Source organism: Lucilia sericata, unplaced genomic scaffold (assembly GCF_015586225.1).
Source record: "Lucilia sericata isolate MDLA Ls3-8-SP2 unplaced genomic scaffold, ASM1558622v1 Contig000943F_arrow, whole genome shotgun sequence".
Lineage (NCBI taxonomy): Eukaryota > Metazoa > Arthropoda > Insecta > Diptera > Calliphoridae > Lucilia > Lucilia sericata.
Genome location: NW_023994929.1, coordinates 53593 through 194550, shown reverse-complemented (window position 1 = coordinate 194550; position 140958 = coordinate 53593). Strand labels below are relative to the sequence as shown.

The 140958-nt window shown below is 29.9% G+C and overlaps 4 protein-coding genes across 5 annotated transcripts; 3 read left to right on the top strand and 1 right to left on the bottom strand.

Annotated features, from left to right (window-relative positions):
* Window positions 1-19357: 19357 nt before the first annotated feature.
* LOC119609152 (zinc finger protein ush) lies at window positions 19358-70306 on the top strand. Its single transcript, XM_037963868.1, has 9 exons — window positions 19358-19523; window positions 30324-30368; window positions 65225-66306; window positions 66407-66507; window positions 66632-66886; window positions 66955-68529; window positions 68608-68935; window positions 69180-69313; window positions 69378-70306. The coding sequence occupies exons 1-9, from the start codon at window positions 19517-19519 to the stop codon at window positions 69862-69864; spliced, it is 4014 nt and encodes a 1337-aa protein (XP_037819796.1). The 5' UTR covers window positions 19358-19516; the 3' UTR covers window positions 69865-70306.
* Window positions 70307-74567: 4261 nt separating this feature from the next.
* Window positions 74568-75862, top strand: LOC119609153 (SUMO-conjugating enzyme UBC9-B). The gene is made up of 2 exons (XM_037963869.1): window positions 74568-74732; window positions 74799-75862. Exon 2 carries the CDS (start codon window positions 74950-74952, stop codon window positions 75427-75429), a length of 480 nt encoding a protein of 159 aa, XP_037819797.1. The 5' UTR covers window positions 74568-74732; window positions 74799-74949; the 3' UTR covers window positions 75430-75862.
* A 1777-nt stretch (window positions 75863-77639) lies between these two features.
* On the top strand, window positions 77640-109809 carry LOC119609154 (transmembrane protein KIAA1109 homolog). The gene is given in 34 exon segments (XM_037963870.1): window positions 77640-78172; window positions 80257-80392; window positions 80448-80591; window positions 80647-80774; window positions 80849-83041; window positions 83963-84331; window positions 84390-84868; window positions 84931-85140; window positions 85203-85332; window positions 85394-85804; window positions 85867-86147; window positions 87034-87160; window positions 87607-87702; window positions 89295-89872; window positions 93235-93571; window positions 93633-94520; window positions 94522-94767; window positions 96118-96282; window positions 96344-96596; window positions 97971-98070; window positions 98176-98285; window positions 98349-98666; window positions 98746-99083; window positions 99147-99279; window positions 99624-99750; window positions 99809-100561; window positions 100627-101182; window positions 101243-102043; window positions 102106-102228; window positions 102375-105389; window positions 105446-106094; window positions 108105-108293; window positions 108362-108495; window positions 108567-109809. Coding segments are annotated over 34 exon segments (15363 nt in total). The 5' UTR covers window positions 77640-78055; the 3' UTR covers window positions 109296-109809.
* LOC119609155 lies at window positions 85213-93183 on the bottom strand. 2 transcript variants are annotated; one of them, XM_037963873.1, is made up of 4 exons: window positions 93069-93183; window positions 90337-90482; window positions 90099-90285; window positions 85213-85347 (listed from the first exon to the last, which is right to left on the bottom strand). In XM_037963873.1, the coding sequence occupies exons 1-4, from the start codon at window positions 93156-93158 to the stop codon at window positions 85312-85314; spliced, it is 459 nt and encodes a 152-aa protein (XP_037819801.1). In that variant the 5' UTR covers window positions 93159-93183; the 3' UTR covers window positions 85213-85311. The 2 variants fall into 2 exon arrangements, with proteins under 2 accessions (XP_037819801.1, XP_037819800.1); XM_037963872.1 differs by lacking the exon at window positions 85213-85347 and adding an exon at window positions 89830-90038.
* Window positions 109810-140958: the final 31149 nt, after the last annotated feature.

The window sequence follows — 140958 nt, the reverse complement described above, 5'->3', positions numbered from 1 at the left end:
ATAATTTTAACTAAAATTCTTGAAAAATACTGTTTCTTCAAGCTTGGAATATTAAAAGATATCTACTAATAAGATCTTTTTCAAAAACTCTTGATAAATTGAGAATTTTAACTAAAATTCTTGATTATTCGAGAATTCAAATTTTTTTACTAATTCAGAATTTTTTAGGAAACTCTTAAGAATTTCAGTGAATTCAGAGTTTCATGAAAATTGGAGAATTTTATCGAAAATTTTTTATAAATCGCGAATTTGATTTAAAATTCTATTGAAATTTCTTCAAATTGAGAATTCTACCGCGATTCTATTGAAATTTTTCTACAAATAAGAAATTTTTCAAAAATTCTTGATAAAATGAGAATTTTAACTTATATTCTTAAAAATTCGAGAATTCTAACGAATTTTTTAAGAATTTCATTTAAAATTCTTGAATTTTATCGAATATTCTTTATTAATGTCGAATTTGGTTCCAAAAATACTCTATAATTTTAGAATTCTATGGAAAATTCTTCAAATTGATAATTTTAACGCAAATTCTTTTGAAACTTCTCTCTTTTTCAAAATTTCGTGATAAATTGAAAATTTTAACTAAAATTCTTGTTTATTCGAGAATTCTATTGAATTTTCTATATAAATTGAGATTTTTTCAAATTTCTTTAATAATTGAGACTTTCATTGAAAACTCTTTAGAATTTCATTTAAAATTCTTGAAAATTCGAGAATTTTATCGAAAATTTATTCTAAATCGCGAATTTGATTCTAAAAATACTCTATAATTTTAGAGTGCTATTGAAAATTCTTCAAATTGGGAATTCTATCGCAAATTCTATTGAAAAGGTTCTACAAATAAGAACTTTTTAAAAAATTCTTTAAAAATTGAAAATTTTAACTAAAATTCTTGATTATTCGAGAATTCTATTGAATTTTCTATATAAATTGAGATGTTTTCAAATTTCTTTAATAATTCAGAATTTTTTAGAAAACTCTTTAGATTTCATTTAAAATTATTTAAAGTTCGAGAATTTTATCGAATTTTTTTTATAAATCGCGAATTTGATTCTAAAAATACTCAATAATTTTAGAATTCTATGGAAAATTCTTCAGATTGGTAATTTTATTGAACATTTTCTACAAATAAGAACTTTTTTAAAAATTCTAGATAAATTGAGAATTTTAACTAAAATTCGTGATTATTCGAGAATTCTATTGAATTTTCTATATGAGTTGAGATCTTTTTTTCAAATTTCTTTAATAATTCAGAATTTTTTAGAAAACTCTTTAGAATTTCATAATCGCGAATTTGATTCCAAAAATTCTCTATGATTTTAGAATTCTATGGAAATACGGAACTTTTTTCTAATTTCTTTAACAATTGAGAAAATTTATTGAAAACTCTTTAGAATTTCATTTATGATTATTGTAAATTCGAGAATTTTATCGCAAATTCTTTATTAATAGCAAATTTCATTAAAAAATTCTCTGTAAATTTTAGAATTTTATTGAAATTTTTTTTAAATTCGCAAATCCTATTGATTTTTTTTCCACAAATAAGAACTTTTCAAAAATTCGTGATAAATTGAGAATTTTAATTAAAATTCGAGAATTCTATTGAATTTTTCTATATAAATTGAGATATTTTCATTGAAATTTCTTAATAATTGAAAATTTTATTGAAAAGACTTAGAATTTCATTGAAAATTCTATAATTTATCCAAATACTTTATAAATCGCGAATTTGATTCCTAAATACTCTATACTTTATAATTCTATGGAAAATTCATCAAATCGGGAATTCTATTGCAAATTCTATTAAAATTACCACAAAAAAAATTATTTTAAAAAATTGTTCATAAATTGAGAATTTTAACTTAAATTCTTAATAATTCGAGAATTCTAACGAATTTTCTAAGAATTTCATTTAAAATTCTTGAATTTTATCGAAATCGAAAATTCTTTATAAATTTAGAATTCTATGGAAAATTTCTCAAACAGGTAATTCTATCGTAAATTCTATTGAAATTTTTCCACAAATAAGAACTTTTTCAAAAATTCCTGATAAATTAAGAATTTTAAACTAAATTCCTTGATTATTCGAGAATTCTTTTGAATTTTCTATATAAAATGAGATATTTTTTCTTATATATTTAATAATTGAAAATTTGAAAAGACTTTAGAATTTCATTAAAAATTTTGAAAATTCCATAATTTTAATGAAAATTCTTTATAATTCGTGAATTTTATCCAACAATTTTTATAAATTGAGAATATTATCGAAAATTTCATATAAAAATTTGTAATTTTGACGAATAATCTCTAAATTAATTGAAAATTTTATAGAAATTTATGTTTTAATCGAAAATAATATTGATATTTTTTATAAATGAAGAATTTTATGGATAATCCTTTATAATTCGCGAACAAATCATGAATTTAGTTTTAATCTAAATTCATGTTTTGTTTAGCATTTTTTAGGAATTTATTTATGTCTAAGTAGAGAATTTTGTTAATATTTCTTTATAAATGAAGATTTTATGTAGAATTTTGTATAATAAGAAATTTTGCGAAAATTCTTTATAATTCGCGAATCTTATAGAAAAGTTGAACTTCATAAAAAATTCAGTATAAATCGAGAATTTTGCAAAATGTTCTGCAAAAAATGTTTTTTTATAAAACACGAATATTCAATGAAAAAATAAAAATCTAGTTTTTTATCTATTTAGATTAAAACTTTATATTGAGATGATTCATTTCTTTCAAAATCCAAACTACAGGTGGCAGCAAATAAATCATATTAGTACCGGATTCTCTGCTTACTTCCGATATGATAATTATTATGAACAAAAATAATATAAAATAAAAACTCTTGACCGATAACCTATCGCTAAAGAAAAATGAACATTAACATTATCTTTATCTTTTTTTACTCATATTACCTTTAAAGAAACGTTTATATTTCTTAACAAAATGCAAAACCACTTAAAAATATTGAAACACTGGAAAATAAAAAGAATCTGAAATAAAAAGGTATCATCATTTCACTTAATAGATACACTTTCATTCTACATATAACCAACAATCAAGTGCTGCAAGTAATTGAATGAATGACTGACTCAATTGTCGCGTCTTGAAAATGAATATGAAAAGCGTATCTTAAAAATATAAAAAGCAACAACAAAAAAGAAAGAGAGAACTTATCAACACACATTAATGCTTCCTGGTGTGTGGTGGTTGATGCTGCTGCTGTTATGGTAGACAAAGTAGTTAAGATGGTGCATCACCAGCAGCAACACAACAACAAAAAATATCCCTACAATCGATATAAAAAAAAGTAAAATGAATTTTTATTGCACCTTCCTCTTAATTTTCTCTTTTTTATGGGAAGTCTTTTTCCGGTTAAGATAAGGAAGGAAAAAAGTGTTTCATTGAATGCAGCGCAGCAGCAAAAAAAAAAGGAACAAAAAAATCAATGTAAAGAAAATCATTGAAATACATTGAACATTGGAAGAAAGAAAGGAAAAAACACAGCAATATGATACACTTTTGAAAAACACTTACTTATATCAACACATACAGCAACAACAACTACATCATCATCAATAAAGAAAAAAAAAAATGTTATCCACTTGATCAATAAGAATGACAGCAGCAAAAAAAAATGGCAAACAGAAAAAATACTTTACTAAAACTCATATGAAAAGAATGAACAACAAACAGTCAGACAAAAATTGCTCACTTATGATTGTATGTCACCTAAACGACATTGTCATCATAATCATCATCAACATCATTATTCTTCATCATCAATATGAATATAACATTAACATTATAACTCTATTATAACATATTCAAATTAAGGATTTATTAAAAATTCTCTATAGAGAATTTTCTTCTAGAGAATCATTGAATCAATCGAAATTTCTTGCCTACAAATCGAGAAATTTATTGAAATGGAAATATCGTAATTTTTCGAAATTCTCATGGAGATAGAATTTCATTGAAAATACTCTATAAAGAGAAACTTTTGATGAAAATTCCCTGTAATGATTCAATTTTATTGAAAATTGTCTATAAAGAACGATTTTTTTTCGAAATTTTTCTTAAAAAATTTTTTTTTTTGAAAAAGTTTTAATTTGTGAGAATTTATGATAAAATTCTCTATTTTAAAGAATATTTGTGATAAAACTCACGATTTAAAAAAGAATTTTCGACAAATTTTCTACAAAATTTTTCTATAATTTTACAAATTTTCTATATGAAATTTCTATATATAGAGTATTTTCGATAAAAGTTCAGAATTATTAGAAAATTTCAAATGAATTTAATCGAGAATTTTTCTTAAAGAGGGAATGTTAACGAAAATTGTTTTTAAATTCGAGATTTTATAAAAAATTCTCTAAAATTTTATCTGAAATTTTCTATGAATACTGATTTTTATCGAAAACACAAAATTAGGAATTTCATTACAAACTTTATCAAAAAAACTTTTGAAAAATTCTTAGTAAATTGAGAATATAATCCAAAATTCTTGATTTTTTAATAATTGAGAATTTTATTGAAAACTATTTAAATTTTTAGAAATTCATTTTACATTTTTGAAAATTCGAGAATTGTTGCGAAAATTCTTTATTAATCACGAATTTTATTCTAGAAATGTTTTATAAATTTAGAATTCTATATAAATTCGATATTGTATCACAAATTCTGTTTAAAATTTTCTACAAATAAAAACTTTTTTTAAAAATTCTTGGTAAAGTGAGAATTTAAACGAAAATTCTGGATTATTCGAGAATTTTATAAAATTTTCTATTTGAATTAAGATTTATTTTAAATTTCTTTAAGAATTAAGAATTTTATTAAAACTCTCTATAGTTTTAGAATTTCGTGTAAAATTCTTGAAAATTTGTAAAGAAAATTCTTTATAAATCGCGAATTTTGTTAAAAAAATACTTTACTTCAAATTAGAAATTTTATATAAACTGAAAATTCTATCGCAAATCATATTGAAAATTTTCTACAAATGAGAATTTCTTCAAAAATTCTTCATAAATTAAGAATTTTAACTAAAACTCTTGATTATTCGCGAATTTTAGGAAATTTTATATTCAAATTATGATTTATTTTAAATTTCCTTAAAAATAAAGAATTTTATTGAAAATTCTTTATATTTATAGAATTTAATTTAAAAATCTTGAAAATACGGGAATTGTAGCGAAAATTCTTTATAAATCGCGAATTTGTTTCTAAAAATACTTTATAAAATTTTTAAAAATTTTATATAAATTGAAAATTTTATCGCAAATTATATTAAAATTTATCTACTAATAAGAACTTTTTCAAAAATTCTAGGTAAATCGAGAATTATATCCGAAATTCTTGATTATTCGAGAATTTTATACAATTTTTCTATTGAAAGCGACATTTCTTAAAATTTCCTTAATAATTGAGAATTTTATTGAAAACCTTCTATATTTTTAAAATTTCGTCTTAAATTCCTGAAAATTCTTTATAAATTGCGAATTGGATTTCAAAAATACTCTATAATTTTATAATTCAATTGAAAATTCTTCAAATTAGGAATTTTATATAAATTGAAAATTCTATTGAAAGTTTTCTACAAAAAAACTTTTTAAAAATTTCTTGTTAATTTTATCTAAAATTCTTGATTATTCGAGAATTTTATAAAAAATTTCTATTTAAACAGAGTTTCTTTTTAAATATCTTTAATAATTGAGAATTTTATTGAAAATTCTTTTTATTTTGAGAATATCATCTAAACTTCTTGAAAATTCGAGAATGATAGCGAAAATTCTTTATAATTCGTGAATTTTATCGAAATTTTTTGTATTTAATGAAAATTTTCTATAAATTGTTACAAATACCAACGATTTAAAATTCTGTTTAAATCGTATTCTAACATTTCTTTATAATTTGAAAATTTTGGAGAAAATTCTTTTTAATTCGCGAATTTTATAGAAAATTTTATACAAATTAAAAACTATCGTATGTAATCGAAAAATTTGCAGAATATTATTTTAAGAAACTTTAGAATTTTTTAGAAAATTCTTTTTCTTTTCGTAAAAAGTCGAATTTTGAAAAATCTAATTTTAATGATCATTAAAATGTTTTATTATTTTGTTCCATATTGAGTCCATACTGTCCAAAATTTATTTCACTACTATCAGAAAATTTAGTTCATTGTCAGACTTTTGAAATTTTTCAAAAAAGGACCTTTTAAACATCATAAAGTGACGCGTCTTACGTCTTTTTTTTTGTCATCAGCTGAAGCTGAAACATTGTCATTATTGCCAATAACAAAAATCAGCAAAAAGCCGCCACCACTTATTTTCTGGCTCTTTTCTCCTTTCATTTTTGTTTTCTTATATTGTTTTGCTGCTGAAGTCATTGAAAAATCATCATCATCATCACAATTCATTGATTGTCTGTCAGTCTTTATGTCACGTAATTGTATATTTGTCGTCGTCATCTTTGTTTGTTTGCTTGTTATTATTGTTGTTGCTGATTCCATTTCGTTTTTTTTTTTTCGATTGTTTGCTGTTGTTGTTCTTATTTGTTTGCTCCTTTTTTACGTACAATTTGTTAAGGTCCTTTTTCAGTATTTAGGTAATTTTTTTGTATTTGTAGTCGGTCGTCATTTTTGTTAACCATTTAGCTGTTTTGTAAAAGTCAGACACAGTCAATCAGCCAATCATTAACGTAAGGTGTTTGTCTGTAGTAAATGTCTGACGTTTTATATTAGGAACACGAGACAATTTTTGTGTCAATTATATTTATGTGTCTTTTTCCTTAAAAAAATTAGTCATTTATTTGTTAGAAAAACGGAAGTGGAAACTATTATCGAGAGAAAGTTATCAATTGTTATTTAAGACAAAGAATTAGTTGCTACAAGGACTAAAAAGCAAAATATTCAATCGAATTAGATTAAATTTACGAAATTTAAACATTATTTATTATTTCCGAACATTTCATTCAGTTGAGCTAGAAATCTATCATTCGCTTTTAGTTCCAATTACTACGATCTAACTATTAATGTACTAATTGTAATGCGTATCGAATGTCTATTGTCACTTTAGTGTCCCGAAGTAATCTAGCAAGTAGTCAATCATCCTTTTAGCATTCCTTATTTATGTACAGAGACGTCATGTTACACATTTCTCTAAACCTTTTACTCAAGCAAGTAGTTATTTAACCCAACAAAAGTAATCTTTTATATTTCATTTCAAATCGAATTAAATTCTCTCAAATTCGCGAGAAAATTAAAAACAACTATCTCATATTATGTTAAATGCATTTTTATACCTTCAGTCGCCTTAATCTCTCTACCAACTTAACTCTGCCCATATCAAAGTCATCTATCATTTTGAACCCCTTTTAGTAAATCCATAAACCTTTCGTTTTATAACGATCAACGTAACATTTCGTACGTTATACATACGTAAAACATTCATATTAAATAACCACCACTTAAATTCACTTAAATAATACAAAAACAACATTAAATGAATAATTTCGAAAATGAGACGAAGTAAGAAAAAAAAAACACTCACATTTTCATAGGCGATAATTACATACTAAAAAAACGCTTATCGCAAATACGCATCAAAATTTTTAATGAAAGCGAGATTCAACGAAGCATCATAAACCATATATAGTACTTTTGAATACCATATAAAAGTACTAATACTGGCCAAAATAAGTTCACTTGATGTTTAGTGTTAAATATTATACAAAAAAGAGATGAATAAAATTTAAATAATTTTGATTGATTGCAAGATTAGAGTTTTAACATTAATAAAAACAACAATAAGCAAACAAAAAGTTAAAAAAAAAAAAAAAAAAACAACAAAATTATAAAAGTTAAGGAAACTAAAAGTCAACTTAAATTAAAATGTAAATTATTTTTTGTTGTTCATTCGTTGGTTTTTTATAACATGACTTCAAAATTAGCTACTGTTTTTTTGGCAGTTCTCTCCCCTGTGTCTTTTCTTTAATATTCACTCCCTTAGTTGTGATGTTTTTAGTCAGTCAATTATTATTCAGTTTAGCCGACGGTTTTCCATAATGTACTTTTGAATGTGTGAGTTAATGGACGAAGACAAGCCAAACTAGTGTTAGGATAATAACTCAAGATTAAAAATACTTAACTGGTCTTCAGTCTAGACTACTCTATAGTCTAGTCTAGTCTTTAGTCTAGTCTATAGTTTAGTCTATTTTCTAGTCTATTGTCTAGTCTATTGTATAGTCTATTGTTTAGTGTATTGTCTAGTGTATTGTCTAGTCTATTGTCTAGTCTATTGTCTAGTCTATTGTCTAGTCTATTGTCTAGTCTATTATCTAGTCTATTGTCTAGTCTATTGTCTAGTCTATTGTCTAGTCTATTGTCTAGTCTACTGTCTAGTCTATAGTCTAGTCTATAGTCTAGTCTATAGTCTAGTCTATAGTCTAGTCTATAGTCTAGTCTATAGTCTAGTCTATAGTCTAGTCTATAGTCTAGTCTATAGTCTAGTCTATAGTCTAGTCTAGTCTAGTCTATAGTCTAGTCTATAGTCTAGTCTTTAGTCTAGTCTAGTCTATAGTCTAGCCTATAGTCTGCTCTATAGTCTAGTCTATAGTCTGCTCTATAGTCTAGTCTATAGTCTAGTCTATAGTCTAGTCTATAGTCTAGTCTATAGTCTAGTCTATAGTCTAGTCTAGTCTATAGTCTAGTCTATAGTCTAGTCTATAGTCTAGTCTAGTCTAGTCTAGTCTATAGTCTAGTCTATAGTCTAGTCTAGTCTTATAGTCTAGTCTATAGTCTAGTCTATAGTCTAGTCTATAGTCTAGTCTATAGTCTAGTCTATAGTCTAGTCTATAGTCTAGTCTATAGTCTAGTCTATAGTCTAGTCTATAGTCTAGTCTATAGTCTAGTCTATAGTCTAGTCTATAGTCTAGTCTATAGTCTAGTCTATAGTCTAGCCTATAGTCTAGTCTATAGTCTAGTCTATAGTCTAGTCTATAGTCTAGTCTATAGTCTAGTCTATAGTCTAGTCTATAGTCTAGTCTATAGTCTAGTCTATAGTCTAGTCTATAGTCTAGTCTATAGTCTAGTATAGTCTAGTCTATAGTCTAGTCTATAGTCTAGTCTATAGTCTAGTCTATAGTCTAGTCTCTAGTCTAGTATAGTCTAGTCTATAGTCTAGTCTTATAGTCTAGTCTATAGTCTAGTCTATAGTCTAGTCTATAGTCTAGTCTATAGTCTAGTCTATAGTCTAGTCTATAGTCTAGTCTATAGTCTAGTCTATAGTCTAGTCTATAGTCTAGTCTATAGTCTAGTCTATAGTCTAGTCTATAGTCTAGTCTAGTCTAGTCTATAGTCTAGTCTCTATGTCTAGTCTATAGCTAGTATAGTCTAGTCTATAGTCTAGTCTATAGTCTAGTCTATAGTCTAGTCTATAGTCTAGTCTATAGTCTAGTCTATAGTCTAGTCTATAGTCTAGTCTAGTCTAGTCTATAGTCTAGTCTATAGTCTAGTCTATAGTCTAGTCTATAGTCTAGTCTATAGTCTAGTCTATAGTCTAGTCTATAGTCTAGTCTATAGTCTAGTCTATAGTCTAGTCTATAGTCTAGTCTATAGTCTAGTCTATAGTCTAGTCTATAGTCTAGTCTATAGTCTAGTCTATAGTCTAGTCTATAGTCTAGTCTATAGTCTAGTATAGTCTAGTCTAGTCTAGTCTATAGTCTAGTCTATAGTCTAGTCTATAGTCTAGTCTATAGTCTAGTCTATAGTCTAGTCTATAGTCTAGTCTATAGTCTAGTCTATAGTCTAGTCTATAGTCTAGTCTATAGTCTAGTCTATAGTCTAGTCTATAGTCTAGTCTATAGTCTAGTCTATAGTCTAGTCTATAGTCTAGTCTATAGTCTAGTCTATAGTCTAGTCTATAGTCTAGTCTATAGTCTAGTCTATAGTCTAGTCTAGTCTATAGTCTAGTCTATAGTCTAGTCTATAGTCTAGTCTATAGTCTAGTCTATAGTCTAGTCTATAGTCTAGTCTATAGTCTAGTCTATAGTCTAGTCTATAGTCTAGTCTATAGTCTAGTCTATAGTCTAGTCTATAGTCTAGTCTATAGTCTAGTCTATAGTCTAGTCTATAGTCTAGTCTATAGTCTAGTCTATAGTCTAGTCTATAGTCTAGTCTATAGTCTAGTCTATAGTCTAGTCTATAGTCTAGTCTATAGTCTAGTCTATAGTCTAGTCTATAGTCTAGTCTATAGTCTAGTCTATAGTCTAGTCTATAGACTAGTCTATAGTTCCTAGTCTATAGTCTAGTCTATAGACTAGTCTATAGTCTAGTCTATAGTCTAGTCTATAGACTAGTCTATAGTCTAGTCTATAGTCTAGTTTATAGTCTAGTCTATAGTCTAGTCTATAGTCTAGTCTATATTCTATAGTCAAGTCTATATAGTAGTCATCTCCTTTATAAAGTCGAGTTAGTTTGTTTTTATCCAATTGCATAAGAATTCACAGACGTTTTTCAATTCTGTTTTTGATGAATCCTATATTAAATGTATTGAATCTCTGAAATATTGATCCTGCCAAACTATTACTTAAGTTATGAAATTTCGTTCACAAGTTGACAGTAAGATCTTGAATAATTCTAACAAGTCTTATTATCACTTTTTAACTTAATCCAATCCTTAAAACATATTAAGAACACTAGTCTGAAAATGTGTGTGTGTGTTTGTGTGAGTTTACGACTGCCTGCCTGTTTTTCTTGTAGACTTAAGGTGTTTATTATATATAAAAAACGTATAATTTTCCTGCTGTTTTTAATGGTGGTTACTTTGTTGTTAAACACAACAGGCCAACAAACAAGAAACAACAACAAAAAATTAAAACACCGGTAGTTGTTGTTTAAGTGTAAATTATACACAAAAACAACAATATTTAGTAACAACAACAGAAATACAACAATCAAGTGTTGCCGCCGTCGCTGTCATTATCACTAGGTTAACGGCGCGTCTATGTAAATTTGGTTTTCACTTTGTATTTATTAATTTACTTTTCAGTTTTATGGTCTTTATTTTCGAGTTAGTTGGTTGGTGCTTTTTTTCATTACATTGCTATGGCGTTTTACGGAGTTTGTTTGTGCCCTTGTTAAATTATGGATTTATTTGTCTATTACATATAATGTTAATGACTTTAGAACAGTTTCTTTTCGTACATGACCATTTAGTTTAAATGTTTAGAAAAAAAAAACACTATTATAAATAAAAGGGTTGTTTGTTTTATGCTGTTTTAGAGAGATGTTGTAAATATTGAGGTCAAAATTCTGGAGGGCAAAGGAATATTTAAAATTTTAGACACAAAATCCTATTAGATAATTGAATAGTTTTATAATCACTTTTGGAAAAATAGTTTTTTTCTATAGAAATAAGAAAAATTTGTGTATAATAATCTTTTACAGAAAAATTCGTGTATAACACTTTTTTCCAAATACAAAAAATTTATAACGCATTTTTCTATAGAATAATTTGTGTATAACAACTTATTTACCGAAAAAAATGTGTATAACACTTTCTCTTATGGAACAACTTTGTGTATAACACTTTCTTCTTTAGAAAAATTTAGTGTGTAACATTTTCTTCTATAGAAAAATTTGTGTCTAACAATTTTTCCTATATAAAAAAATGTATAACACATTTTCCTATAGAAAATTTTGTGTATAAAATTTTCTTCTATAGAAAAATGTGTCTATAACTCTTTTTTCTATAGAAAAATTCTGTATAACACTTTTTTCTATAGAAAAATTCTGTATAACACTTTTTTCTATAGAAAAATTCTGTATAACACTTTTTTCTATAGAAAAATTTATGTATAACACTTTTTTCTATAGAAAAAATTTTGTATAACACTTTTTTCTGTATACCACTGGAAAAATTTGTCTATATCACTTATTCTATACAAAAATTTCTGTATAACACTTTTTTCTATATAAAAACTTTGTGTATAACATTTTCTACAGTTTTTTCTATAGAAAAAAGTGTTATACACATCTGCAGAAAAATTTTTTTGTAGAAAAAATTCTGTATAACACTTTTTTTCTATAGAAAAAATTCTGTATAACACTTTTTTCTATAGAAAAATTTCTGTGTAACACTTTTTTCTATAGAAAAATTTGTGTATAAGGCTTTTTTATAGAAAAATTTCTGTATAACACTTTTATATAGAAATATTTCCTATAAATAATTTGTATAGCAATTTCCTTTCAACATTTGTATAACACTTTTTTCTATAGAAAAATATTCTACTGAAAATGTTGCATATAAAACTTTCTATTGGGAAATTTGTGTACAACACCTTTTCTACCGATAAATTTGTGTATAACACTTTCTTCTATGAAAAATTTTTGGTATAACACTTTCTTCTATAGAAAAATTTTTTGTATAACATTTATTTTCTACAGATAAATTTGTGTATAAAATTTCTTTTTATAAAATCATCTTGTATAACAATTTTTCTATCGAAAATGAATTGTATAACAGTTTCTTCTATAGAAATGTTCTATCGATAGAAATTTGTATATCTTTTTTCTATAGAAAAATTGTGCATAAAAAATATTTGCCGAAACTTGTGTATAACAGTTTTGTCTTTAGAAAGTTGTAAGAGTTCTAATATCTCATAAAAGGTTTTTCTCTATAAAATATTTGTGTATGACAGTTAATATCTATTTTTTTAAGGAAATGTATTTCAAAAAATTTCGATTTAGAAAATCTTACAGTTTTAAAAATTCACAAAGAAATGTTCTATCGAAAAATGTGTATACAACAATTGTTTAATAGAAATTTGTATATCTTTTTTCTATAGAAAGTTTTAATATCTCATAAAAGGTTTTTCTCTATAAAATATTTGTGTATGACAGTTAATATCCATTTTTTTAAGGAAATGTATTTCAAAAAATTTCGATTTAGAAAATCTTACAGTTTTAAAAAATTCACAAAGAAATGTTCTATCGAAAAATGTGTATACAACAATTGTTTAATAGAAATTTGTATATCTTTTTTCTATAGAAAAATTGTGCATAAAAAATATTTGCCGAAACTTGTGTATAACAGTTTTGTCTTTAGAAAGTTGTAAGAGTTTTAATATCTCATAAAAGGTTTTTCTCTATAAAATATTTGTGTATGACAGTTAATATCTATTTTTTTAAGGAAATGTATTTCAAAAAATTTCGATTTAGAAAATCTTACAGTTTTAAAAAATTCACAAAAATCTATTAAATTTAACACAAATTCATCAAATCTTTCAAGATATGAAATTGGTCTATTGGAAATTTTCTTCTCGTCCATATATAATTAGAGGTGGATAAACGGAAATGCCAATTTTAAACGCAGGCGCAACATAGCAACCAACACACAGATGTTTATTCTTAATGCACATACGTAAGACATGTGGGAAAAACCAACAAAATTTAAGGAGAATTTACAAAACATTACAACACACACTTGTATACAAATTCAATATTAATTACACTCACTTACAAACAAATTACAGATACTCACTCTCTCTCTCTCTCTGTCAAACAAAAATAAAATTCTCTTACTTTTAGTTACTTTTATTTACTACCCACTTCTCCGCACCAATAAAATAATATTCATACTCAAACAAAACAAAAAAGAGATTAAGATAAAAAACGAAAGCAACGAGCAAAAAAAAACAAAAAAGATTTTAAGTCAAGATATCGGGTCCAAGTTATTTTTCTTACTTAAAGGCAAAAATATACGAAAAAAATGTCTATGTGGAAATGTAAAAAAAAACGAAAAAAATTACTGATAAGAAATTTTGTTCAGTCTTCCAACCAACTCGCATACTACTCATTCACTTACTCACTCAGCGAGCCAAGCAGTCAGTCAGTTTATAAGTCCGTCATCTACTGCAAACTCTCGTACTTACGATATAGTACTATCAGTTCAACAGAAACAAAAACAACAAGAACAACAACATCAGCAGCAATACTGCTGCTATATAGTAAAAAAAATGTTTGATCAAAGGATGATGATAAAATTACACAAAAACCCATCTAGTCTAAATATATTTTAGTGTGTGGGGTGATATCTTAAATCTATATGAATGTTAAGTATATATGTTTGTGTGTGTGTATCTGAATATCTGTGCATATATTCCTACTACTAATATACAAAATTGTTAGTCAGCACAAAACTTACTACGTAGAGTGTATACGTATCTATGTATCTACATGCACATGTATCTGTGTGTTCGTTTAGAGAGAAAGATACAGATACAATTAAACAGAACTGTGTTATCACAACGCAATAATCAGAATTCCATTAGCTGGCAATGTTTGGATATATCATGGATATGGGTGATTGCATAAAATAATGACATGAGATTATAAAATAATGATAAGTGGGAAGTATGATTTGTTGTATGTTTTATTTCATTTTAGCAGCAGTTAGATCGAATACTAGAATTAGTTATTGCCGCCAAGAGGGCAATATATTATGGGTCCTTATTAAATTCTAAGACGATCTAGCCATGTACATCCTTCAGAGGGGGACACATAACTATACCAAATTGGACGTGCAGATTCAGACAAATGTAGAGCATGTAGAGGGGACTGTAAAACTCTGGAGCACTTTCACTAGACTATAGACTAGATTATGGACTAGATTATGGACTAGACTATAGACAAGACTATAGAATAGACTATAGACTAGAGTATAGAATAGACTATAGGCTAGACTAAAGACTAGAATATAGGCTACACTATAGGCTACACCATAGGCTACATTATAGGCTAGACTATAGACTAGACTATAGACTAGACTATAGACTAGACTATAGACTAGACTATAGACTAGACTATAGACTAGACTATAGACTAGACTATAGACTAGACTATAGACTAGACTATAGACTAGACTATAGACTAGACTATAGACTAGACTATAGACTAGACTATAGACTAGACTAGACTATAGACTAGACTATAGACTAGTCTATAGACTAGACTATAGACTAGACTATAGATTAGACTATAGACTTGACTATAGACTAGACTATAGACTAGACTATAGACTAGACTATAGGCAAGACTATAGACTAGACTATAGACTAGACTATAGACTAGACTATAGACTAGACTATAGAGACTATAGAATAGACTATAGACTAGACTATAGACTAGACTATAGAATAGACGATAGACTAGACTATAGACTAGACTATAAAATAGACTATAGACTAGACTATAGACTAGACTATAGACTAGACTATAGACTAGACTACAGACTAGACTATAGACTAGACTATAGACTAGACTATAGAATAGACTATAGAATAGACTATAGAATAGACTATAGAATAGACTATAGACTAGACTAGACTATAGACTAGACTATAGACTAGACCATAGACTAGACTATAGACTAGACTATAGACTAGACTATAGACTAGACTATAGACTAGACTAGACTATAGTCTATAGACTATAGACTAGACTATAGACTAGACTAGACTATAGACTAGACTATAGACTAGACTATAGACTAGACTATAGACTAGACTATAGACTAGACTATAGACTAGACTATAGACTACACTATAGACTACACTATAGACTACACTATAGACTACACTATAGACTAGACTATAGACTAGACTATAGACTACACTATAGACTAGACTATAGACTAGACTAGACTAGACTAGACTAGACTATAGACTAGACTATAGACTAGACTATAGACTAGACTAGACTATAGACTAGACTATAGACTAGACTATAGATAGACTATAGACTAGAATATATACTAGACTATAGTCTAGGATATATACTAGACTACGGACTAGACTATAGACTAGACTAGAAACTAGTCTAGGAACTAGACTATAGACCAGAATATAGACCAGATTATAGACTAGACTATTGACTAGACTATAGACTAGACGAATATAGTCTAGTCTGTAGACTACACTACAGACTAGACTATATACTTTACTATAGACTAGGCTATAGATAACACTATAGTCTAGACTATAGACTACAAGCAGGTCGCTTGACTACTATGTGGACTATTTATCAAAAGTTAATAAAATATTTATAAAAAAGTAGGATTAAAACATTTTTCCTACACCTTATAAATTAACTACACTCTCCTAATCTCACATGACAATCTTTATGGAAACACCCATATTGCTTAGTAAGTTTTCTTATCACAATATAAAATCGCGCTCCCGCACACTAAATGTATGTATGAATGTGTTTGTTGTGTTGTATATCTGTGTTTATATTTTATATGTATGTCAGAATGTCTGTATTTTTGTGTATATTGTTTAGTTTTGCTGGTGTTTTTGTTGTAGTTATTGTTATTATTGTGAGTTTTATAAAGATCGACTCAATTCAAAAACTCACAAAATGTTGAAATGTTGCGATATGACAAACGTACGAAATATTTGTATATTTATTTTTGTTATTTTGTTTTGGTTTTTAAGCAAAACGTTTAGACAAAAAGCAATAAGCAAAATTATTTTGTAGGAAAATGAGAGAGTCCGTGTTAGAATAAGTAAATTTGAGAGTGTATGAGTGTAAAATTTAGTTATATCCGTTTTAACTACTAGTTTTGTAACTAAAATGAATGTATGAAAATGTTTAAAAACTCCGGTACGTTTGTTAATTGTTGGTTGGCTTTAGCTGGTTGGTTGGTTCGTACGTTCGTTTGTTTGGTTCATTGCTTTAGGTTGGCAGAAGTGTTTGTGTATGTGTGTGTTTGTGTTTGGATTGATGTTATCTAACACTTGGGCTGCTTTTTCTTATCAGTGCTTTATCAGTTTTTGTATATTTTATACTTTCTGTTGTTGTTGCTGTTTGTTTTGTTGTTTCCCAAACGTATAGAAATACGTATATGAGAGCAGAAATGTGTGTGTATGGTAATGTGTGGTTGTTGTGTAGTGGAACAAAAGGAAATTACAATAATAAGTAGAGGAGCTCCTCTAAGTACTGTAGAACTAAGCAAATGTATGAATGACTGAATGACGTTGGTTGTTAAGGAAACATGATATCATTTGAGTTGTTGTTGTACAACTCCTTATTTCCATGTCCTGCCAATTTGATTTTCTACAAATATATACATAAAAGAAGAAAAAAACACTTAATTTTAAAATAAAGATAATTTTATTATATACAATTTGTGTCTTTTACGTAAAACTTGTAGTTATCATCGTGTATGCAGGCACAGAGGGACGTAAACTAACTTAAAATAATAAAACTCAGATACACCACCACTTCCACTGGTCTGGGGTTTCTAAACTGATATGCCATGCAACCAACCAACAGTTCATACAACCATAGGAGTCAGTCAGGATAGCAGTGTTGTCAATTGTGTTGTAAGATTAGATTTTTGGCGTTTTTTTAGAACATGTTTTGTTGGTAACAAAACGCAGAGTAAGTAAGTAAGTAAGTAAGTAAGTAAGTAAGTAAGTAAGTAAGTAAGTAAGTAAGTAAGTAAGTAAGTAAGTAAGTAGTAAGTAAGTAAGTAAGTAAGTAAGTAAGTAAGTAAGTAAGTAAGAAGTAAGTAAGTAAGTAAGTAAGTAAGTAAGTAAAGTAAGTAAGTAAGTAAGTAAGTAAGTAAGTAAGTAAGTAAGTAAGTAAGTAAGTAAGTAAGTAAGTAAGTAAGTAAGTAAGTAAGTAAGTAAGTAAGTAAGTAAGTAAGTAAGTAAGTAAGTAAGTAAGTAAGTAAGTAAGTAAGTAAGTAAGTAAGTAAGTAAGTAAGTAAGTAAGTAAGTAAGTAAGTAAGTAAGTAAGTAAGTAAGTAAGTAAGTAAGTAAGTAAGTAAGTAAGTAAGTAAGTAAGTAAGTAAGTAAGTAAGTAAGTAAGTAAGTAAGTAAGTAAGTAAGTAAGTAAGTAAGTAAGTAAGTAAGTAAGTAAGTAAGTAAGTAAGTAAGTAAGTAAGTAAGTAAGTAAGTAAGTAAGTAAGTAAGTAAGTAAGTAAGTAAGTAAGTAAGTAAGTAAGTAAGTAAGTAAGTAAGTAAGTAAGTAAGTAAGTAAGTAAGTAAGTAAGTAAGTAAGTAAGTAAGTAAGTAAGTAAGTAAGTAAGTAAGTAAGTAAGTAAGTAAGTAAGTAAGTAAGTAAGTAAGTAAGTAAGTAAGTAAGTAAGTAAGTAAGTAAGTAAGTAAGTAAGTAAGTAAGTAAGTAAGTAAGTAAGTAAGTAAGTAAGTAAGTAAGTAGTAAGTAAGTAAGTAAGTAAGTAAGTAAGTAAGTAAGTAAGTAAGTAAGTAAGTAAGTAAGTAAGTAAGTAAGTAAGTAAGTAAGTAAGTAAGTAAGTAAGTAAGTAAGTAAGTAAGTAAGTAAGTAAGTAAGTAAGTAAGTAAGTAAGTAAGTAAGTAAGTAAGTAAGAAGTAAGTAAGTAAGTAAGTAAGTAAGTAAGTAAGTAAGTAAGTAAGTAAGTAAGTAAGTAAGTAAGTAAGTAAGTAAGTAAGTAAGTAAGTAAGTAAGTAAGTAAGTAAGTAAGTAAGTAAGTAAGTAAGTAAGTAAGTAAGTAAGTAAGTAAGTAAGTAAGTAAGTAAGTAAGTAAGTAAGTAAGTAAGTAAGTAAGTAAGTAAGTAAGTAAGTAAGTAAGTAAGTAAGTAAACTAACCACCAACAGCAACAAACACGTCGTGTTAATATTATTGTTGACATCACTGACAGCCCAGCCATCGCAAACATCAACATGTATGGAGAGATAAAGATTGTATTTCGTATTTATACACTCACTCATATTATCACAAAATATCAGCTGTTTGTTATAAAGCCAACCAACAACAGCAACAACAAAAATCAACATGCGCTTCGTTTCATTCGTATCTTTGTATCTGGCAGCAAAAGCAAAAACAGAAATTCAACAAAAAAAAATATTCATTACTTAACGCTCTTTCGGTTTTTAGTTTATTACAGAACGCGAAACAAGCAACATAAACGGGTCGTTCGTATATACGTCAGACGTGTTTCAAATGTATGAAATTAATATAAAAAAATTATTAAAAAAGTAATAATAATAAACAAAACGCACATTTAATTTATACAACAACAAATATACAAAAATAGTAAAATGTTTATAAAACAAAATAAAAATAATAATAAAAGTGACAACAACAAGTACAATAAGAAATTATTTAAACGAAATAAAACCAAATAGTTTTGAAATATATAATCGCAATGAATAATTAAAGAAAAACGCGCGTTCTTAAAAGAATTTATACAATTAAAAAAGAGATTAAATTATAAAAAAAAACAAAATAGTAAATTAATATTATTTACTATGTTACTATAAATTTTAAAAATTATTAAAAAAATTCCCCTAGTGTTTAAATAATAAGAAATATTTTAAGTGTTAAAGAAAGTAAAACTGAAAAATAATAAAGTGCAAGTGTTTAAATTATAGAAAATAAAAATAAAATTTTATAGAAATCTAGTAAAACCTGACATCCGGTTAATAACACTAAACAGCTGTTTTTTGCTGCAAAATATGTTTGGTAATTAACTAAATTGTGGATTATTTTTACAAAAACAAACCAAAATTACTATTGGATTATACAAAAAAGGATTACTTTATAAAAAATTTGGATTATTTATAAATTTCTTATAGAAATTATTTAAAAAAAACAAGTAAGACTTAACTCTCTCTCTCTCCCTCTCTGTGTCTATGAAAGAAAAGAATTTGAAAATAAACTCCGGTTTAGCTATAAGGATGTTTAGTTTGAGGACTTTTGGAATTATCAAAATTAAAATTTTTATAAAAATTTTAAAAAATAACATTTCCATCGATTTAGAAAATACTTCTAGAAATGTTCTCAAATTTGTTTTGACATTTCTGAATCACAATTTTGTATTAATGAGTTTATTTTATTTCTCACGAATTGGAATGTGTGATTGAAATGTTGGAAGTACTATGTTCCGGTTTTTGTGGTTTAGAATCTCTCGAAGTTTTTTTTGTTGCTAATGAGATCTTAAAATTTGATTTGTTTAAACAAATCTAGTGTTTAATTCAAGCAATAAAAGTTGGAATATGAATAAAGATGAGGTAATGATCGAAATTTCCAATATTTCGAAAAAGAGTTAATGCATCCGATTATAAGCAGTCACTTTCGCTAACGTCTAACCTGTTTGGCTCTAATCGTCTTTCGTCGCGAATGTAAATTTGAGTGAAGATAGTCGTTACTTCAGTATCCCGCGAGAGCTGATATAGAAAGTGGACACTTTAGAAAATAAACTTAAGCAAAAATATTGACTCCTAATCCAAGCTTTCTGACTGTCTTTTCGTAATCTGTGTAGTTACGATTGACTTCGTCGTAGGACAATCATATGTTAATCACCAGGGCAGTCGGTGGATAGGAATAAACCTAAGTAGTAGGTTTGATGGATAGTTCGGAACTTGTCTATAGTCTAGTCTATAGTGTGGTCTATAGTATAGTCTATAATCTAGTCTATTCTATAGTCTAGTCTAGCCTATAGTCTAGTCTATTCTATAGTCTAGTCTATTCTATAGTCTAGTCTATTCTATAGTCTAGTCTATTCTATAGTCTAGTCTATTCTATAGTCTAGTCTATAGTCTAGTCTATAGTCTAGTCTATAGTCTAGTCTATAGTCTAGTCTATAGTCTAGTCTATAGTCTAGTCTATAGTCTAGTCTATAGTCTAGTCTATAGTCTAGTCTATAGTCTAGTCTATAGTCTAGTCTATAGTCTAGTCTATAGTCTAGTCTATAGTCTAGTCTATAGTCTAGTCTATAGTCTAGTCTATAGTCTAGTCTATAGTCTAGTCTATAGTCTAGGTCTATAGTCTAGTCTATAGTCTAGTCTAGTTCTAGTCTAGTCTATAGTCTAGTCTATAGTCTAGTATATAGTAGTCTATAGTATAGTCTATAGTCTAGTCTATAGTCTAGTCTATAGTCTAGTCTATCGTTTCTTAGTCTATAGTCTAGTCTATAGTCTAGTCTATAGTCTAGTCTATAGTCTAGTCTATAGTCTAGTCTATAGTCTAGTCTATAGTCTAGTCTACAGTCTAGTCTAGTCTATAGTCTAGTCTATAGTCTAGTCTATAGTTAGTCTATAGTCTCGTCTATAGTCTAGTCTATAGTCTAGTCTATAGTCTAGTCTATAGGTCTAGTCTATAGTCTAGTCTATAGTCTAGTCTATAGTCTAGTCTATAGTCTAGTCTATAGTCTAGTCTATAGTCTAGTCTATAGTCTAGTCTATAGTCTAGTCTATAGTCTAGTCTATAGTCTAGTCTATAGTCTAGTCTATAGTCTAGTCTATAGTCTAGTCTATAGTCTAGTCTATAGTCTAGTCTATAGTCTAGTCTATAGTCTAGTCTATAGTCTAGTCTATAGTCTAGTCTATAGTCTAGTCTATAGTCTAGTCTATAGTCTAGTCTATAGTCTAGTCTATAGTCTAGTCTATAGTCTAGTCTATAGTCTAGTCTATAGTCTAGTCTATAGTCTAGTCTATAGTCTAGTCTATAGTCTAGTCTATAGTCTAGCCTATAGTCTAGTCTATAGTCTAGTCTATAGTCTAGTCTATAGTCTAGTCTAGTCTATAGTCTAGTCTAGTCTATAGTCTAGTCTAGTCTATAGTCTAGTCTAGTCTATAGTCTAGTCTATAGTCTAGTCTATAGTCTAGTCTATAGTCTAGTCTATAGTCTAGTCTATAGTCTAGTCTATAGTCTAGTCTATAGTCTAGTCTATAGTCTAGTCTATAGTCTAGTCTATAGTCTAGTCTATAGTCTAGTCTATAGTCTAGTCTAGTCTAGTCTATAGTCTAGTCTATAGTCTAGTCTACTCTATAGTCTAGTCTATAGTCTAGTTTATAGTCTAGTCTACTCTATAGTCTAGTCTATAGTCTAGTTTATAGTCTAGTCTATAGTCCAGTTTATAGTCTACTCTATAGTCTAGTCTATAGTCTAGTCCATAGTCTAGTCCATAGTCTAGTCTATAGTCTAGTCTAGTCTATAGTATAGTCTATAGTCTAGTCTATAGTCTAGTCTATAGTCTAGTCTATAGTCTAGTCTATAGTCTAGTCTATAGTCTAGTCTATAGTCTAGTCTATGGTCTAGTCTATAGTCTAGTCTATAGTCTAGTCTATAGTCTAGTCTATAGTCTAGTCTATAGTCTAGTCTATAGTCTAGTCTATAGTCTAGTCTATAGTCTAGTCTATAGTCTAGTCTACAGTCTAGTCTATAGTCTAGTCTACAGTCTAATCTATAGTCTAGTCTGCAGTCTAGTTTATAGTCTAGTCTATAGTCTAGTCTATAGTCTATTCTATAGTCTAGTCTATAGTCTAGTCTATAGTCTAGTCTATAGTCTAGTCTATAGTCTAGTCTATAGTCTAGTCTATAGTCTAGTCTATAGTCTAGTCTATAGTCTAGTCTATAGTCTAGTCTATAGTCTAGTCTAATCTAGTCTATAGTCTAGTCTAGTCTATAGTCTATAGTCTAGTCTATAGTCTAGTCTATAGTCTAGTCTATAGTCTAGTCTATAGTCTAGTCTAGTCTATAGTCTAGTCTAGTCTAGTCTATAGTCTAGTCTAGTCTATAGTCTAGTCTATAGTCTAGTCTAGTCTAGTCTATAGTCTAGTCTAGTCTATAGTCTAGTCTATAGTCTAGTCTATAGTCTAGTATAGTCTAGTCTATAGTCTAGTCTAGTCTAATCTATAGTCTAGTCTAGTCTATAGTCTAGTCTATAGTCTGGTCTATAGTCTAGTCTATAGTCTGGTCTATAGTCTAGTCTATAGTCTAGTCTAGAGTCTAGTCTATAGTCTAGTCTGTAGTCTAGTCTATAGTCTAGTCTCTAGTCTAGTCTATAATCTAGTATACAGTCGAGTATATAGTTTAATCTACAGTCTAGCCCATAGTCTAGTCAACAGTCTAGTATATGGGGTAGTCTTAGCCTTTTTCGCCGTCAAGCTTAAAAAGATGTATAAGTTTTATTCATACGATTGTTAATTTAGTCTATTGTCTAGTCTACAGTCTAGTATACAGTCTAGTCTATAGTCTCGTCTATAATCGTGTTTATAGTCTAGTCTATAGTCTTGTTGATAGTCTAGTCTATAGTCTTGTCTATAGTCTAGTCTAAAATCTAGTAGTCCTAGCCTTCTTCGACGTAAAGCTTAAGAAGATGTATACGATTGTTAATTTCAATATTTAACCCCATACTTGATCATGAAAGTTTTTGCTGGACAATACTCCGCTTTGATATTGAACAAGTTTCGCTTCATATTTGATCCGATTTCAATAACAACATTAATATTTCAAAAGCTTTCAAATTATGTTATACAAATTTATAATAATGAAAAACTCCTTTCTTTTCCACAATATTAGTGAAACAATAAGATCTGTCAAATGCCTTAAAGCAGTTCAATTGTTTTCGAATTCAAATTTCGAACAAAAGAATGTTAAAATGGTGTTTTATATTTCATTCTTAATTTTTTTCAATATACAGTGTCTCTCATAATTATTCGAATTGGGTAAACAATAAAAAGAAACCAAATTTAATAATATATTTTGTGTGCAAAATAAATAAATTAATTTGTTATATTGTCTAGATAGTCCTTATGTTTGATATCACGCTTTTTAAAATTTGAAAAATTTGCATTGACTTAAATTAATTGTGCTTTTTAAAAAAAAGTCCATGAAATTGCCTCACAAAAGTATACGAATTTTTCCTGTATTTCATATTTGATCATATTATACGCAACACAAATTTTAGAATCGAATGGTTTTTATGCGTAATATTGTTTTAAGGGGTTACTATCCACGGAAAGGATATATTTTTGGCCCATTTGGTCCACAATTTTGGGGAATTTGTACCCTCTTTTCATGTAATATCATTAAAATGGCGATTTTTGGCCATAATTGTAATTTTTCTCTTTTTTTCCAGAGATAAAACAAAAATTTGATATTGGGACTTAAAAGACCCCTTGGGGTATCTAAAAATAATATTTTTTGTTACAAGAATCTGTATTTAAACGTTCCAAGATAAATTATTCGGATCATTCTTCTGTCGCTAATTCAATATATTGGAACTTAAGTCCATTTTTATAATACTAGGATCAACTATTTTCGAGGAAAGTTTTCTGGTATATATTCTTTTAGATATCAGCTTTTATACATTTTAAGTTTTCAAAGTGTTGTGGAAGTGTACAACTCCAAAACATGCCTCGAAGAAGCACCATTCAAAATAGTAAAATCATTATTTTTATATACCAATGGCCTCCATGCTGCATGGCACGATATCATTATGATCACATGAAAAATGTTGATATGTGTTTAAATATTATTTACTATGATCAAATTAAAACCAAAATTTAGGACTTACAGTGTTATTGTAACGGGCAACATAAGCGTGAAAGTTACGAGTAGTAAAAACTGAATTTTACTATATAGGATGACGTTTTGTTAAGACATGTTTTGGGGATGTATACCGCTTTAATATATTGAAAATTTAAAATACATTAGTGCCAATATGTACATGAATATACACTAGACAACTTTGTCGAAAAATATCGTCCCTAGAGGTACGAAAAGGGACTTATGATCCAGATAATTCAATTAGAAACTGAAAAACGATACCAAAAATACATCTTGGAACGTTTAAGTACAGATCCTTATAACAAAAAATATTATTTTTGGATACCCTATGGGTTCTATTAAATTCCAACATTAAATTTTGGTTTTATCTCTGGAAAAAGGGTAAAAACATTACAAATATAGCCAAAAATCACCATTTTAATGATATTACATGAAAAGAGGGTACAAATCCCCCAAAATTGTGGACCAAATGGGTCAAAAATATATCCATGCGGTTGATAGTAACCCCTTAAAACAATATTAAGCATAAAACCATGCGATTCTAAAATTTGTGTATCGTATAATATGATCAAATATGAAATACAGGAAAATTCGCATACTTTTGTGAAGTAGTTTCATGGACTTTTTTAAAAAAGCACAACTAATTTAAGTAAATGTAAAGTTTTCAAGTTTTAAGGGGCGTGATATCAAAACTAAGGACTATCTAGACAATATAACAAATTTATTTATTTATTTTCCACACAAAATATATTATTAAATTTGGTTTCTTTTCATAGTTTACCTAAATTCGAATACTTATGAGAGACACTGTATGATTATCACTACCAAAAAAAAATCTCAAAAGAATGTATCTTTTATAAGCAATCATCATCATCATTTTCATCGTCATCATAAGTACAGACCTACAATTTTTCATTCCTTTACAAGATTTTTGATATATGAATGTATTTATGTATATAGTGATGTTTGTGGTTATTATTAACTTTACTTTTTATTTCATTGTTATTTGTTGTTGTTTTTTTCAATTCTACAAAATCATCATCTGGTTGCATTTTTTTAAGTTTCAGTTATTTTAATTTTTGTTTCTTTAAATATTTAGTTGTTGTTTGCATATGGACAAGAGTCACAAAGAGAGTAGTAGTTGAATTTGTTTGGTCCGTCTGTCTATAAAAAAAATAAGTGTATAAATATCTGTATGATTGTCTGTCTTTTTGTCCGTCCATCCGTAAGTCTGTCTGCCTGTGTGTATGAGTGAGTGTGTGTGTTTGTTAGTTTTGATGATTATATTTTACTGATATGACCACTTCAAGGAATTATAATAACAATAATAACAACAATCCGCAGAATTCCTTTTATTATATTTTTCTCGGTTTGTTTTAGATTTTAGATATCAGTATAACAACAATAGCAGCAACAACAATCATACAGTAAAACGTACGAATATTATGATGGCCTTTTCTTTAAAACACACAGATACAACTACAGACGTGAATAAAAACATACATCGTTTAGCAGGGATATAAAGGAGTGTTTTAATTAAACAACATTTTAGTTTACATTACAATTTCCTTGTAGATTTTTTTCATTATTCTAAAGGGCCTTTAAAATTCCAAAAAATTCCGCTTTAAAACATTTTCATAAGATCTTTCAGGTCAGTGAAAAATGTTTAGAGGCCTGATTGTATGCCTACTATATCACTGGCAGCTACTCAATCTATTTTAAAAAGTTTGCGAGCTGTAGGATTCATTTAAAATTAGGGAAATTTGCCATTAGAGGAATTGAAATCAAGAGACCTTGAAAGTCGATTTTGCATGAAGCAACTACTGCCTAGACAATAACCCAAAATGTTATTGTTTGGAACACAAAGGCTCCTATTCTAATTTGAGCTGCTGAAATCTGGCCAGACCATCATAAACAAAATGCATCGGATTCGTCTGAAGCAAGAAAGACGAAGAGAATAGGTACCAAGACATGGAAGCCTTTGTCACAACTTGCAATGTCTATTAAAACAATATTAAAATAAATTGTTGGAATGTTTAACCTCACCTGTCTTGTAGTCCCTACCCTAGATAGATAGATAGATAGATAGATAGATAGATAGATAGATAGATAGATAGATAGATAGATAGATAGATAGATAGATAGATAGATAGATAGATAGATAGATAGATAGATAGGATAGATAGATAGATAGAAGATAGATAGATAGATAGATAGATAGATAGATAGATAGATAGATAGATAGATAGATAGATAGATAGATAGATAGATAGATAGATAGATAGATAGATAGATAGATAGATAGATAGATAGATAGATAGATAGATAGATAGATAGATAGATAGATAGATAGATAGATAGATAGATAGATAGATAGATAGATAGATAGATAGATAGATAGATAGATAGATAGATAGATAGATAGATAGATAGATAGATAGATAGATAGATAGATAGATAGATAGATAGATAGATAGATAGATAGATAGATAGATAGATAGATAGATAGATAGATAGATAGATAGATAGATAGATAGATAGATAGATAGATAGATAGATAGATAGATAGATAGATAGATAGATAGATAGATAGATAGATAGATAGATAGATAGATAGATAGATAGATAGATAGATAGATAGATAGATAGATAGATAGATAGATAGATAGATAGATAGATAGATAGATAGATAGATAGATAGATAGATAGATAGATAGATAGATAGATAGATAGATAGATAGATAGATAGATAGATAGATAGATAGATAGATAGATAGATAGATAGATAGATAGATAGATAGATAGATAGATAGATAGATAGATAGATAGATAGATAGATAGATAGATAGATAGATAGATAGATAGATAGATAGATAGATAGATAGATAGATAGATAGATAGATAGATAGATAGATAGATAGATAGATAGATAGATAGATTAGTTAGGCCTAGGCGGGATGCAGTAGTCAAGGAAAAGTTAGTTGTTGGATAAGTACAAGTCCTTACCATGTTTTGCTGGGTAACTTCTACAAAGCCTTCCAAAACTTTCGCTTATAGTTTCTCATAATTGCAATTTCCCAAAGAATGCACTATTTTACATAACTGCATTTTAAGCAGAAATTATAGTAGTTGTTGCAGACTTTCTTATTTGTATGTGTAAAATGTTTGAGTGAGTGTGTGTGTATGCAATGTGTTGTGTATTTTTATAAATGAATGTATCCAAAATAGATAGTACATTGATAAGAATTATTCAAGTCTTACATTTTTTTTTCCTTCATAGTGCTTAAATAAATTCATACATACATTTGGAGTAGTTCATGAAATAAAAATGAGAAAAAAAGCAAAGAAATTAAAAAGAAGTGGGAAAGCATTACTGCTAAACTAAACAAAAAATACACGGGAATTATAATAAATAGCATTAAAGGGCTTAAAGCTGAAATTTCAAAAGCCACAAAATAAGAAATCCAAAAAAATAGTTTCTAATTTTATTGTAACTGAAGTCTAAATTTCTTAAGCAATAAAATTAACTTTAAAAAATGCTATAGAAATCTTGTGGCTTATCATGTTATTGCAATAAGCCTATAAAAATCCCAAAGAGTCCATATTCTTTTGCTTTGTAGTGTACTGTTTTACCTTTATATTTTAAAGTTTGTTTATATGTATATTTTTTTCTGATTGTACTACACTAGATACATAGATACATTTCCAACAAGCTGGTGGTTTAGAATTGCAAGTACATACATTTGTATGTGTTGTTACTGTTGTATTGTTTTTGTTATACATTTCCTTTTATATTTTGTTACTTTTCTATTATAATCTGCCACGAAAAACATGCAGGTAGCCAGCTTAGACACGTTTGTTTAAAAATTATTTTTTTGCGTACTTTTCAGGATTGTTGTTATTTGTTTACTTATTTCGCTGTTTTTACTGGGTAATTAGAAAAATAAATGTAAATCTCCAAAAACTCTGTTAACTAAATGGAATTTAATTTAAATTTAATTAGTTTGTTAAAAATGATAAGAATTAGGGAAAGGAAAAAGAACAAGTATGATTAGAGTTTTTCAAAAAAAGTACTGTTCTTCAAGTTATTACTTTATAATGAGGGTATAATTTTGTTGTTATTAATTTGTCACATGTATGTACATATGTATAATAAACATAAGATGTATTTTACATTATCGGAAGGGAAATATTGTTTGGTTTTTTTAAGAAATATTCTAATAATTCTCTAGAAATTTTCTAAAATTTTTTTAAAAGAGAGAATTTTTTAAATTTTTTCTAAAAAGAAAAATTTTTATAAAAGAAGAAATTTTTGAAATTTTTTTTAAATAAAAAAAAAAAAAAAAATTACTAAAATATAATAAAATTGATCTACAAAAAGAGAATTTACTTAAAATGTTTTATAAACAGATAATTTTAATAAATAGAAAAATTTAAAAAAGAAAAATTTTTCGAAAATTTTCTATAGAAAAGAGAAATTTTCTATGAAAAGAAAAATTTTTAAAAAATTTTCTATAAAAAGATAAAGTTTCCGAAATTTTTCAATAAAAGAGAAAATTTCTGAAAATTTTCTATAAGAAAGAGAAATTTTCCAAAAATTTTCTATAAAAAGATAAAGAAATTTTCCAAAAGTTTTCTATTAAAAAGGGAAATTTTACGAAAATTATCTATAAAAATGGAAAAATTTCCGAAATTTTCTATAAAAAAGAGAAATTTTCCGAAAATGTTCTATAAAAAGAGAAATTTTCCCAAAATGTTCTATATAAAAGAGAAATTTCCGAAAATTTTCTATAAAAAAGAGAAATTTTCCGAAAATTTTCTGTAGAAAAGAGAAAATTTCCGAAAATTTTCTATATAAAAGAGAAATTTTCCGAAAAGTTTCTATATAAAGAGAAATTTTCCGAAAAGTTTCTATATAAAAGAGAAATTTTCCGAAAATGTTCTATATAAAAGAGAAATTTTCCGAAAGTGTTCTATTTAAAAGAGAAATTTTCCGAAAATGTTCTATTTAAAAGAGAAATTTTCCGAAAATGTTCTATATAAAAGAGAAATTTTCCAAAAATGTTCTATATGAAAGAGAAATTTTCCGAAAATGTTCTATATAAAAGAGAAATTTTCCGAAAATGTTCTATATAAAACAGAAATTTTCCGAAAATGTTCCATATAAAAGAGAAAATTTCCGAAAATGTTCTATATAAAAGAGAAAATTTCCGAAAATGTTCTATATAAAAGAGAAATTTTCCGAAAATTGTCTATAGAAAAGAGAAATTTTCCGAAAATTATCTATAGAAAAGAGAAATTTTCCGAAAATTATCTATAGAAAAGAGAAATTTTCCGAAAATTATCTATAGAAAAGAGAAATTTTCCGAAAATTGTCTATAGAAAAGAGAAATTTTCCGAAAATTGTCTATAGAAAAGAGAATATTTCCGAAAATTTTCTATAAAAAAGAGAAATTTTCCGAAAATTTTCTATAAAAAGAGAAATTTTCCGAAAATTTTCTGTAAAAAAGTGAAATTTTCCGAAAATTTTCTATAAAAAAGTGAAATTTTCTATAAAAAAGAGAAATTTTCCGAAAATTTTCTATATAAAAGAGAAATTTTCCGAAAATTTTCTATATAAAAGAGAAATTTTCCTAAAATTTTCTATATAAAAGAGAAATTTTCCGCAAATTTTCTATATAAAAGAGAAATTTTCCGCAAATTTTCTATATAAAAGAGAAATTTTACGAAAATTTTCTATATAAAAGAGGAATTTTCCGAAAATTTTCTATATAAAAGAGAAATATTCCGAAAATTTTCTATATAAAAGAGAAATTTTCTGTAAAAAAGAGACATTTTCCAAAAATTTTCTATAAAAGAGAAATTTTCCAAAAAGTTTCTATAAAAAGAGAAGTTTTCTAAACATTTTCTATTTTTGTTGTGTTTTAAGGAATTTCTAACTAACTATTATTTTTCTTTTTTCTCTCACAGGTGATTGTTCAGATTCTACAGAAGACATGACAGTAGATAGTCGAGGTATGTAACAAGTTTTCTTTTATACTCTATTAATCATAAAAATATTAAACTAATCTATAAAGAAAACAAGTTATGAAAAGTAATAAAAAGGATAGATATATCCCTTTTTTAACAACCAAAATATTTTTACCACAAACCCCTTTTTTACTTTATTAATAAAAAAAGAACTAAAAGAGAAACTAACTATTATTAATATTATGACCACACACATGCATTATAAAATGTTTATAACTCTGTGTATGTTCAGTGTGTTTAAAATGAGATAAGCAAAACTGCCACATAAAAAAAAGGGAACACAATCCTTTTATCACTTTTAACTCCTTAAAATGTGCTGCCAACACATCTTCCTGTATTTGCAAAATAATAATCCTTGCAACTTCCTGGTCCTGTTCTCTGCATGTCATCACACACTCCTGTTATCCTAGTTACTATAAATTTTCAAAGTTAATACGTATTTATGTATTTTAGCTTAACTCTTCTCAAACTAACTCTCCCGAAATGTCAATAAAATTTTTAATCTTTTGAAAAACATTCATTCATTCCTATTTTTTTGTGTCACTTGCTGTGAGTGTGATTTGTTCATAATAATAAATATTTTTTTTTTACTGGACTGCAACTCATTATTATCACAGTTTTTTGTTCACTTTTATAAACTTATCTTTTTAAATAGCATTAATGTTTGACCGACCACCCTCTGTGCATTTGTTTAACTGTCTGCTGTGCAGCGGCTGTTGAGTGAGTTTTCAACAAAAAGCTGTGGTGTGTGCCACTTATGGTGTCAATTTTGTTTTAATTCTTTTATTAAGTGACAAGGGTTTTATGTCACCCTTTTTTTGCTTCTTCGTTTTTTTTTTAACTAAACTCATTTCCGTAATGATTGTAAAGATATCAAGAAGATGATTTGTAAAATAATATTTTAATATTTAAAAGGGCAATGGCGGAGGAGAAAAAAATTAACGCCCTTAATTGAGACTTTATAGATTTTATATGAAATTAAAAAAGAAAAGTTTTCAATTAAAAGACTCTATGACTCTTGAAAAAGGAGTTTTTTTAAATGTGTTTAAAAATATTCCTCTATTTATTCTATTAATTTTCTATAAAAAGAGAATTTTTACAAAAATATTCTATGAAAAAGAGAAACTTTGCGAAACTTTCTATAAAAGGAGAAATTTTTCGAAATTTTATAATAAAAGGATAAATTTTCCGAAAATTTTCCAAAGAAAGGATACATTTTCCGAAAATTTTGTATAGAAAAAAGAATTTTTCCAAAAATGTTCTATAGAAAAGAGATTTTTTTTTTAATTTTCTATAGAAAAGAGAAATTTTCCATAGAAAAGAGAAATTTTCTATAGAAAAAAGAAATTTTCCAAAAAAATTCTATAAAACAGATAAATTTTCTACAAAACAGAAAATTTTCTATAAAACAGAGAAATTTTCCGAAATTTTTCTATAAAACAGAGAAATTTTCCGAAATTTTTCTATAGAAAAGAGAAATTTTCCGAAAATTTTCTATAAAACAGAAAATTTTCTATAGAAAAGAGAAATTTTTTATAGAAAAGAGAAATTTTCCGAAAATTTTCTATAAAACAGAAAATTTTCTATAGAAAAGAGAAATTTTTTATAGAAAAGAGAAATTTTCCGAAAATTTTCTATAGAAAAGAGAAATTTTCCGAAAATTTTCTATAGAAAAGAGAAATTTTCCGAAAATTTTCTATAGAAAAGAGAAATTTTCCGAAAATTTTCTATAGAAAAGAGAAATTTTCCGAAAATTTTCTATAGAGAAGAGAAATTTTCCGAAAATGTTCTATAGAGAAGAGAAATTTTCCGAAAATGTTCTATAGAAAAGACAAATTTTCTGTAAAAAAAGAAATTTTCCGCAAATTTTCTATAAAAAAATTAATTTTCCGCAAATTTTCTATGAAAAAGAGAAATTTTCTATGAAAAAGAGAAATTTTCTATGAAAAAGAGAAATTTTCCGAAAATTTTCTATAGAAAAGAAACATTTTTTGAAAATTTTCTATAGAAAAGAGAAATTTTCTGAAAATTTTCTATAGAAAAGAGAAATTATAAAACAGATAAATTTTCCGCAAATTTTCTATAAAAAAAACAGAAATTTTCCGCAAATTTTCTATAAAAAGAGAAATTTTATGAAAATTATTAGTTTTCCGGAAATCTTAAGAAAATTGTTAAAAATGTTCTATTAAAAGAGAAATTTTAGCAATTTTTGCTATAAAACATATCAAAAAAGTAATATTTTCTATAAAAAGAACATTTTCTATTCAAAGAGAAATTTCCTTAAAATTTCTATAAAAACAGGAAAATTTCATAAATTCTCTACAAAAAAGTGAAAAATTTTGAACAAATTTTTAAATTATCTAGTGTTTGGATAATTTTTCTATATAGAGAATTTCGCATAAGTTTTGATAATTTTTTTTTAATTAATCAAAAAGGCGTGTCGCTTTTGTATAATAAAATTTTCATTCTAGCGTCTCATTAGTTTATGTTAGTTTTTTTAACAAAATTTCATGATAATTTTTTTTTCTCCATACTTTTAATAATAAATTGTCCACTACTGAGGTCATTTTGTTCAATTCCTTAACAAAATGTGTTGTTGTTTTTTTGTTTTTGTTCACTATATTTAATCTCGACTTGTTGATATTGTTTGTTGTAGACATATTTTGTATTGGAAATTTATTGATGGCAACAACCTTAAGATCTGTCACTTCTCTATGAATAGAAATACGAACAAAAAAAATATTGTCAAAATGTCAATTAGTTTGTGGTTGTTGTTGTTTTATTGGAAATATACAACAAATAAGAGACAACATGACAATAACCAATTATGTATGATCATGTATGGTCACGCAGTAAATGTACAACGAATTGAATTGAAATTTTTGTTGAACAAAAAAAATGTTTAAAACAAAGTTGTATTCACAAGCAAACAACAAATAAATGGCAACATTTATTTATTTATTTGTTTAGAATCAATAATGTGAACATATAAAAAGATGAATCAGAAAATATTTCAAATGTAAAAAGTTTCATAGAGAGAGAGAGAGAGAGAGCAGAGGAGAGGAAAAAAAGGTTGAAAAAGATGTTTATCTAGATAAAACACGAAAAATATCCAAATATGGCAAAACAAATTAACAAATTATTGACAGTGTATTTTAACAATTTTTTTTAATAAGAGATGGTGGTGTATAGCTTTTTTATTATTAAATAAATATTAACAGTGTCTGTCAAAAGTTTTGAATTAAGGTTAATTTGAAATTTTGACAGGAGACAATCCTTTTTAAGTAGCGCTAAACAAATCTTAAACACTTTATAGATAAATAGATAAATGGATAGATAGATAGATAGATAGATAGATAGATAGATAGATAGATAGATAGATAGATAGATAGATAGATAGATAGATAGATAGATAGATAGATAGATAGATAGATAGTTAGATAGATAGATAGATAGATGATAGATAGATAGATAGATAGATAGATAGATAGATAGATAGATAGATTAGATAGATAGATAGATAGATAGATAGATAGATAGATAGATAGATAGATAGATAGATAGATAGATAGATAGATAGATAGATAGATAGATAGATAGATAGATAGATAGATAGATAGATAGATAGATAGATAGATAGATAGATAGATAGATAGATAGATAGATAGATAGATAGATAGATAGATAGATAGATAGATAGATAGATAGATAGATAGATAGATAGATAGATAGATAGGTAGATAGATAGATAGATAGATAGATAGATAGATAGATAGATAGATAGATAGATAGATAGATAGATAGATAGATAGATAGATAGATAGATAGATAGATAGATAGATAGATAGATAGATAGATAGATAGATATAGATAGATAGATAGATAGATAGATAGATATATAGATAGATAGATAGATAGATATAGATAGATAGATAGATAGATAGATAGATAGATGATAGATAGATAGATAGATAGATAGATAGATAGATAGATATAGATAGATAGATAGATAGATAGCTAGATAGATAGATAGATAGATAGATAGTAGATAGATAGATAGATAGATAGATAGATAGATAGATAGATAGATAGATAGATAGATAGATAGATAGATAGATAGATAGATAGATAGATAGATAGAGATTAGATAGATAGATAGATAGATATAGATAGATAGAGTAGATAGATAGAGATAGATAGATAGATAGATAGATAGAGATAGATAGATAGATAGATAGATAGATAGATAGATAGATAGATAGATAGATAGATAGATAGATAGATAGATAGATAGATAGATAGATAGATAGATAGATAGATAGATAGATAGATAGATAGATAGATAGATAGATAGATAGATAGATAGATAGCTGGGCCCAAATAATCATTCAAATAAATCGCCTTAATAACACAAAAAGAACAAATTTATTAATTTTTCACAAATCTTAGAATTTTCAAAAATGTCTCAAACCTAAATTGATATAAATTTTTGTTGTATAAAATACTATTAAGAAAACATTTGAGGAACTTTGAAATTAAGAAATTTCTCCAATTAAGAATAAATTTCCTTATTTTTTTCTAATTCTCTCTTTTTTTCCCAGAATTAGACATATTTAGTTTCAAAACTGTTATCTAATTTCTTCAAAGAAAAAAAATAAATTTAAATTCTCTTTTATTCTTTGTTATAGTTGCTGCTTATCGTCTTAACCATTTCAAAATAAATGATGTGTTTCATGCACATTTTTTATTCGAAAAAAAGAAAAAATTATATCTAAAAGATATCAAAATGATTAATTATGTAACAAATACATAATATTGTGGTTCTTATTCTAAAAGTAGTAGTGTTAGTGTAAGCATGTGTTTAAAAAATATTTCAGCTATCTATGTATCTGCTATTTTAAAACAACTTTATTCGTATAACAACTAAAAAAAAATATTCATATAATATCTATAATATAAGAGTTAGAATGTCATTAAAAACCAAAAAAAAAAAACAGAAACAAAAACGATAAAAATTTATAACCAACCAACAGTCAGATAAACTTTTAAATAAAAATTATATTCATACATACGTATAGAAAAACATTAGACAAAAAGAATCTATCTAGCATGTCGAATATGCTATATATTTTCAAACAAATCTACAAACATTTATCTTTATATAATATTTTTTTTGTTTTATCATAAAAACCAAAAATTTAATTGACTTGTAGTAGAAAGAAAGGGTTGATAACAGAGAGAGAGAGAGAGAGGGGGGGGAGTAGTTGCAGTTAAGGGGGAGACGTAAAAGATAATGTAATCTAATAAAAAAAGGGAGTTATTTTGCAATGCAGTTGAGGTCAGCAGGAAATAAAACTAAAAACATGATGTTTTAATGGGTCCTATGGAAGTAAAGCTCAAGACATGGGTTCAAAGTTGACATTAAATCGCCTCAAGAACTATTTCTGAAGAAATTAAAAAAATGTTGTAGGAAAAAATTATTTTTTAAAAAAAAAGAGAGAATTTTCAAAACTTTTCTATAAAAAGAGAGAATTTTCCAAATAATTTCTATAAAAAGAGAAATTTTGGGAAAATGTTATATTAAAGTGAGAATTTTTCAAAAGTTTTCTATAACAGAAATCTTTAAAAGATATATTTTTCTGCATATTGTCAAAATTTTCTATTAAAATAGAAATTTCTTTATATAAATTCTGTATAAAAAGAGAATTTCTATGAAAATTCTTTATAAAAGAGAAATATTTAATTTTCTGCAAAAAAAGAGAAAAAATTTCGAAGAATTTTTTTTATAAAAAGAAAATTTCAGAATATTTTTCTATAAAAAGAGAAAATATCAAAAAATTTTTCGAAAAATTTTCTATAGAAAGAGAAATTTTACGAAAATATTTTTATAAAAAGAAAAATTTTTAGAAAATTTTCCAACAAAAGAGATTTTTTTTTGAAAATTTTCCATAAAAAAAGAGAAATTCTTAGAAAATGTTCTATATAAAGAGATAATTTCGGAGCATTTTCTTTAAAATGAGAATTTTTCAGGAAAATTTTCTATGAAAAAAAAAAATGTTATAAACAATTTATATAAAAAGAGATATTATATTTTTCTATATAAAGAGAATTTTTCTGAAAAATTTTTTATGAAATTAAAGATTTTCTATAAAAAGAAAAAGTAGGCGAGATGCCACACCCACAAACAAAATATATATTAAAATTAGCATATTTCAGAAACTGCAATAGATAGAGTCCTCAAATTTTATGTGGGCAATTTTGACATTCGTTTGAGCATTTGAGGACAAAATGGTCGAAATGGCTGTAGGGGGCGTGGCATCTCCCATATAAAGAAAATATTAAATCAGAGTATCTGAGAAAACATAACAGTTATAATCCTAACGGAGCCATAATGATACTCATTATGATTGTTTAAAAGAAAATGGGCGGACTAGAAATAGGGGGCGGAGCATCCCCTCTTGTATTAAATACAATAATTCGTATAACTGGGAAACCATCAGAGCTAGAAATCTTAAATTTTGCACGGGCAATATTAAAAACCATATGAACAATTTGGGGGGGTTAATGGCCGGACTAGCAATAGGGGGCGTGGCACCTCTTATATTAATTAAATAAAAAATTCTTATTTCTCGGAACCTATTTGGGCTAGAATACCTAAATTTTGCACGAAGAACTTTGACATCAATGTTAAGATTTGGGTGCTAAATTGGCGGACTAGCAATAGGGGGCGTGGTACCTCCTATATGAGTTAAATACACAAATTTGCATGTCTCGCAAAATATTAGAGTTAGAATTCTCAAATTTTCCACGAAGAACTTTAACAAGGGAAAAGAAAATTAAAATTCGTATATTTGGGAAAATATTAGATTATTAAAATTTTTCATATGTTACATTAAAATACAAATAGACGTTTGGAAAAAATTTCTTAAACTTAATAAAAGAATTGACAATTTCGTGCTCAAATCAATCCGGTATGTACTTGATTCAAGTACTGATTAGTTAAGTAGAGAAACCCTAATTTAAACCCTTTCAAGAACAAATTGATCTTCTTGTGTAGATTTTTCTTTCTGTGTACTAGTTCATTATTTATAATAAACTTACTAGATTTTTTCTAAGAAAGTTAAAATCATGATATTTAAAACTTTTATTTCCCCAAAAAAATTTTTTAAACTCAGATAAATATTTCCCCACAAGATCAATTCAAATGATAAATTTTCTACAAAACAAAATTAGTAACACTTGGCTTGTTTTTTAAATCAAGATTTTATTTTTTTGTGATTAATTTTATCTTTTCCCCACACTCTTTTTAATAATTTCAAGAAAAACAAACTTAATAAGAAATGTTTTTCAAAAAAAAAAGATAACTTTACAATTTAATACCAAAAATTTCGTGTTAAATATTAACAAAAAAACTGAAATGAAATGCTATCAAATCTTCCTACGTCCCTGATGATTTGATAGCATTTAAATTTAGCTTAGTTGCAACATGAGGAGGCAAGTGTATGGAAAAATAAGAGATAACTACAAACTTTTTTTTTGGATTTTTTGCTCTGTTGTGTTACCAAACTTATAGACCATGATAGTAAACATGAAAAACAACAACAATAACACAGACATCTATAAAACATCATATAAAACACACAACAAACACTAACGCCAACAGTTAGAAGAAGTAGAAGTAGTAGTCATCGTAGCAATCTACTCGATACAATATACACAATACAAACAGCAAAATTACAACATTATCATCATCACCAGCAGCAACAACAACAACAACAGCAATAATACTAAAGACCTAGAGAGGAGAGAGAGCAGCAGCAACAAAAATAAATATTAAACATCACAACACAACAGAAGCATCTGCAAGTATGCAGTTTTTATAGATAAGGAAAAGCATTCATGAATTTTAAAGATAACAAACGAACGAACGTATACATTGTTATTGCTGTAGTTGTTGTTTTTATTATTATTTTTGTTATAGTATCACAACAAGAGCAATGTTCAACAGCAACAGCAGCAAACTGACAAACAAACCATCCAACCAACCAACAAATAGATAGACAGTTAAACAATCCAACAGATATTCAAACGTAAATAGAGTAACAGATAAATACTAGAATGAACCATTTCTATACACCACCCCACAATAAACAAACTAAACTAAACCATCAACATCATCAATACTCTCATACCAAGAATATTTTCAGAAATAAGACAAAAAAAAAAACATTCTAGTCATATCTCTTGTTTGCATGATAGATACTACTACTACTAGTTGCAATAATAATAAAAATATGAATATTTTTAATATAAGAAAAACAAAGTTAAACAATATTTAAGTATAAGTCCACTTATCTATCGTAACAAATTCATATTTTCTGTTGCAGTTACAAAATAGAAATAAAGAATATCTGAGCAAGAAAATTTTGAATTGACAAGTGTCAGAAGATTTCTTTGTTATTGTAAAGATAATAATATTGTAAAACACCCAATAATAGATAGATTTTGTTGTTATAATTTACAAACTTATAATATGAATACCGATTACAATGAAAACCACAAGCGTCAATGTTATATTTCAAACCGGTTCAGACGACTACAAGAGTCAACTTTCCTGTAGAAATTGCCACTAGACTAGAGTCAAGTTTACTATAGAAATTGACTCTAGATTAGAGTCAACTTTCCTATAGAAATTAACTCTAGACTAAAGTCAACTTTCCTATGGAAATTGACTCTAGACTAAACACAAAATTGACTCTAGAATAAAGTCAACTTTCCAAAAGAAATTGACTCTAGACTAGAGTCAACTTTCTTATAGAAATTTACTCTAGACTAGAGTCAAGTTTCCTATAGAAATAGACTCTCGATTAGAGTCAACTTTCCTATAGAAATTAACTCTAGACTAGAGTCAACTTTGCTATAGAAATTGACTGTAGACTAGAGTCAACTTTCCTATAGAAATTGACTCTAGACTAGAGTCAACTTCCCTATAGAAATTGACTCTAGACTAAAGTCAACTTTCTTATAGAAATTAACTCTAGACTAGAGTCAACTTTCCTATAGAAATTAACTCTAGACTAGAGTCAACTTTCCTATAGAAATTAACTCTAGACTAGAGTCAACTTTCCTATAGAAATTAACTCTAGACTAGAGTCAACTTTCCTATAGAAATTAACTCTAGACTAGAGTCAACTTTCCTATAGAAATTAACTCTAGACTAGAGTCAACTTTCCTATAGAAATTTACTCTAGACTAGAGTCAACTTTCCTATAGAAATTTACTCTAGACGAGAGCCAACTTTCCTATAGAAATTGACTCTAGACTAGAGTCAACTTTCCTATAGAAATTGACTCTAGACTAGAGTCAACTTTCCTATAGAAATTGACTCTAGACTAGAGTCAACTTTCCTATAGAAATTGACTCTAGACAAGAGTCAACTTTCCTATAGAAATTGACTCTAGACTAGAGTCAACTTTCCTATAGAAATTGACTCTAGACTAGAGTCAACTTTCCTATAGAAATTGACTCTAGACTAGAGTCAACTTTCCTATAGAAATTGACTCTAGACTAGAGTCAACTTTCCTATAGAAATTGACTCTAGACTAGAGTCAACTTTCCTATAGAAATTGACTCTAGTCTAGAGTCAACTTTCCTATAGAAATTGACTCTAGTCTAGAGTCAACTTTCCTATAGAAATTGACTCCAGTCTAGAGTCAACTTTCCTATAGAAATTGACTCTAGTCTAGAGTCAACTTTCCTATAGAAATTGACTCTAGTCTAGAGTCAACTTTCCTATAGAAATTGACTCTAGTCTAGAGTCAACTTTCCTATAGAAATTGACTCAAGTCTAGAGTCAACTTTCCTTTAGAAATTGACTCTAGTCTAGAGTCAACTTTCCTATAGAAATTTACTCTAGACTAGAATCAGCTTTCCTATAGAAATTAACTCTAGACTAGAGTCAACTTTCCTATAGAAATTGACTCTAGACTAGAGTTAACTTTTCTATAGAAATTGACTTTAATCTAAGGTCAACTTTCCTATAGAAATTATCTCTAGATTGTAGTCAACTTTTCTGTAGAAGATGACTCTAGACTAGAGTCTAGAGTCGCCTGTGGCTTTAATTGTAATTCTCTCCTTAGTTTCAATACAAATTCCACAAATATTATTTGTAATAAACAAAATATTTGTCACATCAAACTAACTTACAAATTTTTGATTTAACATTAACACCCAAGATAAACTTCCCAAAAGAAAAAGGGAGAAGGGATGTCTGTTACACACAAACAACCACCTCTTTAAATTTATATTCAAGATCCCACTTAATATTCATATCTCTGTTCTTTTTTTTTTTTTTTTTTTTTTTTTTTTTTTTGTCATCATACTTTATAAAACGCCCACTTTAGCTGTGATAAAGGACAGAGCCAGAAAGAAAGCAACAACCAAACGTACGACCAACCAAAAATGTATATCAGCACAATCATCACATCACATTAAGACAGTGTCAAGAGACGTCAGTATTTGATAGATTTACAAAATGTTGTGGAAAAAGTCAAATGATTTACAAAATTAATGATGAGAAAAAAAATATATGTATTTGAGAACTATGAAATGCATATAATTTAAAATCCTGTCTAGGGAGTTAGGGGTGTTTTTTTTGTTAATTTTTAATTTATATTTATCAGTGATAAGCAGAGTTTTTAATGGTTGCGTGTGTGTGTGTGCTGCTGCTGATATTGTGGGAAAATAGATTAGTATATTTTTTTGTGGAAAATAAGAATTCGTTATCTTTAATAAACATTTGGTTAAGAGGATTTTAATGAAAATCCTTAGTGAGGGTTTTTGGAGTAAGGAAATGTATATGTTTGTGATAAATGTTTCTAAAAAGCTAGAGTTGGGTGTATTGTGTATTGTGTTACTCTTTATCTTGTATAGGAAATATTGTTCTGTATCCTGGTATGCTAAATACTTTTCTAGTTCAACCAATTTTCCATGACTATTATCTCAAGACCCTATAATCGTATGTCCTGATATTATTAGTTGATTGCATTTTATCCTGCACTTGTCTTTCGAATACTTCAAAGTATAATTTCCTCCTTTTTCCTTAACCCTGAACATTAATTATACATTTTTTTTTCTAATTTTCAACAATTTTTCAAAAATATATTACTCTACACTACTTTTACTGAAACCCTTAATAAGCATTATAAAATCATATTTCTTAAGCTTAGTGGCTGGTGGGAAGCCATTAAAAAATTTATAAACTCGTAAATTTTTAACATAAATTACATACTTATGCTACAACATTTCTTTCATTCGTTTTGTTGCTCAAACTCTAAATATTTTTACAAATAGTATTAACGATAAAATACCGGATATGAGCTTATAAACATAAAGATATCTTCGACAAACCAAACTGCTGGCTAACTCTTTTATACTACTCCTGAACCCCCATTTTTAAAAGTCATAAATAAGTTGTACACATAGAGACGGAAAGTAAAATAAATATTTAAAGTTAATCCTTTCATTGCTTACCACTCATAAATGTTTACTCACACCAACCAATACACAAACAAAATAGGAAAAATATCCTTTTTTCGCCAAAAAATGCTTTATCAAATGTTTGAAATCTTTTATACACAAACCACCAAAAAGGAAAGAAGAAAATAACGAAGAAAGTAAAACAGAGAAAAATAGATGTGTGCGATGCTGATGATAATGCTGACGACGACGATGTTGGTTTGTTTGCCTGCTGGTTGGAAAAACTTGGTCTTAGGGCCACAAAAGCAAAAAAAGTTTTATAGTATTGTTAACTCACCACTTCTTACAGTTTACAACAACGCAACACACACACACATTCCAAGGCAAACTGTGGCATCAACATCATCGTCATCATGCTCATCATCAGAGTCATAAAAATATGAAACACTGTGGCCACATATCCTGACTAAGCTAATGCTAACTGTTTGGTTGGTTGGTCCATCGATATCTCTACTTACTCATGAATATAAACTCTCTGCTCCAACACCAACACCGCCACCAACTAGTAGTGCCTTTAGTGTGGTAAGTTATGAACTCAAAAACGTCCAATATATGGCATATCATCTATGTATGTCTGTATGTGTGTTGGTTTATGCGTTTTAAGTGAAAACGAAGAGTTTGAGTATTTACGGGTAATATAAACCATTGGATAAATTTTCTTATCTTTGACGACCAGACGATATTATAATGCAATTTTATGTTGTTAAAATCCATATTTTATACATTTTTTTTCATACTCCTCATTTTTATCCTCGTTTTTCCTTGTTTTTTTTTGGGTAACAAAACGAAATTATGAAATAATATGAATTTTTTGTATAAATTTATGTTTTGGAAATATAAAATCCGTTATATATTGACGCAATTTATATGATATTTATTAGAAGGATTATCTGAGGAAAAGGTAAAGGATTTATTTTTTTTATATTTTCTGTTTTGAGCATTTTCACGTTTTAAGATGGTCATTAGTAAAAAGGTTTATGATAAGGCTAATATTTAATGTTTGAAAGGATTAAATTTAATCGTGCTAGAACAGTTTTCTATAGAAAATCATCCTACAATCTAATGCAACGTTGGCTATAGGTATATAGGCTCAAGTATATAGTAAATTTTTATAGGAAAATTGGCTCAAGTCTAGAGTTAATTTTTATAGGAAAGTTGATTCTAGTTCTAGAGTCAATTTCTATAGGAAAGTTGACTCTAATCTAGAGTCAAGTTTTATACAAAAGTTGTCTTTAATCTAGAGTAAATTTCTATACAAAAGTTGCCTCTAGTCTAAAGTCAATTTCTATAGGAAACTTGACTCTAGTTTAGAGTCAATTTCTACAGGAAACTTGACTCTAGTTTAGAGTCAATTTCTATAGGAAAGTTGACTCTAGTCTAAAGTCAATTTCTATAGGAAAGCTGGCTCTAGTCTAGAGTCAATTTCTATAGGAAAGTTGACTCTAGTCTAAAGTCAATTTCTATAGGAAAGTTGACTCTAGACTAGAGTCAATTTCTATAGGAGAGTTAACTCTAGTCTAAAGTCAATTTCTATAGGAAAGATGAATCTAGTATAGAGTCAATTTCAATAGGAAAGTTGACTCTAGTCTAGAGTCAATTTCAATAGGAAAGTTGACTCTAGTCTATAGTCAATTTCTACAGGAAAGTTGACTCTAGTCTAGAGGCAATTTCTATAGGAAAGTTGACTCTAATCTAGAGTCAATTTCTATAGGAAAGTTGACTCTAGTCTAGAGTATATTTCCAGAGGAAAGTTGGCTCTAGTCTAAAGTCAATTTCTATAGGAAAGTTGACTCTAATCTAGAGTCAATTTCTATAAGAAAGTTGACTCTAGTCCAAAGTTAATTTCTATGGAAAAATTGGCTCTAGTCTAGAGTCAATTTCTATAGGAAAGTTGAGTTTAGTCTAGAGTCAATTTCTATAGGAAAGTTGAGTCTAGTCTAGAGTCAATTTCTATAGTAAAGTTGGCTCTAATCTAGAGTCAATTTCTAAAGGAAAGTTGGCTCTAATCTAGAGTCAATTTCTATAAGAAAGTTGACTCTAGTCTAGAGTCAATTTCTATAGGAAAGTTGACTCTAGTCTAGAGTCAATTTCTATAGGAAAGTTGGCTCTAATCTAGTGTCAATTTCTATAGGAAAGTTGGCTCTAATCTAGAGTCAATTTCTATAAGAAAGTTGGCTCTAGTCTAGAGTCAATTTCTATAAGAAAGTTGACTCTAATCTGGAGTCCATTTCTCTAGGAAAGCTGACTCTACTCTAGATACAATTTCTATAGGAAAGTTGACATTATTCTAGAGACAATTTCTTTACTAAATTTGACTCTAGTCTAGAGTCAATTTCTTTAGGAAATTTGGCTCTAATCTAGAGTCAATTTCTATAGGAAAGTTGGCTCTAGTCTACAGTCAATTTCTATAGGCAAGTTGACTCTAGTCTAGAGTCAATATCTATAGGAAAGTTGGCTCTAGTCTTGAGTCAATTTCTATAAGAAAGTTGACTCTATTCTAGATTCAATTTCAAAAGAAAATCGACTCTAGTCCGCAGTCAATTTCTATAGGAAAGTTGACTCTAGTCTAGAGTCAATTTCTATAGGAAAGTTGACTATAGTCTAGAGACAATTTCTATAGGAAAGTTGACTCTAGTCTAGAGTCAATTTCTATAGAAAAGGTGACTCTAGTCTAGAGTCAATTTCTTTAGGAAAGTTGCCCCTAGTCATTTCCTATAGAATCAATTTCTCTATAAGAAAATTTTTATTTGTTTGATATTAAAATTCTAGGAATATTCGCGATAATCAAAATGTTTTAAAATAACTCATTAAATTTGTTCTACAAAATAAATTTATTTATTTTTTTTTAATAAATAAAATAATTTTTTAACTCATAAACTACTAAACAAATGATGATGGTGTTTTAACAACAAAATAACTGAAAAGAAATCATGCAGTAACAATTTTTTTTCTCTGTTTCTTATCAGCCACAATCACTGACTTTCAGGCAACGATTGTTGTCGATTCCAAAATGTTGTTAATAACAACAACAAAAAAAACTAAACAAACAGGCATCAAGCAATTGCAGCTGAAATTAAACACAAAAGTATGGCATGAAATTCATTGTAATTGTTAAATATGAATAAACGGCAGAGTTTAAAGGCAGTTGTTTAAAGGAATGAAGAGGAGAAGAGCTGCAAAACTGTTTTTTTTAAGATTTTCAAAAGCTTTTTGTTATAGTTGGTTGGAGAGAAAAGCTTAAAATATTTATCAAAATAATTAGGATTGTATAAACTTTAAAACTGTGGGATTAAGTTCAAAAGCTCATTGTTATAGAGGGTAACAAGTTGAAAGCTTAAAATATTTATCAAAAGCTTTGGAATGACATAAACTCAAAGCTCGCTGGCTAAAAGCTTACTATAGACTAGTAAAAACTGGCTAAAAGCTCGCTATTATAGACTAGTAAAAACTTAATATCAAGGGAACCTAGACATAAGATTTTAAAGTATTTACTCTATAAAAGTTCTGTTTTATATTATTTTCCCTGAAAAAAGCCTTCATCAGAAGCAACAAAATTTTTTTTGCCGCTTTTTTTTTTTGTTCGTTCGTCATTTTAAAGGCGAGAGGACCACCGTCCTTAGTGAATGTGTTAAACAGCACGCATTGTGATTATCAGAGAGTGTTACCAGTGTACTAACCTAAAATGCAGCTGTTTTTTTCCTTTAACTTAATGCACAACACCAATAAGCAACAACCAACACAAGCAATTTTAGGCCGTTTTTTTGGCTTCAACTCTATATAAGTCCATTTAACAAACCCTGCATTTCATTCATATCAACCCTAAAAAATCTTTCACACAAAGATTTCCTTTAGCTGATTTTGAGTAGTTTTTTTAACGAAAAAAATATATAACTAAACCTACTTATCCCAACTTAAAGATTTCTGTTACGTTACTCTTATTGTTGTTTGAAATACAGAAATTCGTAAAAATAAACTAAAGCTTTTTTTTGTGCAACTTTAAGAAATAATAAAAATAAAAGAATGAAAAGAGTGAAAAAACGTAAATATGCTGCTTACAGAAAAGTATGTGTTGTATTTTATCGTTAAACAATCGAAGGCAATAAATATCTTACAAATAAGCAAAATGTGTTGGAATGCAAAATCGACCCCATCGTCGTCGTTGTTGTTGTTGTTGTAGTCGTCATCGACAACAAACAACCTTCTCAACCTACTACACAATTGTTATTGGTTGGGATAATATGGCCAGGAAAAAACGTTCCTACTCCTTGCAATACAAATGTTTTTTTTTTTTTTTTGTTTCTTTACACCATAACACACCACCTTCCCAACCCTGCACTCTATCTTTTTGTTTTAATATTATTTCTGTTTCTGCATTGTTATCCTCCAATTTTCAAACAATAATCAGCTTCAACTTTTACGTTAACCCACCATATAACACTAAAAGCTAAAAAGTATTCAAAAAAAACTAAAGGTTGCGCGAAAACAATAATGCAACAAATTTGTGTGAAATCGCACAACAAATCACACATATAAGCCAAGTTCATATAACACTAATGCAGCAACATATTCTACAAACATTTCATACCTTCAACCATATATCGTATCGCAGTTAAGGCGAGTGCATAAGCTTTTTTTCATATATATATTTTTTTATTGTCAAAATGTCGTAAAAAAAAACTAAAACTTAAAAAGTTGAGGTCACGACTGATAAATACAAATTTGTAGTGTTTTTTTCTCTTTAATTTTTTGTTGTATTCATTGTGATTTTATTTTTGAAAAGTTGTCAATTTGTTTGGCGAAAAAAGAGCTTTTTAATTTGATTATTTATGATATTTGAATGAGATCATCAACACGCCTAAAGAAAACGCTTTTAAAAGTTATTAAAATAGCTTGGTTATACAAAATATGTTGTAGTTGTAATTTGAATACATTTTATATCAATATGTATACATAATGGTCGAAAAGCTTAAATCGGTTACCTAGACTTGCGAAAACTTTTACGGTTCTAATAAAGTTTGCAACTATGTATTTAAAACTTTTCTCATATAAATCTTAAGTTTGAAAAAAGCTACCAACACCTTTTGAAAATTTATAAAACTTCAATGTTAAGCTTTAAAGCTTTCTCTTAATATTGTAGATCACTATTTAAGTAAAGAATTTCAACATATAACTAATTTTGCTTTATTTATAACTTTTCTCACATTAATTTTAAGCTTTTTTAGAAAAAAACCCTTCCAACAACTTTGAAATGTTTATAAAGACTTTAAATTTCGGCTTTAGTGAATTAAAGCTCTGCTTTATCAGAAAAAAACTTATAAAGATTTCCATATAAACCTTAAAAGCTTTTGTAAATTAATGCTTAAAGAAAACATAAAAATCTCAATCTAAAAAGCTTTTTTTTCAAATTAATTCTTAATGAAATAATTGTGACACAAAACTAATCTTGCTTTATTTAAAACTTTTCTCATATAAACCAAAAGCTTTTACAGAAAAAGGCTTTAGAAAAGATTTCCAATGAAGAATTAGTTCTGTGACTGGAATCAGTGAAATTTTAAAGACTATTTTATATCGTTTTGTTTTAAAAGTTACCAACATTTTGTAAAAATTATAAAGCTTGCATTTTTAATAATTTTAAGCTTTTTCTATACAAACATTCAAAGCTTTAGTAAATCATTACTCAAAGAAAATATTCATACACAAAACAAATCTGATATTCTTTAAAGCTTTTCTTATAAAAACTTTAAACTTTTTCAAAAAAAAACTTTATAAAAACTTTCAACTTTTTCAAAAGAAAACTTTAAGGCAAGAGTGCCGCCATAGAACTACCTAGCCTAAAACTTAAAAGCTTTTGCAAAAATTAGTACCGTGACCGGTTTTAGAGTAATAAAGTGGCTTCGGAAGTTTAACAAGTTTTAATCATTTAAAGCTTTTTGGTATAAATCTTAATGCTTAAGCGGAAAGCCCGTTGGAAGAATGATTCCTATGGTTCAGTTTTATTTCGTAAGCTTAACAAGCTTTCATTAATTAAAGCTTTTACTTTATAAATCTAAAAGCTTAAGCGGAATGCCCGTAAAAAGAATAATTTCGATTTTCAGTTTTATTTCTAACAAAAGGGAAATGGATTTGTAGGCAAAACTTCAAGTTTTGAAATGTTGTTTAAAGAAATTCTGTAAAAGTTCAAAACCTTAAAAATCATGCTTATTCTATTTCTGTAAACGAAGCTTCTTCTCATATGTAGTACCTTTACATGAACAAGTAACAGCTTGAAGCAACTTTTTAAGAATATAAGTGAAAAGCTTTTCTTAAATGCTGAAGAAAACATTACTATCCAATACAGAAAGTATTAAGCTTTTTTAATAAGCAAAAACAACGTTGCTTAACATCATTCTAAGCTGATCTTAAATAAGTTTTAAGGAAAACATAAAAAAGGTTTTTAAGGAAAGCTTTTTAAGGAAAGCTTAAAAAAGCTTTTTAAGGAAAGCTTAAAAAGCTTTTTAAGAAAAGCTTAAAAAAGCTTTTCTAAACTTTTATCTAAGTTAAATTGATCATACAAATATTAAACTTTCATTGAAAGCTTTAATAGTCTAACTTAAATTAATTCTAAGTTTAAACTTACAATTAGTTAAGCTTCTCCTAGAAAACTTTTTACAACATTGTTGCTTATCTTGCTGACATTCCAACAAAAATCTCTTAAACAAACTGCTTACAGTTTATTAAAATATTAATTATCTAAAAAAATTTAATTATAAAACATAAAACGTCAAACCTCATTACTTGTTGATGTCTACTTTAGTACCTAATAAATTTTGAAAAATATTAAACATATTATGTTATTATGTCAACTTAATATGTGCAACAATGCAACAAAAAACTAATTGATGCACGAATAATGATCAAGTTATTTACAAAATGCTCCTCCTTTTTGCTCGTTTTTGTACTCCTTAAAGTAAACAAACATTTAAATCATGCTTACAAGCAAAAATGAACAACACATATTTAACAACTTGCAAACAACAGCAACAGCAGAAAAAATTAATAAAATATTATAAAACAAAGATATTGGAAAAAATAAGCATTAGCAACGCGTCATCATCATCAACAGCATTATTGTCGTTGCCGTTGCCCTCGTCATCAACAGCACAACTAAACAACAATCAACGACGACATCAACACAACATCACTTCATTAAAACATCAATATCAAGAGCAACAGGCAGACAGCAGGCAATAAGCAAACAGAGTCAGTCGTCAACCAGTCATTGAGGCAATACAACAGAAATTTTGCATAAAAATCACTTAACATTATTACGAACATGATGTTTAACAACCAACAGTTTTTTCACTTCATCAACACCAAACCACACCAGAGAGACTACCGAAGACGGAATACTGATGAATATAGCAACACTCTTTTGTTGGTAATACACAGAGGAGTTATAAACATGCACATCCATTCTTCCATACATCGTTTCGAAACATATGAATACACCAACAACCAACCACGTTTATTAGTGTATTTAGCAAAAGGGGGCTTTAAACAACAAACAATCAAAGGAGTAAGAGTTAGTGTTTGTTATTTCCTTTTATTCGCCTCCTCCTATTACCTCTACTACTTCTTCAGTCCACTCTATATATCTACCGCAGAAGCCTTCTGTGAAACGAATTGTTTAAAATTGTAGCTCTCGTTTTTTTGTGCTTTTTGTTTAACTTCACCATTCAATATTATTGTTATTTTCTTGTCAAGCAGGTAATTTTTTCGGCTTAAAACCTTTTAATATGTCGGTTTCGGTTATTGTCGATACTTAAACGAGACATAAGACAAATGGAACAACCAACCTTAAATGTAAGCGCCAACAAGCCTACTTAGGCGTAACCCCTTTTTCTTCTTACTTATTAGTTTTTTTTCATATAAATTTGCCGGAGCTTGTTGTCGATGAGAGTATTTGGCAATGCGGACCAATGAAGAATACTTTGCTACAAACATTTTAGCGCTTTTGTACACTGAGAGAAATTAACAGTTGCAGAAAAGCTACTTTTTGTAAATTAACTTTATTAAGGCAAACATTTAACATTCATTTGGTTTAATATTAAAATTGCCACCAAAGCTTTACTTGCTTAGTTTATAAGAAAAGCTTTAATTATACTTTAATTAGTTTAAAGCTTTTCTTTTAAAAAAGCACAAAGTAATTTTGAGCAATATGACATATTTTCAAACTTTAGCAAAAGCTTTATTATTTTCAGGATTAATAAAATTAGTTGAGTCCTTGAGTATAAAAGAAAAACTTTCAAAGCTTGATTTGTTTTCGTAAGGGAAAGCTTAATGTATATTTAAAGCAAAAGTTACCAACAGAACTATTTAGCTGAATAAGTGATTAATGTTTGTTTTTTTTTTGCAGTTAAATGTAGAAATTTACGAAAATCGTTGTAAAATTCAAATTCAGCTAGCTGAATATCACTAAAAATGTCTAGTAACTAGTAACATAATTTAAAATTTTTAAATTTAGTTTCAAATTTCATTCAAAATGCTAATTCAGCTAGCTGAATTATATAAAAATATAGTTCTTTTGGTAGTTACATGTAGGAATTTATGAAAAAAAGTTTTAAAAATCCTATTCAGCTAGCTGAATATCGCTATAATGGTCCTCTCGAGTAATTTAAATTGAAAACACAATAATTTTGTTTAAAATATAATTCAAAATGATAATTCAGCTAAATGAACTAAATAAAAACTTTGTGTGAATATTATTTAATGGTAATTTAGCTGAATATGGCTAAAAAAGTATGTTTCTCTTATTCAGCTAGCTGAATAGAACAATAGCTTAGAGAAAATTGTGTTGAAGCTAAAAATGCATTCAAATTTAATTAATTTTTTGAACAATTAAAAGTAGAAATTTATGAAAATCGTTGTAAAATTCGAATTCAGCTAGCTGAATATCGCTAGAAATATCTATGCTAGTACTATACATTAAATATTTTGAAATTTTGCTAATTCAGCTAGCTGAATTATATAAAAACTTGGTATAACTATTGTTTAGTTTTAAAATCTTTGAAAATATGTATTGAGTCAGCTGAATATAGACTAAAAATCAAAATTTCTATTGCAAAATAAAAAAATATATAATTATCTTTAAAAAAGATTAATTCAGCTAGCTGAAAAAAAAAACGTTAATTTAAAAAAAAATAGGTTTAAGTTAATATTATATTAAAATTTAATTGAAAATGCTAATTTTCTTGCTGAATAGGCGTATAATGTTTGTTTTTTGGTGGTTAGGACATTTTTTAGTAAGAAATTTACGAAAATTCTTATTCAGCTAGTTGAATATCGCTAAAAATGCCTACTATTATAGTTTAGGGGTAAAAATCTATGGCAACTAGTTTTAAAATTATCATTCAGCCAGCTGAATATGGAAAAAAGTCTATATTGAAGGCAAAATTAATAAAAACCTATTACTATTCATTAATTCTGCTAGCTAAATGGAACAACAATTTAGAAAATGTTAAGATTAAGTTTAAAATCTATTAAAAATTGCTTAAAAATATCAATTCAGCTAGCTGAATATGTGATTAATAGACGAAAGTGTGTATTTTAATTATAAAATGTAAAAGTATGATAACTATTGTTTAAAAATGATTAATTCAGCTAGCTGAATAGTGCTAAAAAGTTTGAAATTTTTAAGTTTTCTTAAAAATCTGTTAAATTTTGTTTTAAATTACTAATTCAGCTAGCTGAATAAAAGATTAGTATTAAGTTTTAGTACTAAATTGAAATAAATTACAAAAATCTCACTCCCGTTGCAACAATAACCAAAAAACTCGTTATACAACTAGTTCTTTTCCCATGAGAAAAGTGAGAGCCCTAACTTATTCACATTTCTTTCAGTGTTGATATTTATTTTCTACAAAAAGTTAAAATTATTAAACATTGTGTCGTGTTGTTGTTCTTAACATTTTTTTTTTAACGTTTAAATACAGACATTTTTACATACACACGTTTAAAGTACTACTAGTCTCGGCTTCACTTTGCGCCCATCACTTCTTTACTTTGTTGGTGGTATACATTTGTTGTCAAGCCTATTGTGCCACCAAAAGAGTTTAAACTTTTTTTCGCTTTTTTTACAACAACAAGTATTGAAAGTTGGCAAGTTTTTGTTCTACAGCCTCCTAATTGGTGGGTAATGATGTGTTTTTTGTTGTTGTTGTTCTCAAGCCGGCAACATTATACAGCAAAAACGTTTTTTTTTCTACTTTATTCTTTTAAAAGAACATTTTGTGGTCTATAAAGGGAGTGAGTGTGTTCGTCCGTCCGTCTGTCTGTCTTTCGTTTGGTTGTTTGCTGTGCGAAACTCGAGGTTTTGTGTTGTCTAAATGTTTTATTAGTGTTTTCATCGTGTTTAAAAGTTGTTGCTGTTTTATTTTTTTTGCTCTTTCAGTGTGTATATGGAACGTGCGTCTTGTTAGCAATTTAAAAAACCATTTAAAAATTTAGTTTTTTTTCACTTTATTGTTGTTGACTTCAAGCCATGTCTTTTTTGTGTAAAAACTTTTATTGTCGTTCGTTAGCCGGAGTAACAACAGCACAAGTTGCAAGCAAGTGTTTAAGGTTTGGTTTTTACTGTTTATACCTATATTGCTGTCTATGTGTTGCCGTTTACAGCTCATAATTACCAACACTTGCTGTTGTTGATGATTATTGTTATTATTATTAATTTGTTGTTCTTTAAGTTGCAGGTTGTTTTTTTTCAGTTTTTTAGAGTCATAAATCTTAGATTGTCACGATTTATGGCAAATACTCCAAAAATATTTCTTTTTATTGAACTTTTTGTTAAACATTTATGTATTTGATTCGGAGTTTTTTCTGTTAAAGAGGATTTTTCAAGAAAAGAGTTAAATGGTATTATCGGCTATATTTATCGCAGAGTCAAGAGGTCAAGTAATGTTAAAAAAACGTTATAATTTAAAAAATATATAAAAAAATATACGCTAAAGAGAGCAAAAACATCGAACATTTACTTTAAAAAAGTCAGTTTGTACTCCCTAAGCTTTAATACTGAAAGCTTTTTTTAGGAAATCATATGAGGAGAAGTACTTTTGAAATGATGATCTAGGGAAAAACATACAATTTTTTCTAAGAATAGTTGTATTAAAGAAATAAACTAGCTTAGACCCCCTAAGCTTTAATTCTGAAAGCTTTTTTTCGTATTACCTATAGTTTGCAACTATAAGTTTGAAATAAAAACTAAACTGAAAAACTTTTAGCATAAAACTTTAACTCTTTAAAAGCAAAATATCAACTTTGTTTACTTGAGCTTGAAAAAGCTTTTAAAGCTCAATTTAGCTTTAACATTAAATTGACTTGAATTTTTCAGATTTTGATATATCAATCTTGTTTACTTGAGCTTGCAAAAGCTTATAAAGCTCAATTTAGCTTTAACATTAAATGGACTTGAATTATTCAGATTTTGAGTTTATATTTAAGAAAAAGCTTCATAGTATATTTAAGTTTATTATCTCGAGTGTGATAAAGCTTTCAAAGCTCAATTTAGCTTAAACTTTTTTTTTGGCTCAAATTAGAGTTTGTTGTTATTCGTTTATGGCGAATACTGGATTAAACTAAATTTGACGATCTTTAAAGAATTATTGCCCAAACGTTTTACATTTAAAGCTTTTTCGGACTGAAAGATGAATTACCTAAAAGCTTCATGACTATGTTTTGAAAATAGCTCACAATTTTTACCCAATTTAAGAGTTTGCTGCGGATTTGTTTAGAATACAAAAAAGTTCTCAAGAAATTTGCAGTAGGACTTTTTCCTTATTAAGTTTTGAAAAGCTTCAGGGTTATTTAAAAAAGTTTTTTATTTAAAAGCTTTTTATAGCTTAATTTTAAATTGTCTAAAAGCTCTTTCTTTACAAAGTTCAGAATTCACTACTTTTGATTACATGCCAGTTAACTAAAAGCTTTTAAATTACTCTTAAAACAACTCAATGATTACATTTTTTTCTTAGCTTTTAACAGATTAAAATCCTTTAGTGAACTAAACTTTTAGCATATGAATACTCCAGCTATAACTTGGTTTATCTTAAATCCTACAAAGCAAAGCCTAAACCAATACCTAAATTAATATTTTTCTACTAAAAGCTTTATAGTACAAAATTAGTAATAGTATTGAAGCAAAAAGTTCTAAAACAATTTTCTAGTTAAAGTTTTTTTTGTTTGTTCTTATTTAATCTTTGCTGATGCATTTGCCAATACACACGAAATTCAATTTAACGAAGTTTTTAGGTTTTTTTTGTTCTACAGTTTTTGTCAAATTTTCAAATCTTTGTTTTGAACATTATGTGTATTAAAGTTTTTTTTTTGTATAGTTTTTGTAGCTTTTTATAGGTTGGAAGCTGTTTTCTAAAGCACATGCTTGACTTTAGTTATCTGTTAAGGCAGCAACAATAATAACAACAACTACAACACTGCTGCAACAAGTCTGTTGCAATAGTAACTAACAAACCTAGAAAGACAGACGGATGGAAGGACGGACAGACAGACAAACAATCTCAGCAACATATAGTAACAACAACATACAGCATAAAAACTAAAAAAACATACAAGCCGCCTCATCAGTTTCATCAATTGCTGCTCATACAGAGGAAAAACAAAACAACAAAAACAACAACTGAATATTGAACTGCAATGTCCTCTAGTTTGTTGCTAAATTTTTGTTGTTTCACTCTCTGTTAGTTACATGTGTTTGTTATTGTCGTGGAGTTCACACACAAACATTTTTTTTACTACATTGGACTGTGTTTGACTCTGATATCGTAGCATGTAACAACAGTAGTTGTTGCATATTGCACTAAAACAACAACTACAACAACTAGGTACAACTGAACCCTAAATAACTTATTGCATTTTTCGAGTGTTGATTCTGTATTCCATTTAATTAAGACATCAAAAAGAGTTTAGTTTGACTTAAGAGATTTCCTAGAATTTCGATAGTTCAAAACTGATTTAAACAAAAAGTTAAACTTTACCAATTTTTTTGTATTTTTGTTGCTGTTGTTGTTTGGGCCAATGTTGTTAACTGCACAAAAATAATGTTAAATGTATAGTTTGGGTAGTTGTTTTAGTTGTTGTTATTGTATATTTTGCATTCACTATGTTTTTTTTTTTTACTTTGTTAGATTTCAGATACCGTGCTGCAGAAGAACCTACCAATGAAAAAAAAATGTTTCAGTTTTTGAACTCGTTTTTACAATTTTAGTTTGTTAAGAAAAAAAAACTTTATTTAACTAAAAAATTATCTAGATAAACATATTGTGGTTGTTTTTATTTTGTTCCTTTTTTCGAATTTTAATTTTTGTGGGAGCAAATTTGTTGAGCTTTTTTTCGCTATATATCGTTTTTAATGAAAAAAAAGTTTCAAAAAATATTCTAAAAATCTTCATTTTAAAGTCCATAACACAACAATTTGAACCAATTATGGAAAATCTTTTAGAGAATTTATTTGTCACCAGATGTACTTTCATTTGTCTTGGTATTATTGAGTCCATAGACACAATGTTTGGTTCATAACTCAGAAAGTTTATCAGATGAGACTCAATCTTCTAAACCCTAAACTTCTTAAAAATGTCTTAAGCAACGTGTCTGTTCAACGTCTTATTGTCTAGATAATCCACATTAGTCATATTGCGATTTGAAATGCATTCTTCCGTGCCGTTTGTAAACCTCTCCATTGGGAGTCACTGGGGAATGTGGTCCATATTGTTGCTGCGCAATTAAGAAGAGAGCGACCTTATACGTCGCTATAATAGTCTCCTTGTCCCTGATCCGAGAGGTACCAAATAAAGCTTTAAAGACCTCATTTCAGCCTCGAATCTTTTGGTTGATGTAAGTTACGTGCTCTGAGAAGTGAAGGAGGCTGTCAAAGACTACCCCTAAGATTTTCCAGGTTTGAAGAGGTGGGGGTGGTCCAAGCGGTGTAAAGTGATATCGAGGATTTCCAAGCAGATAACCTTAGTTTAGGTTCTTGAAAATAATGTGTTATGGTGATAAAATATTGGAATATTTTGGCGCTTATATTATCGGTGTTCCATGCGATGACAGTACGCAGATGTCATAGACAGAGCTACTAAGACACGCCCATTATTGTCTAGCGATATTTTGATTTCTAACCTCTGAAGTCAACAAACGCATATCGGCCATCGTTTGGCATATTTGGGGAGTGTGGAGTTCGTGACTGTGTTGTTGTAATTAAGATAAATTAAAAGATTTTCCGCAGACTTATTACATTTACAAGGGAAAATTGCTGTAGCTTTCTAAGTCTATTCTCTAGTTTGGTCTATAGTCCAGTCCGGATTATAGACTGAACTATAGTTTATGTTATAGTCCAATCTGGTCTATAGTCTAGTCTATAGTATTAACAGTAGCCTTTGAAGTCTATTGAAGTCTATATAGTCTGGTCTAGTCTTTAGGACAAACTAGTCTGGACTATAGACCGAACTATAGTTTTAATTATAGTCTAGTCTGATTTATAGTCTAGATGACCGTCTAGTCTGCACTATAGACTGAAGTATAGTTTGATTTATAGTCTAGTCTTGCGTATAGTCTCGACTCTAGATCTTTAAATCCATTCTAGTCTAGTCTGGACTATTATAGACTGAGCTATTGTTTGAATTATAGTCTAGACTTGTCTTGACTGTAGCATTTGGCATCTATTCTATAATCTAGTCTGGACTGTAAACTGAACTATAGTTTGAATTATAGTCTTGACTGTAGCCTTTGAAATCTATCCTACAGTCTAATCCGGACTATAGACTAAGTTATAGTTTTAATTATAAGCTTGACTGTAGACTAGAGATTAAACTGTAGTTTAGTCTGGACTAAAGTCTAGTCTACAGTTTGTCCTATAGTCTGTACTATAGTCCAGTTTATAGTTTTTGGTCTATAATCTGGTCTATGGTTTGGTCTATGGTTTGGTCTATAGTTTGGACTATAGTTTATAGTATGGACTCTAGTATGAACTGTATTTTAGTCTTTAGTCTGGATTACAGAGTTTAGTCCTTATGTCTTTATACAAAATACATTCTAAATATTTCATGTCTTATAAATTTTTTTTGAAAACTCAATAACTTGTAATATTTATTTTTATCAAAATAAAACTATTTCTTCTGTTTTGTCAAAAACTATTAACATGCCATTAAATTGCTAAGAAAGAAAAAAAGAAGCAAAAATTGTGTTAGTAAATAAATAAAGTAGGAAAAAAACACATACAATTTCGCATAATTCCAATCTAAATTGTCAATATTGTGTAGGCTGTTGTTATAAATGACTTAATAATCTAAAATCAAATTGACCATTTTGCACTTGCTAACTGCTATTGGTTGTTTAGCTGGATGACTAGTTAGTGGCCTGGCTGTTAGTTTCGATTTTCAATTGCGTTTAACAAGCAGGAGTTGTTTTAGCAGCAACTAGTATTCATACTTGAGCAAATAGTAAAAGATGTTTTAGAAAAAAAAGCAAACATGTTTCGTACGCATTTGCATATTAACACATGCAATGATTTTTGTAACAACATTTTATTTTATTTTACTTTTTTTCAAAATTTATTAAACATATTTAACAAGACACTTTTTTTTGCTGTTGCTTGATTTTAGCTTAGTAGCATTTACACAATTTTTATTGAACATGATAGATAATAATCCATGAGAGAAGTTCAATTTGGTTTAGACATAAGAGAAACAACAAAAAAAAAAAACAAAATCTTTTAAACATGACTATAAACTTTTGACTTAATTATGAAAAACTAAATTAACTGCTAGCTGAAAATATGTTAAAAGGGTTTGTAGAAATTAACTTTAGTCCCATTTACACTCTACATTGTTAGAGCCTTTTTTTCAATGGGGGCCAATACGATTTAAACATGATTGAAAGCATGACATTGTGAATTTATGTTAAATTTCTTTAAACATTTATTTCGTGATTAAGTTTTTTTTTCATTTTTGGTGTTTCAAACTTACGACTTGTCAAGTATTTGGAAAACAATTTAGAAAATTAACAAACTGTTTAAAAAGTTTGATTTGAAAAATTTGCTCGACGTGTTGCTATATAAAAAGTAGAAAAAAGTTTAAGTGGAGTTTTAGAAATTTTAAATGTAATTAGAATTGTGTGTGGTCTTCAATCACAGAATAACAATTTATTTTATTTGTATTAAAAAAAGACTTCCTTAAGACTACAATAATCCAGACTATAGTCTAGAATTTAGTCCAGTCCGTTTTACTAGACTATTGTCTAGACTAGACTATAGACTAGACTATAGACTAGACTATAGACTAGATCTAATAGACTAGAACTATAGACTAGACTATAGACTAGACTATAGACTAGACTATAGACTAGACTATAGACTAGACTATAGACTAGACTATAGACCTAGACTATAGACTAGACTATAGACAACTATAGACTAGACTATAGACGAGACTATAGACAGACTATAGACTAGACTATAGACTAGACTATAGACTAGACTAGAAGACTAGACTATAGACTAGACTATAGACTAGACTAATAGACTACTAGACTAGACTAGAAACTAGAGACTAGAACTATAGACTAGACTATAGACTAGACTATAACAGACTCTAGACTAGACTATAGACTAGACTATAGACTAGGACTATAGACTAGACTAGTAGACTAGAATATAGACTAGACTATAGACTAGAATATAGAACTAGACTATAGACTAGACTATAGACTAGACTATAGACTAAGACTAATAGACTAGACTATAGACTAGACTATAGACTAGACTATAGACTAGACTATAGACTAGACTAGACTACTAGACTAGACTATAGACTAGACTATAGACTAGACTATAGACTAGACTATAGACTAGACTATAGACTAGACTATAGACTAGACTATAGACTAGACTATAGACTAGACTATAGACTAGACTATAGACTAGACTATAGACTAGACTATACTAGACTAGACTAGACTATAGACTAGACTATAGACTAGATTATAGACTAGACTATAGACTAGACTATAGACTAGACTATAGACTAGACTATAGACTAGACTATAGTCCAGACTATAGACTACACTATAGTCCAGACTATAGGCTAGACTATTATACAGACTATAGACTAGACTATAGTCCAGACTATAGACTAGACTATAGACTATACCGACTATAGTCCAGAATATATACTAGTTTATTATACAGACTATGACGCAGTCTATAGACTAATATATAGTGCACGCTATATACCAGACGCTAGAATGGACTATAGACCAGACTATAGACTAACTATAGACCAGATGATGATAGATTCGCTCACGCTGTAGACTTTAGTTCAAATTAAATACCATTTTTATTAAAAAAGATTGAAGAAATGTAACTATTTCTTTTAATCATCTTATCTTAAGCTTTTTCTGCTCATAAAATTCTAAAAAAAATTCTCAATATATTAAATGGTCCCCTTTTATTTTCAACAAAATATTTTTAAGTTTTTTCTCCTCAACTTTTTTTTTTCTAGTCTAAAGCTAAAGGTTTTAAAATTTTTAATCTAGATATAATATTTACTTGGAATCTATGTTGATTTTTTTTATTATTATTACTTAAGAAAAGTCTAAATGTAAAGAAAATTAAAGAAGAAGAGAAAAAACTACAATGAAAATTGTGTAATTAAATTTATCATAGCGAGAAATCAATTTGCTGCTTCTTTTTTTTCAATTCGTTATATGTGTAATATGCAGTGATGGTTGATTTTCTTACAAAATACCGCTTTACAAACAACAACTGACTAGTCTTTAAACACTTGTCGCATAAAAAAAAAAAAAAAAAACAAATGCATTCGAACTGCATCAGCAGCCATGTGCCACACACATACTCCGTGGTAAGACATGAATTGAGGTTTTTTATATGCATTTCCTACACAAGCTCGTAATGTAACGCTGGTTATGGGCTGATTTACTTGAGTAACTTTATGCCAAACCATTTGTAAATGCTTTAATAGTGGTAAATGTTACGCATGCGCATGTGCTGCTGCTCTCACTTGATTGTTCGGTGAGCCGCCGCACCACCGTGGAAACACTTTAAAAGTATTGTGTTTTAAGGCAATGAGAAAATGTGACCAACTATTAACAATTTATAAAGGTTTCAGATTTCTGCAAGGTGTTTTAGGTAGTGCCTGATTCCTTTGATATCCTTATTACGGTTAGGGATCAATAATCTAAATTTATTAGCCAGTTCAATTCTTATGCATGTTTCGGTAGAGAAACCTCAATAGCTTTCACCATCAAGAAAAATACCTAACTATAGTTGGTAACATTACACATACCTCTTCCAGAGCTATGTATGTGTGATGTAAATGTCATCCTATAAGGTCTTACAAGGCGGTTTGAAGTTTTGTTTTTTTATAACCACTTTGCCATAAATGGTAACACAACCTTAATAACCAATGGCCTGGCCACAAAAAAAAAACCCATACACACACTCAGTCTGAATATACGCCAAGGAAATAACAAACTCTCTTAAACAGCGGTCACACACCGCAACTGTGTTGTGTCCATCAAAACCATGTAAGCAATAAACTGTTAAAATGTTAAATTGAAACAGATGACATTTCAATACATACAAATTGACAGGTCAACGCTTATAACAAGCTTTTCTTTTATTTAACCAAAAAAGAAAAGTAAGAAACGATTCAACGAACATCATGCTACATCTTTTAACAGATTTTTTATTAAAGATTTCAATGTAGCAAAAAAAAAAAAAGAAACGAATTAAAAAATCTAAAATTTCTTAGAATATTAACATGCTGGTAATGTTGTTGGCCAGTATCAGGCCTTTTTTTACTACTCGTACTACCACTACTTTTTATTTACTACTCTCTTTTTTTCGTTAGTTTTTTTTTTGGTCTTCTTGATTCCTGTATGTTTTGGATTTTTGATCTTTTGAGGAAAATATATTGGTATGTATCAGGGTTGTTTAAATTGGTATATTTGTACTTTTTTGATATAATTTGATCTTTAAAAGTGCCAATATTTCCTAATTGGAATAATAATCTAAAAGGGTACTTCTGACACTTAGTTCAAAGTATGTTGTCTAATCTAATCTGGTCTATACACAGAGGGAAAAATAAATATACACGCCTGGTACCAAATTTACACCAAACTGTTTATAGTTTATCAATACCATCCGTTGTCAAAGCATATACATACGTATAATCCGTGGCCAATAGTGAGCTTACCACCTTTGTTAACATTTAGACAACGGATGTGTATAAAATTAAGATTTCGACAACGAATTGTTGCAATGTTGACAACGTTGCATTGTTAACATTAGATAGTGTTGTCGTACGTATATATATACTTTGACAACGGATTTTATTGAAAAATTATAAACTCTTTGGTGTCAATTTTGCACCAGGCGTGTATATTTCCTTTTCCCTCTGTGTAGACTAGTCTATTGTCTTTTATCTAGTCTATGTACTCGTCTATTGTCTAGTCTATGTACTGGCCAATTGTTTATAGACTAGTATACAGTCTAGTCTATAGCCTAGTCTATTGTCTTGTCTGTAGCCTAGTCTATTGTCTAGACTATTCTCTAGTCTATATACTAGGATATTGTCTACATTATAGACTAGTCCTTGTCTAGTCTAAAGACTAGTCTATTGTCTAGTCTATTGTCTAATACTTTAGACTATTCTCTTGTCTAGTACATAGACTATTCTCTTGTCTAGTACATACCCTATAGCCTAGTCTATTGTCTAGCCTATAGACTAGTCTATTGTCTAGTCTATAGACTAGGATATTGTCTACATTATAGACTAGTATATTGACTAGTCCATTGTCTAGTCTATAAACTAGTCTATTGTCTAATCATTTAGACTATTCTCTTATCAAGTACATAGACTATGCTCTTGTCTGTCCATAGAATAGTGACTTGTATACTCTACTCTACTCTAGTCTAGTCTATAGACTAACCAATGTCTAGTCTATTGTCTAGTCGATATAGTCTAATCTATAGACTAATAAATAGTCTATAGACTAATATATTGTCCACAGTTTAGTCCATTAGTCTACATACTACTCTATTGTCAAGTCTCTAGACTAGTCTTTTGCCTAATCTACAGACTAGTCTATTGTCTAGCCTATAGACTAGTGGCTTGTCTAGTCTATTGTCCAGTCTATAGAATAAGTAGTATATTGTGTAATCCTTTAGACTTGTATATTCACTATTCAATAGACTTGTCTAGACAATAGACAAGTCCATAGACCAGCCTCTTGTCTACTTCATAGACTAGTGACTTGTCTAGTCTAGTCTGCTCTAGTCTAGTATACTCTACTCTAGTCTAATCTACACTAGTCTACTCTATTGTCTAGTCTATAAACTAATCAATGTCTAGTCTAGTCTGCTCTAGCCCAGTCTATTGTCTAGTCTTTAGACTAGTCAATGTATAGTCTATTGTCTAGTCTAGTCTATAGACTAATCAGTCTATAGCCTATTGTCTAGTCTATAGACTAATCCATGTCTATGTAAAATTTTGTACAATTTGAAAATTCCTTTTGCCATCCCTGGTATGTATGTACATCTGAGTTTATAGTAAAAAAAAATTGTCTCTTGGAGAGCACGGTTTGATTTAGTTATGGTTGTTGCTGTTGGTTTCTTAAAATTCCTATCTAAGCTGTCAAATCAATCTACATATTCATACTATGTTTGTATTTGAGGGTATATATAGTATGTTGAGATGAGTATGAGTATTTTGGCCATGGATATGTTTTTGAGTCCGTCTGAATGTTTGTAATTTTTATGTGATGCTTTTTCTTATTTATCTATCTTTAATACATCTTCGTTAGTTTTCTGTTGCAGTTGAAAGAAATGGTAGATTTGTTTGCTGCTGTTATTATTTTCAAATATTTTCCAGTCAATTTGAAAAAAATAGATTTGTTTCGAAAATTGAAATGATTTGAAAAAATATATTGAGAAATTTATAAAACAAAAACAAAACTATTAGACGAATAATTTTATTTCCTTATCACTTAGCATTTTTTTAAAGACATTTTAGGAGAGTTCTATTGACATTCGGAAGGTTGAGAGAATATTTAGATCAAAGCTTTCTTATCTTCGATATCGTAAAACCTAGGATCATCATTAAAATCCGTAATTTGAACCCTAATTGGTACTTGATCTTAAATGATAAAACGGCATCAGATATGAAATCGTGGAATGTGCTTTTTATCAATATCAATCACTGTAAATTGGACCCTCATTTTCTTAAAAAATTTCGATATCGTAAAGCATAGTTCCTAATTTTCGTACTTGATTTTAAAATTCAAAAATTTCATATAAAAGTTTTACACGATAAAATTTTTACACGATCACGGCATCAGATATGAAATAACGGAATGCGCTTCCGATCAATATCAAACACCGTATTTTGGACCCTCAATTTCTTATGAAATTTCGATATCGTAAAGTATAGTTCCTTACAAGAAGATAACGATAATTCTTACTCAATCTCGATTGTAACAATTCGCCTTTAGCTAGCAAATTTCGGCATTTCTTTTCGATCGTAATTTTCTTTTAAATCCTATTGAGACTTGGAGGAATATGAAATACCTTTGACCCCAATATCTTTGCATTTACTCATGCCATAACCTATTATAAATCTATTAGTTATTTCAACAAAAAAACCCCAACTATCTATAGACTTATTTCACATAACTAAATGCATTTGTTAAATATTACAAAGTAATGTTCTTTTTCTATTACCCGATATGTGAATATCATCCATCCAATCCAGTAAGTGTCTCTTGGAATTTTTCTATATTAAAACTAAAAAACGAAAAAAAAAAAAACTGCAAAATCTTAGAATGTATGCACGGTACGTGCATTTTATTGTATTTATTCCACAAAAAGTTGATTTTACACATGGATAAGACACAAGCGTCTCAACACGTTTCGTTTTCCAAGATTGTTTTGTTGTGAGACATGGTACAAATGTTTGTTGTAGTATAGTTAAAGTGGACAGAGGCAATATGCATTGTGTTAAGCCAGACAAGCGGACGCTTAAAGTTTATTGTCTGTCTAAATGGCTGAATGTCTGTTTGTCTGCCTGCTACTTTTCTCGGTGGTTTATTTTGAATTGAACGCAGAAAAGAACTACAAAAAAAAATACGTACTTATTACAAGTCCAATTCCAATAATAAAGTATCGAAAACTAAAATAAACTGTGAAAATCAGAAAAGCAGAATTTAAAAAGAGTTAAATTTGGATAATAATTAGAACTAAATGTTAAAATTCTGTCCAACTCTGTCGATAAACTAGAGAACTACTCTCCAAAAGAGAATATAATTATTCGTACTCATATCAATTAGGAGAGTTTTAAGTAGTACGGTAAGTACAGTTGTTCTTAAATCAAGTACAAAATACTTGAATCAAGTACGTAACCCCTAAATATGAAACGTAATTTTCGATTTGATTTCAGATTTACTTTCTTAAATCAAATCGTTTTAATCCCAAAGTGAACTTGATTTGAGCTCGATTCAAAAATTTCATATAAAAGTTTGTTTAATCAAGTCCGAAGTGTAGTTAAAGCCAAATTAAAGACCACTAACGCAGACTATTAGATTTGAATAAACTTATTCCAATAATACCTTTAATACTCTGTTTAATATTTCTACATTTTGGCCAAAGAAAAGTGAAACAAAAATAACAGATCCCAAACAAAGAATATTTATAAAACACTTTATGCGTTTGTGGTGGATGTCTTGACAATTTGTTCGATAATAATTGTTAACCTTTTGGTCAATTTGACACATATTCCCCAAGATGACGACAACATTGATGATGATGATGATGATGGCGATGGCGATCGTATGGTAAAAATGTATTTTATGTAACTACAGTGAGAATTTCTTATGAAAATGTTTTTTTTTGGTAAAGATTATTTAAGTTTTTTTTCGCTTTACTTAAACTTTGATATGGGTTTAAGTTTTTCGTAAGAATTTTGTTAAGAATATAAAGATTTGAAGATGATAAGCTGTAGAGATTTGTTGTTTTTACTACAATTTGAGTAGGTTTCTTTCTCTGCTACAAGTAAAGATTCCAGAGGTTGCTTTTTTAAACATTTGGAATAATGTAGGTTTTTTTCGTATTTAAAATTATTTTTTTTTTTTTTTTGGTAAAGATTATTATCTTTAATTTTTTTGTTTTAAAATTATCTTTTATATTTGATCTTTAAATAAAACATGTATTAAATTTCCTGTTTCTTTCTATTTTAATTAATTTTTAGATTCCAAAGATTTTAATCCTAATAATACTACAAGCATAATGGATGATCATACCGATGAAGATAGACGAACTCCTCAAAACAATCATTACAGCCAGCAGCAAACGAAAGAGACTGATATAGAAATGACAGAAAGTCAAAATCCCGAGCAAATAGAAATGGAGCATAACGAAGAAGATGCCGACTCACAACCACCACAACAGAAGAGACCTAAAATGGAAGTGGAGTTGGAGTATAGACGAGTTACTACCCCCGTGCAATCGCCTGTTAACAGAAACACTGAGAATTCAAATGATTCCGAGAAATGTGATGATTTTCAAAATCAAATAGATGAATCTAATTCAAAAGATCGTAGATCTTCAAGTCCTTTATTAAAGGCCATAACGCCCGCTATTAGTCCCTCCCCTATAGAAGTCTCAAATGAAAATATATGCTCTCCCACTTCAGGTTCTATGCCTAAGCTAAGGCTTAATGCTTTATTGGCTTCAGATCCTGCTTTAATGCCAGATGCCAAAGATTTAAAGGTTGTACATGAAGAATCACAGACTCAACAAAGAATAGCACGTTTGGAACAGCATTTGCAACAGCAATTACAAACAGAAGAAACAGAAAGTAATGAAAACGATCACATAACTCCAACTGCTACAACTGCTTTAGTGGAAACGGCTATAAAGCCCTTGACCACCCCTGTGGAAGCACCACAACGCATGAAGGTATTCATGTGCTTACCCTGCGGTATAGGTTTCAGTTCTCCCTCCACCTTGGAGGCCCATCAAGCTTACTATTGCTCGCATCGTCACAAGGAATCAGAAGATGATAGTTCCTTATCGGCTGCCATAGCTGAAAAGTCCTCTGCATCTCCAACACAAGCAAATAACCCTACGGCCAATATTTCTTTGGCTCCCACAGAACCAGCCGCCAAAGTTCCCAAGACCGGCAAACAATATGCCTGTACACAGTGTTCCTATAGTGCCGATAAGAAAGTCTCTCTCAATCGTCATATGCGCATGCATCAGACCTCACCAGCACCCAGCTCTAATGCTTCCAATAACGGCAGTGCCATAATGGAAGATAATTCTAGTCAAGTGAGTTAGTTGTTGGTTGAAATTAAAAACATTTTCACTGTTGAATAATAAGTTTATTTAAGGATATTTTAATGATATGAATATTTTTTAATCCTTTTAGCAAGTGGATCGTTATTGCAGTGATTGTGACATACGTTTTAATAATGTCAAAACCTATAGAGCTCATAAACAGCATTACTGTAGTTCCAGGAGAACAGAAGGGTAAGTCAAATATTTATAGAAATTTAATTCAGAAAAACTGTTCAGGAAAACTGTCTAGAACTTGTTATACAATAAAATTTTTCTTAACTTTGTTTCCTTCTAAACCTCTTTCCTTTCTTTACAGACAATTAACACCTAAACTGGAAGTTTCTACCACCACGTCGACACCAAAAGCTCCTGCAGCTGTAGTCAGCGGTGCCATAAGTCCTCAAACCCGCACAAAAACACCCACTCCTGCTATGGTAGCAGCGGCAGCCGCCGCAGCAGCAGCTGCTTTACAACAGCCACCAGCAACACCTTTCTTGGCGTTACCCACAAATCCCATATTAATAATACCTTATGCATTGATACGTTCCGCTAGTCTAATAGCAGGACCTTTGTAAGTATTTTCAAAACAAAACTCAAAAAGCTTAAAAACATTTATACAATCTTGTATTTCAAACACAGATCCTCACCTTCGCCCTCAGTGGTTAATCCGGATACCACTTGTTTCACTTTGGATAATGGCAATTTAAAACCTTTGGCTACAGCTTTAAATATAAATGCTCTTAGTGCTGCCTCAACGGCGGCCAATAGTATAGCTGCTGCTGTTGCTACGGGACAACAAATCAATGTAGTCGATTCTACACGTCAAAGTAATGCCACGGAAACTTTGCTCACCGAAAAGAATATAAAACGTAATGTAGAGGAATCTACGGAAAATCCTACGCATAAGAGAAAAGGAGAAGGTTTTAGAGAGTCTGCTCCTTTGGATTTATCACTTAGACGTTCTCCCATTGCTGCTCTGTTGCAAAGGCAACGTTTCAATTCTGCCACTACATTCTTAGAGAATGAACAACAACGTTTAGATATGGAGACTTTACTAGAGGCAGGCAAAGAAAATTTGGCTTTAGATGAAACGGGCAGTATAACACCCGAACAAATTGTCTGTGCACCCTCATTGCCCAATAGTCCTTCTATGAGTCCCTCGCCCAGAAGACGTGCAATAAGTCCTAGAAGCTCTGGAGCCGGCAGTACTTCATCAATGTCTCCTCCGGCCACCATACCACCCAATGCTTTAAGTGCAGCCACAAATCCCACAAATATTTTAGATAATTTACAATTACGTTCTATGTTGCCGGCAGAACTTCTAAATCCTTTGCTGGCTAAACAGAATATGGAATTGGCTTTAAAATTGTCTGCAGCCGCAGCAGCTGCTGTTAGCTCTTCTAGCGGAGGTGTTAACACAGCTGGTTCAACTCCCTCGGACTTAGCAGCGGCTGTAGCAGCAGCTACTGGTAGAGGTTCTCTTTTGGGTTTGCCCGTTTTACCACCAGCCCCTGCTGCTTCTGTACAAGTGCCCACGGCCAGCGCTAATCAACCCCAAATCTATGTTAAACAAGGTGTTTCCAAATGCAAAGAATGTAATATTGTTTTCTGTAAATATGAAAACTATTTGGCTCATAAACAACATTACTGTTCCGCCCGGAATCAAGAACCCTCTGAAGGAGAAGCTAAAGTTTCACCCACTCCTCCTATGGCTGCAGGAGCCTCACCAGCTGAAACAACACCAGTAGCCTATCAACAATTAATATGTGCAGCATGTGGCATTAAGTATACCTCTTTGGACAACTTAAGAGCTCATCAAAACTACTATTGTCCCAAAGGTGGTGGTGTAGCGGCGGCAGCAGCTGCTGCAGTAGCCTCTAACTCCTCGGATACTTCTCATGTAGTTATGAAAAAAGAAAAATGTTCTAAATGTAAAACTTTACATGAAACCTCACTACCTTGTCCTCCTCCACCGGCCTTGCAGCAACCTACACCAACACAAACATTAGCCACAGCCACTACACAACAACAGCAGCAGCAGCATACTGCTTCCACAACTTCCACTGGTTCCAGTAGTAATCAAAATCTTTACAAATGTCCTTTATGTGATGCGGTCAGCTTAACCGCCAGTGAAAGTCGTAAACATATGGAAACTCATGGCACGGTTAAGGCTTTTAGATGCACCATTTGCCGTTACAAAGGCAATACTTTAAGGTATTTTGTTATAAAACTCCCCCAAAAAAAGTACTTTTTATTAATTTTCTTTAAAATTTCTACTCTTCCTTTAAATAGGGGTATGCGCACTCATATACGCATGCATTTCGATAAGAAAACTTCCGATATCAATGAGGAACATTATATGGCCTGTATATTAGAGGATGAAAATATTGAAATACCTAGTGCTGCCTCGTTAAATCAAGAACATTTGGTACAACAATTGGCTGCTGCTCAACAACAACAGCAACAACAAAAACAGTTAGTGGCTGCAGCAGCTGTTGTAGCTGCTGGCCTTCAGCAACAACATCAACATCAGCAGCAACAACAACAACAATCACAGCAGCAGCAGCAGGTGTTCAATTGTGATATTTGTAATTATTCTTCAACTTATAAAGGCAATGTGGTAAGTTATCAAGGCTAAACGATCATTTTTTGTTTTTGTTTTATTGTAGCAATGACCTTTTTATTTGGCCAGAGATCATGAAAAGTGGTTTATATAAATATCAAAACTACATTGTTGTAAAAAAATTAAAGATTAAATGATAGTTATAAAGGTTTTTTTTTTGAAAACTGATAACACTCCCTTTAAAAAACTTTAAAGGAATTTTAAATAATATAAAATAAATTTATTTTTTATATAATTTCAGTTGCGCCATATGAAATTAGTACATCCACATGTTATACCCAATTCACCCTCGATTTCCCCAGAAGTAGGGGACTTAGAAACAACCGAGACAGCCTCTTTAAGCAGCAGTCATAATGGCGACAATAACATGAATAAGTAAGTTTTACCTTTCAGCACTTAATATCAAACCCTATTTAACGTATAGTTATTATTTGACCAGTTTTACCATCAAGTCTGAACCCCTGGATCATCATACAGCCAGCAATACAAGCCCTGCGGCGGTACTACTAAATCCCCATGACAATAACAATTCACCCATACCGACAAATATCATACACAATAACCCCAACGAATTAATGCATCATATAAAATCCGAACCTATGGAAATATCAATTGAACCTTCAGCATTACATATACCACAACCACCGCCTACTCTACGCTCACCAGCCATAGGACCACCACCTTTACTAAATGCCACACCAGAAGAGAATATTAATCAGAAATATTGTCAGACTTGTGACATTTCATTTAATTATATGAAAACCTATTTGGCTCATAAGCAATTCTATTGTAAAAATAAATTACGTAGACCAGATACTAATGATAGTCCAAGTCCTAATGCTGGTAATATAATAGCAAATGTACCATCACCCAATACTTTAATGATGCAGAAAAATAAAGAAAATCTACAGGAAGCTGCTATTTGATAGAATCAGTTGCAGGCTGCTACGAAATCTTGGGAATGGTATTATAAATGTTTTTAAGCGTAAATTGAAAGATAAATTAAATTAAAAAGCATATCAGCCGATAAAAAAAATAAAATAAAAAACTTAAAAACAAACAAATGCATAAATTACTAATTAAACAAAATTAACTTCAAAGATTATAAAATAAAAACAAAAAAAATGGTAACAAACAGTATTTAAAGAGAATCTCTGTAAATAAATTATTTCAATCTACTTGTGCATTTGTTTCAGAATTAAATAAAAATTAATAAAAAAAATTTATGCAAATACTATATAAACACATGACATAAAATGCATGCCAAAGTTTTAAATATTTAAGTAAAAAAAAAAAAACAATAAAATTACAATTTATGATCTAAAAAAATTAAAATATAAAACTTATTATATAAAAAAAAGAACCGAAAACTCCTAAACTTTTTAGCCTTTTAAAATATAATAAAAAAAAAGATAAAGTTTCGACACGAAACTTTTAAACTTATAACATTTAAATATTTGTTAATAAATTTAAAAATAAATTAATAAAAATATTTCTAAATAACAACAGAACACCACCTTTATTTAGTATAATAACTAAAACATTTATATGTAGTATATGAATATTAATTTAATTTTTTTTTACTATATTAAGCATTTTTTTTTTGTTTTAACTAATTGTTTTTCTTTTATTTTATTCTTTTTTTATAATTAAAAATTTTCTTGTTATTTCCTGTTGACTACTTTTATAAAGAATTAACATTTATATTATTTTACATTGTGTTCATTGTTTTTTATGGTATTTTTTATAAACTAGTTTTTTCTTGTATATTTTTTAAACTTTAATTTTAAACTATTTTGATGAATAATTTTTTTATTATTATAAAATTTTATATATTTCTTATTTTTTATGCAAGTTTTTTTTTTCATTTAAAGCAATACAAAATAAATATGTATGTATTACTCTAAGTATGTGACAATAATAATTTATTCCAAAAATAAAATAAAAAATATTAAAACAGTTATATTTAAATTATATTAATAATAATAATGAAAAAGAAATCTATTATTAGTTTAGAAATCGTATATAAATCAAATTATATGAAAAACTCAAATAATAAAAATTATCATTAATAATTACAAATGTGTGTGTTTCAACATGTTTTGCATTCAAAAATATTCCCAGTACAAATCGAAAAAAACAATCAGTTATATATAGTTCAAGTTTAGTTTTAGTTCAGCTCTAGTTTAGTTTTAGTTCGGTTACAGTTCAGTTCTAGTTCTGTTCTGCTCAAGTTCAGTGCTAGGACGGTTCTAATTGGGTTTTAGTTAACTTTTAGTTTAGTTCTAGTTAAGTTATAATTCAGTTCTAGTTCAGTTCTAGATCAGTTCTAGTTCAGTTCTAGTTCAGTTCTAGTTCAGTTCTAGTTCAGTTCTAGTTCAGTTCTAGTTCAGTTCTAGTTCAGTTCTAGTTCAGTTCTAGTTCAGTTCTAGTTCAGTTCTAGTTCAGTTCTAGTTCAGTTCTAGTTCAGTTCTAGTTCAGTTCTAGTTCAGTTCTAGTTCAGTTCTAGTTCAGTTCTAGTTCAGTTCTAGTTCAGTTCTAGTTCAGTTCTAGTTCAGTTCTAATTCAGTTCTAGTTCAGTTCTAGTTCAGTTCCAGTTCAATTCTAGTTCAGATCAAGTTCAGTTCTAGTTCATTTCTAGTTCATTTCTAGTTCAAGTCTAGTTCAGTTCTAGTTCAGCTCTAGTTCAAGTCTAGTTCAGTTGTATTTCAATTCTATTTCAGTTCTAATTCAGTCTTATTTAACTTGTAGTTCAGTTCTAGCTCAGTTCTGATTTAATTCTATTGCAGTTCAGTTCTTGTTTAGTTCTAGTTCAGTTCTAGTGCAATTGTATTTCAGTTTTAGTTCAGCTATACTTCTAGTTCAGTTCTATTACTGTTTAAATTCAGTTCGGTTCTAATTAAGTTTTAGTTAACTTCTAGTTCAGTTCTAGTTCAATTCTAGATCAGTTCAAGTACAGTTCTTGTCCAGTTCTAGTTCAGTTCTAGTTCAGTTCTAGTTCAGTTCTAGTTCAGTTCTAGTTCAGTTCTAGTTCAGTTCTAGTTCAGTTCTAGTTCAGTTCTAGTTCAGTTCTAGTTCAGTTCTAGTTCAGTTCTAGTTCAGTTCTAATTCAGTTCTAGTTCAGTTCTAGTTCAGTTCTAGTTCAGTTCTAGTTCAGTTCTAGTTCAATTCTAGTTCAGTTCTAGTTCAGTTCTAGTTCAGTTCTAGTTCAGTTCTAGTTCAGTTCTAGTTCAGTTCTAGTTCAGTTCTAGTTCAGTTCTAGTTCAGTTCTAGTTCAGTTCTAGTTCGGTTCTAGTTCAGTTCTAGATCAGATTTAGTTCAGTTTTAGTTTAGTTCAGTTCTAGTTCAGTTCTAGTTCAGTTCTAGCTCAGTTCTAGTTCAGTTTTAGTTCAGTTTTAGTTCAGTTCTTGTTTAGATCTAGCATAGTTCAGTTCTAGTTCAGTTCTTGTTTAGATCTAGCATAGTTCAGTTCAAGTTCAGTTCTAGTTCAGTTTTAGTTCAGTTCTAGTTCAGATCTAGCATAGTTCAAGTTCAGTTCTAGTTCAGTTCTAGTTCAGTTCTAGTTCAGTTCTAGTTCAGTTCTAGTTCAGTTCTAGTTCAGTTCTAGTTCAGTTCTAGTTCAGTTCTAGTTCAGTTCTAGTTCAGTTCTAGTTCAGTTCTAGTTCAGTTCTAGTTCAGTTCCAGTTCAGTTTCAGTTCTAGTTCAGTTCTTGTTTAGATCTAGCATAGTTCTAGTTCAGTTCTAGGACAGTTGTTTAGATCTAGCTCAGTTCTATTTTCAGTTCAAGTTCTAGTTCAGCTCTAGATCAGTTCTAGATCAGTTTTAATTCAGTTCTTGTATACTTATAGTTCAGTTGTTGTAAAATTCTATTACAGTTCTAGTTCAGCTCAAATTCTGTTCTAGTTCAGTCCTGGTTCTGGTTCAGTTCTAGTCCTGTTCTAGTTTAGTTCTAGCTCAGTTCTTGTTTAGTTCTAATTCAGTTCTAGTTCATTTCTTTGTGGTAATACCTATATTCAAGAAGAATTTATTAACAATAAATACATTTTCCGGCAGTCTGGAAATATGTGTGAAAAATTCATGAAATTTTGAACCGATTCTAAAATTATCAACTATGTTTATCCCTAGACGAAAGAAAAGACGTGACAAAATTTGTTGAAATGCCTGGCTGTTATAGTGAAGAATGAGAAGAACGTAATATTTTCATGGGCTGTTTCAGAATTTTTCTCATATCTCTTTTATTTAGGAACCGATCATGCTCGAAAGCATATTAGATAGAGATATTGAAGATTCGGATCTCGCAAAGTCCTCTGCAAAAATTATATTACAGAAATTTCAAACGGAAAGACAAACATACATACAAATGTACATACAAAGATGGAGGTTCTAAAAAAGCTTCACTATAAAATGTTTAATTGCTTTTGAAACACTTACCTTAAGCACATAGGTATGTAATTTATTTGCGTTGAATTTAAGAAAAATTTTATAGAAAAACTATTTTTTCACTTTCATAAACATTTGAGAGAAAAAAACTATTATTTTTCACTAATTACAATAAAACATTTAAATTTGTTCACATTTCTATTTTAATACATACTCTTCCATTTTACTATTTACCGTTATAATTGAAATGTCAATTATTACGCGTGTCTCTGACAATTGACAACAACAGGAAGTGTTGCATTTAATTTAGAGTTGCCAAGTTTTTTAAAAATATTAATAAATAATTTTGTAGTTCAGTTCTAGTTTAGTTTTAATTCAGTGCTAGTTCAGTTCTAGTTCAGTTCTAGTTTAGTTCTAATTCAGTTCTAGTTCAGTTCTAGTTCAGTTCTAGTTCAGTTCTAGTTCAGTTCTAGTTCAGTTCTAGTTCAGTTCTAGTTCAGTTCTAGTTCAGTTCTAGTTCAGTTCTAGTTCAGTTCTAGTTCAGTTCTAGTTCAGTTCTAGTTCTAGTTCAGTTCTACTTCAGTTCTAGTTCAGTTCTAGTTCCGTTCTAGTTCAGTTCTAGTTCAGTTCTAGTTCATTTCAATTTCAGTAGGTAAGTAAAGGGCCAAATAGACTACACAAGCGACTTGGCAAACACACTTTTTTCATTCCCAGACACACTACACAAACATTGCTCGTACTAACACCGATTTTTCACGTAAAAGTAAAAGTTTTATATAATTAATTAAATTATAACTAAAAATTTAAAATTGGAAAACCCGTTAATAATGTTAAAAAATATTGGGCGTTGCCAACTTTAAATAAAAAATAAAATTTTATTGTAAGATTACAACTCTGTGACGCGAGCGCCAAAATTTATCAACCAAGGTTTTGTTTTTTCCAAAAAGTTGTCAAGCAAACATGGCTGACACAATGGTAGGGTTGTATAACACAGCTAAAATATCAAATACCCAACTACTTAAAAATTTACATTGATGGTTACTTATAACAAAGCCATATTTAATCTTGGTCTTAGGTTTAAATAAATTTCCTTAAATCATTTTAAATATCTTTTAATTGCAAACTTATTCTTAAACATTATTTAAAAACTATTACGGAATGAAAAAAATCAACTCTGAAGATAGAAAGTAATCACTTCATGCCAATGACTACTTGGCAAATATGATACTTTCGAGTACTCCCTAGATATGCAACCCTACAGCACAAACACATTTACAAGCCATTAGCCGAACATTAACGAAGAAGAACGCATTTTTTCTTGCGTGCAAATTTGCAAAAAAGAAAAGAATCAGAAATTTAATTTTAAAATATAATAACTTTATCAATTATAAACAATAAACAACACAAATAAACGGTAACTATATTTGCGGACGCTTTTAAGTGAAAAGAATTTAAACGAATTCTTGTGAATATTTTTTAGTTAAATTTACGAAGAATCCAAAGACGCGTGCCCCAGCTAAAAAACGAAAATTTTACAACAAAAACATTTAAAGCATCATTAATCAGCCTTGAAAAAGAAAAGTTTCGAGAAAGTGAAGAACAATTTGTGGAAGAGTTAAAAGTAGAGGAATATGTCTGGCATAGCTATAACCCGTTTGGGCGAGGAACGTAAAGCATGGCGTAAAGATCATCCCTTCGGATTCGTGGCACGTCCTGCAAAAAATCCTGACGGTACTTTAAATCTTATGATTTGGGAATGCGCCATTCCCGGCAAAAAGAGCACACCCTGGGAAGGTGGTTTGTACAAATTGCGTATGATTTTCAAAGACGACTACCCAACATCGCCTCCAAAGTGTAAATTTGAACCTCCACTATTCCATCCAAATGTGTACCCCTCGGGCACCGTTTGTTTGTCCTTGTTGGATGAAGAGAAAGATTGGCGTCCCGCCATTACCATTAAACAAATTCTCTTGGGCATACAAGATCTCTTGAACGAGCCCAACATTAAGGATCCTGCCCAAGCAGAGGCTTATACAATCTACTGTCAGAATCGTCTGGAATACGAGAAACGTGTACGTGCTCAAGCCAGAGCTATGGCGGCCACAGAATAAGTGCCGTTGTCTTATATTGGATAGTACTTTATACTTTAAACTCCATTAGTTATTAAAACCTAAAAACAAAACCCCGAAGAAAACTCACATTTAAAACACACGCGTCGAGACATTTTTTTCCATCTGTAAAGCACTAAAGTTAGGAGTGCGAGGAGAAAAAATTGAAATAATGAAAGAATCGGTTTTTGTAAAACTGTCTGCTGCCAACACAGTTTGTTAAACTAAAGACAAAAGACGGACAGATGTTTTACAAAATGGATTAAAAATTTTTATAATTAACTCTGTAACTATGTACTACTATTTAAATTTCACATTTATTATTATATTTTATAAATTAAATGTATTTTTTTCTTTTTGTACAAAAAAAAAACAAAAAATATAATGGCTTTTTTCTCAATTGAACATTTTTGAATAAAATGTTTGTTGTGTTTGACTCATGCGACAAGATTTTAGTTACTGCAAAAAAAAAACGAGTCTTCATTACAAATGAAACCAGAACAACAAAATGAATTCAAAGTTGATGGAACAATTTTTAAGATACATATTTTTAAAGCTAATCAACGTATAAAATAAATATGATGGAATTAAAATAGAAACAAAAAAGTGTTGTTTTTTTTCTAGGAGCATATATGTAGGTAGTAGGCCAATCTTATATGGAAGTTTTAGCAAATTATGGAAAAATCATTAGCAAAATTATTTCTGTAGATATGTGACGAAATTCACCACAAATTATGGAAAGATCATTAGCAAAATTATGTCTGTCGAGAATTACTTACGAATAAATGATTTTCGGAAGTGAATTTTGTATTGATTTAATGATTAATTATGAGCCGTTCATGAATAACATAATTAAGTATGTAATAAGTTATTCTATATTAAGTGTCATTCAGGAAAGAGCTCAATGACCAATTATAAGCCGATCCAGACAAAATTTTACAGAATCTTATTCCGATATCATTCCTTATTCGTGTTATTTACGATTAAGTGATTTCCGGAACAAAGTTTATATGGAAACTGATCTATTATGGGATGATCCGGAAAAATAATTTGTATATGAATACAATGATGCTGATGTATTTGTTGTATGGACCTTATATGGGAGTTGTGATATATTATGGATCGATTCATGTTTATACATGCAAAATTTTGTAGTAATACAGAGAGTACAGAGTAATTAACAAAATAAATATTTTTGGTAATACCGCTATTTGAGACGAACTTATTAACAATAAACACATTTTCCGGTAATCTGTAAATTTATATGAGAAATATAGAAAATTTTGAACCGATTCTAATAATCCACGTTTATCCCTGAATGAAAGAAAAGACGTGATAAAATTTGTTGAAATACCTACCTAAATGCTATAGTTTCAGAAAAAAAGCTAATGAAGAAAGAGGAAGAACGTAATATTTTCATAAGATGTTTTGGAATTTTGCACATATATCTGTTAATTAAGGACCGATCATGCTAGAAAGCATATCAGAATTATTGAAGATTCGGATCTCGCTGATAACTGGGGTCTTCTGAAAATTGTGCATAAAGGTCACAAAAACTATACTATAAAAATTACAATCGGAATGACAAACATATACCTATACATATATCATTTTCAGAAAGATAAATGGTATTAAAAAGCTCCACTATAAAATGTTTAATTGCTTTTGAAACACTTACCTTAAGCGCAACCAAAATTCCATTACGTTCACAATGTTCAGTGGCGTTCACAATTTTATAGAAAAACAATTTTTGTCACTTTCACAAACACTTTCGTAAACATTTTACAGAAAAGCTGTTAATATTTACAATACTAATTTTCAAATTTATTCACATTTCTATATTAATACCCTTCCATTTTACTATTTACCGTTATAATTGAATTGTCAATTTCACGTGTCTTTGATAAATAAGAAATTAGAGTTGCCAAGATTTTAAAAATATATACAGAAATAATTTTTAAAAGCAAATTTTTTCTTTAATCAGATAAATAATATTGGATTTTAAGTAAATATAACAACCAAAAATGTTAAATTAACATTTAAATATATTTGTCTGTTATAAAATTGATTTAGAATAATAAACAAGCACGTGTATTTCAACAACTCCATATATGTATAGTGTAGGGTAAACATTAGAACTTGTAATGCTAACTAAACACATCTCCAAAATATTTTTGACATTTGTTATTGAATGAACACCACCAAGACGAAAAAAATGTCTACCCCCATTAAAAATCTGTGTCTGTCAAATGAAGAAAAATTTATACGATACGCGTAAAATGTAGAGAAAATTTTAAGGAAAATTTATTATTTCTAACGAAAAATTACTAGAAAAATGTGTAATAAAATAAAAATAACGTTGAACTTTAATCTAGTGTTTAAAAAATCAATAAATTAAAATGAATAAAGTGTTTAATTTGTAAATAAATGATTACATGACCCAACCCTAAAACAACCTAAACTGGTAAAAATCGAAGTCACAACAAAGAAAAAAAAAAAATAAAATAAAGCAAAACGAGAAAACGAAGAAAATAATTAAATTTTCCAGCGAAAAAATATATAAATCAATGTTAAAAGTGCAATAATATATATATATGAAATAAATAAATTAAATATAAAAAACAACACAATGGATCTAAAAGAAGATGGCAGAAGTGATTTCGGGGATAGTATTGGTTTCCCGGAAGGAACATATAATACAACTGGTGGCATACCCTTGGAAAATATGAAAATCGATGCGCCCATGGTAAAAACATAATAGTTAATAAAAACTTTGTAATGAATCATGGACTTAATATTATTTTTTTGTGGTATTTGTTTAAACACATACAAAAATTTAATTATTTTCTTTGGCTTATCAGTAATTGAATTAAATAAAAAAAAATCGAAGAAAAGGGTCGTTGTCATAATTCTGTGACCATATTTCTATAGATAAGATTGTTGTTATTGGACCATAAACAATGGTTTAGAATAATGTTAATATGTCTTACTGGAATTTCCGTTGTTATACCCTACACCTTAGTGGGAAGGGTATACATATATAAGTTTGTGGTTACATTTGTAATTAAAGTGTATATTGCATGTCTTAATAGGTAGCGAAATCCATTAAGGCAAGTTCGTATGTCTGTCTGTATCTACTTCCATACAAATTAAAAAAGTTTTGTATGGTTACAAATCAGACAAAATTAAATATTTTAAATAGTATTAACTTATAACTATTATTATTTTAGGATCTAAAGTACCAAACTAATTATCCGCTAGACTAGAGTATAGACTTATATATATACTAGACTACAGATCTCTATACTAAACTATAGACTAGACTAAAGACTAGACTATATACAAGACTATAGACTGAACTACAGGCTACACTATAGATTGGACTATAGATTAGACTATAGACTGGACTATGGACTGGACTATAGACCGGACTATAGACTATATTATAGTCCAGACTATAGACTAGATTATAGACTAGACTAAAGACTAGATTATAGACTAGACTACAGACTAGACACATGAAGTTAGAAAGTAGTGAAAAAGTACTAAAGTACAGAATTTTCATTGCCTTTTCGCAAATAACTCAAGAATTAATAAAAATATCGGAATCGGCGATCTATTTGTTTATTATTTATTTAGCTGAAGGGTATTTAAGATTCGGTATAACAGAATAAAGAAATCCTATTTGTTTCTAGAAAATTGAAAATTTGCAATTACATATTTATGTAAATCTAATCTGTAATAATTAAATTAATTTTAATATTTTATTCTTTGTTTTCCATTTATATTTCTTTGTGCTTGTTTTTGCTTTCATGTTAAATAATTTGCATTTGTGTGTGTGTGCGAGTAATAGATTTTTTTTTATTTGTTCATCTACGCACTTTGCCCTGTACCCCTTTATGGAATTTGGATGGCTGTGTTCATGACACTTTATAAAACATCTGTTCGATCATATGTTTTTGTAAATTTTTTGAGAGGGGGTTATTTTGTTGGCTTCCCCCTAAACAACCTGTTGTTATTTTGTTTGTAAACAAACTCTTTTTTTGTTGTTTTCATTTACCCAAAAAAAAAATGTAAATAAACAAAGAAATTTTGAGTTCATTTACCGTAATTGAGAAAAACAACTACTTGTTGACTTTCACTGAAAGTGTTGATTTTTTCTTGGCGGTTGATTGACCGCAAATGCCGGTAAACCTTTCTTTTTTCTTTTTTTTTTTGCCGGTCGTTAACAATATTTATTATTGTTTTATTGGGGGTGTTTATTATTGTTGACATTCTTTTTTATATTTAATTACGATTAGCTATTATGACGTAGGAATGAATTAGTGATTAATTTTAATATTATATTAATCATACCTATAAAAAGTATTTAATTCTATATCATTAATCACAATAGTACTTTTTTTGTATTATAGATACCCCCGCCAAATCATTTTCTTAGCAAGGGGTACTTACATACGAGTGTATAAGTGTTTTGAGATTGTCAAATCTATGTTATTATGGATTCCTTATTTGATTTCTTTCTTCATTCGGTCTCCGTCATTTAATTATTTGTAAACATTACTCAAAAAAGACTCCAAAATAGGATTTAAAAATGAGTCGGAAGTGATCAAAAGAAGTCCTCATAAAAGACTTAAATAATCCATTTCATGCAATTTAGAGAATTTCGAAAATTCGAAATCTATTTCGAAGCTAATTTCGAAAATACAGGCCTAAAAAGAAACTCTTAAATGGAAAAAGTTTTTAAATAAATATTATGAATATAAATTGACTTTTACGCCTAAAATTTGTAAAATATTATATTAATTGATTTTATTTTTAAATCTCCAGATATGGTTGCTTTGCTCTCTCCTAACATCGATAACATGGGTAACCTATATAACATTCTACAATTCCCGTTTGATTGGTATGCTAATAACAAAAATAGCTAATCGTTGGTTCATCAAAGGAGCATATTTTAAAATTGGTTAGTAAATTTTAAACACTTAAGTTATTCCATAACTAACATTTTATTATTACAGGTTCTGTAGCCTTAAATCCTTTAGCTGGTAAAATAATGTTTCGTGATTTTGTCTATATAACCTATGATTATTCGGCACGTATACAAGATGGTTATTTTATATTTCGTTGGTGGCGGTCATATGTGCCAAAAGATGTATCAGAAGGTAGGTTAATAGAATAATTTGTTTTTGCTAAATATATTTTAATTGTTCCTTATAGATCTGTCACATTCGGATACAAGATTATCTGTACAATTAAATGGTTCTGAATTGCATATTTATAATCGTTCTGATTTATATGATGAATTAGAAAGAACATTTGGCTTAAAGCCTTCTCTACTAATACCGGTGAGTTTTAGATTTTTTCTAAATATAAAAGATAATACATAAAATTTTATACTTGTTATACTCTACTTTTTAAGACCGATTCCCTGTCAACCGAAGAACGTTCAAAACTAAAAGAACATACTATGAATATGGAAAATGCTCGTCATAGCAAGCATCAAAGTGTTAAACATTCCGAAGCTATGAAAGCCACAACATGGCGTGATCTCATACCTGTGATTAAACTTGATATCTGCTCAGGACGTTTTGTCTTTGGCAATCGTCTAACACCTACCACTCTTTCCATATCGATGGAAGAAGCTCACTGTACGTATAGTACAAAGCCTGCCGTTTGTCGTCTAGATCATTTTATGCATTTTGTCAAGGCCAATGTGGAAAATGCCAAAGTTATGTTTGCTCCCAGTCCCAAGTATACGGGGCTGGTTGATGAACCACCCCGTTATATGGGTGAAGGTTTTGTGGTCATGATGTCAAATCAAATGGATTTATATTTTTATATGGATGAACCGGGTGTAGTGCCGGAGGAACCTGTACATATAATTTTAGCCAATGGTGATAAGGTTGAACCTTTGCCACCGGTATTGGGTATTGATATTAAGTGTCTGAAAGGCACTGATTTTAGTTATGGCCCCTGGGCGGATAGACAAAGGGATCATTTGTTTAATTTTTTCTATCCACCCGACTGGAAAGAAATGCAGGTTACGGCCACACCCAAACCGGGAGAATTGCGGAGTTACCAATCGTTTGATGTTACTTTGTGTGTGTTAAATGAAGCCACCATTGATATATTATTCTCTAAAGAAAAAGAAACCAATGCCATGCATATAACAGTGGGTCCTGCCTCTTATGTAGAGGTGACCATACCCTGGGTGACGCTATCAGATGGTTATACCTCTAAAATACAAGGTCAACTCTTTCATGTAGAGGCCACCACTTCATTACAATATCGTAGTTTAGCAGAATTCGAATCGTTGGAGTATAAGGTACGCATACATTATCCCACAAAGTGGAATGCACCTCAGGATTGGAGCATAGCGCTGACCGGTTGCAAAGCCACCGCCTATATTGTCTACAAACATAAATGTTTCTTTCAAGATCTCATAGAAGATTGGGCTAGCAAAGCTAGACCCGATATTTTAACTTTTGTGCCATATACTTGTAAATTTAATATTCTACTAAATGAATTTGAGATCTTGACTTTGTGTAATGAATACAATTGGATTGATTGCTCCAGCGCTAATCAGGAAAATAATCATTTGGCATTTTGTGGTGATGTATTTGATATGAGCTTTGCTTTGCCGTTTGATGATTTTCTGCCTAAAACAGTGACTTTAAAGTTTTGGATACATGGAGAGGGTTTGGACTTGAGTTTATATGTACCAGAAGTGTCCTCGACTAAACCTATTGTTTTGGCCATAGATGAAAATGCTCGCCTGCTAACACGTGGTGGCAAAGTTAAAACTAGACCTGAGTTGTATACCAAAAAATGGCGTAAAATTTGCCAAAGAACATCCGGTTGGATTGATTGTTGGACTGTACCTATTGTAGCTTTATCCATACAATATGTTTACCATCCCGTACCACCCTTGGGACCAGATCCTCAAGCTGATATAACAACACCTGAAAAAGAAGAAATTTTGCTCAGTCCTATGCGTATACCGCAAACTCGTAAGTCTCCCAATCAAAATTGGCAAAAGCCAGAACAATATAAATTTGATCCTGCCACTTTGCCGGCAGATCATGTCACGGTAGAGCTAGAAATCGGCTCTTCTGTACTCATGTGTTATGGTAATGTTTTAAGGAATTTCATAAATCTTAAGGAGAACATATTTGGTGAAGATCAAAATTTCACCGATATGGAACAATCAAATATTAAAACAAAAGATTCATCTACTGCAGCGCCGGTCAATCCCAAAGATCAATTACTAGTTAAAGACAAAGATCTGGCTACAAAGTCCATATCTGAGGTGACCGTACCGGAGGAGAAACAAAAACCTTTCGATCCTCGTTTATATAGACCACTGGAGGTTATAGTATCTGTTATAATACACGACATACAGGCTCATGTTATGAAGAATTGTAATGAAAATGATCCACCCTGTCCGGTGGTGTTAATAGAACGTTTAGGTTTTGAAATGAATAAACGTTATCATGAGACAACACTGCAGGTTTTAGTAAGTCCTTCGTATTTAATAACCTCGGATACGGTGGTGAGACAAAATCGTGATAAACATATAAATCAGGGCCATCTAATGCTGTCTGCTGTACAGGTAAGAGAAATGTTAAACCTTACACTTTTTTCAAATCTGTCTACAATGAAGACTATAGATCAATCTTTAGTTAATATTAAATATCAGTCTAAAGCCAGGACAATAGATCTGTCTAATGTTAAGACTATAGATTAGTCTTTTGTCAAGACTAAAGATCAGTCTATATTCAAGACTATAGATAAGTCCATAGTAAGGACTATAGATTAGTCTATAGTGAAGACTATAGATCAGTCTATAGTCAAGACTATAGATCAGTCTATAGTCAAGACTATAGATCAGTCTATAGTCAAGACTATAGATTAGTCTATAGTCAAGACTATAGATGAGTCTATAGTTAAGACTATATAGATCAGTCCATAGTTAAGACTATAGATCAGTCCATAGTCAAGACTATAGATCAGTCTATAGTTAAGACTATAGATCAGTCCATAGTCAAGACTATAGATCAGTCTATAGTCAAGACTATAGATCAGTCTATAGTCAGGACTATAGATCAATCTATATTCAAGACTATAGATCAGTCTATATTCAAGACTATAGATCAGTCTATAGTTAAGACTATAGATCAGTCTATTGTCAAAACTATAGATCAGTCTATTGTCAAGACTATAACTCAGACTGTATTCAAGACTATAGATTAGTCTATAGTTCAGAATATAGATCAGTCTATAGTTAAGACTATAGTCAAGACTATAGATCAGTCTATAGTCAAGTCTATTGTCATGGCTATAGATCAGTCTATAGTCACGTGTATAGAACAGTCTTTTGTCAAGACTATAAATTAGCCTATAGTCATCACTATAGATCAGCCTATTGTCAAGAGTATAGATCACTTAAAGTTCCAACTATAGATCACTATTGACTATACTATAATTCTCTTCATAGTCAAGACCAATTTATATTTTTTTTATTTCTTTCCAGGTTCGTGGTCATGCTATGTTCAGTAATGAAGGTTGTGCTTTAGACGAAGACACGCTAGAATACTCCTGGCTGGTAGAGGTACAATTGGGTAAATTATCGGGAAAGCTAACATTACCACAACTATTTAATGTGGCCGTTGGCCTAGAGACATTAGTGCTTTTGGCAGTAGATCCAGAAAATTGTCTTAAATCTCCGAAGACTGTACGCAATTGTCATCATGGTGTGCCCAGTAATCAATGTCCTCATACTAAAGAGGAGAATAAATACAAATGTCCCTCGGCTGAAGATATTAAATATAAAATGACTCGTGTTTCTGTGGATGCAGTTGATGTATATCTGATAGAGAGTGGTACAGCTTTGCATGCATGGGTAAGTGAAAGGATATTCAGCTAAACTATAAATAATATAATTTAATGATCTCTTCTAGATCTCTCCTATACGTTTGGCTAATTGCAATCTCCATGGTCAGCGTGTTAAATCCGGTATATCCGGTTTATTACCTTCAATTTTAATAAGACTGTTTATGTTAAATGCTGGTTGTACTTCAAATATGACAAATTCTTATAATACAAATACCACTGGTAGCAATAGATCGGGAAAAATACGACGTGCAGATCAAGATTCTGTAAAATCAGAAATATATCATAATACACATCAGCCTCCTCCTCCTCATCAGGGTAAATCGAAACGAAGCTCTAATTCATTCTCACAAAGAAGGGATTCACGTGAAGAAAGTTCACGCAAATTACGTGATAGTTTTTCGGAATGTCGTCGTCCTACGGCCTATGACAATGAATTCTTTGAAAATTGGGTAGAAGTAGGTTGTACATCACTGGGTCCTATACTTCTAGAGGGAGCCTCGGCATTGCCAATACCCGATCATAAATTGCATTTAGTGCAGCATAAGTATAACTTCTAAATTCTTGATTCCTTTTTGTTTTTCTTCAGTAATTTTATTTCTATTTTAGTTTTTTGCGTGAACATGATGTTAAAACTAAACGTTTGTGGTTTTTGTGGTCTAATACTACTAATGCCAATGCTGTTGGAGGTGTTGTTGACATATCTCGCTGTGGTTGTATTGGAGGCTGTGCCTTTTTTGGTAGTAATCGCAATGGCTTGAAATTTTTCAAACCCTCTGCCCAAGATTTGGTAGATAATTATAATATAGCCAGATATTTGTGAGTATTAACAGTTTATGGTATAAGTTCAGAATTTTTATTATAATTTTTGAAAATTTCAGCATTATTAATAACAACAAAGATTTTGGCTTTGGTGAGAGTATTTTGCATCAAGGACAATTAGTTTTTCATACACCACCTTATAGTTTACACTCAGTATATCTACATGATTCAGCAGACTTTACAGGAAAGGTAAGCCAGTGAAACCTAGAATAAAAATTTAAGTTTTAACTATTTTGTTTATTACTTTTAGGGCAAACTATATCGTCCTGCTGTGGCTGTTAATGGCAGTCTTAAGAAATCTGATTTAGCCGGCAAAGAACTCAATACCAAAATGAAAATTGGTGGTGCATCTACATTGGAAAAGGATATTAATGGCCGTAAATCAAGAGAAAGTATTGGTTCTCCTAATACTCTGGAACGGCGCACCAAACGTTATTCTACCACTCGTCAAACCTCAGTAGAAGTTCCTTATGCTCGCCTCTTGGATAGTCCTTCGAAAAAGGTTTTAAGACAAGATTCCACTGAATCTCAAGGTGTAGTCTATCGTCGTGGCTCGGATTCTAATAAGTCACAAAATAACACTTTACGTGTTTCACCGCCCAAAACTAGTATCTCCGATTCTCGTTTAACTGGTGAAGTTAATGTAGAAGATGAATTAGAGGTAAATTTTGATAATTTTAAGAAATTAAAACATGATTATTTATTATATTTTTTTGATTTTAGATACCCGATGAAATGTCCCATTCGGCACCACATTCTCATCCTTTGGAATTTGAAATTGCCGATATAAATATACAAAATCAAATGCCTGTCGATTTAACGAATGGTGATCATTTGACGCGTGAAGTTCAACGTACTATTTCACTAACATCGGAAAATCCCTCCGAAATGTTTTTCTCCGCCGAAGAGGATATTTCGAATATGATGTCTCAAAGGGGTTCAATTAAGAATCATAATGGTTCCATTATATTTTCGGGCAAAAAACGTTTTTCATCGGATTTAAGGTAATTATTTTCTTATCGACAAAATGCAAAAATTCCGGCGAAAACTATTTTTAGTGAAATTTTTCGGTGAAAACAGATTTATTGGAATTTTTGGAGAAAACTGTTGGAGTGAAATTTTTCGGTTAAAACAATTTATAGTGAAATTTTCGGAAAAAAACCCGTTTTTAGTGAACATTTTTTGCAAACAAAATTTTTAGTAAAAATTTGCGATAAAAACAGTATATTTCGGCGAAAACAGCTTTTAGTGAATTTTTTCGTTTGTAGTGAAAATTTTCGCTTAAAGCAGTCTTTTGGTGAAATTTTTTGGTGAAAGCAATTTTTAGGAAATTTTTTCAGTTAAAGCAGTTTTTAGCAAAATTTTTACCGTTTTAGTTTTTAGTGAAATTTTTCTAGAAAACTATTAAAGTGAAACAAATTTTTGGTGAAATTTTTTGGCGAAAACAGTTTTTAGTGAAAATTTCCTGCGAAAACTATCTTTTTGTGCTATTTGCGATGAAAACAGTTTGTAGTGAAATTTTTGGGTAAAGCAGTTTAGTGGCAATATTTGGTGAAAGTAATTTTTAGTGAAATTTTTTGGTGAAAGCAGTTTTTAGTGAAAATTTTCGATGAAAACAGTTTGTAGAGAAAATTTGCGATGAAAGTAGTTTGTAGTGAAATTTTTTGGTGAAAACAGTTTTTGGTGAAAATAATTTTTAGTGAAACTTATTTTTTAATATTTTTTTTTGCGATTTAAACTTAAAACTTAGTGAAAAATTTTGATTACAAAATCCGCGAAAATTCTGTGTAATTTTTTTAAAATTTTTCTTTTAATTTTTATAAAATTTTTCACGCTAAGCTTCAGTTAGAAACTTTTTAATTTGAAATAATTTAAATTTTTTCATTACAGCATTGGCAATCAAAATGAAAACGCCACATTATCATCTCTAAATACCTATCGCAGTGATTTAGAAATACATGCTCCAGAGCCCAATACAAAACCTTTGACTAAACGCCCGCAAAGTACTACAGAATTGGTAAGTTTTCAAAATCTTTGTAAACTTTTTGCAATAGTTTAAAGTTTTCACCCAAAATAAATCACCTAAATAAACAACATCTTAACAAGCTTCACATATTTTTTAATAATAATTATTTACGAAAAATATATATAAATATTTTAAAAACTATAACTATTTTTTTAAAGAAAGCTAACTAAGTAAAACTATATTTTAAAAATTAGCTTTTAATTTAAAAGAAAATAAAAACTAAATTTCAAAACCAAACAACTTCCAACTAATTTCTCTACTTTTTTTTATATAAATCTTTCAACAACAACAACTTTTGCATGCTTTATTCTGTACATATAATATATAAATAATAAAACTCATTAAACAATTGATATCACTATGCAAAAAACTAAAAAAAAAAATCGAAAAACAAATTTGTTAAAATTTTCAAAAAATAAATCCCATCAATTTCATAGAACGAAGACGTCAGACGTATTCATGGTCTTGCTACACCAATCAGAAAACTAACTAATATCTCATCAAGACCTGAGTATCGACATTTTATTCATGATGTGAGTAGTTTTTAGTGTTTCCAAACAAAAAACAACCAACAACCTTCTTAGAACTTTTACTATTGTTTCTAGAAACTGTTTTTTAATAACCAAACAACTAACTTTTCTTTCGTTTATTTTAATTTCTTTTGGTTTCAATAGTATTTTGAAACTGTAGTTGGAAATTAATTTAAAAATTGGCTAATTTTTCTTATATTAGTCTTTCCGTTTATTATTGTTTTGTATTGATTTTTCTTTTGCCCTTGCACTTTAAAATGGAATGTTGTTAACAATTGTTTTTTTATATAAGAAAAGTAATTTGCATGTATTTAGTTGCTAATCACATGTTAAAAATATAAATTCATCAGTCTATTGTTAAGACTCAGTCACAGTCTACAGGTCTTTAGATTATTCTAAAGCCAAGACTATAGATTACTCTACAGTCTGTAATGTGGACTATATGTTAAATACCACAGATAAGACTGTAGATCAGTCTATAGTCTGGACTATAGACTATAGTAAAGACAGGATAATCTTGTAGTCAAGACAATAAATCAGTCTAAAGCTAAGACTTTATATCAATATATATTGTCAAGGTTGTATAGATCATTCTAAAGCCAAGTCTATAGATTACCCTTTAGTCAAGAATGCAAACTATAGACCAGTATTTGGTTAAGTCAGGACTATAGACCATTCAAAAGTCAAGATTGTAGATCAGTATATAGTTAGGACTATAGATCATGCAAAAGCCAAGACTATAGATCAGTCTATAGATTATTCAAAAGCGAATAATAAAGATCACTATGTAGTGATGACTCTAGATTAAGTATATGTCAGTCTAGACTATAGTCAAGAATACAAGCCATATAAAAGTTTAAACTAGTGTTAAGACTATAAACTACATATAAGTTTAGATCCTAGACTATAGCCAAGACTTTATATTGTTGATTAAACTATAGTCAATACTGATCAATACTGACCTATAGTCAAAATTCTAGATTATTCTTTAGTTATTAAAACTAGAACTTAACTGAACTAGAACATAACTAGAACTGAACTAGAACTGAACTAGAACTGAACTAGAACTAGAACTGAACTAGAACTAGAACTGAACTAGAACTAGAACTGAACTAGAACTGAACTAGAACTGAACTAGTACTGAACTAGAACTGAACTAGAACTGAACTAGAACTGAACTAGATCTGAACTAGAACTGAACTAGAATTAAACTAGAACTGAACTGAACTAGAACTGAACTAGAACTGAACTAGAACTGAACTAGAACTGAACTAGAACTGAACTAGAACTGAACTAGAACTGAACTAGAACTGAACTAGAACTGAACTAGAACTGAACTAGAACTGAACTAGAACTGAACTAGAACTGAACTAGAACTGAACTAGAATTGGTCTTCCGTTAAATTATAGAACTATGTATAACATTTGCTAAACTTAATTTTCAGATTAGTTGTTCTATTTTTTTAAATCACACACTAGTTACGAATGCGTTATTTGAAAATGTCTTTGCATCAATTTTAGTTTTAGAATTTCCTAACCATAAATAAACCATTAATACTAAATTTAACCCATATATATTTTTTCTATTTAAAAAAGGTCGACTCTAGAGGTTCTTCATCTGGCACCCCTTCGTTATCATCGAATTCTTTTATTTCGGCTATGTCCTCACAAGAAGATGTCGCTTTAGTTAATCTACATCAGCAAGTGAATAGACCTATTATCGATTCTCCCCTACTAATGGCCAGTTATTTAAATCATCTGTCTCAAGTGAAATGTTTCAATTGGACTTCTTGTTCTTTTCCCTCGGGTTTGGATGTCTTTTCCACGCCACTGTTTAGTGAAAATGAAGATGGTGGTCTAACCTATATAGGCAGTAAAATGATACCACACTTTGATTTGTATTCATCGTGGCGTGAAATAAAAGTAGTGCCGCGCTATGAAAATCAAACTGGTAGCAATAGTTCGGCTACATTTATGGGAGGACCCAAATCACATCCTTGGGATCCTAGTGTTCTTTTAAAAGAAGAGGAGAATGACAAAACCACAAATGGTTTTGATGATGGTGAATTTATGAGTTTACAAGCTGAGGGAGCCGCCTGTACCTCTGTGGTGGCTAGACTAAAGGGTCAGGTTAATATATTTTTAACACCTTTATTGCTAGAGGGTTTACAAAGGTAAGTTTTTCAAAATATTAAACAGTTTAATAAAATTGTTAAGTTAATTTCTTTTAACTCTAACATGTTGGTTTTTAAAATCATTGTCATAATTCTTATGGTTTTGCTTGTCAGTTTGGGGAAATGAATAATCCAATTGTTTTAAGTATTCCTCATTTGTATTCGTCTAAAGGAATAATTTGAATAATTTTTATGTTTTTTTTTTAATATGTTCAATTGTATATACCTTTTCATCAGCTCTTTTAGCTCTTTGATTTTCTTCCTTTGGTTTAATATAGTAATTTAAATCGTTTTTATTGTTTAGGGGCTCAAAATTGTAATCTTCTTGTTCGGGGTTATAATACATTATATTATCGAAATCTTGAGCCTCAAAGTTATTTCCATCTAAAGTCTTAGCATTTGTGTTTATAAATCTAGCAAATAAAACATATTTAATTGATTCATTAATGCTTACTTTTTTTTACCTTTGATCCTGGTGATCTAAATCTTCATAATCAGTCGAGTCAATAAATTTTTGTAAAGTATCCAAATCTTTAAGAGATAAGTCACTTAAAGCCAATTTAAGTTCGTTATCCGATAGATCGCTGGTAATATCTTGATTTTCCAATTGCTATAACAACAGAAATGAAATAACTTTATTCCTGAACTGATCTGAACTAGAACTGAACTAGAATCGAACTAGAACTGAACTAGAACTGAACTAGAACTGAACTAGAACTGAACTAGAATCGAACTAGAACTGAACTAGAACTGAACTAGAACTGAACTAGAACTGAACTAGAACTGAACTAGAACTGAACTAGAACTGAACTAGAACTGAACTAGAACTGAACTAGAACTGAACTAAAATTGAACTAGAACTGAACTAGAACTGAACTAGAACTGAACTAGAACTGAACTAGAACTGAACTAGAACTGAACTAGAACTGAACTAGAACTGAACTAGAACTGAACTGAACTAGAATTGAACTAGAACTGAACTAGAACTGAACTAGAACTGAACTAGAACTGAACTAGAACTGAACTAGAACTGAACTAGAACTGAACTAGAACTGAACTAGAACTGAACTAGAACTGAACTAGAACTGAACTAGATTGAACTAGAATTGAACTAGAACTGAACTAGAACTGAACTAGAACTGAACTAGAACTGAACTAGAACTGAACTAGAACTGAACTAGAACTGAACTAGAACTGAACTAGAACTGAACTAGAACTGAACTAGAACTGAACTAGAACTGAACTAGAACTGAACTAGAACTGAACTAGAACTGAACTAGAACTGAACTAGAACTGAACTAGAACTGAACTAGAACTGAACTAGAACTGAACTAGAACTGAACTAGAACTGAACTAGAACTGAACTAGAACTGAACTAGAACTGAACTAGAACTGAACTAGAACTGAACTAGAACTGAACTAGAACTGAACTAGAACTGAACTAGAACTGAACTAGAACTGAACTAGAACTGAACTAGAACTGAACTAGAACTGAACTAGAACTGAACTAGAACTGAACTAGAACTGAACTAGAACTGAACTAGAACTGAACTAGAACTGAACTAGAACTGAACTAGAACTGAACTAGAACTGAACTAGAACTGAACTAGAACTGAACTAGAACTGAACTAGAACTGAACTAGAACTGAACTAGAACTGAACTAGAACTACTAGAACTGAACTAGAACTGAACTAGAATTGAACTAGAACTGAACTAGAACTGAACTAGAACTGAACTAGAACTGAACTAGAACTGAACTAGAACTGAACTAGAACTGAACTAGAACTGAACTAGAACTGAACTAGAACTGAACTAGAACTGAACTAGAACTGAACTAGAACTGAACTAGAACTGAACTAGAACTGAACTAGAACTGAACTAGAACTGAACTAGAACTGAACTAGAACTGAACTAGAACTGAACTAGAACTGAACTAGAACTGAACTAGAACTGAACTAGAACTGAACTAGAACTGAACTAGAACTAAACTAGAACTGAACTAGAACTGAACTAGAATTGAACTAGAACTGAACTAGAACTGAACTAGAACTGAACTAGAACTGAGAACTGAACTATAACTGAACTAGAACTGAACTAGAACTGAACTAGAACTGAACTAGAACTGAACTAGAACTGAACTAGAACTGAACTAGAACTGAACTAGAACTGAACTAGAACTGAACTAGAATTGAACTAGAACTGAACTAGAACTGAACTAGAACTGAACTAGAACTGAACTAGAACTGAACTAGAACTGAACTAGAACTGAACTAGAACTGAACTAGAACTGAACTAGAACTGAACTAGAACTGAACGAAATGAACTAGAACTGAACTAGAACTGAACTAGAACTGAACTAGAACTGAACTAGAACTGAACTAGAACTGAACTAGTACTGAACTAGAACTGAACTAGAACTGAACTAGAACTGAACTAGAACTGAACTAGAACTGAACTAGAACTGAACTAGAACTGAACTAGAACTGAACTAGAACTGAACTAGAACTGAAAGAACTGAACTAGAACTGAACTAGAACTGAACTAGAACTGAACTAGAAACTGAAACTAGAACTGCAACTAGAACTGAACTAGAACTGAACTAGAACTGAACTAGAACTGAACTAGAACTGAACTAGAAACTGAACTAGACTGAACTAGAAACTGAACTAGAACTGAACTAGACTGAAGAACTGAAAATAGAACCCCTGAAACTAGAAACTGAACTAGAAATGAATAGAACGAACTAGAATGACCTAGAACTGAACCTAGAACTGACTAGAAACTGAACTAGACACTGAACTAGAACTGAAACAGAACTGAACTAGAACTGAACCTAGAACTGAACTAGAACTGAACTAGACTGAACGAGAACTGAACTAGAACTGAACTAGAACTGAAACTAGAAACTGACTAGAACGTGAACTAGACTGAACTAGAACTGAACTAGACTGAACTAGAACTGAACTAGAACCTAGAACTAACTGAAACTAGAACTGAACTGAGAACTGAACTAGAACTGAACTAAAACTGAACTAGAACTGAACTAGAACTAGAACTGAACTAGAACTGAACTATAACTGAATTAGAACTGAACTAGATCTTAACATGAATGCCAAATTACATCTATTCTGGTTACGGGAAATTCAGTTAGAAATTTTGATCAATACAAACTTAATACATAATTAAATTACTCACCATATCGTCAAAAGTGTTATAAACTTTAACAAACACTGTTAAAATTGCAAAAATTATTCCTAAAATCGAATTTATTTCAACCGCCAACATTTTGTTTTATTTATTTACATATTTTATTAACAAATGATAAATATTTCAAATTTCAATTTTAATAAATTCCTTTCAGAATGGTTGAAGCTGCCATACCTACATTTTCGAATATGCATTTATTAACTGTGGTGAATTACATACACTCCTCTTGTATAGCCAAAGTTAAGAATGACAACATTTTAAAAAGGGATCAATCTTTGAGTTATTGGTCACAAGTGCATTCTAACTCTAAACGTTCTACAACAGAACGTAATTTATTAGGGCCTGGCGATTCTTTCTTAAGTGATGTTTATGAAGAAAGCATATCGACCAAGACCCAGGGTTTAATTGTTTTACCCAAGGTCAGCATAACCATGTTACAATCATCCATAATCGAAGAGGTTATTTCAGTGGCTGCCTTGGATAATGTGCAGGTGGGTTAATAAATAATGTTAATTATTATAAAATTGTCTTACTAATATTTATAACTTAAAGGATCTTAGTTGCGTGTCCTTACTGACATTCTACATAGAAGGTGTTTCCACTAAATTTCATTTGGGTAAAACGACCCGTGCCTCCATGCATAATGTTTACATACAACAGACAGTGCAGTCTGGCAATAGCAATAAAAAAGGAGGTATAATGAAGGGCACCAGAGCATTACTGGCGCATCTATCTTCACAATCTCGCCCTGATAATGTGCAAGGAGAACCTATACTGATCGAAACTTCTGAAAAACAACTTGAAGAATTGGTAATAACACTAGATGTGGGTCGAGCTCATGCTCAACTAAGACGTTTAAAAACTGAAAGCACCACAGGACAGGAATCTCCTATTATGGTTACTGCTATACCAGAACCTAAGAGTAAAGTTTTATTTGAATGCCTAAAAATGACCGATAATACGGGAGTAGATAGCATTGGTTACATAATGTTTGAATGTGGTTTAGAGGGAGTGGGTGTAAAGATAGTTAAGCGATCACATTTTGAAAAATCTGAAAATTCCAAAGAAGAACTGGCTGAAATGGCGGAAGAAGGTTTAAATGAATTGGTAGAAACAGCTACCACCACCGCTACCAATAATCCACAAATAGATGTTTCGGCCACCTCAAGAGCAGAGGCTGCCTGGCGATTATTAACTAAGAAACCGCCCACACCCAAAACTCCTAAAGAAAAATTCCAGACTGCTTTGGAAAACATCATTGTTACCGAACGCCCTGAAATAAATAGCGAAAATCGCAAATCTACTCCCAAACCACCAGATGAAGATGTGGAAAAGGGTAAAATGAATAATGGACAAAAGAAGCAGGAGCCTTTTGATAAAGTGGCAAATAAGGAAAATGATAAGACTTCGTCATGTGTTATCGAATTGAAATCGGTGTGGGCTTAATTTTGCAGCTCCACCATGCGTGCCCATTACGAGAAAGATAGATTTGACACGTTTAGACTGGAATCTACTTAGTACCGCCTCGCCGGCCATAACAGCATGGATGAATCCTAGTAATCGCTTGGCTATAAAAATTGTAGCTTTATTAAAGGCTTTGCACTCGAGGCAAACAGCTGTTACTGCTTGTTTAATGTCTGATGCCTTGGAGAATGAGAAGATACAAAGGAACCCGAAAATTAAGAAGGTGAGAAGAAAACCTGATTGTTATCTTGTTCTAGTTCAGTTCTAAATCAGTTCTAGTTTAGTTCTAGTTCAGTTCTAGTTTAGTTCTAGTTCAGTTCTAGTTCAGTTCTAGTTCAGTTCTAGTTCAGTTCTAGTTCAGTTCTAGTTCAGTTCTAGTTCAGTTCTAGTTCAGTTCTAGTTCAGTTCTAGTTCAGTTCTAGTTCAGTTCTAGTTCAGTTCTAGTTCAGTTCTAGTTCAGTTCTAGTTCAGTTCTAGTTCAGTTCTAGTATTCTAGTTCAGTTCTAGTTCAGTTCTAGTTCAGTTCTAGTTCAGTTCTAGTTCAGTTCTAGTTCAGTTCTAGTTCAGTTCTAGTTCAGTTCTAGTTCAGTTCTAGTTCAGTTCTAGTTCAGTTCTAGTTCAGTTCTAGTTCAGTTCTAGTTCAGTTCTAGTTCAGTTCTAGTTCAGTTCTAGTTCAGTTCTAGTTCAGTTCTAGTTCAGTTCTAGTTCAGTTCTAGTTCAGTTCTAGTTCAGTTCTAGTTCAGTTCTAGTTCAGTTCTAGTTCAGTTCTAGTTCAGTTCTAGTTCAGTTCTAGTTCAGTTCTAGTTCAGTTCTAGTTCAGTTCTAGTTCAGTTCTAGTTCAGTTCTAGTTCAGTTCTAGTTCAGTTCTAGTTCAGTTCTAGTTCAGTTCTAGTTCAGTTCTAGTTCAGTTCTAGTTCAGTTCTAGTTCAGTTCTAGTTCAGTTCTAGTTCAGTTCTAGTTCAGTTCTAGTTCAGTTCTAGTTCAGTTCTAGTTCAGTTCTAGTTCAGTTCTAGTTCAGTTCTAGTTCAGTTCTAGTTCAGTTCTAGTTCAGTTCTAGTTCAGTTCTAGTTCAGTTCTAGTTCAGTTCTAGTTCAGTTCTAGTTCAGTTCTAGTTCAGTTCTAGTTCAGTTCTAGTTCAGTTCTAGTTCAGTGTTCTAGTTCAGTTCTAGTTCAGTTCTAGTTCAGTTCTAGTTCAGTTCTAGTTCAGTTCTAGTTCAGTTCTAGTTCAGTTCTAGTTCAGTTCTAGTTCAGTTCTAGTTCAGTTCTAGTTCAGTTCTAGTTCAGTTCTAGTTCAGTTCTAGTTCAGTTCTAGTTCAGTTCTAGTTCAGTTCTAGTTCAGTTCTAGTTCAGTTCTAGTTCAGTTCTAGTTCAGTTCTAGTTCAGTTCTAGTTCAGTTCTAGTTCAGTTCTAGTTCAGTTCTAGTTCAGTTCTAGTTCAGTTCTAGTTCAGTTCTAGTTCAGTTCTAGTTCAGTTCTAGTTCAGTTCTAGTTCAGTTCTAGTTCAGTTCTAGTTCAGTTCTAGTTCAGTTCTAGTTCAATTCTAGTTTAGAAATGTATTTAATTACCGTTTACAGAGTCGTTATGCCAACAACTATACTTTACTGTCGAAAACCTTGCAAGAGGATCCAAGTTGCCAATTATGTTTCATTATGCAGAAACTAGTGCTGGATGATGGAGTACAAAAGGTTGAACGTATATTCAAACAAGGGGATATACCGCATCTAAATACCTTAAGACAGGTTTGAGTTAACTATACCTTACATTTTAAACCCCTTTTAAACAACCTTTATTCCAATACAGGGCATTATTGTTTTGAGTCGTCAGTGGAAAAATACTCTATACAATCCCATACTTTTCGAACATCAATATAAAAATAAACTAATACGACCCATTAATGTGACATTTTCATTCCCGCAAAACGAAGAGGAAGTTGATGATGGCGAGTGTGAAGCTGATAATGATATGGGACCGTATGCCGGTGTCGGAGATAATCCTGAAGAGAGTGAGAATGCTTTATTACTTGGGCAAACACAGCATCATCGAACTCATATTGGTATTCTTTTGATTAACGCTTCGTTTTTTGAACAGAACAAATTTTCTTTGATTTCTATTTATTACTTCTCTTCTTGATACCCTGTTGTTAACCTATTTTATGACTATGTTTTTTTGGCTGCTATTAGCAAAAAAGAACAATTTATTACGTTGCCTGTTCAACAGAGTAAAGAAAATTTGGTTTTTGTTCAAAAAGTTATCCTTTGTTTTAACAAAAAGAATTTTTTTTTATTTTTTTTATGATTTTTTTTTTTCGAAATTGATTTTGATTTTGGTTTTATTTTTTTGTTTTGTATTACAAACAAAATTCATTTTTGGGTTTTTTTTTTTTTATTTTGCTATGTTTTTTTTATCAAGCATTTTCAGCTTAAGGTTTTTTTTTTTTATATTGCAAACTATTTTAGCACCTGCTTTATTAGATTGATTTTGGCCTTTAAACACTTATTATGTTTTTTTTATTTCTTGTCAAGTTTTATTGTGTTTGCTATAACTATCTAACTACTGTGTGTGTGTGTGTATGCTCATGATAACTATCATTTAGATCTGTTTAAATGTTATATGTTTTATGTGTATATTATATACTATTTACTATATTTAATACTATATATATATGTTTTTTGTGTACAATACTTTTCCTTGTGTTTTAGTTTTCTTCAATGTTTGTTCTAGTGTTTTAGGCCTTAAGCTGAAATGCAATATATTTTTTTTAGTTTTTTTTCTTTTGTAACTTACAAACTTTTCTTAAATATTGTTTTTGTATACAATATTTATGCTAGAGTTTGTTTTTGGGTTTTCTTTATAATTGAATATAATTAGGGTAATGTATTCAAATTTTATTGCAAAATTTTGGTTTGTTGTTATAAATATGAGAATATTTTAAGGATGATATAACACTTTTTTACACACATACACTTACTACTCTATGTGTTTTTATTTCTGAATACTGCACTTGGTTTTAGATGATCTTAACTAAAAGGGCTTGTTATAGAATTATTTTCTAAATATAATTGGTTTTGATTTCTATTTTTCTTTTTAAATATTTCGAAAGCAACTAAAATAAGAAATCAAAACTTTTATTAAAAGAAAATGTATGCTGTAATAGGCCTGTTTAGCTTAAAAAGCAAATTCCAAATATAATTTTCTTAAAATTTTAGATTTTTACAAAGTTTGTAAAAGTTTTGAGAATTTTTTTAAATAAATTTAAAGATTTTTTTTTTCTATATAAAACATGAATTAAAACCATTTTCAAAATTTTGCTGTTTGGAATTTGTCAACATATTTATAGCACCAAACACTTGAAAAGAAAATTGGTTATTTATTAATAAAAAAAAAAATGTTAAAATATTTTTGAATATTAAAATCCATTTAAATATAGACTCGACACAATTTGGTTTGGGTTTTACTACAGATGATGTATTACATGGAGCACATAGGTCCACATCTACATCACCCAATATACATCTAACAAGAAAAGGGTAAGTACAACAATGTTTTAACAGTTATGTCTTATTAAAATGTCTTTTGTCTAAATGTGTTTTATTATATATATGGTTTTGGTTTTTTTTTCATTGAATGTTTAGAAAAAGTATTGGCAAAGGTTCCCAATATTCTCATGGTAACTCTTCCCGTTCTAGCATACAAATGCTGCCCATTATATCGGGTTTAGTGGATAAACAAGTGGCTGAAATAGGTAAGTTTTTTTTGGGGAATTTCCCTAAAAAAAAGAAATTCTCTACAATCGTTTTGTTTATAGAATATGGTGCTCTTCAGGAGGGTTCTTTAAGTTCTACCAATTCGGTGAATAAATTCTGGTTGGGTAGTGATAATCAAAAAGAGGATTTATACTTTTGGATGGCTAAACAACAGGATAATAATAAAAAAAAAGATAACTTTGCTAAGGAGGAAATTTTGAGACCTACACCGGTGAATAAAATAACTGGACAAACACAATCACGTCAAGGCATTATGCAGGATTCTATAAAACTATTAGATGCTCATTTGATCTTTGAACCCTTGCTCACCTGTTTAGGTGTTATGCCGCAACAAATGGTCAATAAATTTCAAAATGCTGGTGAGTAAGAGTATAACTTTTCCCTTTATGTTTGTGAGAATTATATCATTCCATTTATACAATATCGTAATTCTTGCAGATATTTCTTCTTTGGAAAACTTTGGAACAAATCTTTCGCTTATCGGCACCTTTGACTCCATAAGAGTTGACATAGTTGTCTCTGAGGCGGGAGATAAAAACAAAAATAAACCCACTAAACTACCAAGTAAAAAGTCGAATGGTCGTCCCTCCATAATGATGGATACACCATTATTTTTGTGCGAACGTGTGGGCATAGAACTAGAAGTACTAAAAATGTCTGATGGCATGGTCGATCAAGCCAGACAAAATGTTATTTATATGTCAAGACGCCAATTAAAGAAACACACTAGTACGGTTATAAATTTTTCCATAAATATAAGATTTATATCACAACAGGTAAAGTTATAAAGATTTGTAATTGATATTCTAAATCATTACATTAAAATGTTTTCGATTTAGGTTAATATGCCCTTATTAAGATTGTTACATCAAATTACGAATATGTATCAAAATGTCAAAGATGCTCAGCAAGAATTCCATGATCAACCGGATATAAGTAAGAAATCTAATGCCAAGGATGAATACAGTTTGGGTAGGTTTTTTGTGAATGATGTTTCAAACATTTCAGCTGATTTATCAATAAGTATAGATAGAATCAACAGGAAGAAAATCAATCTAGCTTGAAATTGAAACTTCAATCTAGCTTGAAATGATGTAAACAAGAAATACGAAGTCCAAAATACTTTTTCAGAAAACTCACGACTCAAATTTATGACGCTCCATCGAGTTATGTGTTTTTAAAACAATTTCTTTTGTATTTTTTAAACAAATTAGGAAAAGTTCTCTCTAAGATTTGAACTCGGGCCTGAACTAATGAAGAATTATAAAGATTGACTAAAATTTAAAATATTTTATTCTATTTTTTCTTAAAATTAGCCTCCGAACCAAATGATATCATGCCTTTCGGGTCCGTATCCGATCGTTTTGCTCACAATGAAAATTCCTCAGATGAACGTTATGATAAATTCAATGAAATGATGACCATGAATCATAATTCCTCAGGGTAAATATTAAAGTTATAAATATTTTATGATTAGATTTATAATCTATAAACTTTTTAGCAAAATGCGTGGTACCTCAGGCTTAGGACCCCTAATACAATTAACACCCTCGCCTAGTGCCAAAAATCGTCCACAATCGTTTGCTCAAAAACTAAGATCAACTGGTAAATCAGTCAAAGGCAAACTGGGCTATACAAATCTCAATGAGTCGAGCTCCTCGCCTTTGCGTGACAGTCCCACGACATCAGTATCCGAACATCACATGTTTAAAATGTCTTTAGAATCCAAGGCTTCCTTGAATGGCGCCTGTGCCACTAGTGTTAGTGGTGATTATAATACCATAACTAAAAATGGTTTTAATAATCTTATACCTCCTCTACTGGAAACACCAAATTGCTGGAAAACTATTTATCATTTATTGGAATTATATGGTACTATGCCGGAGACTAAAACCGTACAACAGCGTATTTCTTTGACAAATGAAAAGAAAGCTTTTAACTATAATCGTCAAGATACCCGTAATGATGATGATGATTTGACTAGTGCTCCTACACCACTGCCTCAACATAAGGAGCTATTTGATAGTATATCACAGGAAAGGACTCGCCTTATAGTGTTTGGTGTGGCTAAAATACATAAAACACGTTTGCTAGCCACTTTAAGTGGTTTGAAATTGGAGGCGGAAATTACTACTCTCAATGGTTCGGCTACTTGGCGTAAAAAGGCTAGACCAGTGTCTTTGGAGTGTTCTTTGACTGGGCAAGTGGGTAGAGCCATGATTGTGTTGTTAGAAGGCGTGGCACCAAATCAACAGTAAGCTAATAATAATATAAAATATATCGAAATCTGGTTAATGATTAAACATTAATTTCTTTCAGAACTGTTGTCAAAGTTACCATAGGCAAAAGTCAAACTCTATACTCTAGTCTCACAAAAAGAGGACGTGACAAAAATAGTGGTCTGCTATCTATAGGGCCAGTTAATATAGATATACCCCAACATCCGGTGGCTTTACATGGCATGATGACTAGATCCTCCAAACAATTGTCATCGACATTGCAGGAATTGCGTGTGGGACGTAATTCGGGACGCACCACCTCTCGTTCGCATAATTTAGATGAACCAGAATCACCTTTCCATTCACGTAACTCTGGCTCGAATATGGATTCCAAGGAAAAGCCACAGCAGCAAAATCGTAAATACAATACACAAACCAAACAGCAATCACAACAAAATGGCTTATTACAGCCTTTGGTCATGCAATTTAATGTGCTGTTGCAATCACTATCCATAAATGCAGCCTTGTTGCCTTCTTTGCAAGCTCAATATCGTATGAATCATGTTAGCTCTACGGGAGTATCAGGAAATCGTGCTAAATTTGTTATTGACCTACCAACGCATACACTGAGTTTTAATACTAAAATTCAGGTGAGGGTGAGTTTTCTTTGGCCAACATTTACTAATAAAAGAATATAATTAATTTATTTACCTTAGAATGAAATGAATTTACCTTCGGAAGCCTGTATAGCTTTGCCTCCCGTACATGTCAGTGCTGAATATGTGCCCGAACATAGACAAGAAGATAATGATCATGTAGAGGGTGTAGTATTAAGACAAGGAGGTTATGTCAATGCCTCTGCCGAAATAGGAGAATTTGAACGTTGCTTAACTACCGATTTACTTAATCATTTGGTTTTTGTGCAAAAAGTATTTATGCGGGAAATAAATGAAGTCTTACAAAAAGTCTATGGTGGCGAGAAACCAGTACCGCTGTGGTCAGAGGACAGTGATAGTGGTAGTGTTCAGGAATCAAGTCTAAAACGTATACTCTTTTCCATTAACATTTCCATGAAACGTATACAATTGACGGCCACTACGCCCTGCAATTCAGCCGTACGTTTTGAGACAGGCACTTTAGAGTTACATCTCTCCAATCGTGTTAAGAATTTGGGTGAGGGTAATGATCGCAAAATGTTTGGCAAGGCTCATATAGATTTCAATTTATCACTGGGTCAATTGATACGTAACGTTATATTTGATGAGGCCGAGCCAGAGTTCCAACAATATGCGTTTTTTCATACAACTATCGGTTTGCGTAATGCATTCCAAGATGAATTACTTAACGAAGATAAAGAATTGATATTGTTAACGTTAAAACGTCCTTTGGTATACATTCAACCGATAGCTGTTGATAAGGCCATATTAGTGTGGTTGAACTATAAAAATGCGTATGAATATTGGGCAGAGAAACGGGCGAATTTGAGTTATGAAAATGCTCAACAGACCCAGCAGCAGGTGAGTGTAATAGTTAGCTTTCTTTAGTCCCATGATGTTCTCTAATTGTTTCGTTTTTCTAGGTTTTCGATAGGGTAGCATTTGGTCAATTTAGCAATATAGCTGGTTCCAATTTATCTACCTTATTTTTGCAATTAACGGTAGAGGATATGGGTATTTGTTTGCCCTTAAATCAAGTGGCCAATGTAAGTATATTGAAAAAATTATTGTTATTGTCTACAAGGGTATAAATCACAAACGAATGCTGAAAATTAAGTTGTATCAGACTCCCAAAATCATCAATCAAGTTGGATTAAAACATAAAATAATAAATTTTAAAATTTTCTTTTAGTCTTGGGGTTCTCGCTCATATCAAGACTTCGAACCTAAAGGTGCTGTTGTCATAACATTAGAGAATACCATAATATCGGCTTGTAACTCGGGCTCCTTGGTTTCTAAGGGGAAATTCCAAGGTCTATGTTTACGTTTTGCCGATGACTTTGAGACAACTCTAGATGATTGGAAACCCAATCACAATGAGCCCATTATGAATGTGTGTGTAGTATCGGAAGGTACCTATGAAGTATGTTCTCGTACCACGGCTGCCAAGAAAATGGAAAATGCCAAATGGTTGCTAAATGTTAAGTGGCAAATGGAAGGTGTTGATATACATTTGGATATAAACATAGGCAAACATTTGTCGTCTTTGGGTCACACTTTAACCATGTTGACCGGGTTTGAAGAGGAAGAAACCAATTTAGAATCACCCGATAGTGATGAAGGTGAACAGGCTACACGAGATACATTCGGACGTAGAAGAGAATTTGAAAATTTACCATCATTTGTTTTCGATCCTACGATTGACTCTAAAAAGCGATCATTTATGATGGAAAAGGAAATGGCAGAACAGTTGAAGATTATTAATGATTTGCGTACGTTAGGGGCTACACACAATACCATAGCCCATGAGGAGAGAAGATTGCAGGAGCTGCAGGCCATATGCTATAAATACTTTAGACGTGATATGATACAGAAATGGCGTAGACCTTCGATGAGGCGAAGCATGCGTACCTCACAAAGATCCATATCATTTATAGGTTCTCATCGTGATCATATCGAAGATGGCATAGCCACTTATTCAGGCAGACGTTTAGATCCTATAGCCTCAAATGATGAAATTTCTAGTTTACAATCTACTCCGGTTTCAGGACATTCGAGAAGTGCTTCTTTGAAAACTAATCCTGCAAATCGTGTTACTTTCTCCGAGACCATGAGACAAACATCATTGCCCAATAATGCGGACAGTGATGATGAACCGCAAAGCACTAATTCACAGGAGGCACCCACAGATACGCCTCCCAGTGAAATTGATATAGACGGCACCTCGGTGGAAATGAGAAGAAAACATCAGTATCAGCAGAAACAACAAGAACCCAATATAGATTTTGAATTGGATATCAAAGTGTTGGTTAATTCGGGCAAATGCGTTTTACACACCAAGGAAACTACGGATGATAAGTTGTTTGTTAGTGGTCCCACCAGCGTGAAAACCCACAAGAGAGAACGTAGCATAGGCTATGACTGGGGCAGTCCTACACCCTCCCGAAGGCAAAGAGATAAAAGTAAATTGCGCTACAATCCCTCCAATGCAGCCATGTTATCGGATTTGACTATATTCCATATACCCGGCTTAGATGTGAAACTTCATTATCAGTCCAAGACAGTGGAGAACATCATTGAGGTGAATCGCAGCACCAGTACAGATAGTCACCATTCTACTTTTTCGGGAGCCAACAGAAGAATGAGTTCAAAACGTGCGGCTTTATTTGCCTGGATGACTTTGCAATCTATACCAGAGGAAACCATTATTTCACCTCATATTTTGGAATTTTTAGAGCAAACCTTAGAACCCATACCCACAAAGGCGGAACAGAGCAGCGGTTCACAAACGCCCTCTAATAATCCAGTTAATTTGGATATTTTGCCGGCTAACTATGTGACATATGCCTCTTTCCCAGTGGATGTTATTGTTTACTTTCACATGCAGCCCTCAACATTTAGATTTTCTTGTTTACCCGTTTCCAGAGTGGAATGTATGTTACAATTGCCCAGTTTGGATATTGTGTTCTCTTCTAAAAGATCTGCTGATGAGGACAACCAAAATCCATTGGAACCGAATAATGCCAATACTTCGACGACAACGGGAGAAAAAGATAAAGATAAAACTCCTCAAGGTGGACTCAGTGTTACCGGTTGTTTGGCGGACTTTAATGTTTACATATTCCATCCTTATGGTGGCAAGAAAACTAATATAAAGGAGGCCCAATTCTCACCCCTAACCGATTCGGAACGTAAAGATTCTTTATCCATCAATGTGGAATTTGTAAAATTCCACATAACTAGATGTCGCAAAGTTTACATAGAACCTTCCACTACTTCCTCGGCGAAAAGACCCATGGACCAGTCTAAAGCTGTAGTGAGATTCTCTACCATAGTGGATATAGGCAGTGCCTCGTTTAAGTACGATATGCGTCGTCTAACAGAAATATTAGCCTTCCCTAAGGCCTGGTATCGCAGAAGAATAGTAAGACGTTTATTTTTGGGCGACTTAAGTGTTCAACAGTCTAATGATACCGAACACAACTTGGGTACTCCTACCACACCCAAAGATGGCACTAGAACTAAAACACCTGATACCACCAAATCACCAGCAGACGCATTTTACACTAGAGATAAATTGAAATTAAACTTTGATAGTAATAATCAAACTACACCCACTTCCTCAACGGGAGCTACTCGCAAACTTAAGAATTTGGGCAAATCATCTAGTAATGAGTCTTCTAGTACGCCTCCCTCGGAGAAAAATCAAATCACAGCCTGGGAAACATTAGTACTCTTTGCGGTAAATTTCACTAAACTCAATGTACAAATGAACATGGGTAATGTTATGGGCAATGTGGTGTGGCTCACGAAAGATTTTCAGTCTGATGGCCGCTTGTCTATAGGCAGTACTGGTTACAAAAATATGTATATAGGCATCTATTTGGGTGGTTCCTCGCTAGATGCCAAGGGCGGCATAGTGGGTGGTAGTTTTGAAGTGAACAAAATCAATACACGTTTCCATATTAAAGAAGAATCCGGAGTAGAGCCTTATCATACCATGGGTTTAAGTTTTATGGCTTTGGAATTGAGATTAGATTATATGGGCACTTCAGTGTTAATGACGCGCATTAGCTCCTTCTCAGCTGCCATGAAAGATGAATGGAAAACTTCACTGCAACAGCAGGGAGGAGATATTTCACCCCCCCACGATAATACCGCACCAAAGGCCATTATTTTTATACATGGTGATTTATCATGGGATCAAGTAAGTTTCTTTTATTGTTAAGAAAAATAAATTTCACAACATTTCTCCCTTTACAGCTACAAATTATGATTTCCAAATCCACCACTGCCGATCTACTGAAAATGTACTACAAACTAGAGGAATTTTTCACCCAACAATTTAAATCTTCTAAGCGAGTTTTCTCCAGCCTCGAACCTCGCTTGCATGAACGTAATGCCAGTATGAAACGTAGACAAAGGCGGGAACACAAGAAATCTATTAACGGTGCCTCTGAGGCATGTGGTGTTGATTTGAGTAACACTGACGCCAGACACCATAGACATTGGCAGAAGCCTCTGGAAATGGTAGCTGGTCTGGTTGTACCCACTTTGGTAACACGTCTACCCCGCAATGGCAATGTTTTGGGTGGTTCTGTGGAATTACATGGCAATAACATTTCTTTGGCTTGTTTCCACGGCATTAACTTCAAATCCAAATCTTGGGCTTTATTCAGTTTAAAATCTCCTTTCATTAACTTTACCACAGAGGCTCATCAAGATTCGAATAGTCGAGAAGTGTTTGTGACACAAACACTGACCTCTTGTTTGGGTCAGACAACGGAGGTGCAGCAACAAAATCATTCAATGGCCATTGTTAGTCGTATAACTAGGAATATTGTGTTTCCTCCACAATTTAAGACGCTTAATGAATGGTTTCATTACGCTTTTGCGAATAGTGAAATTGATGGTAAGTTTTCAGTCCATTTTAATAAAAATTTCTTTAAATTTTTAGGAAAGAATATACGATTATTAACAATTCAAAAGGAAACTGTAATCTGCAATTTCTAAACGATCGATCCGATTTTAATAAAAAGCCTAAAGTGGAAATGTTTATGAATTTGCAGTTCAGTTCTAGTTCAATTCTAGTTCAGTTCTAGTTCAGTTCTAGTTCAGTTCTAGTTCAGTTCTAGTTCAGTTCTAGTTCAGTCCAGTTCTAGTTCAGTCCAGTTCTAGTTCAGTTCTAGTTCAGTTCTAGTTCAGTTCTAGTTCAGTTCTAGTTCAGTTCTAGTTCAGTTCTAGTTCAGTTCTAGTTCAGTTCTAGTTCAGTTCTAGTTCAGTTCTAGTTCAGTTCTAGTTCAGTTCTAGTTCAGTTCTAGTTCGGTTCTAGTTCACTTCTAGTTCACTTCTAGTTCAGTTCTAGTTCAGTTCTAGTTCAGTTCTAGTTCAGTTCTAGTTCAGTTCTAGTTCAGTTCTGGTTCAGTTCTAGTTCAGTTCTAGTTCAGTTCTAGTTCAGTTCTAGTTCAGTTCTAGTTCAGTTCTAGTTCAGTTCTAGTTCAGTTCTAGTTCAGTTCTAGTTCAGTTCTAGTTCAGTTCTAGTTCAGTTCTAGTTCAGTTCTAGTTCAGTTCTAGTTCAGTTCTAGTTCTTCTAGTTCAGTTCTAGTTCAGTTCTAGTTCAGTTCTAGTTCAGTTCTAGTTCAGTTCTAGTTCAGTTCTAGTTCAGTTCTAGTTCAGTTCTAGTTCAGTTCTAGTTCAGTTCTAGTTCAGTTCTAGTTCAGTTCTAGTTCAGTTCTAGTTCAGTTCTAGTTCAGTTCTAGTTCAGTTCTAGTTCAGTTCTAGTTCAGTTCTAGTTCAGTTCTAGTTCAGTTCTAGTTCAGTTCTAGTTCAGTTCTAGTTCAGTTCTAGTTCAGTTCTAGTTCAGTTCTAGTTCAGTTCTAGTTCAGTTCTAGTTCAGTTCTAGTTCAGTTCTAGTTCAGTTCTAGTTCAGTTCTAGTTCAGTTCTAGTTCAGTTCTAGTTCAGTTCTAGTTCAGTTCTAGTTCAGTTCTAGTTCAGTTCTAGTTCAGTTCTAGTTCAGTTCTAGTTCAGTTCTAGTTCAGTTCTAGTTCAGTTCTAGTTCAGTTCTAGTTCAGTTCTAGTTCAGTTCTAGTTCAGTTCTAGTTCAGTTCTAGTTCAGTTCTAGTTCAGTTCTAGTTCAGTTCTAGTTCAGTTCTAGTTCAGTTCTAGTTCAGTTCTAGTTCAGTTCTAGTTCAGTTCTAGTTCAGTTCTAGTTCAGTTCTAGTTCAGTTCTAGTTCAGTTCTAGTTCAGTTCTAGTTCAGTTCTAGTTCAGTTCTAGTTCAGTTCTAGTTCAGTTCTAGTTCAGTTCTAGTTCAGTTCTAGTTCAGTTCTAGTTCAGTTCTAGTTCAGTTCTAGTTCAGTTCTAGTTCAGTTCTAGTTCAGTTTTCAAGTTTCTAGTTCAGGTTCTAGTTCAGTTCTAGTTCAGTTCTAGTTCAGTTCTAGTTCAGTTCCTAGTTCAGTTCTAGTTCAGTTCTAGTTCAGTTCTAGTTCAGTTCTAGTTCAGTTCTAGTTTCAGTTTCTAGTTTCAGTTCTAGTTCAGGTTCTGTAGTTCTAGTTCAGTTCTAGTTCAGTTCTAGTTCAGTTCTAGTTAGTCTAGTTCAGTTCTAGTTCAGTTCTAGTTCAGTTCTAGTTCAGTTCTAGTTCAGTTCTAGTTCAGTTCTAGTTCAGTTCTAGTTCAGTTCTAGTTCAGTTCTAGTCAGTTCTAGTTCAGTTCTAGTTTCAGTTCTAGTTCAGTTCTAGTTCAGTTCTAGTTCAGTTCTAGTTCAGTCTAGTTCAGTTCTAGTTCAGTTCTAGTTCAGTTCTAGTCAGTTCTAGTTCAGTTCTAGTTCAGTTCTAGTTCTTCTAGTTCAGTTCTAGTTCAGTTCTAGTTCAGTTCAGTTCAGTTTGTTCGATCGTTTCTAATCAATTTATATTTTTTATTACAGCTGTTGACCGTTTCCCCATTTTGGAATGTGATAGAGAGATTGCTTCAAATTCAATAGAACGAGCCAGAGGAGCAAGTTCTACTAGTTCCAGCAAATCTCAAGATCGTGAGGTAATCTTTGCTTTACCCAGTCTGCATTTACATTTTAAAACGGAACACAAGCAAGGCCCAACCACACCTCTGCAAACAGGTAATAGGCAATTAAAATTATCCTTAAAAAACATGTTATAAATTTCAATGTTTCTCATTGTTTTAAAGCAGATACTAAACCCGAAGTTGTCTGTAGTTTTACTACAGAATTTGATGATCACATATTTGTTACAGTGGATGCAGATGCTTTCTTCTTTTTGCATGATTTAATAACATCCTACGTCAAGGAAAAAGAAAAGGTGGTAAGTTTAAAAATTGCAAGTTATGAAATTAACTAAACAAATGTTTTTGTTTTATTTTTTCACAAAACTAGGTTGGAGCCCAATCAGCACGAGCTGCCTCACCCAATTTATCACAAAATATAAGACATCAGCTGAAACCTTATGTTAGTGAAGAAATGACAAAAGAACAACACATGCAGCAGCAGCAGCAACAACAACAATCATCTACCACTTCGTCAGCTTCGAATACTCTCTCATCGAAACATGCCAGCTCACAAAATTTGGATGTTAATCAACTAACAGCAAACATGACAACATCATCCACACACTTGACTAATAGTAATCATAATCTAAACAACGATACCAAAGACTCTTCCTCGAAAACATCATCTAACATTAACATCAATTCACAAAATAACAGCAATACAAATATCACAGCAAACAATGCTAGTGCTAATGACAGCAAACCTGCCTCTAATAATCAAGGAGCCACAGCGTCTGCAAATAATCCGGCCGAAGACGATAATGATTTAGAATCCTTCTTTAGAGATTGGAGACATTTTGAATGTCAAACTTGGCATTTAGAGCCGACTGTAAGAATTCTTTATTGGGCTGGCAAATCCATAGAACCCTATGGCATCGATTATATACTCAATAAATTGGGCTTTAGTCATGCCCGCACTACCATACCGAAATGGTTGCAACGCGGTTTTATGGATCCTTTGGATAAAGTGCAAGCATTGATGATGTTGCAATTACTAAGCATTATACGTGAGAATAAACAAGAGCCTGCAATAAAAAATAATAAAAATTCGAATTAATTAAGATAATAAAAACAACTGCATATTTTTAAAGCTTCAAGTAGTCTCAATAATCAATATCAATCAATATTGTAGTGGCAATTATTTAAAGTACATAAACACTTACATAAACAATTATAATTAAAAACAAATAATAATCTTATGGCAATATATTTCTTAGACTCTCTCTCTCTCTCTTTCTATCTAACTATTTATGTATTACTCTCTCCTAGTGTTTTGTAACTGAAGCCTATAACATTTCAAATTCATGCTTAACACTTCATACACATCTAGCTTATCATCTATCATCTAACTATCGCAGAGAGAACTAAATTAAAGAATTAAAAAAATACAAAAATATTTAACTTTTCTACTTTGATATCATTTCAAAATACTCAAAGTATTAGTAGAAAAATTATACAATTTATACTTATATTCTATATGCTAAAATTTTAAAATTAATTAGCGAAAATTTTACAACAAAAAAAAAAATATTTTGTTTTCTTTTAAATATGGCATTTCATTTTTCGTTTCAGTTTTTTTTTGTTTAATTGTTATTATTCATTTAAGTGTTAAGAGAAAAAAACTTTATTTTAATTTTAATTATCTTTAATTTATATAAAATTATATTAATTTTAAAAAAATTATTCATATACATATACATTTAATAAATTTAAATAAAAAAATAATTATACAAAATGATGATTATTATGGCAAATATTAAAAAAAAAATAAATGAATACAAAATATTAAAAACATAAATATGTCGTTTTCTTCAAACATTAAGGTTAATCCCAAGAAATCTTAAAAATCCAAAAAAAAAATCTAAATCTCAACCTCTCATTAATAACTCTTTAGATATGCATTTAAATGGCAAAGTAAGCTCGATTAGTGATCACTCATATTTCTGATGAAAAATCGATTTTTCATATGAAAAACCCAAAGAATCTTAAATCGTTAATAACTCAGTAAATACGCGTTTAAATGGCAAAACAAGCTTGATTTGTGATCACTCATACTTTTAACCAAAATCGATCTTTTTGTATGAAAAACTCAAAAAATCTTAAATCGTTAATAACTCAGTAAATATGCGTTTAAATGGAAAAATAAGCTCGATTTGTGATCACTCATATTTCTTACCAAAAATCGAAAAAATCTTAAATCGTTAATAACCCAATAAATCTGCGTTTAAATGGCTAAATAAGCTCGATTTATGATCACTCATACTTCTGACCAAAAATCGATTTTTTGAATGAAAAACTCAATAAATCTAAAATCGTTAATAACTCAGTAAATATGCTTTTAAATGGAAAAGTAAGCTCGATTTGTGATCATTCATATTTCAGACCAAAAATAGATTTTTTTTTATAAAAAAACTCAAAAAATCTTAAATCATTAATAACTCAGTAAATATGCGTTTAAATGGCAAAATAAGCTTGATTTGTGATCACTCATATTTCTGACCAAAAATTGATTTTTCATATGAAAAACTAAAAAAATCTAAAATCGGTAATAACTCAATAAATATGCGTTAAAATGCTAAATATCTAAATAGCCCAAAATCGATTTTTTTAATGAAAAACCCAAAAAATCTTAAATCGTTCATAACTCAGTAAATATGCGTTTAAATGGCTAAATAAGCTCGATTTGTGATCACTCATATTTCTGACCAAAAATGTGTTTTTTGTATGAAAATCCCAAAAAATCTTAAATCGTTAATAACTCAGTAAATATGCGTTTAAATGGCAAAATAAGCTCGATTTGTGATCACTTATATTTCTGATCAAAAATTGATATTTTTGTATAAAAAACTCAAAAAATCTTAAATCGTTAATAATTCAGTAAATATGCGTTTAAATGGCAAAATAAGCTCGATTTGTGATCCCTCATATTTCTGAACAAAAATCCATTTTTTGTATGAAAAACCCAATAAATCTTAAATCGTCGATAACTCAGTAAATTTGCGTATAAATGGAAAAATAAACTCGATTTGTGATCACTCATATTTCAGACCAAAAATCGATTTTTTTGAATGAAAACTCAAAAAATCTTAAATCGTTATTAACTCAGTAAATATGCGTTTAAATGACAAAATAAGCTCGATTTGTGATCACTCATATTTCTGACCAAAAATGTGTTTTTTGTATGAAAATCCCAAAAAATCTTAAATCGTTAATAACTCAGTAAATATGCGTTTAAATGGAAAAATAAGCTCGATTTGTGATCACTCATACTTCACACCAAATATCGATTTTTTGTATGAAAAACTCAAAAAATCTAAGATCGTTAATAACTCAGTAAATATGCGTTTAAATGGCAAAATAAGCTCGATTTGTGATCACTTATATTTCTGATCAAAAATTGATATTTTTGTATAAAAAACTCAAAAAATCTTAAATCGTTAATAATTCAGTAAATATGCGTTTAAATGGCAAAATAAGCTCGATTTGTGATCCCTCATATTTCTGACCAAAAATCCATTTTTTTGTATAAAAAACTCAAAAAATCTAAAATCGTTAAATATGCGTTTAAATGGCAAATTAAGCTCGATTTGTGATCACTCATATTTCAGATCAAAAATCGAATTTTCATATGAAAAACTCTAAAAATCTTAAATCGTTAATAACTCAGTAAACATGCGTTTAAATGGTTAAATAAGCTCGATTTGTGATCTCATATTTCTGACCCAAAATCGATCTTTTTGTATGAAAAACTCAACAAATCTTAAATCGTTAATAACTCAGTAAATATACGTTTAAATGACAAAATAAGCTCGATTTGTGATCACTAATATTTCTGACCAAAAATCGATTTTTTGTATGAAAAACTTAAAAAATCTTAAATCGTTAATAACTCAGTAAATATGCGTTTACATGACTAAATAAGCTCGATTTGTGATCACTCATATTTCTGACCAAAAATTGATTTTTGTATGAAAAACTCAAAAAATCTAAAATCGCCGATAACTCAGTAAATATACGTTTAGATGGCAAAATAAGCTCGATTTGTGATCTCATATTTCTGACCCAAAATCGATCTTTTTGTATGAAAAACTCAACAATCTTAAATCGTTAATAACTCAGTAAATATACGTTTAAATGACAAAATAAGCTCGATTTGTGATCACTAATATTTCTGACCAAAAATCGATTTTTTGTATGAAAAACTTAAAAAATCTTAAATCGTTAATAACTCAGTAAATATGCGTTTACATGACTAAATAAGCTCGATTTGTGATCACTCATATTTCTGACCAAAAATTGATTTTTTGTATGAAAAACTCAAAAAATCTTAAATCGCCGATAACTCAGTAAATATGCGTTTAAATTGCAAAATAAGCTCGATTTGTGATCTCATATTTCTGACCCAAAATCGATTTTTTTGTATGAAAAACTTAACAAATCTTAAATCGGTAATAACTCAGTAAATATACGTTTAAATTGCAAAATAACCTCGATTTTTGATCACTTATATTTCTGATCAAAAATTGATATTTTTGTATAAAAACTCAAAAAATCTTAAATCGTAAATAACTCAGTAAATATGCGTTTAAATGGCAAAATAAGCTCGATTTGTGATCCCTCATATTTCTGACCAAAAATCCATTTTTTTTGTATGAAAAACTCAAAAAATCTAAAATCGTTAATAACTCAGTAAATATGCTTTTAAATGGAAAAGTAAGCTCGATTTGTGATCATTCATATTTCAGACCAAAAATCGATTTTTTTTTATAAAAAAACTCAAAAAATCTTAAATCATTAATAACTCAGTAAATATGCGTTTAAATGGCAAAATAAGCTTGATTTGTGATCACTCATATTTCTGACCAAAAATTTATTTTTCATATGAAAAACTAAAAAAATCTAAAATCGGTAATAACTCAATAAATATGCGTTAAAATGCTAAATATCTAAATAGCCCAAAATCGATTTTTTTAATGAAAAACCCAAAAAATCTTAAATCGTTCATAACTCAGTAAATATGCGTTTAAATGGAAAAATAAGCTCGATTTGTGATCACTCATACTTCACACCAAACATCGATTTTTTGTATGAAAAACCCAATAAATCTTAAATCGTCGATAACTCAGTAAATTTGCGTATAAATGGAAAAATAAACTCGATTTGTGATCACTCATATTTCAGACCAAAAATCGATTTTTTTGAATGAAAACTCAAAAAATCTTAAATCGTTATTAACTCAGTAAATATGCGTTTAAATGACAAAATAAGCTCGATTTGTGATCACTCATATTTCTGACCAAAAATGTGTTTTTTGTATGAAAATCCCAAAAAATCTGAAATCGTTAATAACTCAGTAAATATGCGTTTAAATGGAAAAATAAGCTCGATCACTCATACTTCACACCAAACATCGATTTTTTGTATGAAAAACTCAAAAAATCTTAGATCGTTAATAACTCAGTAAATATGCGTTTAAATGGTAAAATAAGCTCGATTTGTGATCACTTATATTTCTGATCAAAAATTGATATTTTTGTATAAAAAACTCAAAAAATCTTAAATCGTAAATAACTCAGTAAATATGCTTTTAAATGGCAAAATAAGCTCGATTTGTGATCCCTCATATTTCTGACCAAAAATCCATTTTTTTGTATAAAAAAATCAAAAAATCTAAAATCGTTAAATATGCGTTTAAATGGCAAATTAAGCTCGATTTGTGATCACTCATATTTCAGATCAAAAATCGAATTTTCATATGAAAAACTCTAAAAATCTTAAATCGTTAATAACTCAGTAAACATGCGTTTAAATGGCTAAATAAGCTCGATTTGTGATCACTCATATTTCTGACCAAAAATTGATTTTTGTATGAAAAACTCAAAAAATCTAAAATCGCCGATAACTCAGTAAATATACGTTTAGATGGCAAAATAAGCTCGATTTGTGATCTCATATTTCTGACCCAAAATCGATCTTTTTGTATGAAAAACTCAACAAATCTTAAATCGTTAACAACTCAGTAAATATACATTTAAATGACAAAATAAGCTCGATTTGTGATCACTAATATATCTGACCAAAAATCGATTTTTTGTATGAAAAACTTAAAAAATCTTAAATCGTTAATAACTCAGTAAATATGCGTTTAAATGGCTAAATAAGCTCGATTTGTGATCACTCATATTTCAGACCAAAAATCGATTTTTTTTTGTACGAAAAACTCAAAGAATCTTAAATCGTTAATAACTCAGTAAATATGAGTTTAAATGGCAAAATAAGCTCGATTTGTGATCACTCATATTACTGATGAAAAATCGATTTTTTTGTATGAAAAACTCAAAAAATCTAAAATAGCCGATAACACTATAAATATGCGTTTAAATAGCAAAATAAGCTCGATTTGTGAGCTCATATTTCTGACCCAAAATCGATTTTTTGAATGAAAAACCCAAAAAATCTTAAATCGTTCATAACTCAGTAAATATGCGTTTAGATGGCAAAATAAGCTCGATTTGTGATCTCATATTTCTGACCCAAAATCGATCTTTTTGTATGAAAAACTCAACAAATCTTAAATCGTTAATAACTCAATAAATATGCGTTTAAATTGCGAAATAGCTCCATTTGTGATCACTCATGTTTTTGATCAAAAATCTATTTTTTTATGTAAAAATCAAAAATTCTAAAATCGTTAATAACTCAGTAAATATGCGTTTAAATGGCAAAAAAAGCTCGATTTGTGATCACTCATATTTTTGACCAAAAATCGATCTTTTTGTATGAAAAACTCAAAAAAATCTTAAATCGTTAACAACTCAGTAAATACGCGTTTAATTGGAAGAATAAACTAGATTTGTAATCACTCATACTTCTGACCCAAAATCGTTCTCTTTCTAAAATCCTTAATAACTCAATAAATACGCGTTTAAATGAAAAAATAAGCTGGATTTGTGATCACTCATATTTCTAACCAAAAAGCGATTTTTCATATGAAAAACTCAAAAAATCTTAAATTGTTAATAACTCAGTAAATGTGCGTTTAAATTGCAAAATAAGCTCGATTTGTGATCACTCATATTTCTGACCCAAAATCGATCTTTTTGTATGAAAAACTCAACAAATCTTAAATCGTTAATAACTTAGTAAATATGCGTTTAAATGGCTAAATAAGCTCGATTTGTGATCACTCATACTTCTGACCAAAAATTGATATTTTGAATGAAAAACTCAATAAATCTAAAATCGTTAATAACTCAGTAAATATGCGTTTAAGTGACAAAATAAGCTCGATTTGTGATCACTCATATTTCAGACCAAAAATCGATTTTTTTGCAAGAAAAACTCAAAAAATCTTAAATCGTTAATAACTCAGTAAATATGCGTTTAAATTGCAAAATAAACTCGATTTGTGATTACTCATGTTTTTGACCAAAAATCGATTTTTTTATGAAAAACTAAAAAAATCTTAAATCGTTAATAACTCAGTAAATATGCGTTTATATGGCAAAATAAGCTCGATTTGTGATCACTCATATTTCCGACCAAAACTCGATTTTTCATATGAAAAACTCAAAAAATCTTAAATCGTTAATAACTCAGTAAATATGCGTTTAAATGGCAAATAAGCTCGATTTGTGATCACTCATGCTTCTGACCCAAAATCTATTTTTTTGTATGAAAAACTCAAAAAATCTTAAATCGTTAATAACTCGGTAAATATGTGTTTAAATGGCAAAATAAGCTTGATTTGTGATAATTCATATTTCTGACCAAAAATCTATTTTACATATTATTTCTGAAATATATTTACTTTATGTATATCTAGTCAAAAAAAAAAACTTTATCTGCTAATACAAAATTATTATGTGAATAGATTTTTTTTCTAATTTAAAAAAAAAATATTACTAATCATGAAAATTACACACTGTTTCATTATTTTCTTATTTACTATTAGTACTTATTTAGGTATATTTATATTAAAAACATTTTTTGTTCTATTATTTTGTTATTGTTTAATTTTTTTCTGTTTTTTTTCTTATTTTAAACTATATTTTTCTCTTCACTTTTAATATTGTATCCTTTTTTTCAAATGGTTAATTTTCCACTGATTTCTTAAACATCACGCATGAGAGATTTTTATGGAATGGCAAGCAAATAATAAGAAAATTTCAATTCCTACAATAATGTTTTTCTATTTGTTTGTTCACTTTTCTCAAATTACACTAAACTAGTTTTTTGTTCTTTATTAGTAGAAATTGCAAATAATCAGAAATTTTTGTTTTTTATTTTCTTTTAAATATTTAGGCCAATGATTATTTACTTACTTATTTGCTTGCTTTAATAGTAATAAAGTTCACTCAGACGTATGAGTAATGTAAGTAATAATGCATTACTCATACTCATTATAAAGTTAAACCCTCGTATTCATATTTATTTATGGTTCATTGAGTACTTTTTCCACACAAATTCCTATAATAAACAATCAATAAGTTTATTAGGCGTTTATGTATACCGATCTACTTTTTTTCGTTCAAAGGTATATTTACTAAATTATTAACGCTTTTACATTTTTTGAGTTTTTCATACAAAAAATTCAATTTTCGGTCAGAATTATGAGTCATCACAAATCGAGCTTATTTAGCCATTTAAACGTATATTTACTGAGTTATCGTCGATTTAAGTTTTTTTTTAGTTTTTCATTAAAAAAAATCGATTTTTGGTAAGAAATGAGTGATCACAAATCGAGCTTATTTAGGCATTTAAACGCATATTTACTGAGTTATTAACGATTTTAGATTTTTTGAGTTTCTCATACAAAAAAATCGATTTTTGGTCAGAAATATAAGTGATCACAAATCGAGCTTATTTTTCCATTTAAACGCATATTTACTGAGTTATCGTCGATTTAAGATTTTTTGAGTTTTTCATTGAAAAAATCGATTTTTGGTCAGAAATATGAGTGATCACAAATCGAGCTTATTTAGCCATTTAAACGCATATTTACTGAGTTATTAACGATTTAAGATTTTTTGAGTTTTTCATACAAAAAAGTCGTTTTTTGGTCAGAATTATGAGTGATCACAAATCGAGCTTACTTTGCCATTTAAACGCATATTTACTGAGTTATTAACGATTTAAGATTTTTTGGGTTTTTCATACAAATAAATCGATTTTTGGTCAGAAGTATGAGTGATCACAAATCGAACTTATTTTGCCATTTAAACGCATATTTACTGAGTTATCTTCGAATTAAGATTTTTTCGGTTTTTCATTAAAAAAAATTTGATTTTTGGTCAAAAATATGAGTGATCACAAATCAAGCTTATATAGCCATTTAAATGCATATTTTCTGAGTTATTAACGATTTAAGATTTTTTGAGTTTTTCATACAAAAAATCGATTTTTGGTCTGAAATATGAGTGATCACAAATCAAGCTTGTTTAGCCATTTAAACGCATATTTACTGAGTTATTAACGATTTAAGATTTTTTAGTTTTCAATACAAAAAAATCGATTTTTGGTCAGAAATATGAGTGATCACAAATCGAGCTTATTTGCCATTTTTTGTGTTTTTCATACAAAAAATCGATTTTTGGTCAGAAATTTGAGTGATCACAAATCGAGCTTATTTTCCCATTTAAACGCATATTTACTGAGTTATTAACGATTTAAGATTTTTTGAGTTTTTCATACAAAAAAATCGATTTTTGGTCTGAAATATGAGTGATCACAAACCGAGCTTATTTTGCCATTTAAACTCATATTTACTGAGTTGTTAACGATTTAAGGTTTTTATAGTTTTTCATACAAAAAAATCGATTTTTGGTCAGAAATATGAGTGATCACAAATCAAGCTTATATAGCCATTTAAATGCATATTTTCTGAGTTATTAACGATTTAAGATTTTTTGAGTTTTTCATACAAAAAATCGATTTTTGGTCTGAAACGCATATTTACTGAGTTATTAACGATTTAATATTTTTTGAGTTTTTCATACAAAAAAATCGATTTTTGGTCTGAAATATGAGTGATCACAAACCGAGCTTATTTTGCCATTTAAACTCATATTTACTGAGTTATTAGCGATTTAAGATTTTTATAGTTTTTCATACAAAAAAATCGATTTTTGGTCAGAAATATGAGTGATCACAAATCAAGCTTATATAGCCATTTAAATGCATATTTTCTGAGTTATTAACGATTTAAGATTTTTTGAGTTTTTCATACAAAAAATCGATTTTTGGTCTGAAATATGAGTGATCACAAATCAAGCTTGTTTAGCCGTTTAAACGCATATTTACTGAGTTATTAACGATTTAAGATTTTTTAGTTTTCAATACAAAAAAATTGATTTTTGGTCAGAAATTTAAGTGATCACAAATCGAGCTTATTTTCCCATTTAAACGCATATTTACTGAGTTATCGACGATTTAAGATTTTTTGGGTTTTTCATACAAATAAATCGATTTTTGGTCAGAAGTATGAGTGATCACAAACCGAGCTTATTTTGACATTTAAACGCATATTTACTGAGTTATTAACGATTTTAGATTTTTTGAGTTTCTCATACAAAAAAGTCGATTTTTGGTCAGAAATATGAGTGATCACAAATCAAGCTTATTTTGCCATTTAAATGCATATTTACTGAGTTATTAACGATTTAAGAGTTTTTCATATGAAAAAATCAATTTTTGGTCAGAAACATGAGTGATCACAAATCGAGTTTATTTAGCCATTTTGACGCATATTTACTAGGGTGATCGATTATTCGACATTTTCCAAAAACCGGTTTTCGAATAGTTCGAATAGTTGACATTTAAAAAAAACCGGTTGATATTTTTCAAATTCAGAAAAAACCGGTTAACCGGTTTTTCATTATAAATAAAAAAACATATATTTTAATTTGAAAAACTTAATGTTTATGTTTAAATTTGATTAATAAAACATGGCCCGAAATGATTTTTAACAGTTTAAAAGATTATAACTTTAGATCTAGTCGTCTGATTTACATTATTTCTTTAATATAAAAAAATTAGGAAAAAAGTGGGACACTTCTGTTAAACATAAGGTACTATGTAATCCTAGCTTATTTTAAAAGCCCGGTTTAGGAAATTTGCATAGGCATTCCAACACTTCCATAAAATTTCAGCCGTAAATTAATTATTGTAATTGGAATATAATCTTAAGATTGATAAAATTTTATCAAACAGTTATTAATTTTACAAATATTTTTTTTTAATTAGTTAGGAAAATCAAAAAGTTTTAACCAAAGGAGCTGTAGAAAAATATGCGATAGTTCCTCGACTCGAATATTTTTAAAATTTAGACGGGCTGTATTATTATTTCCTTAAAAATTTCATTTAAATAATCTTTGAATACAAAGCAAATAAAAGTATTCGAAACCGGTTTTTGAAAAGTGAAAAAACCGGGTTGTTCGATATTCGAAAAATCAACATTAAGAAAAAACCGACACTGGTAAAGCAGAAAAAAACCGGTTTTAAAACCGGTTGAAAAATCGAGTCGATCACCCTAATATTTACTGAGTTATCGTCGATTTAAAATTTTTTAGGTTTTTCATACTAAAAATGAATTGATTTCTGGTCAGAAACATGAGTGATCACAAATCGAGCTTATTTTGAGTTTGATTTTAGATTTTTTTGGTTGTCCATTCAGAAAATCGATTTTTGGTAGAATATATGAGTGATCACAAATCGAGCTTATTTTGCAATTTAAACGATTATTTACTGAGTTATTAAAGATTTAAGATTTTTTTAGTTTTTTATATGAAAAGTCGAATTTTGTTCATACTGAGCTATTAACGACTTTTGAGATTTGTGTTTAAAAGATGTTAGATTATGTGTTTTATTCCCCTCTCATTACTATGACGAGCAATTAACACTTTTTGTATGAAGGTTATTTACTTAACGAAATTACCTTGTCGACCATCATAAATCATTAGCTTTAGAAACAAATTAATTTCGTTGTAAGAATCAAACATTTGTTAAGAAATTTCTAAGGGAAAGAAGAAAAAAAAAAAAAAAATGAGACCAAAAACAAAACAAACATTTACTGTCATATTAACCCTTTCTTCTGCAAAAGAAATATCCCCCATTTTATAAAAAATATGGCTTGCAGCCTTTAATTTTAACGCATCCCTGCTTCTTATAAAATGATCTTGACTTTATGACTTAAGAAATTTGGTTTGGTTTTTTCTTCGTATTTTATTTTTGGTACTTTGCGTTGGTGTTTTTTGTAGTTGTAAGTGTTATACTAAGCCAAACAAATTATATGTATAATAGTTGGAAATTAGTCCATTCATTATGGGTGCCCTATACAAAGTTATAATGATTTAGTCAGAAAAAAAGCTAAATGGATTCAAACTTATAAAATTTTGATATTACGGATTACTATATTGAAAGATTTCCAAAAATAACTCTTCTTATTGATAATATAACTTCTTAAAAGTAGGAGCTTTTGTTACCTTTATAACCCATACTTGTCTTCATATTCAATGCTCCCTTTTGAGCCTTAAATGAAGACAAGTATTTTGAATATATATTTTTTTTATTTTACGCGAATAGCTAAAGAAAAAAGAAAACGCCGAAGAAAAACTAAACTTTAATGTATTTTTTATAGTTACTGTACCCTACATATAAAAGTCGTGTTGAAACTGAACACTTTTTATACATCTATATTTATAGAATCAAATTTTTCTTTTGCCAGCTTTCATATCATATACAAATTTTTTCTTTTATTCAACATTTTCCAAACATCGTCATTGTCGTCAGCGTAGTCATCATCATCATTACTTCTAAATATCTATGTCCGTCCAATTGTTGTCGTTTTTTTCTATGTTTTGCTTGATCTCAGTTTTTTTTCGTCTTCAATATAGTTTTATTTCTCGTAACAAGGGTCTTTTGTAATTTCTTAATGCTTCGTAAGCATTTCATTTTGTTTTCATCAAGGTTGCGTTTTTAATTATTTTTTCTACACTTTTTTCATGTTCTTTTATATTTTTTTCTGCCAAGAGATGCTTCTTGGAAGTAGAATATATAGTTTTTTTTAAGAGAGAGTTAAAGGAATGTTTTCTTAAAATTTTATAATCACAGGAAAAACTTCGCTCCCAATCCTACTTTTAATGACTTCTAGAATTCATTACTTTGTAGCTTTATTAGCTACTTTTTACATTACTAGGAATATATTTAATAATAAAATTTTTTATACAGCTTATAGAAGTCATTATTTGAATATACAAAAAGGATTTTGATACAATTTGAAATAAGTTATTATTAAACGATTATTAATGATATTTTTAGTAAATTTGCCATAAATTTTGTTCTGAAAAATGTCGAAAAGTCGACTTTGTAAATAAAAGTCTAAAAAGTGCAAAAGTCGAAAAGTCGGAAAAAGTCGGTAAGAGTCGGAAAAAGTTGGTAAGAGTCGGAAAAAGTCGGTAAGAGTCGGAAAAAGTCGAAAAATGTCGTAAAAAGTCGAAAAGTGGAAAAAAAGTTAAAAACTTTAAAATAGTGGGAAAAGTCAAAAATAGTCGTTTCAACTATAGAACCCTATTAAAGAGTATGTACGTATGTATGTATGTACATACATATATGATGAAATTTTTTCAAGATTGTAGAGTTATATACAATGATAATATAAGTCTGTAAGTAATAGATGTTTTGATTACTCGTTTATAAAAAAACACCTGGTACTCGTTGATATGATATATTTTATACATATATTTGATTTAAGTAATAAAAAACTGACGCCAAACAAAAAATTTTTGAAAAGTTTGACAAATAAAATAAAAAAAGTGAAAAAGTTAAAAAATAAATACAAAAAAATTAAAAAATTATATTCAAATTAAAATAAAAGCTCACGTAAGTACAAATTAATAGAAAAGGTTAAGTAAGAAGCATTTTGAAAGAAGAGTGAAAGAGGAAAAGCGTAGAATTAAAAAAATTGTTTCTGCGGAAAATGATGCAGTAACTGCACCAAGTTTTTCAGGTGTCCATTTTTGTCCATCAAATGTACAGGAAATTCCTGCTACAACTTTAGCTGATAAGCTTAAAACTTGGTTTATTGAAAATAAACCTACCGTGGAGTGCACAAACCAACTTTTAAAAATATTAAAATCGGAACAATTAGATGTTCCAAGTTCTGTTCAGGGTCTTATAGGAAAAACCAGCAAATGTTTGGAGCGTAGAGTTTCTCCCGGAACATACGTCCACATCGGCCTCAATGAGCAGTTGGTAAAACTGGCTAATGTCATTAATGATTTAAATCTTAAAGACATTGAGGTCGATGTAGGAATTGATGGTTTACCTTTATTTAAAAGTTCAGCAATTGGACTGTGGCCAATACTAGGTCGAGTAGTTAGCATCAAGAACCCTGATGTTTTTATAATAGGATCATATATAGGAAAACATAAACCAGCTGACGTTAACGTTTTCCTACATGACTTCGTTCACGATGTGAAGAATTTAAATGAAAATGGTCTTACCATAAATGGAAAAAAAATTAACGTTCACATACGTGGATTTATATGCGATTCACCAGCCAAATCTTTTATATGTGGTATAAAGGGTCATATGGCCTACAGTGGCTGTGCAAAGTGCCAGCAAGTTGGTGAAAAGGTTGACAATGTCGTCACCTACTCAACAACTGCTGGAGAAAAAAGAACAGACGAAGGCTTCAGAGCAAGACAATACAAAGATTTTCATAATTCCATGCACTCAAATACACAAATGGAATTAGAGTCTATAGGAATAGGAATGATTTCCCAATTTCCTATAGATTGTATGCATTTGTTGGATTTGGGTGTAGGAAAAAAAATGTTGACATACATAATTCATACTTATTTTTAAGTTGCAATTAGTTAAATAATAAGGGATTTCTTTTGGGACATCACGAACAAAAATAAGTACTTCTTGTACTAGAAAAGTAAGTAGTCTTTCCTTTGATTTCTACTTACTTTGGGAGTTAAGTTTTTGCTGGGATATTTTACAAAACTTTTCTACAGTCCCATTTAACATACGAAACTGACAACTGTACAATATTCTTATAGATCACGAGTAAGTTAGTAAGATAATTAAGTTAGTAAGTTAGAAAGTTAGTATGTCAGTAAGTTAGTAAGTTATTGAGTTAGTAAGTTGGTAAGTTAGTAAGTTAGTAAATTAGTAAGTTAGTAAGTTAGTATGTTAGTAAATTAGTAAGTTAGTAAATTAGTAAGTTAGTATGTTAGTATGTTAGTAATTTAGTAAGTTAGTAAGTTAGTAAGTTAGTAAGATAGTAAGATAGTAAGATAGTAAGTTAGTAAGTTAGTATGTTAGTAATTTAGTAAGTTAGTAAGTTAGTATGTTAGTAATTTAGTAATTTAGTAATTTAGTAATTTAGTAATTTAGTAAGTTAGTAAGTTAGTATGTTAGTAATTTAGTAATTTAGTAAGTTAGTAAGATAGTAAGTTAGTAAGTTAGTAAGTTAGTAATTTAGTAAGTTAGTAAGTTAGTAAGTTAGTAAGATAGTAAGTTAGTAAGTTAGTAAGTTAGTAATTTAGTAAGTTAGTAAGTTAGTAAGTTAGTAAGTTACTATGTTAGTAAGTTAGTAAGTTAGTAATTTAGTAAGTTAGTAAGTTAGTAAGTTAGTAGTAAGTAAGTAAGTAAGTAGTAAGTTAGTAAGTTAGTAAGTTAGTAAGTTAGTAAGTTAGTAAGTTAGTAAGTTAGTAAGTTAGTAAGTTAGTAAGTTAGTAAGTTAGTAAGTTAGTAAGTTAGTAAGTTAGTAAGTTAGTAAGTTAGTAAGTTAGTAAGTTAGTAAGTTATTATGTATGTAAGTAGTTTGGAGTCAATTTTTTATCATCATTTTTATGCTAATTAACCGAAGTTCTAACTTTTGGACATGCCACCGATCTGCTTTCATCTCACTTTAAATGATTTCCCTCTTTTACTCCTCTTCTCTCATATTATTCATCTAGTGTGATATTTTTTGTTAGTTTGGGATTTTTTGTTAAGTAGAAACATCTTCAATTTCGTTTTGATTTTTTGTTGTCGTTTTCTTACCATGAAGATGATGAGATTTTTTTTTCAGTTACACATTCACGCACTAAGGAAAACTGACTAAATATACAACAATTTGTTCAGCTATATTACTTACGAATAAAAAGCAAAAAAATCTACTGAAATACAAAAAAAAAAAAAAAAAAAACACAAAAAAACATAGAAAATAATCATAAAAAAGCGAAAACTAACACTAAGACCTAAAGACTATGAATATATAATTTGCCATAAAAAAGCAGTGCAAAAAAATAGAAAAAAACCAAAACCATAATGATTACAACTCGAAAGGGTTCAAGTAAGTATGATGCAGCAGCACCAGTTACAACTAGATTGTGGTAGAACAAAAAACGGAAAAAGAATCAACCGCAACCTTTAACTGAGCAGAGCACAAAACAGCTCAATGTTTATGGGAGGGATTATTAAGTAGTAAGAAGTAGAAAAAAATGGCACAGACAAAAAAATGGTATATAAAAGAAAAGAATCAGTTTACTTTCAAAATTAGTCAAAAGAAAAAAGTTAATAGAGGTTAAAAACTAATTGTATGTTTTAGATAAAATGTTGATTTAATTTTTCCTTAAAAAAAAAAAACGAAAAAAAAGAGGGATAAAAATAAAACTGGCAAACGAATGAGCATTTAACAAGTTAAGTATGCAGATTCTGTAGCAGATTAAAACTTAATAAGATTTTATTTAACCTTTAGTCTAAGCACTTAAATACATTGGCTTTCAAGGCTATTTTAAGTAATTGCTGGAGATTTTGTGAATTAGAGTTGATATTATGAAAGGATAAGTTGATTGTTGTTGGTATTTGTGGTTTTCAAAAAGTCTAAATTGTTTTAATGGTTTAGGAGGATTTATTGATACAGATATAATCCTTATACATATGCTTTTTGATGGAAGTCATTTCTTTTATATGGTTGTAGTTTAAACTTAAAGGGAGTTATTTTAATTTGTATATCTTCCCTAACACACAATGATGCAGACGAGAAGAAGAAGAATTTACAAACGAAGAAATAACGGAAACGGAAGAAAGGAAGAAACGGACGAACGGAAACGGACGAACGGACGAACTGACGAGAACGGACGAAACGGAGAACGGACGAACGGACGAACGGAAACGAACTAGAAGAAACGGACGAAACGGACGAACGGAAGAAAATACGAAACGAACGGAGAACTGACGAACGGACGAAAGGACGAAAGGAGAAGAAACGACGAAGGACGAAAACGGAAAAACGAAACACAACTGACGAAGGAAGAAGGACGAACGGAAACTACGAACGGACGAAACGACGGACGAACGAACGGACGAACGAGAGAAGGAAACGAACGACGGACGAAAGGACGAACGGACGAACGGACGAACGGACGAAGGACGAACGGACGAACGGACGAACGGACGAACGGACGAACGGACGAACGGACGAAGGGACGAACGGACGAACGGACGAACGGACGAACGACGAACGGAGGAACGACGAACGGACGAAGGACTTACTTACGAACGTACTAACAGACTAACGGACAAACTATACGACTAGCTTACGAGCTTACTAGCGGACGCGGACAACGTACTAACGGACGAACGGACGAACGGACACGGACGAACGGACGAACGGACGAACGGACTACCGACGAACGGACAAACGGACAAAAGAAACTGAAGAACGGACGAACGGACGAAGCGGACGAACGGACGAACGGACGAACGGACGAACGGACGAACGGACGAACGGACGAACGGACGAACGGACGAACGGACGAACGGACGAACGACGAACGACTACGAACGGAAAAGCTAAACGGACGAACGGACGAACGGACGAACGGAGGAAGGACGAACGGACGAACGGACGAACGGACGAACGGACGAACGGACGAACGAACGAACGGACGAACGGACGAACGGACGAACGGACGAACGGACGAACGGACGAACGGAGGAACGGACGAAGGGGACGAACGGACGAACGGACGAACGGACGAACGGACGAAAGGACGAACGGACGAACGGGCGAACGGACGAACGGACGAACGGACGGACGACGAACGGACGGACGGACGAACGGACGAACGGACGAACGGACGAACGGACGGACGGACGAACGGACGAAACGGACGAACGGACAAACGGACAAACGGACAAAGGACGAACGGACGAAGGACGAACGGACGAACGGACGAACGGACGAACGGACGAACGGAAACGGACGAACGGACGAACGGACGAAGGACGAACGGACGAACGGACGAACGGACGAACGGACCAACGGACGGACGAACGGACGAACGGACGAAGGGACGGACGGACGGACGAAACGGACGAACGGACGAACGGACGAACGGACTAACGTACGAAGGGACTAACGTACTAACGTGACTAACTGACAAACTTACTAACTTACTAACTTACTAACTTACTAACTTACAAACTTACAAACTTACAAACTTACTAACTTACTAACTTACTAACTACTAACTTACTAACTTACTAACTTACTAACGTTACTAACTTACTAACTTACTAACTTACTAACTTACTAACATACTAACGGACAATCTTACAAAAGCAGTAGATGAGTATGTAAAGTCTATTTTTATAAGAAAAACTGTCTTTATTAAATATTTTGATTGATTATGTAAAAGTATAACAATATATTACTGACTAATAGATCTCGTAATTACAATTTCGATTAAATTTTCTTGTTTGCATCTTTAAATATTAATATGCTTCAAAATTTCATTTCATACTTGTTAAAAAATACACACACGCATTCATATGTTGTTATAACACTATTCGCAACAACTGCCAATATTTTAAATTATAGCCTACCTAAGCGCATAAGTATTATTTATTGTTTCAAATTTGCTATAATAATCATACGCTAAGGTAGACTTACATATATAGAAATATTGTTACCTTTTTTTTAACGTAAAAGGTTAAATCACATAAATGGCTCCTTTAGTTCTTTTTTTAAATGGGGTGCAAAAAGTGAAATTGATTTTTAGCCAATAAACTCTTCTTTTTTCAACACACTTAACATACATATTCATACATAAGAAATAAAAAAAAACATAAGAGTTTAACTTACCATCAAATACTTACTATAACTTCTTTTGTATACACGCATACATATTTATGAGAATAAAACACTCACACACTCATTTTAACACATTTCAACACATTGTTTTTGTGTTCATGCTGCTGTTACTTTTTGTACCTTTTGTTCATAAAACAAAAGCTGTCATTATAGGCTTAAAAATGAATTATGAAGTAAAATACTTTCTCTCTCACTCACTCACTCTTTTTCTCTTGTTATGTTTTCTTCACACATTTTCAATATTACTTATGTACTTTATATAGTGTTGCGTGTGTATTTAAGTGCATAAGAGAGTGAGAAAGTGGGTTTTTAGGGGCACCTATGTCTTTACTATGACTTTTTCTTCATGTTCTTTTTAAACAACTACTTTTGTTACAATAACAAGAACAACAGCAACAATAATATGAACATGAATCAACAAAAATAACATGAAAATGTCTGAAAACGAAACATATGCCTTTGAGGATTTCTTTGTTAAAAAGTTGATAAATAATTTTTTTCTTTTATATTTTATACTTGATTTTTTGTTGTTGTTTGTTTGTTTTTATTTTCTTATTTCATTTTTTTTTTGTTTTTTTTTTTATGTTGTTGCGGTATATTACACATGTAAGTTTCATATTTAAGCAACAACAGTATGATGTACCAAATACATACAGCCATATAAGTAGACAGGCAGACAGACAGATATACATACGTACAAACACTGACATATTTACCATCACTTGTGTAAATGTACAAAAATACTAAGTCAGTGTAAAAATTTTGTTAATCTATAAAATTGCCTGTAGATCTTTAAATAATGCTCCGATTTAGAAAATAGCAAAAAACTTGTGATCAGTTTTTTGGTAACTTTTTCAACTCCTCAACATTACCTATAGTGTCTAATTAAGCTGTGGGCACCGCCTTAGTTATTGCCATGTATTTGTTGGACGTATTTGTAACAGTCCTTCCCATTAACACATTCCCAATTTTGAAAAGGAAAGATGTACTGTGTGGAGTAAGTGTTAACATCCACGCTTTAGGACTTGACTGCATAGTAGAGATCGTTCCAGTGTCTGCTCTTGGCAGTTCTTCTTTTTCACTGTTTAGCTTTATTTTCCTCGTTTTTCAGGGCATAGTTAGAAACCAGCTTGGCGTTAGGTAGTTAGTTAGTTAGTCAGTCAGTCAGTCAGTTAGTTAGTTAGTTAGTTAGTTAGTTAGTTAGTTAGTTAGTTAGTTAGTTAGTTAGTTAGTTAGTTAGTTAGTTAGTTAGTTAGTTAGTTAGTTAGTTAGTTAGTTAGTTAGTAGTTGTTAGTTAGTTAGTTAGTTAGTTAGTAGTTAGTTAGTTAGTTAGTAGTTAGTTAGTTAGTTAGTTAGTTAGTTAGTTAGTTAGTTAGTTAGTTAGTTAGTTAGTTAGTTAGTTAGTTCGTTAGTTAGTTGTTAGTTAGTTAGTAGTTAGTTAGTTAGTTAGTTAGTTAGTTAGTTAGTTAGTTAGTTAGTTAGTAGTTAGTTAGTTAGTTAGTTAGTAGTTAGGTAGTTAGTTAGTTAGTTAGTAGTTAGTTAGTTAGTTAGTTAGTTAGTTAGTTAGTTAGTTAGTTAGTTAGTTAGTTAGTTAGTTAGTTAGTAGTTAGTTAGTTAGTTAGTTAGTTAGTTAGTTAGTAGTAGTTAGTTAGTTAGTTAGTTAGTTAGTAGTTAGTTAGTTAGTTAGTTAGTTAGTTAGTTAGTTAGTTAGTAGTTAGTTAGTTAGTTAGTTAGTTAGTTAGTTAGTTAGTTAGTTAGTTAGTTAGTTAGTTAGTTAGTTAGTAGTTAGTGGTATTAGTTAGTTAGTTAGTTAGTTAGTTAGTTAGTTAGTTAGTTAGTTAGTGTTAGTTAGTTAGTTAGTTAGTTAGTTAGTTAGTTAGTTAGTTAGTTAGTTAGTTAGTTAGTCGTTAGTTAGTTAGTTAGTTAGTTAGTTAGTTAGTTAGTTAGTTAGTTAGTTAGTTAGTAGTTAGTTAGTTAGTTAGTTAGTAGTTAGTTAGTTAGTTAGTAGTTAGTTAGTAGTTAGTTAGTTAGTTAGTTAGTTAGTTAGTTAGTTAGTTAGTAGTTTAGTTAGTTAGTAGTTAGTTAGTTAGTTAGTAGTTAGTTAGTTAGTTAGTTAGTTAGTAGTTAGTTAGTTAGTTAGTTAGTAGTTAGTTGTAGTTAGTTAGTTAGTTAGTTAGTTAGTAGTTAGTTAGTTAGTTAGTTAGTTAGTTAGTTAGTTAGTTAGTTAGTTAGTTAGTTAGTAGTAGTTAGTTAGTAGTTAGTTAGTTAGTAGTTAGTTGTAGTTAGTTAGTAGTTAGTTAGTTGTTAGTTAGTTAGTGGTATAGTAGTTAGTTAGTTAGTTAGTTAGTGTTAGTTAGTTAGTAGTTAGTTAGTTAGTTAGTTAGTAGTTAGTTAGTTAGTTAGTTGGTTGGTTACTTTTGTCCCCCGCCCTCGTTAAAACATATTTATGTTTGACTGTATGTTTGTCATTTGCGTGTTCAAGTATGTACGTCTGTTTGTGTGTGAGTTTGCACTTGTATTTATTTCTTGTTGATGCGTCTAAAGTTTTTCTTTCGTCGCCTTATTTCTTTCCTTTTTATTTCCACCGACAAAGTGTTAAAAAGGTCACACATGTGCTTGTGTCTGTGTGCGTACAACACACAATTATTTCCAATTCTTTGTTGTTTTCTTTTATATGTGTGTACGCTCTTCTTATTTGACTTTTGTTTTAAAAACACCAGTAAATTAAAAAGTAACAACTAAAACAGAAAAGTTTTTTTTTATTTTAAAAATATGTATATAAATTTATGCTGATGTCTCAATTTATGTTTGTTTTTGAAGAATTTCCAAACTACATACATTCATTTCAATATTTATTACAACATGTTTTATTATTCCATTAGGAATAATTTTATTTCAATTTTTGAAAATATTTATTCAAACAAAATTTTTTCAAGGTTATAAAAAAAAGTATAAAGTTTTCATTTTGTGTTATATTTTAGCGTTAATATATAGTTAATATATGTATATTAGTGTTTTCATAAAATGTTTTGTTACTTATTAATATTCTGTCTGTCTATCCGTATAGTGGGAAAGGTTGAGATATGGGTCCTTTAGTTTCCTCTTAAATATTATTATTCTTTTCCAACGTATCAAAAGTGACATTCTTCTCTGTCTGCCTAATTGTATGCATTTCGATCCGTTTGATTGTTTAATACGATCTCTCAATTTGCCTCTGTCTGTCCGTCCATCTAACTGTCCTTCTATCTGTCAATTGAAGTCACAAGATAGCCCTAAGCAATGTGTGGGGGGGAAATAGATTTTGTTAGCCTTATTTTTAATATTAAAGTGTAAAAATTTTAGTTTATTTTTTAATAAAACACAAAAATAAGTAACAAATACTGCATAAATATGTATGTATGTGTATAAACCTTTGTATTTGTATTAAAAAATTAAATTAATTTTTCAAAGTAAACTGATCGGAAATAAAGCAAAATAAAAAATCTTGAAAAAAGAGAAAATAAAAGGAAGAAAAATAAAGGAAAAAATCTATAATATTGAAACAATGCTGTATATAAAATACCAAACAACAATGACAACAATATGACATAGACAAAAATACACATACAAACTTTCATATAAAGTTAAAATGCGAAAAAAAAAACGAAATCTCAGGAAAAAAACCTGACATACAAACATATTTTTGTTCACATATACAACACACAGAATGAGCAACATAATCTGCTGCGTCATGTTGCCTTTTTAAAAAGATGTCAAAGTTCGGTCATATATCACAAACACAACTATAGTACAAGAGTATAAACATGTTACATATACATATACACAAACATCTTTGATATACTATATATCTGGATGTGCACGCGTCAATATGAGAAATTTTTTTTTTTATTCTCTCATACCAACAATAACTTGTAACCTAGACTAGCCTGATTTTTTATTTAAACACTCATTCTCTCATACTTTATGTCCTTTTTATGCAACAACAGTAACAGCAACGCAATAACAATACTAGTACCACACACACACACACAAAAAGAGAATGAGATTCGATAACTGATATACAATCAATTGTAAGGAGCAATAAGGTTGTGGTAGTGGGTTTATTTTCAAATAAATCTTTTAATACATATTACAATTTTTATTGTTAAACTAAATTGTTATAAACTTTAAACAAAGAAATAAAGAAAATAGTATTTTACAGAAAATGTTTATTACTGTATAAAAAAAATATAAGCAATGACGTCTCTGTTTCCCAAAGAACATACACATACAATTATGATCAGGTTTCCAATAAATCGCCTGGACTCTGATTACATATTCAACTGCAATGAGTACAGTATACAACAAGTAAGAGTTCTTTATTCGGTTGTAACGAATCTTATATACACCCTTTACCATAGTCAATAGACATTTCATTACAAAAACGAATATGTGCAAGAAAGTCCACTTTTATAGATTTTCATTTAACCAGGACGTTGCGTGTTTAATTCTATGTTTAATAAAGAAAAAAGTTTCAAAAAGTATGTAGCAGTTAAAGAACGAAAAAGTTCCAAAAAGTTTATTCTTAAAAATTTTCATATGACTGACGTAAAAGTACCAAAAAGTTCCCTTTTATAAATTGTTATTCAATCAGTTCTATAAATTAATAATTTCAAATAGTACCAATTAAACAACGAAAAAGTACCAGAAACTCCCCTTTTATATCAAAATATTCCCTCTTATAGACTTTCATTCCATCAGGATCCTATATGTCTGATTATATGTTTTTAGATTCAATATTGCAGAAAAAGAAAAAAGTACCAGTTGAAGAACGAAAAAGTACCAAAAATCCTTTTGGATTTTTAACATTATGTTTTTAGGTGCAATATTATAAAAAATTAAAAAACTACCTTTTGATGAACGAAAAAAGTGCCGATTTTGCTAATTTGAAATAGCGACCTTCTTCTCTGATATAATTACTGAAGATTCGGATCGGGGGTCTTCGGAAAACTGATTTCATACAGACAGAAAGGCAGACAGATGCATAGACAAAAAGGCAGACAGATGGACAGACAGACAGACATGGCTAAATCGACTCCGCTATATATGAGGACTCGGAATATATATTTAATAGGGTTCAAAATGTACTGAGGATGGTCGTGGTAAATATCTATTTATAGCTTTAGGAAAATGGATCTGCTTTTGGACATTTTTAACTAGTTTTATAGAAATTACAATTTGAAAATATTATAAACTATGGGATAATTTGCCGGAGCCTACATTTATAGTAATAATATAGTAATTATCTGTTAGGGATTTTTCAACACTGATTCGATTTTAAAGAAAAGAAATTTGTAGTTTTTGGACCTTTTTATTGAATGTGCAACATCTCTGCCAAGGAAGTTTCTTACAAACATACGATTTTGCAGTTATGGAAGAAATACCAACTACTCAACTTCATCACTGTAGTTTTTTTTACACGCACACATATATAAGTATATTAGGGTGACCCCATGTGTAAAGAGAAAAAATAAGGAACTGAAGATCCCACGGAAAAAGAAAGCTTGGTTCTTTATAAGATATAACATTTCGCTAAATTTTTATCCTGAGGACAATATTTGGTGAGCAGGACCAAAGGATAAATAGTTCTTTTTTAAGTTTTTTTTAAATTTTATACCCTTTGTGAAGTCTACACTTCCAATATAATCTTCCAATCCTATAAAATATAAATATTCCGAGTCTTCATAGTTAGCGAAGTCGATTAAGCTATGCCCGTCCGTCTGTCTGTTTGTTAAAATCAATTCTCTGAAGACCCCAGATATGATCAGGACCCAAACCTTTTACAATTCTGTCATGCATGCTTTCGAGTAATTTCCTATTTAAACTTAGTAAAATCGTTTCCTAAATAAGGGAAATATGAGCAACAATACGAGACTGAGTGAATGAGTTATTATTTGTAACTCTGGTACCAAGGATTATTTTTTGGTACTTTTTCGTTTTAGAACTAGTACTTTTTGTGCTTTCTATAATATTGAAACTAGAAACATGAAATTAAGCATGTATAGCCAAATGAGAACCTATAAAAAATGACTTTATGGTACTTTTTCGCTCTTCAAAAAAGGTACTTTTTGAATTTTCCATAATATTGAATCTAGAAACATAAAATTAAGCAAGTAGAGCACGGAGTAAATGAGAACATATAGAGGAGACTTTTTGGTACCTTTTCGTTCTGCAATAGGTACTTTTGAATAAACTGTTTGGTACTTTTTCGTTTTTCAAATGGTATTTTTTAAATCTTTTGGTACTTTCTCGTGTTTTAACTGTTACTTTTTGAGTTTTCTATAATATTGAATCTAGAAACATAAAATTAAGTATGTAGAGCCCTGAATTATTGAAGTCAGAACCAAACATATAGGATCCTGATGGAATGAACATTTATAAGAGTAAACTTTTGGTACTTTTTCATTTCTCAGCGGTAGGTATATTCACAAAAACCTCAAAAAGGACCTAGATATTGAAGTTAGGACAATAATTTTGAGAAATGATACCTTAGAATGAACAAAATTTTCATTTTCGGTGGCAACATTAACAATTTCCATTTTGGGGCCAGTCTAATGTACATACATGAAAGCATATAAAAAAACACATACATATTTAAACAAACACATGAAATGCATGCAACATTGCTAAAGGCAGGCTGGTTTACGTATCATTTTCTTTGACAAAATGACATTTTCGACAGTTCTCTCTAAAGCTTCTGTAATTGTGATATTTCATACTCATATACGAGTAGTATATAGACACATGAAAAAGTACTATTTTATATACATACATAAGTAAGTGTTTGTGTGCGTGCGTTTTTTTTGTGTGTTAAAGTATTTTGTAAACAAAATATACATCCATCTGTTCAGTGTTTCTTTTCTCGTTTACTTTTTTTTTTTTGAGTTTTCTTTGTAAATAGATGAGAATGTATATTACATAACATACTGCATGCATGAAGTATTGTTGTTACTTACATTTTTTCTTACACACGTAAACAAATACTCGTATTCAGTTGAGATTTATAAAGCATTATCCGAACTGCTTTTTGTTATTTTAATATTAGATATTTTTCTGAATATGGACCCAAAAACCGTGATCAGCATTTGTTTTCCATTTTCCATATTCTTCTTGAACTTGAAAAAGTGGAACCATCCTAATATACAAATGTCCAGAATGTTTTTAAAGGTTTCTTTTTCCAAATGGACATCATACATTTGATTTGTTTGTTGTTTATTTTCTCGCCAAAACATGAAGAAAATATCGTTGATAATTGTCAAGTGTCTTGTTTGTTCTTCCTTTTCCCTTCAGTCTTATTGTGTATTCTGAAGTTCTTCTTATTTTACACTTTTTAAAACTTAACACTAGCGTAATATTGTTACACACTTATGTCATATTTTACACTTCTTCGCTATGACATTTTGAAGGTACAATGACTTGGAGTGATTGTGTAATACTCAGATTTTGGACATGTTTAAAAAATGCGCAAAATTTTTGATGCAGCTTCAGGGGAGAAGTAGTAATTTAAAGCTTGTGGGTGTTTAGTCATGTTAAATACAAATATTTAAATTTTTTTTTTTGTTAAGAAAACATATGGATTTAATTTTATTCTCTTCACGTTTGTGATGACGACATTTGGTCGAGCCAGAGAAGCAGATAATCTAGTATCACCGGAACCGCTAGATCGCAGGCCACAGTATCGGACTTTTTCTTGTCCCGGTTATTGGAGAGGTCCCTTCAAGAAGGGGAAGTGAATGTTTTAAAAGGGTGATGCATGGTAAAGTCTATAATTCGGGATAAGTTCGATGCTGTTGACGAGACTACAGATACTACACAGGGAGTGATTGTAGGACCTGGGTTGGCGTTGGAAATGAGTTCGTGTTAAGTATATATGATATAGGATTAATAGTGTATTATTATTCGGCTTATTTGAATGATTCGTGTTTCTAGGTGGTGTTGCCATCATCGTGGTTGTAAACGAAAGTGATGATTTTGCATCTTGGAAGTTAAACAATGGGGTAGCAGTTAGTAAGTGAGTAGTTAGTAAGTAAGTAAGTTATAATTAGAAGTTAGTCAGTTAGTAAGTTAGTAAGTTAGTAAGTTAGAAAGTTAGTAAGTAGTAAGTTAGTAAGTTAGTAAGTTAGTAAGTTAGAAAGTTAGTAAGTTAGTAAGTTAGAAAGTTAGTAAGTTAGTAAGTTGGTAAGTTGGTAAGTTAGTAAGTTAGTAGTAGTAAGTTAGTAAGTTAGTAAGTAAGTAAGTAAGTAAGTAAGAAGTAAAGTAAGTAAGTAAGTAAGTAAGTAAGTAAGTGTAAGAAGTAAGTAAGTAAGTAAGTAAGTAAGTAAGTAAGTAAGTAGTAAGATAGTAAGTAAGTAAGTAAGTAAGTAAGTAAGTAAGTAAGTAAGTAAGTAAGTAAGTAAAGTAAGTAAGTAAGTAAGTAAGTAAGTAAGTAAGTAAGTAAGGTAAGTAGGAAGAGTAAGTAAGTAAGTAAGTAAGTAAGTACGTAAGTAAGTAAGTAAGTAAGTAAGTAGTAAGTAAGTAAGTAAGTAAGTAAGTAAGTAAGTAAGTAAGGAAGTAAGTAAGTAAGTAAGTAAGTAAGTAAGTAAGTAGTAAGTAAGTAAGTAAGTAAGTAAGTAAGTAAGTAAGTAAGTAAGTAAGTAAAGTAAGTAAGTAAGGTAAGTAAGAGTAAGTAAGTAAGTAAGTAAGTAGTAAGTAAGTAAGAAGTAAGTAAGAAGTAAGTAAGTAAGGTAAGTAAGTAAGTAAGTAAGTGAGAAGTAAGTAAGTAAGTAGAAAGTAAGTAAGTAAGTAAGTAAGTAAGTAAGTAAGTAGAAGTAAGTAAGTAAGTAAGTAAGTAAGTAAGTAAGTAAGTTAAGTAAGTAAGTAAGTAAGTAAGTAAGAGTAAGTAAGTAGTAAGTAAGTAAGTCGTAAGTAAGTAAGTAAGTAAGTAAGTAAGTAAGTAAGTAAGTAAGTAAGTAGTAAGTAAGTAAGTAAGTAAGTAAGTAAGTAAGTAAGTAAGTAAGTAAGTAAGTAAGTAGTAAGTAAGTAAGTAGTAAGAAAAGTAAGTAAGTAAGTAAGTAAGTAAGTAAGTAAGAAAAGTAAAGTAGTAAGAAGAAGTAAGTAAGTAAGTAAGTACGTAAGTAAGTAAGTAAGTAAGTAAGTAAGTAAGTAAGTAAGTAAGTAAGTAAGTAAGTAAGTAAGTAAGTAAGTAAGTAAGGAAGTCGTAAGAGTAAGTAAGTAAGTAAGTAGTAAGTAGTAAGTAAGTAAGTAAGTAAGTAAGTAAGTAAGTAGTAAGTTAGTAAGTAGTAAGTTAGTAAGTAGTAATAGTAAGTTAGTAAGTGTAAGTTAGTAAGTTAGTTGTTAGTAAGTTAGTAAGTTAGTAAGTTGTAAGTTAGTAAGTAGTAAGTTAGTAAATTAGTAAGTTAGTAAGTTAGTAAGTAGTAAATTAGTAAGTTAGTAAGTAGTAGGTAGTAAGTTAAAGGTAGTAAGTTAGTAAGTTAGTAATTTAGTAAGTAGTAAGTTAGTAAGTAGTAAATAGTAAATAGTAAATTAGTAAGTTAGTAAGTTAGTAAGTTAGAAAGTTAGTAAAGAGTAAGGTAGTAAGTTAGTAAGTTAGTAAATTAGTAAGTTAGTAAGTTAGTAAGTTAGTAAGTTAGTAAGTTAGTAAGTAGAAAGTTAGTAAGTTAGAAGTTAGTAAATAGTAAGTTAGTAAATTAGTAAATTAGTAAGTTAGTAAGTTAGTATGTAGTAGTAGTAAGTTAGAAGTTAGCAAATTAGTAAGTTAGTAAGTTAGTAAATAGTAAGTAAGAAGTTAGAGTAGGGGTAGTAAGTTAGAAAGTAGTAAGTGAGTAAGTTAGTAAGTTATTAAGTTAGTTAGTAAATTAGTAAGTTAGTAAGTTAGTAAGTAGTAAGTTAGTAAGTTAGTAAGTTAGAAAGTTAGTAAGTTAGTAAGTAGTAAGTTAGTAAGTTAGTAAGTAAGTTAGTAAATTAGTAAGTAGTAAGTAGTAAGTTAGTAAGTTAGTAAGTAGTAAGTTAGTAAGTTAGTAAGTTAGTAAGTAGTAAGTAGAAGGTAGTAAGTAGTAAGTAGTAAGTAGTAAGTTAGTAAGTTAGTAAGTTAGTAAGTAGTAAGTAGTAAATTAGTAAGTTAGAAAGTTAGTAAGTAGTAAGTTGGTAAGTTGGTAAGTTAGTAAGTTAGTAAGTAGTAAGTTAGTAAGAAGTAAGTAAGTAAGTAAGTAAGTAAGTAAGTAAGTAAGTAAGTAAGTAAGTAAGTAAGTAAGTAAGTAAGTAAGTAAGTAAGTAAGTAAGTAAGTAAGTAAGTAAGTAAGTAAGTAAGTAAGTAAGTAAGTAAGTAAGTAAGTAAGTAAGTAAGTAAGTAAGTAAGTAAGTAAGTAAGAAGTAAGTAAGTAAGTAAGTAAGTAAGTAAGTAAGTAAGTAAGTAAGTAAGTAAGTAAGTAAGTAAGTAAGTAGTAAGTAAGTAAGTAAGTAAGTAAGTAAGTAGTAAGTAAGTAAGTAAGTAAGTAAGTAAGTAAGTAAGTAAGTAAGTAAGAGTAAGTAAGTAAGTAAGTAAGTAAGTAAGTAAGAGTAAGTAAGTAAGTAAGTAAGTAAGTAAGTAAGTAAGTAAGTAAGTAAGTAAGTAAGTAAGTAAGTAAGTAAGTATAAGTAAGTAAGTAAGTAAGTAAGTAAGTAGTAAGTAAGTAAGTAAGTAAGTAAGTAAGTAAGTAAGTAAGTAAAGTAAGTAAGTAAGTAAGTAAGTAAGTAAAGTAAGTAAGTGTAAGTAAGTAGTAAGTAAGTAAGTAAGTAAGTAAGTAAGTAAGTAAGTAAGTAAGTAAGTAAAAGTAAGTAAGTAAGTAAGTAAGTAAGTAAGTAAGTAAGTAAGTAAGTAAGTAAGTAAGTAAGTAAGTAAGTAAGTAAGTAAGTAAGTAAGTAAGTAAGTAAGTAAGTAAGTAAGTAAGTCAGTAAGAAGTAAGTAAGTAAGTAAGTAAGTAAGTAAGTAAGTAAGTAAGTAAGTAAGTAAGTAAGTAAGTAGTAAGAGTAAGTAAGTAAGTAAGTAAGAAGTAAGTAAGTAAGTAATGTAAGTAAGTAAGTAAGTAAGTAAGTAAAGTAAGTAAGTAAAGTAAGTAAGTAAGTAAGTAAGTAAGTAAGTAAGTAAGTAAGTAAGTAAGTAAGTAAGTAAGTAAGTAAGTAAGTAAGTAAGTAAGTAAAGTAAGTAAGTAAGTAAGTAAGTAAGTAAGTAAGTAAGTAAGTAAGTAAGTAAGTAAGTAAGTAAGTAAGTAAGTAAGTAAGAAGTAAGTAAGTAAGTAAGTAAGTAAGTAGTAAGTAAGTAAGTAAGTAAGTAAGTAAGAAGTAAGTAAGTAAGTAAGTAAGTAAGTAAGTAAGTAAGTAAGTAAGTAAGTAAGTAAGTAAGTAAGTAAGTAAGTAAGTAAGTAAGTAAGTAAGTAAGTAAGTAAGTAAGTAAGTAAGTAAGTAAGTAAGTAAGTAAGTAAGTAAGTAAGTAAGTAAGTAAGTAAGTAAGTAAGTAAGAGTAAGTAAGTAAGTAAGTAAGTAGTAAGTAAGTAAGTAAGTAAGTAAGTAAGTAAGTAAGTAAGTAAGTAAGTAAGTAAGTAAGTAAGTAAGTAAGTAAGTAAGTAAGTAAGTAAGTAAGTAAGAAGTAAGTAAGTAAGTAAGTAAGTAAGTAAGTAAGTAAGTAAGTAGTAAGTAAGTAAGTAAGTAAGTAAGTAAGTAAGTAAGTAAGTAAGTAAGTAAGTAAGTAAGTAAGTAAGTAAGTAAGTAAGTAAGTAGTAAGTAAGTAAGTAAGTAAGTAAGTAAGTAAGTAAGTAAGTAAGTAAGTAAGTAAGTAAGTAAGTAAGTAAGTAAGTAAGTAGTAAGTAAGTAAGTAGTAAGTAGTAAGTAGTAAGTAAGTAAGTAAGTAAGTAAGTAGTAAGTAGTAAGTAGTAAGTAAGTAGTAGTAAGTAGTAAGTAGTAAGTAGTAAGTAGTAAGTAAGTAAGTAGTAAAGTAAGTAGTAAGTAGTAAGTAGTAAAAGTAAGTAGTAAGTTAGTAGTAGTAAGTAGAAGTAGTAAGTAGTAAGTTAGTAATTAGTAAGTAGTAAGTAAGTAAGTTAGTAAATTAGTAATAGTAAGTAGTAAGTAGTAAGTTAGTAAGTTAGAAAGTTAGTAAGTAGTAGTAAGTTAGTAAGTAGTAAGTTAGTAAATTAGTAAGTAGTAAGTTAGTAAGTATAAGTTACTAAGTTAGTAAGTAGTAAGTTAGTAAGTTAGTAAGTAGTAAGTTAGTAAGTTAGTAAGTTAGTAAGTTAGTAAGTTAGTAAGTTAGTAAGTTAGTAAGTTAGAAAGTTAGTAATATTAGTAAGTCAGCCAATGTATCTGGGGTAGGTTTGTGTTGACAGTCTAAGCTCATCTTGCCGAACTTAAGCTCAGAGACCCTGAGGAGTTATTTGACTCCTCCAATTTCTACTTCCTCGGGTGAAGTGTCTCATATGGTCGACCAAATCTGTCTACAATTTCTTAATTAATTTTCTGTTCCATTATATTTATAACTAATTTAATTGCTAATATTTCCTGTATAATTTACTGTTATAATTAGTAAAGACATTGAAATAATTTAATTTAAATTTACTGAGCAATTAGTGTTGAAAATTATTTGTAAAACACAGACCAATACTCTAAAATCTATAAAAAAAATGGCAATTAAAAAGACATATTAAACTAAGTAATAAATTATATACTTCTGGCCTGGCATTAAGTTATTATTATGTTCTTAATTTATTTAAAAACAAACATTGTTAGGACTAAAAGAACATTAATTCTTGTACATTATTATTTAATAATTGTCTTATAAATTTTATTTAATTGAGGGGGTATTATCGAAAGATCTTTAAAAGAATAGGCATAAATATGTAAGAGTTTAAGTGATATTTAGGTAATTTTTTCAGATTTTCTGGGATCTTGTTTTTTTGATAAATAAAGGGATCTACTTAGTACTTTTTTTTAGAAAGAAGATCCTTATTTACATAATTTCTCATTTTGCTTTATTGTGTCCATTATTATCTCAAATCTTATTATTGTAACAATAAAAATTGAATTTTTTGGGAGTAATTACAAATTTGACAGCATACTATTAACATTAAACCAAAAATATTGTGGTTTCCATAAAAATTACTTTTCTTTCTTTCCCTCATAAAGCTCCTACAAATCAAGCGTTTCTTATACACTTTTATATGTCTGCATTTCAGTCTGTCCAGTCAAACCTATATTTGTATTAAAAACAAATTTTGTTTTTATTAAGAGCACAAGCTTGAGAAAAAAGGAGAAAATTATACGAAAAGTAATCAAATTGTTAATTCATGCAATTTATGTTTCGATTTGGATTTCATTTCATTAAATTTATTCAAATTCACATTATTGCTTAGAGAGAAAGTAAATAATAATAAATGTTGTTCTTGTTGTTATTATTCTTGAGAGGATGATAATAAAAACCTTGTATTTGTATGTGAGCTTGTGTCGGGAGATTTTATTGCTCCCTTGTTTACAAATTGCTGGTTTGTATTTGACTTCGTATAAGTAG

Excerpts from the sequence above, each read along its gene's own strand:
- LOC119609152 (XM_037963868.1), top strand. Across the intron at positions 66,887-66,954 it reads AGTCTAATAGCAGGACCTTT|ATCCTCACCTTCGCCCTCAG; the intron begins GTAAGTATTTTC and ends TTTCAAACACAG. Across the intron at positions 69,314-69,377 it reads GGCGACAATAACATGAATAA|TTTTACCATCAAGTCTGAAC; the intron begins GTAAGTTTTACC and ends TTATTTGACCAG.
- LOC119609153 (XM_037963869.1), top strand. The coding sequence starts at position 74,950 with ATGTCTGGCATAGCTATAACCCGTTTGGGCGAGGAACGTAAAGCATGG.
- LOC119609155 (XM_037963872.1), bottom strand. The coding sequence starts at position 93,158 with ATGTTGGCGGTTGAAATAAATTCGATTTTAGGAATAATTTTTGCAATT. Across the intron at positions 90,483-93,068 it reads ATAACACTTTTGACGATATG|CAATTGGAAAATCAAGATAT; the intron begins GTGAGTAATTTA and ends CTGTTGTTATAG. Across the intron at positions 90,039-90,098 it reads CTAAAAGAGCTGATGAAAAG|ACGAATACAAATGAGGAATA; the intron begins GTATATACAATT and ends TTATTCCTTTAG.